This window comes from Juglans microcarpa x Juglans regia, chromosome 5S, assembly GCF_004785595.1.
Source record: "Juglans microcarpa x Juglans regia isolate MS1-56 chromosome 5S, Jm3101_v1.0, whole genome shotgun sequence".
Lineage (NCBI taxonomy): Eukaryota > Viridiplantae > Streptophyta > Magnoliopsida > Fagales > Juglandaceae > Juglans > Juglans microcarpa x Juglans regia.
In genome coordinates this window covers 2,463,637-2,589,533 of record NC_054603.1, presented here as the reverse complement: position 1 = coordinate 2,589,533, position 125,897 = coordinate 2,463,637, and the positions used below count along the sequence as shown (strand labels likewise).

The 125,897-nt window shown below is 34.8% G+C and overlaps 12 protein-coding genes across 40 annotated transcripts; 5 read left to right on the top strand and 7 right to left on the bottom strand.

The window, feature by feature from the left end:
• Positions 1-6,745: 6,745 nt before the first annotated feature.
• LOC121268369 (carboxyl-terminal-processing peptidase 3, chloroplastic-like) lies at positions 6,746-11,911 on the top strand. Of its 6 annotated transcripts, none has more exons than XM_041172609.1 (12): positions 6,746-7,183; positions 7,293-7,374; positions 7,515-7,645; positions 7,754-7,840; positions 8,263-8,341; positions 8,717-8,805; positions 9,503-9,538; positions 9,738-9,857; positions 9,962-10,048; positions 10,154-10,303; positions 11,042-11,138; positions 11,484-11,640. In XM_041172609.1, the coding sequence occupies exons 1-12, from the start codon at positions 6,845-6,847 to the stop codon at positions 11,501-11,503; spliced, it is 1,317 nt and encodes a 438-aa protein (XP_041028543.1). In that variant the 5' UTR covers positions 6,746-6,844; the 3' UTR covers positions 11,504-11,640. The 6 variants fall into 6 exon arrangements, with proteins under 6 accessions (XP_041028543.1, XP_041028542.1, XP_041028545.1 ...); XM_041172608.1 differs by having other exon boundaries at positions 6,749-7,183; positions 11,042-11,149; positions 11,484-11,911; XM_041172611.1 differs by having other exon boundaries at positions 7,044-7,183; positions 7,303-7,374; positions 11,042-11,149; positions 11,484-11,911.
• Positions 11,912-14,924: 3,013 nt separating this feature from the next.
• On the bottom strand, positions 14,925-20,044 carry LOC121268367 (serine/threonine-protein kinase Nek6-like). 4 transcript variants are annotated; one of them, XM_041172607.1, is made up of 16 exons: positions 19,684-20,044; positions 19,514-19,603; positions 19,295-19,373; positions 18,966-19,099; positions 18,624-18,690; positions 18,225-18,290; positions 18,043-18,089; positions 17,849-17,894; positions 17,671-17,751; positions 17,552-17,594; positions 17,390-17,439; positions 17,048-17,129; positions 16,906-16,955; positions 16,716-16,789; positions 16,581-16,632; positions 14,925-16,496 (listed from the first exon to the last, which is right to left on the bottom strand). In XM_041172607.1, exons 4-16 carry the CDS (start codon positions 19,082-19,084, stop codon positions 15,213-15,215), a joined length of 2,061 nt encoding a protein of 686 aa, XP_041028541.1. In that variant the 5' UTR covers positions 19,085-19,099; positions 19,295-19,373; positions 19,514-19,603; positions 19,684-20,044; the 3' UTR covers positions 14,925-15,212. The 4 variants fall into 4 exon arrangements, with proteins under 4 accessions (XP_041028541.1, XP_041028540.1, XP_041028538.1 ...); XM_041172606.1 differs by lacking the exon at positions 19,514-19,603 and having other exon boundaries at positions 19,608-20,044; XM_041172604.1 differs by having other exon boundaries at positions 19,295-19,603.
• A 1,755-nt stretch (positions 20,045-21,799) lies between these two features.
• LOC121268374 (chaperone protein dnaJ 6-like) lies at positions 21,800-27,488 on the bottom strand. 2 transcript variants are annotated; one of them, XM_041172619.1, is made up of 8 exons: positions 27,175-27,488; positions 23,863-23,961; positions 23,679-23,780; positions 23,240-23,299; positions 23,044-23,150; positions 22,889-22,971; positions 22,321-22,408; positions 21,800-22,219 (listed from the first exon to the last, which is right to left on the bottom strand). In XM_041172619.1, exons 1-8 carry the CDS (start codon positions 27,295-27,297, stop codon positions 22,009-22,011), a joined length of 873 nt encoding a protein of 290 aa, XP_041028553.1. In that variant the 5' UTR covers positions 27,298-27,488; the 3' UTR covers positions 21,800-22,008. The 2 variants fall into 2 exon arrangements, with proteins under 2 accessions (XP_041028553.1, XP_041028552.1); XM_041172618.1 differs by lacking the exon at positions 27,175-27,488 and adding an exon at positions 25,380-25,713.
• A 2,664-nt stretch (positions 27,489-30,152) lies between these two features.
• Positions 30,153-32,318, top strand: LOC121268376 (zinc finger A20 and AN1 domain-containing stress-associated protein 8-like). 3 transcript variants are annotated; one of them, XM_041172627.1, is made up of 2 exons: positions 30,153-30,312; positions 31,498-32,318. In XM_041172627.1, the coding sequence occupies exon 2, from the start codon at positions 31,514-31,516 to the stop codon at positions 32,030-32,032; it is 519 nt and encodes a 172-aa protein (XP_041028561.1). In that variant the 5' UTR covers positions 30,153-30,312; positions 31,498-31,513; the 3' UTR covers positions 32,033-32,318. The 3 variants fall into 3 exon arrangements, with proteins under 3 accessions (XP_041028561.1, XP_041028562.1, XP_041028563.1); XM_041172628.1 differs by having other exon boundaries at positions 30,155-30,312; positions 31,482-32,318; XM_041172629.1 differs by having other exon boundaries at positions 30,186-30,312; positions 31,468-32,318.
• A 7,997-nt stretch (positions 32,319-40,315) lies between these two features.
• On the top strand, positions 40,316-42,472 carry LOC121268375 (zinc finger A20 and AN1 domain-containing stress-associated protein 8-like). 6 transcript variants are annotated; one of them, XM_041172621.1, is made up of 2 exons: positions 40,316-40,394; positions 41,574-42,472. In XM_041172621.1, the coding sequence occupies exon 2, from the start codon at positions 41,606-41,608 to the stop codon at positions 42,122-42,124; it is 519 nt and encodes a 172-aa protein (XP_041028555.1). In that variant the 5' UTR covers positions 40,316-40,394; positions 41,574-41,605; the 3' UTR covers positions 42,125-42,472. The 6 variants fall into 6 exon arrangements, with proteins under 6 accessions (XP_041028555.1, XP_041028554.1, XP_041028557.1 ...); XM_041172620.1 differs by having other exon boundaries at positions 40,322-40,394; positions 41,590-42,472; XM_041172623.1 differs by having other exon boundaries at positions 40,323-40,394; positions 41,579-42,472.
• Positions 42,473-49,016: 6,544 nt separating this feature from the next.
• Positions 49,017-52,259, top strand: LOC121268366 (probably inactive leucine-rich repeat receptor-like protein kinase At5g06940). The gene is made up of 2 exons (XM_041172603.1): positions 49,017-51,398; positions 51,658-52,259. Exons 1-2 carry the CDS (start codon positions 49,115-49,117, stop codon positions 52,044-52,046), a joined length of 2,673 nt encoding a protein of 890 aa, XP_041028537.1. The 5' UTR covers positions 49,017-49,114; the 3' UTR covers positions 52,047-52,259.
• A 961-nt stretch (positions 52,260-53,220) lies between these two features.
• LOC121268364 lies at positions 53,221-59,272 on the bottom strand. 12 transcript variants are annotated; one of them, XM_041172590.1, is made up of 9 exons: positions 59,056-59,272; positions 57,159-57,213; positions 55,966-57,069; positions 55,587-55,878; positions 55,182-55,391; positions 54,820-54,993; positions 54,199-54,399; positions 53,984-54,097; positions 53,221-53,731 (listed from the first exon to the last, which is right to left on the bottom strand). In XM_041172590.1, exons 3-9 carry the CDS (start codon positions 57,027-57,029, stop codon positions 53,366-53,368), a joined length of 2,421 nt encoding a protein of 806 aa, XP_041028524.1. In that variant the 5' UTR covers positions 57,030-57,069; positions 57,159-57,213; positions 59,056-59,272; the 3' UTR covers positions 53,221-53,365. The 12 variants fall into 12 exon arrangements, with proteins under 12 accessions (XP_041028524.1, XP_041028534.1, XP_041028530.1 ...); XM_041172600.1 differs by having other exon boundaries at positions 55,966-56,790; positions 57,105-57,213; positions 59,056-59,271; XM_041172596.1 differs by lacking the exon at positions 59,056-59,272 and adding an exon at positions 58,475-58,971.
• Positions 59,273-69,413: 10,141 nt separating this feature from the next.
• Positions 69,414-70,241, bottom strand: LOC121268363. The gene has a single exon (XM_041172588.1). The coding sequence runs from the start codon at positions 70,101-70,103 to the stop codon at positions 69,747-69,749; it is 357 nt and encodes a 118-aa protein (XP_041028522.1). The 5' UTR covers positions 70,104-70,241; the 3' UTR covers positions 69,414-69,746.
• Positions 70,242-71,060: 819 nt separating this feature from the next.
• Positions 71,061-74,733, bottom strand: LOC121268362 (exo-poly-alpha-D-galacturonosidase). Its single transcript, XM_041172587.1, has 3 exons — positions 74,072-74,733; positions 71,886-72,217; positions 71,061-71,787 (listed from the first exon to the last, which is right to left on the bottom strand). The coding sequence occupies exons 1-3, from the start codon at positions 74,662-74,664 to the stop codon at positions 71,267-71,269; spliced, it is 1,446 nt and encodes a 481-aa protein (XP_041028521.1). The 5' UTR covers positions 74,665-74,733; the 3' UTR covers positions 71,061-71,266.
• A 47-nt stretch (positions 74,734-74,780) lies between these two features.
• LOC121267932 (phosphoglycerate kinase, chloroplastic-like) lies at positions 74,781-78,263 on the top strand. The gene is made up of 3 exons (XM_041172032.1): positions 74,781-74,792; positions 75,517-75,777; positions 77,991-78,263. The coding sequence occupies exons 1-3, from the start codon at positions 74,781-74,783 to the stop codon at positions 78,261-78,263; spliced, it is 546 nt and encodes a 181-aa protein (XP_041027966.1).
• A 13,665-nt stretch (positions 78,264-91,928) lies between these two features.
• Positions 91,929-97,041, bottom strand: LOC121268361 (transcription factor bHLH48). Its single transcript, XM_041172586.1, has 7 exons — positions 96,035-97,041; positions 95,802-95,921; positions 95,614-95,679; positions 94,466-94,534; positions 93,889-93,960; positions 92,951-93,155; positions 91,929-92,414 (listed from the first exon to the last, which is right to left on the bottom strand). Exons 1-7 carry the CDS (start codon positions 96,563-96,565, stop codon positions 92,377-92,379), a joined length of 1,101 nt encoding a protein of 366 aa, XP_041028520.1. The 5' UTR covers positions 96,566-97,041; the 3' UTR covers positions 91,929-92,376.
• Positions 97,042-109,408: 12,367 nt separating this feature from the next.
• On the bottom strand, positions 109,409-118,809 carry LOC121268360 (protein cornichon homolog 1-like). 2 transcript variants are annotated; one of them, XM_041172585.1, is made up of 5 exons: positions 118,613-118,809; positions 117,679-117,860; positions 110,574-110,696; positions 109,616-109,712; positions 109,409-109,445 (listed from the first exon to the last, which is right to left on the bottom strand). In XM_041172585.1, the coding sequence occupies exons 1-4, from the start codon at positions 118,679-118,681 to the stop codon at positions 109,652-109,654; spliced, it is 435 nt and encodes a 144-aa protein (XP_041028519.1). In that variant the 5' UTR covers positions 118,682-118,809; the 3' UTR covers positions 109,409-109,445; positions 109,616-109,651. The 2 variants fall into 2 exon arrangements, with proteins under 2 accessions (XP_041028519.1, XP_041028518.1); XM_041172584.1 differs by having other exon boundaries at positions 109,409-109,712; positions 118,613-118,808.
• Positions 118,810-125,897: the final 7,088 nt, after the last annotated feature.

Here is a 125,897-nt window from a genome sequence, read left to right as displayed (position 1 = left end):
TATATATATACACGTGCATCGATATATGTGTACGTACACTGTGCATGCACAGGGGAAAAAAAAAAATTGCAAAAGCGGATATTGGACGATTTCTTGGGTGAAATGAAAAGAGGAGATCATCATGTACTGATCTTATTTTGCGGATAAAATGGTGCTTGACTGAATCTTTGTTTGCACCATTGCGATCGAATGAAGTTTTCTTGAAGCCAGCGATTCGATCGATAGCTGATGAAGTATTTCGCTCCTCATGAAAAATATATATATATATATATATATATATATATCTCTCTCTTTTATGGTGTTAACAGTTGTACTGTGATCAGTGGCATAGGATATATATAAAAAATGCATGGTATGATAGTACATGATCTCTTCTAAAAGAACAGTACTGGCCGGCTTTGTAATTTGCAGATAAATTTTGTGATGCATGCATGGCCTTTTACATCATATAATATATGAACCAGCTGTAAGAAGGTTAATTTTAGGAACTTTTGATTCTCAAAGTATATGAGACAACTTGTTCCGAGAGGCCCCAATCAGCAAAAGAAAAAGGCAAAAAGGAAAAAAAATAATCTTGAGTACCCCATATTGCATGATCATCATATGTATATGTGTGTGTGTGTGTCGTATGCCTAGCGATCGAGCTACTTTCATGATCCATTTCCTAGATCAGTTAAAAATGATCATCTGTTGCTTTGATTTTGCTCGCTGGAGGCCAGGTACCTCTTTGTTTGGGGAATACAGAGAAAAACGTCGTCGTAGACCATCAGAAGCAAACAAGAATGTAGAATTTATCGAAGAGTAAAGATATCAACGTAATTATAATTCTAATTTTATATGCCTTTTACAATTTTTTTTTTTTTTTACCAGCTCGTAAAATATCCTATATTTTAATTAAAGATCATAAAGCTGAACCATAAAGCCAAAAGGAAATTAAAGTCGCGGACATGAAGGGCACTCATTATAAGAAGCTAACCCACACGAACAACGACATTTAAAAGTACTTTGAAGATGGTATATATGTATATTATGATGAGGATCCCATGCATGCAATTTTCAACTTGGTCGATCGGTCATGTACAAAATATGTACATGGCGGCCTGCGTCCATGAGTATCATTATCAATATGAATGGATCATATATAATATTAGAGCTAGCTAGCATATATATTTCCCTGATGATCGATCTAGTTTTGACTGAATATATATATATATATATAGCTCGATCGGAGAAATGCTTGGGTGGGTCAGGTCAAGTCAAATATCATGTCTTGTAGGACTCACTCTCGATAAAAATAATTCCCATGGTCATCATATCTTTTCCAAAAATCAGATCAAGGTGGGTTAAAGACGAAACTTTTTCCTTTTAAAATACCACTTTCATTGGCTAGCTTCCTCAAAGGATCCTAGCTATCAGTGGAATTAATTATACTGTAATAAAAAGTAGAAAAGGAAAGGTGAAAATGAAAAAAAAAAAAAAAGGCTTAAGTTAACTTATTTATTACAAGCAAAATAGAATAGATGAGAATATAAATTAAAATTTTATTTTTAACATATTAAAAATAAAATTTTAATATGTTAAAAATACAAATACGTCATTTTTTCAGTAAATGGTTGAGAAGAAATGAAATAATATTGTCCAAATTAAATAAAAAATCCTACTATATATATTGTAGGGTTTTAAATTAAAGTAGTCGTATATAATTAAAGCATCACAATTATAATTTCCTAGCTAGTTCTTTCACACATTATATAGCATGCATGTACGTACACTACTGAATGCAACACATGATTCTCGCACATGCTCATATATATATATACAGAGAGCATCTAAAGTCTGTTTAACATATTATTTATTTCCAAAGCAAGAAGCTTAATTAATTTATTTATTTGAAGATCAATTGGAGTAGCTACTACGAATGAATGCACGCATTAACTTCTTGCTTACTCTCTCGTGAACTCCTTAAATTCTGGGACGACCAGTTCAAAAGTACGCGCACCAATTGGCCAGTGCTCGACCGATCCAGACAATTGGAATAAAGACTCAAAGAGTCAAAGATGGATCACCAAGCTGGGCTAGCTTAACCTTAGCTCAAACCATGCTGACAATTGAAGACCCTACACCCACCAGATTCCATACGTGGAAAGGGCACATACTCGTACGTACGTGCCTAGCTAGCTATAGATATGCCCCTAGCTAATATACGAATGTGTAGGATCATAAATGGAAAAGGTGTGTAGGGTAGACGATAGAATTAGAAGGCCAGGGGCTCGACTAGCTAGTTCTTGTCCTCTTTTGCCAGATGGTACTGCTCCTCCTTTTGAGTCCATCAGTTTGTCTTTTTAAGCTTATCAACAGGGTAATTATGTTTATTTTTAAAACATTTTTAAGTATTTTTTAAAGATAAAAAAATATATCACTTTATTAATAAATAATCACTTTCTTAACTATTAAAAAAATAAAAAATAAAATAAAATATCCAAACGGTACTAACGTCAGGTGATCATCACCCATTCTTAATGGCTGAATTAATATTACTTATAAATATGTATCAACTGTTTTTATCTGCAAATAGAAATGGAAATTGAAGGTTAATGACCGTTTTATATCTAAAATCCTTTCCATATCAATAGAAAAATCGAATCTTTAGAGCATAAAATGCTTATTATATATGTGTGTGTCTTGATTTTTCAGATGGCATGGCATTATTCTCCTCGTGTTGATCAAATCCTACAATTATGCTTAATTGTTGCATGCATGACACTTTGCGCGTAGATCGATCGCGCGAGCAACTCTCGATCGATCACCACCTCCATGTTTCTGAATCTCTGATAGAGCCATTGTTCTGATTATGCAACCATTGCCTGTTTTGTGACCTCCACGTACTTAAACAATTCACTAATACATGTCATTATTAATTAGCAAGCTGAGACGCATTAAAAAAAATCGGCTCTTGTAATCAATATTCTTACTTTCATCATGTAATTAAGATATCTGCATAATTGCGAGGAGTGGATGCTACGTACTTACCCACCTTCAACAAATAATAAAACATGGACTTCCTTGCAAATTTCTCTTGATCTCTGCTATAATTAGGTGATCAATCAAGGATAGTAGTGTTCAATTTTCTCGTAATATCCCCTTCCATTGCCGGCCAGTACCGTCCCGCGTTGATCTTTTAGGGTGATTTTTTTCCCTGACTCGGTACGATTTTTAATGTGAATTTAAAGGTTCAACCAATTTCTGATCAAGTTGGGTGTATCAGCTAATTAACGAGTACTTTCTCGTTGATCCCAATAAATTAAAGCATAGCCCCATTAATTGGATCATTCGTACCCTAGCTTTCTGCCTTTTCTGGGTCAATGTTTTATCAGAGCATGCATGCAACTTTTCATGGGAGGAAATGATCTAAATGAATATTAAAAAAACCTAAAAGAAATAGTTACTCCTATACAAAACCATTAATATTGCCAAGAACTTGGGGCCAAACACTCATTTTTGTGCCCCTTAATGTTTTTTCGTTTCTAGCCATGAGTAGCCAGTGGATGGATCGGAACACTTTATTTATTTATTTATTTTTTGTTCTATCTTAATGGTTTTTCTTTTCTTTTTCTTCATATTCATGGAAAGACTTTCTATATATCAATATATTAGACTTTGGGGGAATCCAATCAAAACCTATGCAGAAAAGATGATGGTTAAACATGAGACAGCTTTTCTCCAACAAACGTCTTCCACAAAATTTGTGTTTCTTGCATGATTACATGTTATAAGGATTTGTAATATCAACCCATTTTGTTGGCTGACATTCTCAATGCGAGATCATGTGCAGTAAATAGTGGTCACTCAGACATGGACCCTTCTTTCAATGAACCCAACACACAAAAAAGACTCTCTCTGATCTGTTTTTGGAGAGATTAGGGCATGTGATTGACAGCCTCTGTCCCCGCTAGAGTCCAACTATCATCCCTATATATTCAACTTTTATTTTATTTTATTTTTATTTTATTTTATTCTTTTAACATATATTTTTTAGCTTTCAAGCTACTATTTTTTAAATTATTAAATTCATCTCAATTTAAAACTTCTTTACACATGAGATATATAATATTTTTCAACTCAATACATCTTTACACGTGAGACTCACTATATTTTTTAACTTCTCATAAATACATCTAAAATATTCATCTTAACATCTAAACACGTATAAACCCATCTTAAGTTAGTCCCACATAACTCACTTCACAATCTCAACTCACTACTATTCATAAAGAATTCAATTCAGTTTAACATCCAAACTCAATCTCAAAGTACTGAAAACCTAATTTATTTTCGTGGATGCCAATGCAATGTGATCAAGTTTAGTTGTTCATTTACAATACTATTAGTAATAATAAACTTTGGATGTTTTAATCTGCTTGAAGGATACCCATGGTAAGTTTACTACTAAAAATGCTTGGAATTGTATTAGAGTTCGGGCGCCGCTTTTACCTTGGACTCATTGGATTTTGGCACACCAACCTTCATAAGAAAATTTTCATTATGATGTGAAAGGCTTCTAATAATTGTTTGAGTGTTTATGAAAAGATTAAAACGGTTGGCATCTCTATGACTTCTAAATGTAATTGTTGTGCTATGGATCATATTGAAGATCTTAATCATGTGCTTTGTACTGGTATTTTGCTCGCCAAATTTGGCGCCTTGCTACAATTCGATTAGGTGTGCATATGGGTAGTTTTCGTACATGGCAGGAGCAAATTAATTTTTGTTTCATCGTGCGGGGAAGTCTTCTCAGTTACGGAATGTTTTTGGTCTCCTTCCATCAATTTTTTCTTGAAAGTTTTGGAGAGGCGTTACGAAGCCATGTTTGAAGATAAGTTTGATACGATTGAGTCTTTTTGCATGTTATCAAATTATGGCTTCGTTGGATTATGCATATGATTATGAAAGTTTTCAGGCTTCCAAATCAGGTTGTTGCTATTTTAAATTGGTTGGAGATCCCAATCTTACATCCTAAACCTAATAAGGTTCATGTGGTGAGGTGGACTAGGCCTCAATAGGGCTGGGTTAAATTAAATATGAAACGTAGTAGTTTTGGAAATCCTAGGCCGGTTGGAGCCAGGGGTGTTATTCGTGATGTTTATGGTAATTTGTGTGCGGCTTATTCTGTGTTCTTGGGTTAGGATTCTAATAATTTTGCTGAAATGTGGAGTTTGCTGGAAGGGGTTTGGAGGTGCTATCAGCTTGGATTCAATCGAGTAGAAATTGAGACTGATTCCCAAATCCTTATTAACTAAATCATTACGGGTGACTGTAATATCTGGTATTTTGAGGATTTTTGAGATGAGGTACATGTTTATTTTGCTTCCATAAAGTATCGTGTGAAATATGTTTTTCGAGAAAGTAATGCGGTGGCTAATTTTCTCGCCAAGAGTGGAGTTAGAGGTTTAAATATGTATTGGACTAGTGATAGAGATAGGCTGCCCAACAATTTAAGTGGCCTTTTTCTGCATGGATAGAATTGGTCTTCCTTACTTGTGAATCTCGTAGTGTTGTTCCTGGTAAGCTGCATTTGCTTACTTTATTTGCATATGTTTCTTCTTGTTTCTCTTGCAGGTTTTTACTCTTGTTCTTTTCTATTGGTTTATTTTGGTCTTTTGAGGTACTTGTTCCTTTTGGGCATTTTGTATTGTGGTTGGAAGTTTTAGGTTTTTTGATGTCTAGGTTTGGGTTTTTTTTATAATTTGTATCTCCCAAATATCTATATTGTAACCACGATTTTCCTCCGCCATAAATAAGGGCTTTCAATAAAATTAGGATACCATTCTCTTCTTAAAAAAAAAAAAAAAAAACTTTGGTTGTTTCTGATTTGTAATTATTGGGAAAAAGAAATTTAGTGGGCTTTTTTTTTTCCTTTTTCTCTGTTTCTTTTGACTCCAAACAATTTTTTGAAATTAAAAAATAATAATTTTGAGTTTTTGTACGGTTCTATACTTGATTGGCCCAGATCACGTCTAGTGGGATGGGCTGAACCCCGAATGTACAAGCGATATCGGCTAATTTTAGTTGGGTCAGCCCACTTTTATTGAAAGTCGGAATTCCCTAAAATTTTGTTCTTTTGAGAAAATCTAGCACTTTTTCTTTTCCTTAAAGTGAAATTTTATAACAACTCCTCAAAGGCAGGTATGATATTTTATAAGCATATTTTTCTTTAATTATGTGACATAAATATGTCAAAGTAAAGGTATTAGTCGATCGTTAATTCTTTTTCTTTCAACATTTCAAAAGCATTTTTCTCAATTAAAAAACAAGGTTTGTTGTTTTTTTTTTTAATTACAAATTTAATAAATTATTGAAAAAAAGATATAGGCAGTGCATCTGAGTGGTAATGATAGAAACACAATATATTTTTACAATATAGTTTAAAGTAATATTATAAGATTAAAATATTTTTATAAAATTACGATATTTTTATAAGATATCTTTTGTTTAAAACATAATTATATAAAATATTATGTATAAATGATTTTTCCTTTTGAAATTATCCTCTCAGACTTCGTTTGAAAGTTAAATTCAACTCAATTTATAATTATTATTTTTTCAAATCGCAACACAAAATATAATAAATAATTTAATTTTTTTAAATTTTAAAATAATATTAATATTACAAAATAATATTTTATTATCTACAAACATATCTGTCACAATTTTTTTTTTTTTATTTTTATTTTTATGGCGGTGACACGTGAGGAGATTCATGTGGACCCATCAGAATCCAAAAAAAAGATAAAAGGGCGGCCATTCTCGGTTTTTTACTTTTCTCGAAGCTAACTGAAACCGAAAAATGGAGCCGGCTCTGTGCCACAACTTGAATCTCAAACCAACCCATTGCTCACCAATCTCAACCGAACTGCCGAAACCCATTTCACGATCATCCCATTCTCATAGGCTTTCATGCTTAAACCGCCAAAGAAGCGAGAACTGGAGCGCGTTGATAATGCCCTGTGCTTCGTACAAACCAAAGTCTGAGGCACGACATCTTGGTACCCAACTCATCGGACCGCTCGTAAAAGGGCTTTTCGGGTTTGCCGCCGCAGCCACTACTTTAGTCTCGGTCTGCTGCGACTCCCCGGCTCTCGCCCAGCCACTTAATGTTGCTTTTCCGGTCTCACGAGCTCGAGAGGTGATTTTTATTTCCTTTTTTATTTGTTATTTTGGTTCTCTTAATCTATATTTGGATTTGAATAGTGGCGTGATTAGCGCAGTGTTGAGTAAATAAGGTTTATTTGTAGGTGAATACAGTTCAAAGAACACTTGTGGAGGCTTGGGGTTTGATTCGAGAAACATTTATAGACCCATCATTTAATCATCAAGGTAGCCGGGTTGTTTTATTCTCAATCAGTACAATGGATTTTCTTTTCTTGGTAATTGTGGTTCTTTTTCGTTTTGGTGTTGAGGCAAGTGAATGGACCAAGGATCTAAAATCATGCAATAGAAATTATGATGTTTTGTAGATTGGGATTCAAAGTTACATGAAACAATGGTGGAACTGTTTCCCCTGAGATCAGCCGATGCGGCGTATACGAAAATAAGTGGAATGCTTTCTACTCTTGGAGATCCATTTACTCGGATTATCAGTCCAGAGGTCCTTTTGACATATTGCAATTCAAATCTACCAGGATGTTTTAATCTGTAAGATGCTATTTCAGATATCAATTATTTTGATCAATCCTAGAATGGCTTTTGCTGGCAGGAATATCAAAGTTTCAGAATTGGTAGTGATGGGAATTTGCAGGGAGTCGGCCTTCTCATAAATGCTGAGCCAAGGACGGGACACCTGGTTAGCGACAAACCAAAGCCTGTTCTTAATTTTCTTTTTCTTTTTTTAATTAAAAAAACCACAAGTGACCTTTTTTTGAAAAAAATGATTGATTTACTGGCTGTTAGATATAGAGAAGCTCCTGCTCTACAAATGACTTCTGCGTCCATTTTTTATCAATCCGTAAGTTAACCAAGGAGAACAAAGGTGCCGTGTTAAGACTTCTCGTGAGACAAAAATCTATGTTACTTTCAGCATGCATACTCAATGGTTGTTGTAGTTTATTTCCATGTGAATGTATTTTTAATTAGATTATGGATTTATCCTTAAATTTGAATTAAGAGGGAAAAAGAAGGAAAAGAGGACTTTAGATGTTTCTCTGATACCATTTACTCATCATATGTTTCCGCACCAAAGAAATTTCCTTTGGGTTGGCATTGCAGGTTGTTTTGGCTACAGTAGAAGGTAGCCCAGCTGCTCGTGCTGGCATTCATGAAGGAGATGAGTTGATTGAGATTAATGGTACTGTACCATCTGAGATTTGATTTCTTATTCTGAATATTGAGTCGTTAAATATACTTATCAAAAAAATATTGGTCTTTAAATTTGCATTATGCTATGCTATCACAGTTACTTCCAAGTCCTACTCGAACCTTGCTCAAGGGAAAAAGCTCTTTCTAGGTTTATAAAATTAGCATTCCATCATTCTTTACATGCCAAAATTTATTTTCTAGTATCACTTCAAATTCTCTTTTGTTTCGGAAAATAGAAGGGTCCTTGGCCCTTGTTCATCAGTTGTTTTTCAGATGACTTTTCTTCTGCATATTTGAATTTGTCTTAGCCTAATATCCATTCAACTTATGTCATATTGGTTTTAAACTACCTTTGGAACTTAAGGAGAGAGGCTTGAGGGCCTTGATAGTGAAGCAGCAGCACAGAAGCTTAGAGGGCATGTTGGAACAGCTGTTGCAGTTAAAATCCACAGTGTAATATAATCATCCTCTCCATTTGTAAACGATGTATGTTGAGTACGACCATTTCAAAGAAGTCTTGAGCCCTTATTTTTTTTACCTTTTTACACAATATCATTTAAAAAATATATATTCTACTTCATAGTTTTTCCCACAATAACACAAGATCAGGCATTCTTATGTGGAGAACTAGTTATCTTATTCTCAGTATGAACAGCATAACATTATGCAGATTGTTTCAAAATTGTGGTTCATAGTGTCAAAGTAGACAGATTCACAATTCCCCTATGAGGATATGGAGCATCCTCCAAGGCTGAACAAAATTTTTCCATCTACTCTTCACTTCCACCTCATAGTTATATGTCTGTTACTGAGTGCCTTTCATATGAATATTTTGCAAGGGATGATTCACCTCATGTGTTGAGAGAATGAAGACTGTTAAACTTCCTGAACCAATTCATTTTGGTAGTGCTTGCAGAAAAGCCTTTAACACTAAAACCCCAGATGCTGAATATTTCCAACAATTGAATTCCTATTTTATCGAAACAAGAAAAGGACGTCAACATTATTCATTTTGGTGGTGCTTGTGAACTGATATGAATAGTTTCCAAGTATAGAATGATTGTTCTTGTTCTGGGTATTTTGTGCGGTAATCTAATCTTCTTAGCAACAGCAAATGTGTCAACAACTAATTTAGTGTTCTATTTTCCAGAGAAAAGATTTGGCTAGTGATTCTGGTGTCAGAGAGGTAATGAAGCATTTGTTATATGGCATTGTGTTGATGTGATATATTATGAAACACAATTGGTTTCTTTCTGACAGAATAGAAAAAAGCCTTAACTTACAGTTTCATGCAAAAGCATGCATCTGCTTTGGCTTGTTACGTTCTAACAATAAACTGTGTTCTTTGATGAACTGATTGGGAAACCTACCTCATCTGCTTGAAGGTCAAACTACCAAGGGAGTACATTAAGCTCTCTCCCATATCAAGCACCATCATCCCTCATAGAACTGGAGATGGCCATCTGACAAAAATTGGTTATGTGAAGCTCTCAGCTTTCTCTCAGGTACCATCTCCAGATCCGACAAAGATGCTGCTTCTTTTCTATGATATGACACATACCATGAAAAATAACGATCAGTTAAGAAATCAGTATCTGTTTCATGACAGACTGCTGCTGCTGATATGAAAAATGCACTTCATGAAATGGAAAGTCAGAATGTACAGGGATATATACTTGATCTGCGGAACAATCCGGTAAATTTCGTTATCTTTCTAGATGGAAAATCTTAGAAACTTCATTTTCTGACCTCGAATTTCTTTCTATAACAGTCTCCTCTCTTATTTTATTTCATAATACAGGGGGGCCTGTTAAAAGCAGGACTTGATATTGCCCAAATATGGCTTGACGGGGATGAGACTCTTGTGAACACAATTGATCGGGATGGAAACATGTCACCCATCAACTTGGTCAATGGGCATGCTATAACTCACGATCCACTTGTTGTGCTTGTGAGTATCTAACTTTATATGTGGAAGCTTCCTATCAGAAGGAAGTTATGTAAATCATTCTTAATTTCTTTACACTTGAGTTATTTGTGTGTAAGAAGTTGCATTGTATAAAAATCACTTTCTTATTTTTGCAGTAGAATTGGTGCATCAAATCGTCAGATTATGTACAGATGAATTTCGGATTAACACATATCAACTGGTTTAATTAAAGGGGAAAAAAAGAACGCAGAAGACTCCCAAGTTTTGTGTTCATCCAATTAATATTGCTATAAAGTCCAGTTTAAGCTAGATGCAGTTTAGGCTCCAAGTTTGATTAATTTAAACATGTACAATACACATTTTCAACAACATTTTCTTTCATTTTGCCTAATAAAGATCAGAACTGGATTGAAGTTGGGTACTTTTCAACCCAATAAGTACTTGGCCAACTGACATGGATCTACATAAAACCCAATTGACTGCATGCTTTAGGTGTGAGCTCTCTCTCTGCATTATAATTGTCTTTTTTGTATCTTTTGTTCCATTGTGTATCATATCATTTTGAGCTGATTGTTTTATTCTTTCATTATGAAAAATTTCCAGATGATTCTGATTGATCCTTAGCCTTAGGATTTGAAAATGATACCTGTTGGCTCTGAATGTTTAAAACACGAAGGTCTTAATGCAATTAATTAGTCTTTTATATAGCACCTAGTCCTCAGATATTTTGATTGCCAAATGTATCACCCCCTGAAACAGGTCAATGAAGGGAGTGCAAGCGCAAGCGAGATTTTGGCAGGAGCGCTACGCGACAATGGCAGGGCTATGCTTGTTGGGCACAAAACCTTTGGGAAAGGTAAAATTCAGGTAATAACATTTCCCAAAGACTTAATACATTCAAGCGATGTAATGATCTTGAAATGATAATACTCAATTAAGAGGTGCTATGAGACACTCTTGTATTTGAATGATCGACACCACAGGTGGTTTCCCATTATATGACTTCTGTGTACTGTGAATTCATTCAACTCTATGTGGTTTAACTTTGAAGTCTTTGTTCTGGTTTATATCCCCGGCATTTTCCCAAGTCACTCCTGTTGTTTTCAGTTTCTATCCAACCTTGCCAACTACCTCTGTCAAGCTTAAACCGTAGCCCCCCATAATTGTTTAATTGCATAGATTCTGACTGGGGCATCTACAGAGTGTCACAGAGCTCCATGACGGTTCAGCCCTCTTTGTAACAGTCGCGAAGTACCTATCCCCCGCACTTCATGACATAGATCAGGTTGGCATAACACCCGATGTGCAGTGCACGACAGAGATGCTAAATTCTCCCAAGGATTCGTTTTTAAGGGATAAGAGCTCCGTTGTGACCCTGGAAGCGGATTCCTGTATCATGGTGGCAGAGCACGAACTGGACATTCAACAGTCCAAAGGGACTGCATCTTGAAATATGGCTTGCGCTGTCATATTGCTTTGAGGCTTAGAAATTTTCTGTACAGATGCTATGGAAGAATACACACGGCATAATGTATGTTATGCATGTGCTTGTATGTTGTAATTTTGCAAGTTACAACTCAGTGGATACGTACAGGTTTATCAAAATAAACAAAAATAGTTAATTCTGCTGCTCGATGTTCAGTATTTTTTTTTTTTGAAGGATACTTAGTAAATCTGTTATGGAATATATATATATCCATATATGTAGTCGCTCAAAGTTCCCAAAAAATAATAGTTGACACAACGTCACCTTGCAAGTATATTATTGGTTAAAAAGGTGTCATGCTTCATCAAACTCGACCTAAGTTTAGATCATATATTCTTACTTATCAAAAAAAAAAAAGTTTAGGTCATATAGATCTTTCCATGAAAGAAGAACGAACGATAAAACAAAGCATCCTCTTTTGTCTACCATATTTCCCCTACACAGAGAGAGAGAGAGAGAGAGAGAGTCCACGGTACGCATTAGATTCATAATCAAGAAGACATAATTTACGCAAAAAGAATTTTATTATTTCATCTTTTCATGTCAATAAAGATATGAAAAAAATAACAATCCCTCACAAAACCATGGAAATCAAGCCAATCTCTCTAGCAGACTCATCTAGAGTATAATGTTCACTGCTTCAAAAGAGCGAGAAGAGAGAACACAATGGAGAATCCCATTACAACAACAGAAACCGATGCAGAACACCCGGCACCGGGGTCCATCGATGGCGCGGGCGACGGCGACGTATTGCTACCCTGCGCCGATGCCTTAGCAACAGCCATCGAAAATATGACAACCGCGAGGACAAGCGTCAAGGCCGTGGAGTTTCGAACTTGTGCCATGCTCAAGGACGAAGAAAGGTTTCTACAAATAAACTCAAAATTGCGAGCTGAAATGCGAGTTTGGAAGTAGGGGCCGGATATGATATCTATATATATAAGAATGTCGATGCGGCGCATGGGACCCAGGTTGTCGCCATGGTTAGCAGGACAGCTTCGAGTTTTGGTGGGGGTGGCCATGGGAGATGGCGAAAACTGTTCCGTGGCCATGGTCGGCGCGGAATATGAGACGGACACGTTGCATGATGTGGGTTGGCATTTGGATGTAAAGTCGGTTGGCACATTGGCTGCTGTGCCAAGGTGTGGCTGGGAACAATAGACCATACCTACCGAACAGAGCTCCATGTGGCAGAGCACATGGTTTTGAGCTTAAGGAGAGACGTAGGAGATGACGAGGTCGAGTTTGAGTTTTAGCACTTTGTTTTTGCCCTTGTGTATAAAACCAGATCATTTCATTTTATCTTAAAAATTTTCATAATTTTATCTTCAAATATTATTTAAATACAAATATTTTTCAATTTAAAATCATCTACTTATTCATATAATCATTAGCCAGACATTACAATTTGTCCAAATTTTTAAACAAAATACAAAAAACTAATACATCTTTTTCAAATTTCAAAACAAAAATTATATTCTAATAATATTTTGACTTTATAATATTTTTATTCAACTTTTTTTCTCTTATTTTTTAAAACCAAATAAAATATTAAATATTTTAATTCAAACTATTTCATTTTATTCACATAATTCTTATCTAATATCATTATCTAGACGAACCTTAAGATTGAATATTTGGGACAATTTAAAACCATGTTTGAGGCAATTGTATCCTTAATTTCGTTTGTTTCATCAAGGCTCGTTTCAATATTTGTATTATCTTATAATTTTGTGAATAATAATAAAATAATATGAGTTAAGATGTTTTATTAGATTTTAAATAAGAGTTAAATAAAAATATTATAAAGTTAAAAACTTGTTTGGATATTATTTTTTAATATTATTTTTATTTTAAAGTTTATAAAAGTTGTATTATTTTTTGTATTTGAATAATAATCATGTAATAATTAGATAAAAAAGTTAAAAAGTTAAAAATTAAAAAATATTTTATATTTAAAAATAAAATTATCAAAATTTTGAGAATTCTGTACCTCTCTCTATGTCCAAGCCATTGAGGTTTTCAAACAAATGAAAAACGAAAAAATAAACAAAAATATAAATGGTTTATAACTTTACAGCAGAAACAAGTTAAGAAACAGGTCACATTATTGCCGGACAAAGTGGAGTTGTTTTTTTCTTTTTTCTTTTTTTAGTCAATCGATAATTTGCCACTCTTTTAATTTTAAAAAAATAATAGTTACAGTCATTAATGTATAAGCGTCATGTAATTATTTAAAAAAATGAATAAATATTAGATCCACATAAAAAAAAATTAATTTTTTAATAGTGGACTCCACTCTTTTTCAAAGCGACTGTATGATACTTGCGCATTTCACGACTGAATGTAGCATTTCTCTTTAATTTTCCTTCGGCTCAGATGACAATATTTTCCACGGGGGTTCATCATCACACGATTTTTGTATCTGACTAGGGAATAGGGACAATACGTGAGAAAACTTCCCAAGGCCAATTTAGTTAGCCCAACTGTATGTGCAATTTCGCTGGCTCCTGATGTAGTCAATTATGAACAGCAAAGGGATATATACGATGACGAGGACGAACATCAATGCTTTGGAAATATATGGATCTATGCCCGAAGGAACTCTAAATGAGGATATATACTCACACCCCTGTAGGAATCTTTGGAAACATTGAATGGGACCATTTTAGTCCTCATGCGTCCGTGGATATCATGGTGAGGACCAGAAATGGCATATTCTATCATGTCAAGGAGACCTCAATGATGTTAATCCATTGAATTATGCCAAGCCTGTTTTTCAATTCATGCTGCTGTCGAGGAGGTCGGAGAAAATAATTATGTTCATAGTTACTAAAGATGCTGAGGAGACCAGATTGTTGGCTGCAAGTTGATACATTTACCATATGATGTCTCTTTGCATGGATGAATGGTCGAATTAATGGCAATGAAGTTAGTAGCAGAAGTGTAAATTTCAGTTTTGATGTAATTAATTGACATAAAATTAGGAGTGGAAGTGTAATATTCGACTGTGATGTAACCAAAAGTGATGTTGAAGATTCACTTTGCACATGGCTGTCCAGAAGATTTATCATAATACCATGGATAGTACAACTAATCTTCTAGAGTCTAGACGAAAAAATCAAACTACAGTCTAATATATTTTGGCTAAAGTGCTTCCAAACGAACAAAAGGATATGATATAATAAACAGTCCAATGCATTTGCATGCAATGAAGATTTGTAGTCAGTGACAAGTACTGCTGACCAGTTTATGTTACCGGTGACGGAAACTTTATGTTCGTTCTCATCAAAGACAATAGTAAGTTGACAATCTGTGCTATATGTTATTCCAAGCCTCTATCTTCAATCAACACAACAATGCGGATGATTTACACATTATTTTAACACGTTCACTCAAATATTCTTATGGTGATTAATAAGTTCTGCCAATCACCTCTAAAAATTAGTTTCCTCCATTAAGTTTTTGGGCAGACATGAGGCTCTTTGTCAACCAAATTGCTGTTTCTCTCGATGAGACAGTTTCTTCTCCAAATGGTCTTAGCACACCAGCAAGCTCGTCAAGTTTGTCCTGCTTAAGTAGCTGAGCACATAACTCAAGCAGAGACTCAAGGGCATCAGCTCTTTGCTGGCTTGGATTATCCCACTCACTTTTGATTTCATCTCCACCAATTGCAGTGAGTGTACTGACTAAAGAGATATCACTAGGTGCCTGATTATGTACACGAGCATCATCTCTCTCGGTCTGCATGGAACAACTTAGGTTATTTGTTTTTGCTCTTACTTTATCTTTACGTGGAAATGTGCCATTATTTTCAGAGAATGTGCAGTCCATGTTATAGCCTTCTGTGCATGCATCATCACTTTCCGTCCTTAGTATAGTTCTAGATTCTAGATCAGGTTTATGTTCAACAATCTCCCCAGCCAAAGATGAACTTTCATCATCGAGGGACCCAACTTTATCAGTGCATCCTGCATTTGACATTGTCACTTTTCCACAATCCCCTGGTTTATCAGACTTGCCCTCTACTTCAGCTTTATTATCGGGAACTTCATTCCCTGGTTTACCAAGCTTGCTCTCTGCTTCAGCTTCTTCTTGAACTTGGTTGCAAAGTTTCCCTGGTTTAGCACACTTGGCCTCTGCATCAGATTCTTTATGAATTTGGTTGTAAAATTTTTCGTCTTTTGTGCTCAGAGTCTTGATATCAACCTCTTGCAATTGATTAAAATGTTCACTGGTTTGTTCCATTTCCTCATTCTGACAATTCAGTGTTCTCTCCAATTTAATCTCATTGTTGGTTTTTCCCTTTTCAGGTGTATTTCCAACATCTGCTTCACCATCTCCATTGCACACAGATGCTTCAGAACCAGTTGACTCATCTGTTGAAATATTGGCGGATATTTCAACTGTATAGCTAGTAGGATCTACCTTCTTGGTCTCAAGGTTGTCTTCTGCACTAGCTGTCAGTGTTGGCTTATCACTGTTGGGCAATTTACTTGGCTGTATATCAGTTTTACTCTCAGATGGATGAATACCTTCAAGCCGGTTCGGTACTCCATCTTCTTTTTCTATGTTGTCTTTGGCACTGCTAGGTCTGTTAGATAATGATTTTCTCGTTCCCTTCTCCTTGGAACCCTCTATGGGCTTGATTGGTAGAAAAACTGAAGATGTATTACGGCAACGGAGGAGATATGGTTGTAAATGAGGATGTCTCAAAAGTTCTGCTGCCTACAATTGTAGAGATGCACGGGTAAAAATGGATCACGGTATTCAAATAGAACCAGAAATGAGGGTAGGTTGACCTGAACTCACCGTTGGTCTGTGTTCTGGGTTCTTCCGCAGCATACTCTTGATAATTTGTTTCCTGTAAGATGTAAGCCTTTTGTTTCAACTGAAATGTGCAAATTGAATGCAAAATTCATGACATACCACTAGGCGGTCACTTACAGTGTGGAGGAATACACAATTGGGAGTGGAGAAATGGAGGATCTGTTTATTTTATTGATGAGTCCTGCCATGTCCTGTTAAATTGAGCACTTAATGGATCTGTTTCACTTATGAAATGTTTATCGAGTACAAAGGAAAAATTTATGTCTGATCATTTATTGCAGTACATGTGGCTGAAGCTTAAACTTACAGGAGCTCTAAATGCTGGTTGATGAGCAGCAATTTCAAACATACAGCAGCCTGAAAAATAACCAAGCTGTTATTCCTAGGCTCCTAGTCAAGATCATGGCCACAGCTTTGTTAAATTAGAACAATGCTTCCACTATTCTTACCAAGCGACCATATATCAGATTTGTAACCATAAGGAATGTCTGCAAGGAGTTCAGGACACATGTAGTTGGGAGTTCCAACGACCTATATAAAATCGCAAAGCCACTTAGCATAACCATTGATAGTTGATGTTCTAGAGATGACAAACGTCAGTGAAACTTGGGCAGGGCATTGTGCTACAGTATAGGGCCTTAAGACAGCTTAGAATTCCAGACATCACAAACATCCAGGAAACTAGGGCAGAGCAGCGTGCAGCAGTAATAGGGTTTTACAATCGTATTGTAGATTGCTACATTGACAATAAGTGAAAAATCAGCACACCAAATATATATACAAGTTCATACCGAGGAAGTAAGGTCTTCTGCGTTGAGTAGTTTTGCGAGTCCAAAGTCACCTGTACAGTCCATGTAAGATATACATTGATTTAGAAGACATGAAGATATGGAAGCCAAACCTGATGCGGGAAATAAAAGTCTGCTCCATTAATAATCATTATGCCTTCGTACCAAGCCGGATGTCATTCTCCTTTGTAAGGAATATGTTGGAACACTGGAATTCAATAAAGTGTCTTTTAGTACACAAAATTAGGATCTTTTGATTTTCAAAGATGGATACCATATAATACCTTTAGATCTCTGTGAAGTACACGATTGGAGTGGAGGTAGTCCACAGCTAGCAACAACTGGGTCAGCCATTTGCAGAGCTTCTGAAAAATGGAACAGATAAACAATAAGGTGTAGGAGCAGATTACCTAGCCGAAGTACATACAAAGGACTTACAGATCATGAAATCTTGCTGATTACCTCCTCTGGGAAAAATTTTCCTCTAGCTTTTTTTATAATTTCAGCCCTGCTCCAGAGGGGAAAACATCAATCATTCACAGGTAGCATTCTGACTGTCTTTCTATTTTTAACATATTATTTATTTACTAGAACACATTCTGATACACCACCCAAAACCTGTATAAAATGCTAAAACACAAATGGATGTTACTTACATGTCTCCTCCTTCACAATAGCCAGTTACAATGCATATGCAGTCTCCCTACAAACAAAAAACTCATGATCATGAATGAACCAAGTCAGAAATAATCACAATAACGACAGATTTCTACAAAATTGTAGGCCTATCATGTCAGCTTGAAGTTATCCGATATTTTGGAATAAAAATGACATTCACCTTGTCTACCCAAGCATCTTTGTACTCCACAACATATGGGTTATTTAGTTTCGCAATTAAGTTCATCTGCAACAGAAATAGAGGAACTGTCATTCATGAGAGGCAAGTTATTTTAATGAGAATTTCAGTTGATAAAGCCTGCTTGGCACCATGCATGGGAGTTTGAGTATAGAGGATACTTCTTGTATAATTGATGGACAAAAGAATATACAAATATGGAAGTTTACTTCCTATGATCAACTCCAAAAATAGAGTAAAGACATATTAAGCCGCATTGCCCAGAGGACCGATGAAATGAAAAGTATAAAACCCATGTGGGGTAGACTAGTAAGAAGCACATTACAACACAATCCTTTCATCGGCTATCAGAAATTTAGTGCAAATGTTGTGTATAGTGACCTCCTGATGTGCAGTCCGTTTGAACTTCTCCGTTTGTTTAGCCAAGCGAATCTTCTTCAACACATACCTAAACAAAGCAAATAATTAAGAAGATGGAAGTTAAAAACACAAACTAACCCTTCTTTTTGTTCTGACTGGAAATCTTGAATTCTTAATTTTGTTTTCCCCTCTTGGGAGGAAGTTAACTCCCTGGATATGAACTATGATACCGTTATATTCAGTCATTAACTACATAGTTAGAAAGGAATTTTTAGCAATTGACGATCCTGTAGATACGAACCACGGAATTGAAGAACAGTTGCGTTGAGAAAGAAACGAAGTTGAACAGAAAATTGTTCTTACTTCTTTTTCTCAATCTTATGGAGAACCAGAAACGCAGCGCCAAATGCTCCTCTTCCTATCTGCTCTATCACTTCGTAGTCCTCCAACGTTGACTTTGAATCACCATTGTCGGTCTCCATGTGGAGCTTCAGAAGCTGAAAGTTAAGTCCAACTTCAGAGACAGATCCAACTAGTTATATCTACTAAATTTGTAGCCATTTCAGGCATCAAAGATACATAATTGAAAGAAATATAGAAGTTGAAATTACGCCCCCCCCCCCCCCCCCCCCCCCCCCCAAAAAAAAAAAAAGAGGACTAAAAAGAGATCGAAGGCAGATATGAGTTTGTACCTTGGTTACACAGAAAAAAGTCTTCTGAGCTTCTTGAGACTATTGAAGTTCCAGAAACTGCAAGGAATCCTTCCTATAGCTGAGAGACATAAAAATCAGAAAAGCCACATTCCATAATGATGATATAACACCACCTTGTCAGAGAAGAGAGAGGAGGAAGGGAAAACGCAATTAAAGTCATCTACCGCTAATATGATAATTGAAAAGTTGATCACTTACCAAAAAAGTTGGGAGAGATGTGGAAAGACAAGCTTAATTAATGCAACATTTCAACTCATAAATAATACACAACTGAAAATAGCTGATTACCTACCACAAGAGAAAAGGTTAAGAAGAGAGAGAGAGAGCTTGAAAGCCAAACGTTGAAGTGACAGATACAGAAAACCTACAAAAAAAGCAAAGGTTTTGCTTGCATTCACAGATTCATGGGATCGATCAGAGCACCCACACTACTAGAGAATGTTTTCCCCCCCGAGCATGCAGGTGTGTTGTCACCGTCCTTGTAACTCGAAAATCTCACTCGACTCTGGACTTAGCTTACAGATAGGGTCCTCCACAACGTTTCACACTGTCCTTTGCGCAGCTGTGCTACCCAGCAACGGGTATTCGTGGGTCAAACTTTTTATTTATTTTTCGAAAAAATGGTAGGAATTGGCAATTAAAAACAAGCCTAAATAACGAAAAGTTGAGTCAAAAGTTGGAGATGCATCTTTGGGTGTAAACATGGTGGAGCAAAACCAATCCCCAATGAAATCAGGTGGTCGGGCAACAGTACCAATAAAAAATCAATTCCAAGTAGGCGGCCAAATCCTCATTGGTAGCTAAGGCTTGCTGAACAATATCTTCTTCCTGTGTGGGGTTGGGTACAATTAACAGCTGTTCTGTACCTTAAATTAAGGAACAGATGAGATTATAATTTATAAATTGGGGAAAAAATGACATCTTCGCTTTCATGGTGGACCACAAAGTAAAGGCATAACGTCGTCAGTATAGTATGTGACGGTTTTGGTGAAGACGTGGAAAATGTGTTGTATGCTATATTCCTTCTGCAAATGACCGACGCTCTTTTCTTTCTCTACGGGGTTTCTTTAGCTAGATGACAAGCTATTATTGCTAAAAGACACAGAAAAAAAAAAAAAATCTTGCTTGATATTTATACAATCTGCCCCGATACGAAGAGCCATACCAAGGTACCAAAGAATCCTCGTCGTATCATTTTTCAGCAAGCTTGCCGTTGCAGCTAACAAAAATCTTCATAATTTTTTTACCCTAAAGTAAACCGTAGCTGTAGGAAAGGGACGGACTAAATTGTGGTATAAAACTCTAAACTCGAGAAGTGAATATTCAGAAATGTTGTTATTCATCTAATTTTTGTTATGTTCAATCTCATTTGTCACATTTTAAGCAATTATCCATTTTAAATAGTTAAAATATAAAAGTATTATATCAACAAGTATAATTAAAGAGTAATAATTACGTTATTTTTAAATTCATCCTCGAATATCCACTTCACAGACCCACCAAAAAATCTTAAAAAATAAAAATTAATAATAAAGGTCATCTAGTAATTTTTTTCTTTTTTTGTCAACCCATAATAAATATATATATATATATATATATATATATATACACACATACAAGAATTCTATATATACAAAGAGATTACATAAAATCAAATTTATAAATTGATGTGATTTAATGTAATTCGTTAGATCTATTTTATAATAAAAATAAATTTATAATTTAACACCATACTAATTTATAATAATTTATAAATTTATTTTTATGTAATACTTTTATATATATGAAGTATTTATATAAATAAAGGACTTTTGTTTTGTTTTTAAAAATAAATAAAGGAACGCACTTTCCCAGGCACGGAGGTATGGGTGAGGTTTGCAATGAGACATATTTGCCTAAAGCTGGAGGCCAAACCACCGTCACGAACCTATTAGCCGTCACTCGCTTTGGAGTTGGAACGAGGAGAGCCCCCAATCAAAAGAAACCCAGCAAAGAAAACGGTGCCCCTTTGATAATCGAGGTTGGCGCAATTTTCTACTGATGCCGAAAAAATTAAGGACAGAAGATGAACAGCAAGACACAAGAAAAAGAAGTTAAAAACCATTGGCAACACCAAGACTTGTTCAACGTTTTCGCCGTATTTTAGATAGAAATACTTGGACGGGAGTAGCGTGGTAGTTCGGGCAACCAGCCTTGGAATGATGACCTGTAACTACCATTTTCAACAGTTTTACAATTATCATTATCAATCATTCGTCACACAGCGCAATAATTTAAAAGGCCTCAACATTATTTCTCTCACCAATAAAGACACCACACCAATATGGGACAGTAACGTTGGATATCTATCGACCAAGTAAAAACCCCGACATCCTTAATTCACTACGTATCCCTGACTAGCGAAAGTTGTCATGGCAGCAACAGCATAAAAGGTTTAAACTAGCGAAACTAGCTAATGGGTGAAGTAGTTTCCATTTTCTTGTCGAAAATTAATTACTTCATTCGTTTTTTCCCATTTGGAAACCAAACTCAAACCCCAAGGAAAATGGGTGAAGTCATAATCAGATAGAAGATAGCTCACACCCATACAGTTCTCAGCATCATTTAAATCGTTAAGACAATTGCAGGGTGTCTGCCAGCAAAAGAAAAATTTGTACACAATCAATTCACAGTACACAATTCGAGTGAGGTAGTTACTTCCGCCTTGAACTCTTGGAGGGCCTACGGCTTTCAAGTCTTTTCTGCACAGCCTCGAATTCTTCTTCCGTGGGTTCTGAAACAGCATTACTACTCCCACCATATTTAGACACCAGAGATGAGAACATGGAATCAAAGCGGTCTTTTCTCTCACTTCCACGACGAGATATTAGGGCGTATAAGTCCGCCCCTGACTCTTTATTTGATCTGTAAAACGGTTTGAGCACATCAAACTTCTTATGTCATCCTAGTTCTGGTCGAAGTCTTTTGAGAAAAATGGCAAAATATTCCAGCAGTAGAATACTTACTTCCCCCTCCTCAGAGGACTGGTAGGTGGTTTCATCTTAGACACTTGCTTCCTCCATTTCTGATAGGTTTTAGTAGCTTTCAGTTCTCCTACACATGCCAGAAGTTAGCCTCACTGAAAATGATCAAGCATGCCATAAAAGTATAAAGGTACACTGCATTTGATCTTGATACTGATCAATAATTCATGGGCAATATTGGTCAGAATAATGCTAGATACAATTTTAAGATATGCATGTCACACGCACTCCATTTGAAAAAAAAGTAGAGTTCACCATAAAAAAAAATAATTTGTTCATGTAAGTTCCAAATCTATCCACTTTTTTCAAAGAGAGTGCACTAGACTTATACACCCTATAACTGCAAATATCATTTCTCTATTGGCTAACCTACTATTGTACAGTAGATATGTGTAGCTAACAATCAACTATTGAGCATGAATCATTAATTTTCAACTTGCAAAGCAGGACTGAGCTCAGATCCCAAATTCCGACCTCCTACAAAGTGTAGAACAGACGATTTCCTAACAAACCCTACCTCAGAAAAAGAAAAGCAACTGGAAATTCTTACCTGCAGCTATAGCCTCATCAAGAATGTCCTTATAACGGTGTGAATCAAGCTTAGGATCTGAACAAAGCATTGAACAGAAGAGTCTGTAGAGGAAAGAACTTTAGACACCAAACTGGCAAATCTTCATTAAAGATGCTAAAACATTGATCTTGTACCTGTTCATGTTACCCTTGCATTCCTCATACAGATTAATTAAATCTTTCTTCTCTGAGTCAGATCCCCTATAGTTTGCTTCAAACTCTTCAATATCTGCCTCAGTGACCTGCAGTTATGCATCTAACGGCTTAAAATACTATCAAATTAATGAAAGCCATCTGACAAAAGTAAAGATCCAGATAACATTGACGTAACCTTTTTGTACATTGTTCTGAAAAACTCATGCAGATTTTGAACAACTTCCCCAGCAAGGTCCTGACCATCAAAAAGAACAAATGAGTCACGCTGATGAAAAAAGATCTTGGGATTGACTTGAAAGCTAAAACCATTCATTTTGTTTTACAAAACAAATCAAAAAGATAATGTTTAAAGCTCATGGAAATCAGGATAAGAGTTTTTGTGTTTCATTAACTTAATCTTAAGGAATGTCATTACTTACACAATTCTGTCATTTTCCAACGGTATTGTGTCCACAGTTTGTTGTAATGAACAACAATATTTAATGAATTATAAAGTAGTAATTTATGATTTCCAAAATCTGAAGCAAGTAGAATAGTCATATCCCATGGGTATTCAAGAGCCCTTGATTAGATTAACTTAAACTAAAAAAGTAAACATTTAGATGGTCACTCACGGCATCATCAACACATCCAGTCTGATCATAGAGTGCTCTTTTCTCCTCATCCCCAAGAATTGATATCACTTTTTGCAACTGCTGAAACTTCTCTTTAGCCTCCTATAAGAAGTAAAATAAGAGGTTAGAAATACAGATTTCTTCAAGTTGAAAAAAATTGTTACCTAGTAAAATCCCCTGTTACCTCATCACCATGATTTTTATCAGGATGGAGTCTCAATGCCAACTTATAGTACGCTTTCTTTATCTCCTGCTGAGATGCTGTCTTCTCCACACCAAGAACCTACAAACAGCAGGTCATAATTTGATATAAATTGCTCCACTTCACACTGATATAAATCTTAAACAACAGAGAACAAGACCAAGAAGGCGGGGAACAAAAACTCAAACACAGCTACAGAGAACTCAAAACATGAGGCCATCCATGAGCCTAACTGCACCAGGGCATGCAAAAAACAGAATGTTCAGAGCAATCCTAAGTTACTTGGTCAGAGCAGGACAAAAATGCAAAGGCTCATCCGACGAACCAGCCATGAAGCCAGAAAAGTCTGTTTAAGCAGATCAATGTACTTCAAACAGTATTTAAGCATCACTCAAGTGATACAAATTGAATATGGCAATCCCAACCAAAGAATATTGGAATTGTTGATGAAGGAGACAGGCCAAATCAGGGAGAAAAAATAATATTGCATGACCCAGACACTGGCAGAGTCAGCATTTTACTGCAGGAGGGCAAAAAAAGAAAGTCCTCGATGGTTTGGAAGAATCTTTTAAGGCCCTGTTTGGATACAAAACCAATCTCAACTCATCTAATCTAATCATTACAACTTTTCCAAATTTCTAAATAAAATATAATAAACAATTCAACTTTTTTAAATTTCAAAACAATAATAATAATAACAAATAATATTATAATAATATTTTATTCAACTTTTAATTTTCATCTCAATTCATCTCATTTTAACTCACTATCTAAACCGCACCTAAATCATTGGTAGACGAATTAGGAGAGAGCTCACAAGCAATTGGCAAGACCGGATAATCTATTGCCTCTCAGTCTTATGATTTCTACTGCATAAAAAGTCGGAGCAATAATCTTGAAATAGATGCTCTTATACAGAAATGTATAATGCATATCCACGGCCTTACTTCTTTCTTTGGTAAGTGATATATGATACGTTTGCATTGCCAGTAATCCAAAAATACTTCTAAGTATACATCATGAAGATATCCAAACACGTTTTCATTTAAGTCCAAGGCCAAAATGCAAAGCAATCAGCAGGCCATGCCTTGGTTTTGTTAATCCCAGAAAAGGCAGTTCTGGTCCAAAGTTCTTTCCAAGCTATCAATCTAGGCACCTAGAGTACTAGACCAACATAACCCTCACTTCTACTATGAGTCACTCCTTGAAGCATTGCATATATAGATTTTTGACCGCACGGTGAGATGCCCTTACGGATGGAGGGACACTAACTATTCTCCATGAACCCAATAAACCTTCCAATTGAATAGTGTTACGCATTCAGGTAAGAAAATCGTTGAACAACAGCAGAGAACAATACAAACATCACCAAAAACATTTATAGGAAGCGCAATAGAGCAACACCCAGAAAACCTAAATTCCCGTCTAGGGCAAAACAACTCGGAAAATACAGTTCTTCAGCAAATATATTTTTGAAATTGAGCAGAATCTCGGGGTACCTCGTAAAGGCTCTTGTCGTGAGTTGACGGCCGATTGAGATTTTCTTGGTGAGCTTGTCCATCTTCTAGGACTTCTTCTTCTTCTTCTTCTTCTTCCTCCTTGAAAACCCTAGATTTCTTCCTCTTCGCCATCGAAGACTACAGAAATACGAAAGTAGGAACTTATTTGTGCGTGGAAGTGCAAAACGAGGCCAGGAGAGGGTTTGGCATTTAAAGGTCCGATTTCGTGTGTGGTATTTTCATGTCTTGGCCACCCCCGATTTGTTCCCGCCTTCCTTTGACCCTCTTCCCGCCGTGAACATCTCTTTTGGATTTTGTCCTACATCAATTTATTTTTATTACAAAACAGAGTTAACTAATCATATAAAACTATATTAATTTATAAAATTATTTTTCTAAATTTACTTTTACGAAATAAAAATATTACTAACATAAAGAGATCACATACACTGATGTGACACACTGTGGCACGAGAGGACCACATTTCCTCCCCACTTTTTTTTTTTCCTCCTCATGTGCGAGTCCCCTCCCCTCTTCCCCCTTTCCCAAGCACCGGCATATTCTGCCAACCTTGAGGTGGTCCCCGACCACCATGGCGACGACGGAAGAGTAGAGATAGAGAGGAAAAGGGGGAAGAGGGGAGGGGACTCGCACGGGAGAGGCACTGTCGTGAATGGGACGATGCCACTTGGATCGCTGGAGGCTTCTGCCGACCTTGAGATGGTCCCCAACCACCATGGCGGCGACGGGAATGGTGGAAATGGGCTGAGACAAAGGGAAAGGGAGAGGAGGGAGGGGAGGGGAGGTGCACGGGAAGGGAGGAAAAAAGAAAAAAGTGGGGAGACGTGACACACTGTGAATATGTCACATCAGTATGTGGGATCTCTTTATGAAATTATTTTCCAGAGTAGCCTGTTAATATGTATGCGTGACAAATTCTAACACTTTGAAATATTGTTTTTCATCTTTAATTCTATTAATTTCACTATTATTTATTATTATTATTAACAAACCACTAAAATTAACATTCTTATTATATAAGCACATATCATTAATAACGACAAAATTTGAGATAATGATGAACATTGTTCATCTTAAAGATTGCATTCTTGTTTCGCAGTCATTTTATTATTTTGAGTGTTACTATTTATTAGTGATTAGTTTTTTTTAAGTAAAGTTATCCAATAATTGATGCACAACATTTTAATGAGATGTTAGTAAGATATAATGTAGTATGATGTATAACTCTCTTATTTTAGAAATAGGAATTGTATCCTAAATTTTATTTATTTTGTTACTTTTGATGCAGGAATATTATTTTAAAAAAAAATTTAAGCGAGTTTTTAGATACAGAGAGACAAAAAATTCTTAAAAATTCTCATAATTCCTTTCTAAACATCATAAATACAAAATATTTTTAAATTTTTAATTTTCAAACTTTTCATTTAATCATTACGTAATCATTATCTAAACATAAAAATAATACAACTTTTATAAATTTTAAAATTAAACATAAAAATTAATACAACTTTTTTATACTTCAAAACAAAAATAATAATAAAAATATAAACATTTCGTTACTGTTTAGATAAAATATCACATAATTCTAAAATTCAGTAAAATATTTGAACTCAAACCATTTATGTGGCGCCCTCGACTCCCACGTGCTATTTTTATGGAGTTCGTGACACCGGGATGATAACCACACGGATCACGCACCCCAACTCGAAAACAACTCGGAAAATACAGTTCTTCAGCAAATATATTTTTGAAATTGAGCAGAATCTCGGGGTACCTCGTAAAGGCTCTTGTCGTGAGTTGACAGCCGATTGAGATTTTCTTGGTGAGCTTGTCCATCTTCTAGGACTTCTTCTTCTTCTTCCTCCTTGAAAACCCTAGATTTCTTCCTCTTCGCCATCGAAGACTACAGAAATACGAAAGTAGGAACTTATTTGTGCGTGGAAGTGCAAAACGAGGCCAGGAGAGGGTTTGGCATTTAAAGGTCCGATTTCGTGTGTGGTATTTTCATGTCTTGGCCACCCCCGATTTGTTCCCGCCTTCCTTTAACCCTCTTCCCGCCGTGAACATCTCTTTTGGATTTTGTCCTGCATCAATTTATTTTTATTACAAAACAGAGTTAACAAATCATATAAAACTATATTAATTTATAAAATTATTTTTCTAAATTTACTTTTACCAAAAAAAAAAAACATTATTAACACAAAAAGATCACACATACTGATGTGACACACTGTGGCACGAGAGGATCACATTTCCTCCCCCCTTTTTTTTCTTATTTTTTCTCCTCTCCCGTGCGAGTCTCCTCCCCTCTTCCCCCTTTCCCAAGCACCGGTAGATTCTGCCGACCTTGAAGTGGTCCCCGACCACCATGGCGACGACGGAAGGGTAGAGATAGAGAGGGAAAGGGGGAAGAGGGGAGGGGACTCGCACGAAAGAGGCGCTGTCGTGAATGGGACGGTGCCACTTGGATCACTGGCGGCTTCTGCCAACCTTGAGATGGTCCCCAACCACCATAACGGCGACGGGAATGGTGGAGATGGGTTGAGACAAAGGGAAAGGGGGAGGAGGGAGGAGAGGGGAGACGTACGGGAAGGGGAAAAAAAAGAAAAAGGTGGGGAGATGTAGCACACTGTGAGTATACCACATCAGTGTGTGGGATCCCTTTATAAAATTTATTTCCAGAGTAGCCTGTTAATATGTATGCGTGACAAATCCTAACACTTTGAAATATTGTTTTTCATCTTTAATTTTATTAATTTCATTACTATTTATTATTATTATTAACAACCACTAAAATTAACATTCTTATTATATAAGCACATATCATTAATAAAGACAAAATTTGAGATAATGATGAACATTGTTCATCTTAAAGATTGCATTTTTGTTTCGCAGTCATTTTATTATTTTGAGTGTTACTATTTATTAGTGATTAGTTTTTTTTAAGTAAAGTTATCCAATAATTGATGCACAACATTTTAATGAGATGTTAGTAAGATATAATGTAGTATGAAGTATAACTCTCTTATTTTAGAAATAGGAATTGTATCCTAAATTTTATTTATTTTGTTACTTTTGATGCAGGAATATTATTCAAAAAAAAAAATTCTTAAGCGAGATTTTAGACACAGAGAGACAACAAATTTTCAAAAATTCTCATAATTCCTTTCTAAACATCATAAATACAAAATATTTTTTAATTTTTAATTTTCAAACTTTTCATTTAATTATTACGTAATCATTATTCAAACATAAAAATAATATAACTTTTATAAATTTCAAAATAAAACATAAAAATTAATATAACTTTTTTAAACTTCAATACAAAAATAATAATAATAATATAAACATTTTGTTACTGTTTAGATAAAATATCACATAATTCTAAAACTCAGTAAAATATCTGAACTCAAACCATTTCGTTACCATTATAGTCAAACTCCAAATGTCCAAACCAATCATAAAGTTACAAAAATTGCAAAAACATGTTTTTTATGAGAAAAGATTAACTAAGACGATCATCTATACAAGTATTTAATCTGAACTATTTAAAATCTATACAAACATTATAATAATGAAACAAATCTAAACGAAACAGGTTACTTGATTCTAAAAGATGGCAGATCAGATTTATCAAGGAAGAATACACTATAAACATGCTTTAGGAATTGAGAAATTGATTAATTATATCCGGCTGATCAGAAGTTTACAATATTGAGTATAACTAATAACTATAACATAAATTATATTTAAGGGTCAGCACGTGTACATTGAAATAAATTATTAAAAAATATTTGGAAGACAAATAAATAAAAAACTACAATTCACACTAGTGATAAATAGTATTTATATTTTCCAAACAAAGTGGTTATACAAGGTTTAAAGTAGTCTGTTGAAAAATATAAATGATATTTGCAGTCGTGAAGTGCGTAAATATCGATCAATCTTTTTATAAAAAGTGAATAAATACAGAATCTACATAAAAAATTAACTTTTTAATAATTGATCTCATTTTTTTAAAAACAATTGTCTAGCGCTTGCTCACTCTACTATTATATATAGCATTACTCATTGAAAAATTTAATTTTAAAGTCTTTAAACACAAAAAAAAAAATGATATTTAAAGTTGTGAAATGCGCGAACGGTACGTAAACTCTTTGAAAAAAGTAAGTAAATATAAGACCAACATAAAAAAAAAATTAAATTTTAATAATAACTCTATGATTTTTTAAAATGATTTTACGGTACTTGTATACTCTACTACTAAATATAACACGAGACCGACTATACATCAGCATCCACTCTCTACACACTTTACGTAGCATTTTTTTTTTAATCTAAACGTTTAGATAGTAAAAATACTTGAGAAGTATTAAGAATATTTGTGAATAGTAGTGAAAATATAATAAAAAGTAATAAAAAATTATTAAAAAATAAGTAATAAATAATAAATAATAAAAAAATATATAAAAAGTAATAATAAAATAAAAAATAATAATAACAATATCTCACTTACCCAACACAGTCTAAGTATGATGCGGCTGCAGCTGCTGCAGCTAACTGTTGGCAGATCTAAATATTTTCTCATATAACATTACTCTTAAACACATAGCCGAGGTGTCAAACCCAGCCCTGCCAAGCCAAGCCAAGCCCAGCCCAGTTTAAACACGAAGCCTTAAGTAGGAAAATGGTAAAACAGTAAATAAAATGTTGTCGGAAGGGCAATGAATCCCGCGCCACTGACTCAGCGGAGAGCGTCTGTTTGTTGGCAGAGAAAAGGAGAGTTTTTTTAAATTAAATAGGCAAACCGAGAAAGACAGCCTTGTTAACGTTTTTACTCTCTCTCTCTCTCTCTCTCTCTCTCCTGGTCTTCATTTTTCCGATTTTCGTTCAATTATCTGATCGATCCAGGGTAAGATTTTTCTCGCTCTCTCTCTCTCTCTCTCTCTCTCTCTCTCTCTCTTTCAAATTATTGTCCTCTCTCGTCGGTTTTTGAAATTTATGCCCGATTGGGATTATATATTTTATTTTCAGTTTTAAATATAAAGGAAAACATATCTTGTAGTAATCATCTGGCTCGATTTTATGCACCGAGATCGGCGAAACCAAACAGAGGAGGCGTTTCTGATATGTTTCTTTATACTTTTGAGGGTTTCATTTCCCGTGTGTGCGAACGTATGTTATATTCGACAGATATATATGGTGGTATATTTTGCTTTATTTATTTATTTATGAAGATGACTAGTTTTACTTTTTAAGCAGGTGATTCTTTTTGAGTTTGGGCTAATTGGGTTTGATATAAAAATGTTTTAGCAATTTTTATGTGATGGGTAAATGTTTGGGAGAAGATAAAGTTAGGGTTTTGGCTGATTATTTAGTAATATTTTTAATTTGTGTACTTGGGTTTTCCTATCTCTATTTATATAATATCGATTACTTATAAAAAAATATTAATAATAATAATTTGGTTGGCGTTTGTCGAAATCGTTATATGAAGGAAATTTTGATGTTTCGGTATGTTGAACCGGGTAAAATTCTATACTGATTGTTTCATACGGGGCTGGCTTTATTAGAGTATTGTTCAAGAAAGCTCATGATTTTGCTAGACTTGTTTTGATTTATATGAGAGCTGACGATGTTCATCAATGTAGAGTCTGCGTGAAATGTTTTGTGGGAATGCTAGAGAGATGACCCCCTGAAAAAAAGGAAAAAAACTGTTGTTTCTGCATTTTTTGCATTTTCTTGCTGTTTGAACTCCTGCCAACTCTCACTCTTATTTGGAAAGTCGATGTTTCTCCACTGCTCACTGCTTTGTTCCATATGCAGCAGTTGTAAGGAAATTGATAACATTTGTGGAATTGAATAAGATTTGTGCTAGTTGTAGCCTTTTTTTTGGCTTCCCTGATTAGTGACTACCTTTTCCACGTACCTGGACTTGCCCATTTGTCTGCTTGTACTTATGTATGCATGGCCTTGTGGGTCTCTGAATACATACTTCTCTTCCTGGGTAATATGGATTACTATATGGTGGGATAATCGTTTTCTCATTCTTGCATCTGATTTGCAGTTGTGGATTTCAAGTTAACTTTTCTTGCAGGAAACTAGAGAAGAAGATGGAGTCTCATGATGAGACAGGATGCCAAGCTCCTGAACGCCCCATTCTTTGCATTAATAACTGTGGTTTCTTTGGAAGGGCTGCGACAATGAATATGTGTTCCAAATGCTACAAGGACGTGTTCCTGAAGCAGGAGCAAGCCAACCTTGCGGCATCATCAATAGGAAGTATAGTGAATGGCAGCTCTAGCAGTAATGAAAAAGAGCCTGTCATTATGGATGCGGTGAATGTACAATCTAAACCAGTGGAGAGACAGATCTTTTCAATAGAAACGTCGACTGATTCATCCTCAAGCAACTCCCCTCAGATGCCTATGAAAGAGGGCCCAAGTAGATGTGTGACTTGTCGAAAGCGTGTTGGTTTAACCGGCTTTAATTGCAAGTGTGGAAACCTGTTTTGTGCAATTCATCGCTATTCTGATAAGCATGACTGTCCCTTTGATTATAGGTCAAATGCCCGGGATGCTATTGCAAAAGCCAACCCTGTTGTGAAGGCAGAAAAGCTTGATAAAATTTAGGACCAATAGTTTGAACTTTGAAGTGAAGATTTATGTCCTGAAGTGCGATGCTTCTTTCTCTATCTGTCTCTATATAAGTTGGCTGCTTGTCTTGTACGCGTCCTCCACAGAGAAAAATGGTTCAAGTCATGATAGTGAGGACATCTGTAGAAGTCTACTCCTTGTTTATTGGTGAGGGCACCATTCTTGGCTCCAGTGTGAAAGTCTTTATTTGTGCTGGTTTGATAGACATATTTGGGGTTAACCTGTAATGTGAAATCTCGGTTGGCTGCGTTTCTTTCCAGAAGTACTTGAAAAATTGGTATTCTCTGTTTCGTGCATGTATGCAATGTTATGGGCATTTCTTTCAATATTCCCTGCAGGTATAATGCTCTTCTTGGGTTTAAAACCATGTCTTTGAATCTTGGATAATTTTCATTGTTTTTATATTTACTTGGGGGCTTAGTTGTGTCTCTGGTTTATCCAACTACCTTGGGCAACATGTCACGTGTCGATTTTTTTTCCCATCAGAAATTATATTCTGTTACATAGAATATCTCGAGGAGCCATGTTGGTTTAGTTGTGAGTTGAGTTGTGAGACTGTAGAATGGTGGTGATTGATAAGGCTCAGTTGAAAGTTTCTTGTAAAAAAAAGAAAAAAAGCCTCAGTTGGAAGTTGTTTGTCTGCAACTTATAGATCCTGTTGTATTCATAACGAAACCAAGAAGGGTAGTAAAACATTTGTATGGTTGTGTTTAGACTCAGAAAAATCCATGGTTGTAGGTGTGAATATTGGTAATTCAGGGATTAAGGAAGCCTTGAAACTTTTCTAATTAAAATAATCCTGGCACTTTGTTTTCGGCTAGTGGGCCTAGAAAAATTCTGGTTTTGGGCGGTGCAATGTTTCGGAAGAATCAGACGATTGATCACCTGAAGTAGTTCCTCAGCATTTCAGTGCCTTTTTTATATGGATTAATGTGTGTTTTTAGGGCAGTAAATAAACCAGTCTGTTTGGTTAAATTTGAATTAAACTCGACTTGTGAAAAAAAAAACTCATTTGTAAAAGCAGATATTCGCTCGAATTGTAATTGACACATATTCGACTCGGTTAAAACTCGTTAAGGCTCGTTCGTTTATGTTCGAGTCGAGCTAATGAGTCGACTAGATTAAAACTCATTCATATATTGATAAATATATATATATACCTATATATATACACATATACGTAGTAACTAATAATATAAGTATACCACTTTTATAATTAAATATATAATATATAATCTAATTACTTACGTCTATATAATGAATATACTTCATGGGTATATTTTATAATTTGTATAATAATTAGTCGATAAAATTTAATAATTTAATATACAATATATGAAATAAATATATGCTATTATATTAAGTGTATGCATTAATAATATATATAGACATATAATATATTGCTATTTTAGATAAATATCAACTAATTAGATATTAATTATTTATAAAATTTTATAATTCAATAGAACTTTAACTTGTTAGTTGTATAAATTTAATATTATATTTTATAAATTTAATATTTTTAATTATTATATTTTATTCAAAAAATAAAAAAATAAACAATTCAAGCCCGAGCTCGGGCTCGGCTCGACTCGAACTCATTTGTGGGAAGAACTCGAGTTGAGAATTTAATTTATCGAGTCGAGCTTAAACAAAAAATAAAATCTTGAACTCGGGTTCGAGCTCAAGTATTTTGAGTCGAGCCGAGCTCAACAAGCTAAAGATCAGCTCAGTTCGATTACAGTTCTAATATTATGCTTTCTGATCTCAGAGTTGTGCTTGTGAAACAACGTAATTATCAAGTATCACAATGGGCGGCTACCTCTGATGATCTCCTTATTGAATAGAGTGGGGCCGCCCCACTCTTACGACTAGGCGGTATTTTTTTTCCTTTTTTTCACATTTTTTAATACATTTAAATATTTTTAAAAAATAAAAAAAATACGTCAATACATTTAAAACCACTTCCTTAATCACTAAGTAAAAAAAAAAAAAAAATTAACCAACGATTAAATAGAGCGATCAAAGTGAGATGGCATAGTAGATTTTCTCTATTGAATAATGTATATCCAATTACCATTCCGGTGTGAATTCAAGGCATCCTTTTTCCAGAGACTAACGATCACTTCATCCCATCTATGCAGGATTGGTTCCGAGTCTTCTTATTAGCTTTACCACGAATGGATTATGGAATTTTTTGCTTCTTTTATAGATTTATTATTTCATCTTCCTTCATTTGGCAAATATAAATAAATAAAATTGAGATCAAACTTTTAGAAGTGAATGGTGGAATAGCTTGACGTCAGGGGACCGAACTATAGGTTTGAAAGTATTTTATCTTATTATTATAATTTTTTAAAAGTTTTATATAAATATAATAACAAATTATTTGTTAATAATATTTTTTTATTAATATTTTTTTATTTTATCTCAGCTCACACTCAAAAAATAATTTTAACACTTTTAGATTACGTTTAGATGTTAAATTAAGATTTCGTTTGGTTCTTTAATTCATCTCAACTTATCATTACAACTTTTTTAAATTTTAACACAAAATATAATAAATAATTCAACTTTTTTAAATTTTAAAATAATAATAATATTAAAAAATAATATTTTAACAATATTTTATCATTTCAATTCAACTCAATTCAACTCACTTTAACATTTAAACACAACTTAAGTTGAGTTAAGTTGAGTTTAGATGATAAAATATTATTAGAATATTATTTTTTAATATTATTATTATTTTAAAATTTAAAAAAATTGAATTATTTATTATATTTTATATTAAAATTTAAAATAATTATAATAATAAATTAAAATAAGTTGAAATAGTTTTAGTTATCGAACGAAATCACAAGACATACGAATTTGTAGCTTTTAAAGGATGGAGTTGTCAATGAAAATCGAAGGAATAGTGCTCTGGGCACGCATCGAGCCCAACGAAGACAGGCACGGCTTTCGTATGTGCCAGTGTACGTCCGTCAGCAACAAGCCATCTTTGGGCTTTATCTGGAGCCGGAGATATCGTGGCCTCGAAAGAAAGAATTAACTGGTATGGTTTTGATTGGATTTAGAAATGAGATATAATAATTTTAAATAAATTAAATAAAATATTATTAAAATATTATTTTTAATATTATTATTATTTTGAGATTTAAAAAAATTAAATTATGTATTATATTTTATGTAAAAATTTAAAAAAATTATAATGATAATAGGAGATGAATTGATGTGAATTTAAAATCCAAATAAGGGTAAAGTCTCACTCTTTTTAATTGAGAAATACTTGGATCCAATTTTGAGTGTCGAGCATTTATACTGATATTTTTTTTTACTTGGTGATTAAATAAATATTTTTTAATGATATTATAATTTTTTTTTAAAAAAAATTTTAATACGTTAAAAAATACATTAAAAAGGAAAGAAAAAAAAAATCACTCTTGAAGGCTCTAGCAATGCCCTTTTTTATTTAACAATGCAGAAATTACAAAGTCGTAATCTTAAATCTAAGAACTTAAAAAGGGGTTTAATCCTCTTTCGGGGGCCTCCTGAGTTGAAATATGGGGTTGAACTATAACGCAACCCAATAACCCAATCAATCAAGGGCCTGATCAATTTCAAGCATATAAGACTTGATACTAAAAGGATAACCGCCCAAGAACTTCAAGAGAAAAGCTATCAACTTAGTCAAGATAAGCTAAATCCCAATATCCCGTGGCTTGAATTTCAAATAATAGGTGAAGCAGTTATCACATAACAACAGAAAGTGTCGTGGGTTCTATTTATACCAGTTAGGGCTTAAGCTAATCTTAAGCCTCGTTCCTTTTTGGTTGTAGGTGATTACGTGTGTGAAACTGTGAAACGCGTCCATAACAATTGGCGTCGTCTGCGAGATATTTTTTGTCCTACAACCAGCGTGTTTTTCACATGCCCACCATCACTCAATCTCAAGCAACTAAAGACTAGGAGGTGTCGTAAAAAAATATGGAAGAGAGGTTCGCAGAGATGAAGGAAAATATGAGAAAACTCACAATGAAGGTAGAGTCGATGCAGAAGGAGAATGAGGCCCTCAAAGTGAAAAATGAACCATCAAGGGAAGACAGCCCCAAGCCAGGCTGATAGGATTGAAATGGAAGGACATAGTGCGAGTGGAGGCAAATCTCCCTCGAAAAATGAAGAGACAAAAAAGATGCATCATGGTCTACGTAGTCTAATAGATAAGTACGAAGAATTGACATGCGCAATCGATTAGTTGCTAACCAGCACCAATCTGTCGTACAATGTAGAAATCATGGCAATACCACTATTGCCGAAGTTCAAAGTTCCTACAATAGACATGTACAATGGACCCAAAGACCTAGTAGAATATTTGGAAGCCTTAAAAGCTCACATGACGCTTCACGAGTTTCCTGACGGGTTCGCGTGTATGGCTTTTCCTTTGACTTTGAAAGGAATGGCTCGAGGATGGTTCGGACATCTACAATTAGGCTCCATCGATAGTTTTGAGGAACTGGGCAGACAGTTCTTAACTCAATTTATGGCTAGTCGGAGGCGAAGGAGACTAGTTGCCTACCTATTAATCATGAAACAGATGGATGAGAGCTTGAAGGCTTATTTGGCACGATTCAATAGGGAAAGAATGACAGCAGACAACCAAGATGAAAATATCATGTTGGCTGCTCTGCTCGGGGGCATTTGGTCGAGAAGCTCTTTTATGACTGAATTGGCAAGGAAGACCCATTCCACTCTACGAAAATTCATAGACAGAGCAGATGATTTCATCAACGTCGATAATACACTACTCACATTAACAGCTAGATCGGAATAAAATGAGGAACATGTGGTAAAAGGAGGTTCAAAAAAAGATTGAGAAGAAGGTCCAAAGGCGAGGAGAGGCTAACACGAAGGAAGGCAAGACGCTCACACAGGGCGTCACACATACACTACTCTAGTGTGTAAGTCCAAAACAAGACCAAAGAAGTTAGGTGTGGTGAGGAGCAGGGGCGACAAGCCTAGAAGTACTGCATGTACCGTAATGCAAGTGGGCAGAGAATCAAAGATTGCCACACATTTAAACAAAAGGTCGAGGAGATGAGGGCTAATGGCGAGCTAGAGCGCATTGTTGCCCGAAAAGCTACTCCACCGCGACGTTCGGGCGACAGGAAGCATGAGCGCAAGCACCAATGAAACAAGAGCCCAAGAAGGAATGGCTCACCAAAAAGAAGGAGGAGATCCCTGGAACAGCGAGATCAGCATCCTAGGCGGGACATAGATTGAGGGAATCCACCTTTAGGTGAGATATGAAAAATCGCCAGGGGATACACAGGGGGTTGCCCCATTTCCTCTGGGAGGAAAGCGTACGCTAGGCGGGCCAGGTAAGAAGAAGTATACAATATGGGAAGACTGGTCAAACAGCCTTAGATACAGATGTTACCCACCATCTCTTTTGATGATAACGACTGCAGAGGAGTAGTCTATCCACACAATGGCACGCTGATGGTGACAATGCTGGTGGCAAACTACACCACACAGAGGATATTGATTGATAACAGGAGTTCCATTGACGTCCTGTTCTGGGACGAGTTCGCAAGAATGAGAATTAGCATGGACCAACTACGTCCATCACCAACTACGTTGAAGGGGTTCACTAGGGAAGCAGTGCAACCTATGGGGTCCATTGTGCTACTAGTGTCGGCAGGGGCAAACCCTCACATTGGTACCACTATGACAAATTTCCTAGTGGTGAGAACCCAATCAGAGTACAATGCTATCGTTGGTTGGCCTACGTTAAACGCCCTAAGGGCAATCACCTCCGCATATTCCCTGAAGATGAAGTTCCCCACGGAAGCAAAAATTGGAGAAGTTTGTGGCGAATAGGTACTCGCCCGAGAATGCTATGTCTAGGAACTCAAACAAAGAGAATGAGAAGTGAAGTGGTTGAGTCATGAGAAAACAGCACCAAGGTCCCTCTGTTGCCAACAAAAGTACTAATGACCAAGGTTGAAACGAAGGAAGAAGACGCTTTGAGACAGGGGGAAGTGGATGAGCCCTTAGAGCTTGTCAGCCTCAATTCAGCCAAACTGAAGAACACTGTTAAGATCGGGACTAGAATAGCAAGAAGTAAAAGGCGACAACTAAAACAGCTCCTCACCGAACACAATGATGTCTTTGCATGGAACCACAAAGACGAGGAGGAGGAATGGCGCCCGACATGGTGTCTCTCCTTAGGGAATAAAAAATATGATAAGTTGAGGAATTGGCTTGGATTAACTTCCAATCCAAGGTGTGAAGATCTGTCTCGGGATGATTAAGCAAGAATTCTCTTAATTGTTTGATCCCGAGCTTGAATGCAAGACCCCAGGCTCGACCTCGAACGATGTAGGTGGCTGTTAGTTGAAGAAGAATGTGAACAACCTCACCTTGGGAGCGAGCTAGTTCGACATTTAGCTCGATCACCTTTAAGCATATAAGAAATGATATATCATCTGGATGATATGACCCTACAGAATTGCGCTGCGCTTGCTTGATATCTCGATGATATGTCCCAATGCTTGGTGTCGCAATGATATCAAGGAAGAATACACCATAACGATGCTTTGAAAATTGAGAAATTGATGAATTATATCCGGCTGATCCCAAGTTTACAATATTGAGTATAACTATAACATAAATTATATTTAAAGGTTAGCATGTGTACATTGAAATAAATTATTATTAAATATTTATCTGCAATAACTATTATATTTAAGCGTCAGCGTGTATACATAATATTACAATAATCTTTCTAGCACAAAGAAATTCATTAAAAACATTACAAGTAGCTCGTGAGTTAGATAAGTTTTATTTTGTACGTTAATAACTTAATATTTATTTTTTATTTCTTAATGATTAAATGAGTAACTATTAATGAAATAGTGTATTTTTTTTATTTTTAAAAAATATTTAAAGATATTTAAAAATGTTTGAAAAATAAATAAATAAATAACTACAATTCACATCAGTGATAAATAGTACTTGTATTTTTCAAACAAAGTGGTTATACAAGGTTTAAAGTCTATTGAAAATTTTTTTAAAGTCTTTAAACACACGAGCCGAGGTGTCAAGCCCAGCCCTTTGGATCAGCCCAGCCAAGCCCAACCCAGTTTAAACACATGAAGCGTTACGTAGGAAAGTGGTAAAACTGTAAATCAAAGGTTGTCGGAAGGGCAATGAATCCCGCGCCACCAACTCAGCGGAGAGCGCCTGTCAGTTGGCAGAGAAAATGAAAGTTGTTTTAGGAGGTGCGTTTGGACGTTTGAGTTGAGTGAAGTTAAATTCATAACAGTGGACGAGTGAGTTAGGTTGTGTTTGAATGTTGAAATGAGTTGAATTGAGTTGAGTTGAGATGATAAAATATTGTTAGAATATTATTTTTTAATATTATTATTATTTTGGAATTTAGAAAAGTTAAATGGTTTATTATATTTTGTATTGAAATTTAAAAAAATTATAATGATGAATTGAGATAAATTGAAATGATTTATAGTTACAAACGAAGCCTTAGAGTATTTAAAATGAGTTTAAATATATTTAATATTAAGATGAATTTATATATATTTATAAAAAATTAAAAAAAGTTATGAATTTCGCGTGTAAAAAGATATTGAATTGAAAAAAATTATGAGTTCTATGTATAAAGAAATTTTGAATTGATATAAGTTTAATAATTTGAAAATTAAATATTTAAATATTAGAAGAAGAATAATGATAGAGTTACTACACTACTACTCTTTTTGTATTTGATTTTTTTTTAATTTTTTATTTTACTTAATAATTAAAGAAGTGGGTATTAATAAAGTTATATATATTTTTTAATTTTTTTAATAATTAAAAATGTTAAAAAAATATTTAAAAAAAATTTGTAATACATTTAGCCTAGTTTGTATTCGTAAATTATCTCAATTTATTTCAACACATTTCAACTCATCTCAACTCATCTCATTACTATTCATTATTATTCATCAACTTTAACTCACAAATCTTATTACTATTCATAACTTATTTCATTACGATTCATAATCTATCTCATCTCAATTTATCTTTAAATTTAAACGATACCTAAGTAGTAAACATGTAATAATAAGGCAATAAACCAATCACTATCCTATTTACTCAATTTTTTAAGACACGCTATTTCTTTTCCTTAAATTAAGTAGGCAAACAGACAAACACAGCCTTGTTAACGTTTTTACCCTCGCCCCCCCCCCCCCCGCCCTCTCTCTCTCTCTCTCTCTCTCTCTCTCTCCTGGTCTTCATTTTTCCGATTTTCGTTCAATTATCTGATCGATCCAGGGTAAGATTTTTCTTGCTCTCTCTATTTTTTTTTTTTTTTCAAATTATTGTCCTCTCTCGTTGGTTTTTGAAATTTATGCCCGATTGGGATTATATATTTTATTTTCAGTTAAATAAAAAGGAAAACATTTCTTGTAGTAATCATCTGGCTCGATTTTATGCACCGAGATCGGCGAAACCAAACAGACGAGGCGTTTCTTGATATGTTTCTTTATACTTTTGAGGGTTTCATTTCCCGTGTGTGCGAACGTATGTTATATTCGACAGTTATATATGGTGGTATATTTTGATTTTTTTATTTATTTATGAAGATGACTAGTTTTACTTGTTAAGCAGGTGATTCTTTTTGAGTTTGGGCTAATTGGGTTTGATATAAAAATGTTTTAGCAATTTTTATGTGATGGGTAAATGTTTGGGAGAAGATGAAGTTAGGGTTTTGGCTGTTTATTTAGTAATATTTTTAATTTGTGTCTTTGGGTTTTGCCTATCTCTATTTATATAATATCGATTACTTATAAAAAAAAAAAAAAAAAAAATTAATTTGGTTGGCGTTTGTCGAAATCGTTATATGAAGGAAATTTTGATGTTTCGGTATGTTGAACCGGGTAAAATTCTATGCTGATTGTTTCATACGGGGCTGGCTTTATTAGAGTATTGTTCAAGAAAGCTCATGATTTTGCTAGACTTGTTTTGATTTATATGAGAGCTGAAGATGTTCATCCATGTAGAGTCTGCGTGAAATGTTTTGCGGGGATGCTAGAGAGATGACCCCCTGAAAAAAAGGAAAAAAAACTGGTGTTTCTGCATTTTTTGCATTTTCTTGCTGTTTGAACTCCTGCCAACTCTCAATCTTATTTGGAAAGTCGATGTGTCTCCACTATTCACTGCTTTTATTTGTTCCGTATGCAGCCCTGACACATATGTCATAGTACAAGTTGTAAGGAAATTGATAAGATTTGTGGAATTGAATAAGATTTGTGCAAGTTGTATCCCTTTTTTTGCTTCCCTGATTACCTTTTCCATGTACCTGGACTTGCCCATTCGTTTGCTTGTACTTATGTATGCATGGCCTCGTGGGTCTGTGAAGTATATACTTCTCTTCCTGGGTAATATGGATTCCTATTTGCTGGGATGATGGTTCTCTCATTCTTGCATCTGATTTGCAGTTTTGGATTTCAAGTTAATTTTTCTTGCAGGAAACTAGAGAAGAAGATGGATTCTCACGATGAGACAGGATGCCAAGCTCCTGAACGCCCCATTCTTTGCATTAATAACTGTGGTTTCTTTGGAAGGGCTGCGACAATGAATATGTGTTCCAAATGCTACAAGGACGTTTTCCTGAAGCAGGAGCAAGCCAACCTTGCGGCATCATCAATAGGAAGCATAGTGAATGGCAGCTCTAGCAGTAATGAAAAGGTGCCTGTCATTATGGATGCGGTGAATGTACAATCTGGACCAGTGGAGAGACAGATCTTTTCAATAGAAACGTCGACTGATTCATCCTCAAGCAACTCCCTCCAGATGCCTATGAAAGAGGGCCCAAGTAGATGCATGACTTGTCGAAAGCGTGTTGGTTTAACCGGCTTTAATTGCAAGTGTGGAAACCTGTTTTGTGCAATTCATCGCTATTCTGATAAGCATGACTGTGCCTTTGATTATAGGTCAAATGCCCGGGATGCTATTGCAAAAGCCAACCCTGTTGTGAAGGCAGAAAAGCTTGATAAAATATAGGGCCAATAGTTTGAAGTGAAGATTTATGTCCTGAAGTGCGATGCTTCTTTCTCCATGTACGTGTCTCTATATAAGTTGGCTGCTTGTCTTGTACGCGTCCTCCACAGAGAAAAATGGTTCCAAGTCATGATAGTGAGGACATCTGTAGAAGTCTACTCCTTGTTTATTGGTGAGGGCACCATTCTTGGCTCCAGTGTGAAAGTCTTTATTTGTGCTGGTTTGATAGACATATTTGGGGTTAACCTGTAATGTGAAATCTCGGTTGGCTGCGTTTCTTTCCAGAAGTACTTGAAAAATTGGTATTCTCTGTTTCATGCATGTATGCAATGTTATGGGCATTTCTTTCAATATTCCCTACAGGTATAATGCTCTTCTTGGGTTTAAAACCATGTCTTTGAATCTTGGATAATTTTCATTGTTTTTATATTTACTTGGGGGCTTAGTTGCGACTCTGGTTTATCAAACTACCTTGGGCAACATGTCACGTGTCGATTTTTTTACCCATCAGAAATTATATTATCTGTTACATAGAATATCTCGAGGAGCCATGTTGGTTTAGTTGTGAGTTGAGTTGTGAGACTGTAGAATGGTGGTGATTGATAAGGCTCAGTTGAAAGTTACTTGTAAAAAAAAAAAAAAAGGCTCAGTTGGAAGTTGTTTGTCTGCAACTTATAGATCCTGTTTTATTCATAACGAAACCAAGAAGGGTAGTAAAACATTTGTATGGTTGTGTTTAGACTCAGAAAAATCCATGGTTGTAGGTGTGAATATTGGTAATTCAGGGATTAAGGAAGCCTTGAAACTTTTCTAATTAAAATAATCTTGGCACTTTGTTTTCGGCTAGTGGGCCTAGAAAAATTCTGGTTTTGGGTGGTGCAATGTTTCGGAAGAATCATGCGATTGATCACCCAAGGTAGTTCCTCAGCATTTCAGTGCTTCTTTTATATGGATTAATGCGTGTTTTATTATGCTTTCTGATCTCAGAGTTGTGCTTGTGAAACAACGTAATTATCAGGTATCACAATGAGCGGCTACTTCTGATGATCTCCTTATTGAATAATGTATATCCAATTACCATTCCGGTGTGAATTCAAGGCATCGTTTTTCCAGAGACTAATGATTCCGAGTCTTCTTATTAGCTTTACCACGAATGGATTATGGAATTTTATCCTTGTTTTGTAGATCTATTATTTCACCTTCCTTCATTTGATAAATATAAATAAATAAAATTGAGATAAACTCCTAGAAGCGAATGGATTTTGAATTTTCATTTCATTATTATAATTTTTTAAAAATTTAAAATATTAAAAATTAATATTTTAATAATATTTTATTTAATATTTATTTAAATTTATCTCATAACTCGGGACGAATCTGTAGCTGTTAAAAAGATGAGTTGACAATGAAAATTGAAGGCATGGTGCTCTAGGGACGCCTCGAGCCCAACGAAGACAGGCATGGCTTTCCTCGTATTGTGCCTGTGTACCTCCGTCTGCGACAAGTCATCTCTGGGCTTGTCTGGGGCCGGAGATATCTCTCCGTGTCTTTCTGTTTTCAGTTGTTTTTTCGTCTTTGGGTGATGCATCATGGCCTCAAAAGAAAGAATTAACGAGATGAAAATCGAACCCTCTCTCTCTCTCGACAATGCAGAAATCGGCAAGATCGTAATGTTACGATCTGTGGTTTCCTGCGTTCCCCAATCGTGAGTTTAAAGATGTGTTTGGATATTAAATTGAGTTGTGATAATAAAATATTATTTTTTAATAATATTATTATTTTAAAATTTAAAAAGGTTAAATTATTTATTATATTTTATGTTAAAATTTTAAAAAAATATAATAATAAATTGAGATGAATTTATATATCAAACGAGCCTAAATAATTTTTAAGAATGAACAATCGTACTAGCAAGTGATTTCCTGTGAAGCAACAACGTTATGATGGGATTACAGTACGTATACGAAACAAAGCATATAGAAAAAGATGTAATGCCAGCACTGAGGTGTTGCAAGTTACCATTCTTTTATGGTATCATTGGTATTTCAAGTTACCATTCTTTTATGGTATCATTGGTATTTGAACGGAAATTATGTGCCATATTAGGTTTATGAGAAATAATTTGTACAAATTCTAAATAGACAAGTTCCATATAAATTTTTATAAAAAAATAGACTTCACTTTAAAAATATGTAAAAAAAACTATTATTTATTAGTAAGACTTATTGTTTTATAAAAGATTTATATAAAATTTATCTATTTAAAATTTGTATCTAGTATTATTCATTTATTTTAATGACAAAATGAATATACCATGCTTACACAACTCATATCTAAAATTACTCCTCCGGTTTATAAGGCTGATCCTATGACCACGGCATCATTCCTTGAGGTTGCATGTTGGAGGATCCTGCTAGTTCCTTTCTAGATTTTTGTGCTGGTTGTATATGAGCTTTTCCAGGATTTTGTTATCGACTCGCATTAACACTAGAAAATGTTTTGAACCCAGCTGCTTGTATGCAGTCGAGGAGCGTGGAATGACCTATTAATGTGAATTTTCAACGATTTAATGTAGACAAAAGTAAGTTGACTTCCGTTAAAGGATAAAGAAAAGGGGAGACTGTTTGATGCTGCTTGTTTCCTTGTTTTGTTCGTGAGTGGTTGTGCAATTGCTTTTTTAATACAGTAGGTCGTCGCAGGGAAAAGAGGACAGCAATATACCCTTCAGAAGGCTCCAGGATAAAAGTCCTACTAATGATAACAGTAAATATGTTTGTACTACGTCAATTTACTCGACATAATACTGTAGAATTTGTATGCTTTTTTACATTTTGTTGTTGCTCCACAACCCATCTTTAGCTCAAGATCAAAAAACTTAAAACCTGGATCTACGCTGCAAGAACTGTTCTACGTGATAAATTATAATATAAACTGGAAATAAATGTTACATTGTCTCTGTGGCATCAATCTTGTATGTACCTCTTGTTCCGGTCTGAGCAAATTCTCGTCAATTACTATTCACCACCTCACATTCCACGTCAAAAATATCCTCACAGCATCCTTATATTCTGTGAAAAAATTATAAGTATGAAGTGTAGAAATAAATAGTGATTAATACATAGCATTCATCTAAAAGAAAATCCAACCCAATAAAGAAAAAAAAGTTGGGAGGGCATAAAGGATCAGAGGGAACATAAACGTGGCAAGCAACATGAAGAAATGAACAGAGATGTCCCCACTCTCCACCATCTGCTGAAAGCAATGTTGGTTATAGGCTATGGAGTGTATGTATTATTAAATTAAATTCATATAGCTTTCTTCAATGCAATAAGTGAAATTTGATAGTAGGCTACTCTCACTCACCCCACCGACTCCTGTCTGGTTTCTGCATCAAAGACAAAAAGGGGCACTCTCCAAATCCTTTTGTTGGGACTTGTTTTCTGGGGAATATTGCAACAATAAACAGCACAAACATCCAAGGTCCAAATCGATATATGTGTATCATATGTGTGCCCTTGGATGCCTAATCCCTCTCTCTTCGTTTCCGAAAGTTGACCCTTTTATAACATAGAACATTGATATACTTTTAACTTTTGAGGAAAAAAAAAAAAAAATACCTTTTGAAAAGGAACAAATTGGGATGCATTAAAAAATTTAAGAACATCAGTGTATAAACTACTATTATTCATGGCTTTATTAGTGTAGATTTACGTGCCAAAAGTGATCTCAAGTGCTGAACAAATTTTCAACCGATTGACATCTTATGGAATAACTCGTGATCAAGGTGCCCATATAAATAAATAAATAAAATGTATAGTAGCCTAAATTATGATAATTCCAATGCATAAAAAGGGTTGACGAGTTAGTGATGGACATAATTATTATGAATCAATAAATAAATATATATTGTATAACAATTTGTTTTCATCATTCATTATATATTATTTTACACCTTACATCTCTAACCTTATGAAAAAGAAAAATACTTGTTGCAAACGTCTTGTGTAAACGGCGTATAAATGTGACTAATGTGAAGACACTTGATGAGAGAGAGACCGAGCTAATGAGAGAGAGATGAGAAGAGCTGAGGAGAGAGAGACCGAGTTGATAGAGTTGATGAGAGAGAAAGACCGAGCTTATGAGAGAGAGATTGAGTTTATGAAAAAGGAAAAATTCATTTTAAATCTGATGTGATATGGACGACTGCATGCCGATTATATCCACCGATTATATATATGAAAAATACCCGATATTTTATAAAAAAAAAAAGACTACTAAAATTTTTAACTGTCGAGTGAATAATATTTACTGCATAGTAAATTACATATTATATATATATACAATTGCTAACCTAACAGCTTGAAATACAAAATATTGTGTCGGTGACTGCTATTGATAATGCATTATTGTCCTTTTGTTTATGATATCGATGGTGGGATGAAGATAATTAATATGCATTGAATTATGGAGTTTCCTTCTGCCTTCTATCATGCCATATTGACCACGTTAGTAGCTAATTATTATTGTATAACATGGCTTTCTTAATTACCGGGCACGTTGCTAGCTAGTCTTTTTTCTTTTTCTTTTTTTTCCTTTTAATTAATCCATTAACATCTCTGTTGTTTTGTCTATTATTATTACTACATGAATCACTCGATGAATACTATTACACAAATAACATAAAAATCAATGATTAGATTTCTAATTCATTTATTCATAGAAAAATAATAATTTGTATAAAATTCAAATAAAAAAATTCTATAGACGCGATTGTAAAAATTAGATCTCAATCTTCAAAATATATATATATATATAAATATATTTTTTTATCAGTAAGATTTATTTAAAGGGCATTAGTCTGACAGAAAACTATTGTCTGGAAGCTGACATGACAGCAAAAAATTTCTGTTGATTTTGCCAGAGAGACTGCAATAAAAGGTGCCCTTACACCGGACTTCCTTCACTGAAAAAGGTCAAATAGAGGGAGGAGTTGAAAAAATAAGTCAACTTGGGAGAAAAGCTACACGTGTAAATGCACTACTGGTCAATCGGTGGCAGTGGATGACAGCTGGTTAGCCTAAGTCACCGACCGTCGATCTCTTTTCACATTGGCACAGTTCATCTTTCCTGATACAAATATATTCGCAGTATTAAAATGCGTCAGCCTTGCACGCTATTTCAAAAAATAATTGCTAATATAGGAAGAGATTACATAAATAAATTTAAAGTTATTTTATGTGTTACTATTTATTTTATATTAAAAATAATTTTATAATCTGATATAAAGTATCAAATCATTATAAATTTACTTTTTATATAAATTTAAAATTTATATAAAAAATTTTTAGTTAGTATATTAATATTTTTTTTAAAATGCTCCGTCCGTGTTTATAATTCAGCATATTTAGAGCAGAGCTCTGCCTATATCTCTGACTACCTCTGTCTCTTTTTTGTTTAATCAACCGACTTTTCAAAATCTTCATATTGATTTCTCCCGTATTGACATTGTCTTTAGTTTATTTTTAGTTAATTAATAATTATAATAAAGATGTTGTTGACATTAACATATCCATGTCGTTGAAAAGAGTGGACTCTTTGTCTGCACTCTTTCACGTAACATTCACGAGAAAGTCTTCTTTTTTCTTCTTCCCCACTTCTTTTTGAAGTCTCAATCGTGATTATACTTTTTCACATAATATTCTTTTTATAAACACAGGTAAATATTTTTCAAGCCAGTGGGTAGAATCATGACGGCCACTGCAGCAGGACAGCTCATGGAGGGGATTAATTGTTGGAGATTTCTGTTGTTTAAGATATAATACTCGATTAGATTGAGATGAGTTAAAATAGTTTTTAAATAGTAATAAGATTTACATGTTGAAATTTATGAATAATAATAAATAGTAAAGCTCATCTCTCAATACAAATCTGTTCTTAATTTTATTGTTTGATTTTGTAAAAATACGACAATAAATAGTTAAATTAAATTATTTCTAATGGCTTGAGGTTTCCAGCTCTACAATTTACTATAGAATGAATAAGGTTTCTGGTATGGTCGGTAAAAGGTCAAATCCTGTCTAACAATTTCTTAGGATTCTTTTTCCAACTTACAACAATAATGACAAAGTTGAAACGAAAACATGAGGATAAAGTTGAAAGGAAAACACAGAAAAATAGAGTGGTAAGTAATGTAGCTAATGTTAATCCTGAGCATGAAACGCCATTGATGCTTTTCTTTCTGCTTTTTTTTTTTTACAATTCACACACTACCAAGTGATTTTTTTGGGACCTGAAGCTAGGAAAGTAGCTGAAGAAGAGTAATCTCGTTTACTTCTGTTAATATACTGATTAAATAATAAAGTTCCAAAGATGCCCATATCAAATACTGTTCTCTGAGGATCTGCTTAAGCCTGACCTATGCTACCAAATTAATGCTAGTCATTAGGTTTTACCTTTTATTTACGTTTAAAATGTCAAAACATTTTGTGCAGTATTGTTAAGTAATGTTGTACGTCACATTCTTATTTTATTTTGATCATATTAAATAATATGTGATATATTTATTATTATTAAATAATAAAAAAATATATAATATATAATAAATAATCATTTAATCTTAATAAATGTGTTATATCTCACTTAATAAAATAAAAGTAAAATGATAATATGGGTATATAATTTTCTATTGTAAAATATAATTTTTACTCTCAGAAATTGTTTGACTATTTTTCTTTTCGTTTTCTTTCTCTTGGGGAAGGAACAGTGGGGAGGAGCCGAGGAGGAAGTTTTCTTTGGGCTTGTAGAATTTTATGTAAAAGGTTCGACCTTTATAAGAAATCCTCAAAAGTTAATGATGACGTTTTGTAACTTTGCAAAGATACTCTTGACCCCATCAATATCTTGTAATCTATTCTTCTGAGTTCCACTCTCTCACTTCACAGATATATAGGAGAGATTGAAAAGAAACCCCCCAAGCTCTCTCAGCCACCTCCAATGGCCACAACCTGCAAATACCCGTTTCTTCTCTCTCTAATGTGCACATTCTTCGTTCTTAACTCAGCTTCATCTGAGGCAGATATCCTTTTAACCTTCAAGGCCTCCATGGTAGACTCAAAGAATTATCTCTCTTCCTGGTCTAATGCCTCAGCCACCCATTATTGTAACTGGACTGGAATCACCTGCAATCCCAGACCGTCGCTCTCCGTTACTTCTCTCAACCTTCAAAACCTAAACCTTTCCGGTGAAATCTCATCTTCAATCTGTGAGCTTCCCCATCTTTCTCACCTCAATCTTGCTGAAAATCTTTTTCATAAGCCCATTCCTCTTCATCTCTCTCAGTGCAGTACTTTGGAAACTCTGAATCTCAGTAATAATCTCATTTCGGGTCCAATCCCAGTTCAGATTTCTCAGTTTGGTTCTTTGAAAGTGCTTGATTTCAGCAGAAACCATGTTGAGGGAAAGATCCCAGAAACCATAGGCTTACTGCAGAATCTTGAAGCTCTCAACTTGGGAAACAACTTACTTTCAGGTAGTGTACCTGCTGTATTTGGGAACTTATCTGAGCTTCTTGTTCTTGATTTGTCTCACAATGCATACTTGATGAGTGAGCTTCCCAGTGACATTGGGAAGCTTGAGAAGCTGGAGCAGCTTCTTTTGCAAAGCTCTGGTTTTTATGGTGAAATCCCCGACTCTTTTGTGGGTTTGCGAAGTTTGACCATTTTGGACCTTTCCCAAAACAATCTGAGTGGTGAGGTTCCTCAGACACTAGGATCTTCTCTCAAGAACCTGGTGTCTCTTGATGTTTCCCAGAATATGCTTTTGGGGCCATTTCCCAATGGCGTTTGCAATGGAAAAGGCCTTATAAACCTGAGTCTCCATACAAATTTCTTCAGCGGTTCAATAGGCAACTCCATTAGTGAATGTATAAATCTTGAGAGGTTTCAGGTTCAGAACAATGTGTTATCTGGTGATTTCCCTAATGGTTTATGGTCATTGACCAAAATTAAGCTTATCAGAGCTGAAAATAATAGATTTTCTGGAGAAATACCCGATTCAATATCAATGGCTGCTCAATTGGAGCAAGTTCAGCTGGATAGCAACAATTTCACTGGTAGAATTCCTCAGGGTCTTGGGTTGGTTAAGAGCTTATACAGGTTTTCTGCATCTCTTAATGGTTTATATGGTGAACTTCCTCCAAACTTTTGTGATTCACCTGTTATGAGTATAATAAATCTCTCTCACAATTATCTTTCGGGCCAAATTCCAGAGTTGAAGAAGTGTAGGAAGCTAGTCTCGTTGTCCTTATCAGACAACAGTCTTACCGGAGTAATTCTACCATCCCTTGCTGATTTACCGGTGCTAACTTACCTTGATCTTTCTGATAACAATCTCACCGGTCCCATCCCCCAAGAGCTTCAGAACTTGAAGCTTGCACTGTTCAATGTATCCTTCAATCAACTATCCGGTAGAGTTCCATACTCTTTGATTTCAGGTCTCCCTGCTTCATTTCTGGAAGGAAATCCTGGACTTTGTGGCCCAGGATTGCCCAATGCTTGTTCTGATGACCAGCCAAGACATGAAACTGTTGGTTTTACAACATTAACATGTGCTCTGATATCTGTAGCTTTTGGTCTTGGGACTTTGATTATAGCTGCTGGGTTCTTCGTCTATCATAGATATTCCAAGCAAAAATCTCAAATGGGAAGTCGGCGCTTGGTAGTCTTCTATCCTCTTAGAGTCACTGAGCATGAATTGGTCGTGGGAATGAATGAAAAAACTGTGGTGGGAAGTGGTGGAGCTTCTGGTAGAGTTTACATTTTAGGTTTACCGAGTGGTGAACTTGTTGCCATAAAGAAACTTGCTAATTATGGGAGCCAGTCATTTAAAAGTTTGAAGGCTGAGATTAAGACATTAGCCAAGATCAGGCATAAGAACATCGTTAAGATTCTTGGGTTTTGCCATTCTGATGATTCAATCTTTCTAATTTATGAATTCTTACAGAAGGGGAGTTTAGGGGATTTGATTCACAGACCAGGTTTTCAGCTGCAGTGGCACGTGAGATTGAGAATTGCCATCGGGGTTGCTCAGGGATTAGCATACCTTCAGAAGGATTATGTCCCACGCTTACTTCACAGAAGTGTCAAATCAAATAACATTCTGTTGGATGCAGATTTTGAACCAAAACTCACAGATTTCGCACTCAACAGAGTTGTGGGAGAAGCTGCATTTCAGTCAACCAGGGCCTCGGAGTCTGCATTATCCTGTTACAATGCTCCAGGTGAGGGATCCGACTTGAAACCGTGCCTCAACTATGCCAGCTTGTGTCCTATACCCACAGAGTAACCCTGTCTTAGGTCACACCACATAAGTGGTATTTGAATGCCTGAATTCTGTATACTGCTGAAATTACCCCCATAAAAATTTTACTGCTTACATTTTCCTTTTTGATTACATGATGAGTCACCTCTAAAACACACCCTTTCTCATCTGTATCATATGATTCGAGTCTTGATGATCTTATTGGGTCTTTATTGCAGAATATGGGTACAGTAAGAAGGCAACGGAGCAGATGGATGTTTACAGCTTTGGTGTCGTACTGTTAGAGCTAGTGAGCGGCCGACAGGCCGAGCAAGCAGAACCAGCAGAGCCTCTTGATATTGTCAAATGGGTGCGAAGGAAAGTTAACATTACCAATGGAGCATACCAAGTGCTTGACCCCAAAATATCAGATTCTGCACAACAAGAGATGCTTGGGGCTCTAGATATAGCTCTCCGTTGCACATCTATGATGCCAGAGAAACGGCCATCGATGTTTGAAGTTGTGAGAGCACTCCAGTCCCTAGACTCAAGGACCCCCCTTCCAAGTAGAGAGTTTTCTACTTCTGGAGAGGATTTATCCAGTCTGAACATTGAACCAAGGAATTAACACCCCCCACCCCCCTTTTTCCTTATTTTTTCAAGTCTTAATGTAAAGCCAACTTGTTTTTCCTTCTTTTGACTTCTGATTGAGAAAAGCATGTACTTGGGCATGGTAGTTTCTGGTCTGCACCAGGATTTGTTTTGGGATTCTGTTTGATAGAAATACAAGATTTTTACAATGTGCTAATAATAAATGGTCATGAGTGCCAGTTTTAAGGAACTTGATCCAGTGGTCTTGGCAACTATCTGTTATCTGAACCAGGATTTCTAGAACCGAAAGTAACAATATGTTTTGGTTCGGGAGACAGACAATTGCGTTTATTTGGACAGATTGTCTTGAATTGGTTGGGCGTACATGACTTTCTGATACTCATATGGAATGGAAGTAGATTGTGTTTTGAGAAGAAACCCCGATTCAAATTGCTTGCCATGAGGTCGGAGATTGATGCTCGTGATTTTCATTATGGATACATCTCAAGATTTAAATATCAGAATTCAGAGATCTGCACCTTTCTGACTTGAATGTGTGAGACTTGTTTTGTATTTACAAAACTTGCAATGGGTGTGGGGTTTTTGGATTTTGGTTTTGTCGATTGGATCCAATAATGTAATACTGGCATGGTTGTTTCTATATCACCTCTCTCATTCGGTGGATACGAAAATAGGGTTATCCAGTATTCCTACAGATAAACTGTTTTCGTGAAGTCCTTCGGCCTGCAGGTATCCTTGAAAACCGTACATTCGTTTCTCAAGGCATGACCTCATTTCGCAAACTCCCAAAGAACATCATCACTTCTATTTAATAAAATCAAACCAATAAAGCTTATATTTTTGTAAAGAAATATTATGTGTAAATCATTTTCCCTTTAAGCAAATATCAGGGGTTGACATTTAACAGAGGGGGAGAGATTGAATGTGATGCTGACGAACAAGAACTCCACTGATGGCTGCGATGGTGGATTTCCAATTGAAGGACGAATTATGGAGGTAAACCCTTCACCGTGAAGCTTAAAAAGCCATGGCCATGGTGATGAAGAGGGATTGAATGTTGCAAGCAGTAGTTGGACCTTCTCTCTCTCTCTCTCTCTCTCTCTCTCTCTCTATATATATATATATATATTATATTATATATATATATATATATTATATTATATATATATATATTTTCATGGAATGGAATCAATCATGAAACTGAATATGGTAATTGAACACTGTCTAATATACAAAGAAGCTGATGCCTTAGGGCTTGGGCTTTGGCCACAATACAAGACAACCAAGAAGAGACATGAAATTGTGAAAATAAATGAGGGAACAAAGGCAACAAATTTAAATATACAAGTCCCTCTTTTGACATTCACCGGACCAAACCTCGCGAAGGAGTTCATACCTTGCATTTGTGCTGGCATAATCGGTATGTTCCTGTTTACCATTTCCATTTGCCGTGATCGTTGGTGAAGAAGGCAGTTTTTCAATGATGGATGTAAGAGGAGAATCCAGTTCCTCTAGTTCTTCATCACTCTTATACCCCTTCCTCTGTACCGCAGACGCACTCCTTGCCAATGGAGGTCTTTCTCCAGCCTCTGCAACTTTCTCTGCCACCTCAGCGGAGGAAGGAGGGTTGTAAATAAGAGGTGCAGCTGTATAAGGGAAGCTTCTAGCAGAATCTCCTGACAATCTCCGATGCACAATGCTCTAATCAAAGGAAATAGCCATACATCAAAGACTAGTTACCAGCAATAATCTCTTCATAATAGAGGAAAAATTGATCAGGCCTCTATAGGCACCTAATCCTTTTTATGCAAATTGCAAACATCTGGTATGGGATCTATTTAATGTTCCAAACCTATCTACCATAAATGCACCACTCTGCAAGTACTGGAGCTTGAGATACCAAAACGAGATTTTTAAGACGGCTATGAGGGTTTCGTTTAAAGTAAATTATACCTCAGCATTCAGCGCCTCCAATACAGCTCCTGGGACAGGATCCGGACAGAATTCATCTGGGGTAAAGTTGCAGAGTATCCGTTTGATCAATGGAAGACTGATTGATGGGCACACCTAGAAAACACGAGACCAAGAAGTTCAATCAAGTTAGAGATATGAAACTCAACATAGATGAGAAACTAAAGCCTATTCAACCTTAATGTACTGAAACAGACCTCCTCTCTAACGGGTGGGTCCATAAGCATGTCCTTTGGAAGCATCAGGAGATCACTCAACTCGTTAAGAAGAAGAAAAGATTTAGGTTCACTAGCTCCACCCTGCATGTCATCATCCTCACTGCCATGCTGATATTCCTTCAGAGAATCATCACTATCCATGCCAAACATATCAGTAAGCCATCTAGACCAGTTGCCAATCTGCATGAAGGGTAGCCTCATGTTAACTCATAGAATAACAATTCCTTAAAATCTATAGACCAAGGATGGTCTAATACACTGATAGGTCACATTGATAAGGAGACATTGCACTCCAAACATCTCTCTCTCTCTCTCTCTCTCTCAGTTTTTTCCAATACAGATGTAGACAGATTTTACTGGAGCTGAAAAATCAGCTCTAAAAAACAAAATTCAGGTTGATTTCAGTAGAAATTACTCTCTGGACTCGAAATATTATAAGTCAAATTGAACTAATTGGTGATGAACTCTCTCCAACAAACTGAAAAATCAGTTCATATTTGAGAGGGCTAGATCTCAATAGATGAGGCAGTCAACTTTTTAAGGCAATGGTTAGATAAACTATGCAAACCACATAACAGTAAACTGAAACATAATACATACAGAATTTTTGAGTTGGGCACCAGATCCAAAACTCAAATCTCCAGCTGGAATAGGCAGAACCTTGGAATCAACAATGGGATCTGAAATAGGATCAGTTGGAATCTCATGGGCAGACTCACGCAGAATAGCATTGAACATTGCAAAATCTAGTCTGGCAACACATCGTTCCATAACCTAATCAAAGGAATCACACCTAATTAATCCATCAAAGTAAATAGAACTTAAGGAAGCTTATAGAAGACAGTTTGCTAAGACATGAAGGAAGATGAGAAAATTGGGTAGCATGAACTTCTAATTCAGTGCATGTGACAAAGAAATTGAAGTGACGGAAAAAGGACAAACAGTTGTTAAAAGCTTCGTACCATTCTTGCCAATACTGGCAAGCAACCACATTCATGCCCCCCTGCTCGAACAGGGCATAGCCTTTGAAAAGCATCCTGAAAAGCATTTTTCCAGAGGTTGATAGAAAAGCTGCCTTGCTGCTGGTCACCCAGGGCTGGTCCCAACAACCCTCCAATGTTTTTATTGGTTGACATATTCTCAGATGAGGAGAGCATGTTCGGAGTTAAAGCCTGAAAACTCAAAATGTGGTTAAAGTCATTCATAACAATAATAGTCGGTTAGAAATGAGCTAATGGCTATACAAAAGCTTAAATAGCAGAATTTTATTTTAAATTAAAAAGAAAAAAATTGCTTCGTTGGATGATCACCATGTTTTTGTTATAGCATCTAGATTACTTTGTACTAATTAATTATTCGGCTTTTACCTGCCACCAAACTGACTCAACTATCCGAGAGAAAATCCAGGATTCAACTTTTTCTAATGCTGCCGTGAAGGTTCCTGTCTCCTGCCAATCCTCAACGAGCTGCATAAAACCGTTAGCCTGTTTGCTACCATAGCCACCCTTCCATTTCAATGTTGTAGACTTCCCTTCACTGCTCTTGCTACTCCCATTTGACTCAGAAAGTCTTGCCACTGGACTGAACTGACGGGAACGCCCAAATGCTTGTGAGATTATCTCCCTCAGCACAACAGTGTTTGTCAACCAGAAGGTTAACCTTGGAACATAGAAGGATAGAATATTTGTTAGCTTTACACTCTACAAAATTTTACAAGAAAGTTCAAAGAAATCTAGCTATATGTACCTTGGAACATCATTACCGCAGGACTTGGCAATTAAAACAAGCCCCGATATGGTATTTTTAGCAACTGTGGCTCGCTTGTCTAGAGTCCAATGTTTGCAAGCATGAAGGTAGAGTCTAGAAAGGCGCCGAGCAGGTGTGTGCACCTTATGTGCTGAGCTCCCATGCTCAGGTACCACAGAATAGAGAGAAATTTCAAGAGCAGCAACTTCTTTCAGCTCCTCTTCAAGTCTTTCAATTCTCATTTCCATTTCTTCAATCTTTTGCTCCAAAGCTGTCTCATCCTCATGTTCATCACTTTCTTCAGCATTAACTATGTCGCCATCGGTTCCAATACTCTGAGCACTATTTAAGGCCCCATCCAAAACATCAACTTCTTTTACCTCTTCACCAGGCTTATCATCAACTCCTGCAGAAGATTCTGATGAAGTTTCAGAAGCAAATTTCATTTTCTCTGAATCAGTCTCGGAAGAACTTTGGTCAACAACTTTAGGAGGCCCCCTAATTGCACTGGTGGATTTCTTAGAAGTGTTATGTAATTCTTTAGATTGGGGTTGGTTTGATTGGGGCTCAGATCTCTCTTTTGATCTGCCAGGACCTGTGGGACTCCTTTCAAGGCCCGAAGCTCTTTCTACATTCTCACAATCAGCAGTCAGCAAATCCCCTTGAGACGATATTGAATCTTTTACTGACTCTGAATATGACACTTCTTCCTTCCGCTCGTTAGGATCTTTCTCCAAATCAATAGAAGGATTATCTACAACTTCATCCTTGCTTTCTTTAGAGATCATTGCATTGGTTCTCAAATCTCGAGGTGCCTCTTCAAACCTGTTGAGATCATCCACATAATGTATAACCACGTTTTCATAGACTTCAGAGGGCTCTGTGCCGGTGTTCGAATCAATTACTAAAGCACTTGAGTCTGGTTTAGAGAATGATGCTTTAGAACGGGATTCTTTTGCTTTCAAAGTTTTACTGACATTTTCTTGATGAAGTTTATTGTCTCTCCTTCCAGAACGCTTTGTCTGGTTGTTATGTGAAATTTTCTTCTTGTCAATCTCTTTCATACTTGGTTTTACCTTCTTAGATTGCAATCAAATGAAAAACCTAAGAAAAGGAAGAAAAGATTAAAAGTCAACAACCCGAGGAAAGCTCCTTGAGAACATAGCCAGTTCTAGATGCACAATTGCACTGACTTTTGTTGGAATAAGTTCCTCCTCATCTAACGTGCCAGAAACTTCTCATGTAAGGCTGCAACAAGGCACCAGTTTGGGTCATTAGAAGAACATGCCAGACATTGAACAAAATGAAATACCATTGGGCTGGGTATTGCCCATATAATTTTCTCAACTAAACGCAAACATGAGCCCGCTGGTAAGAATAATAAGGATTTAAAGCAATCACTCAACTTGTCAGCAAACAATCAAACGGGTAACAACAAAGGCACCCGAGAGATGCAGGAAGAATAAAAAGAGACAAAAGGACAGGAGACAAGTATTTAAACCATTCAGCATGCTACAGCTAAACAACTCATATAAAGTTAGATGCTAACCAGAAAGTTTATGTATTCACGAAGATAAAGGTGTAAGAAAGCATCTAGTGTACTCCTCTAGACCAAACCCCAGAACAGAATAGAAGCAAGCACAAAGGTGATTCTTGATTATCAACCAATGGAGAATACTGTCTCAGTATTGAAGTAAAGGTTGACCCAATAGGATATTAGCTTGAATTACCAACCGCATGAAAGGGTCACACACACTAAAATGTTGTAAAATTTACAAAAATATCAGGACCTCAAACCAGAAAGTCAAGTCGAGCACTAAGGTGTTAAGGGTCCGTTTGGATACAGAGGTGAGATGAAACCATCATCTCATCTAATTTCAACTAATAATCTCACTACTATTCATGAATTATATCAACTCATCTCATCTCATCTCACTATCCAAACAGCCCTTAACTTGATTCATTTACTATGTAGCCTAAGACCAGGATTAATTTCATGTTCAAGCTTGGTTCCACTTTCTCAGAGGACCTCTAAAGACGCATAAAAATTGGAAAGGGAAAAGAAACGCTATTGGAAGAGCTGAGCTAAAAGATAAACAGGGCACTAGTTGCTTCATTCAACGCGACGACAGGCAAAAATGGATCGGAATCAAACGGTCACGCGGAAGGATTGAAGCGACGGCGTTTTAACTATTCGATTTGGTTTGTATCATAACCACAAACAAGGGGAGAATTTGAACCACTCAAGTGACCTGACCAGCGGTCCAGCACTCACAGACTCCCTGCACGGGGGAAGGGTCGTCATTGCCACGTAGAACGAAACCTACCGTCCGATGGACCAGACGAGTCACCGGATAGGAACTGTAACGAGGCTTCGATACCAAGGCTTAGCTATCAAAGAAGCAACAGAGTTTTCCTACTTCATCACCTCCATTTCATGAAATCTGCACTTTAAAACCACATAGAATTCCATGTTCTAATTGGATGAATCACGACACCAAAAACTTACTCTTTCGAGAACCTGATCTCCTCCATTTTCAGTCTCACCCAAGCACAGCGACAAAACTATAACTACTAGTTGACAAGCCAGATCCAAATTTCGAAAACAAACAGTGAGAACGCCAAAATCCAAGAATTACAACTTACAATTCAGCAAGTTTCAAATTTTACAATCAGAACAAAGAGAGAGGAGAGAGAGATAAACATGAAGTTCAGCCAAAACAGAAACTAACAACACGGCCTCGCTGACCCTGACACAAAGAGACTGAAGCGAAGGAAGAGAAATTGCACAGAAAGAGACAGGATCTAGCTAGGTATCTATCAAAAGCTTCCTTCGGACCACATACATTTCTCAGTTTCTAGCTAGGTATCTATCAAAAGCTTCCTTCGGACCACATATTTTTCTCAGTTTTTTAAAGAACAAAGCAATAATGCGTTTCCCCTGCTGTCAATTTCCGCGGCAGTACTCAACTGACCAACGGAGAAAAACCATGACGAAACAATAATGACAGTAATACTAAAAATAGCTGTAAATTACAAAGAAAAACTGCCAAACAAAAAGAAAGAGCCAAAGTGAAAATTGAAACTCACCGCAGCTTTTTGGTCCTCGCTTCGATAATGCTGGGTATCAGACTTTTTAATCTTCCTGATTTATTATGTGAGCATTAAAACCTCCTCTCTCTCTCTCTCTCTCTCTCTCCCTTAATGGTAGATTGGTATCTCTATAAGAAGGCTGTACTTTCTGAGGATATTTGGCAGTGCGGGGCTGAGTGCGGGAAGGTGGACATTTAAAACGGCAAGAGTTGTTGCTGTGATTCGTGGAGGCTTCGTGGACTTTGATGTACTACGGACTGGTTGAGGGGACCGGGAGGCGTTGTCGGTGCTGAGGAAATCCACCGGGTTTTACCGGTTACTCCAAGCGTTATGTGCACATTTTTTTGGTATACCTAAACTGCCATCATTGTCTCAGTTGAATTACCAACATCGTCGTTGTCTCTGATCCTTCTCTTTTTTTATTTTTTCTTTTTTTTTTTTGGCTGTCTCTCTAATATTTTTCAATTTAATTGATATCTTTATAATTGGAGAAGAACGGTAAAAAAATAAAATTTGCAAATCAACCCAATCTTATGTGATACATTAATCTAATTTATAATAAAAATAATTTATAATCTAACAATAAATTATATAAGCTTATAGAATATATTTTTATAATTTTTATAAACCAAACAATATTAGAACATATATGATCTTCTAACACTACAAGCAATAAATGACCCAGAAAGTATTTCAGATTGGATTGTCCAGCATATCATAAAAGATATCAAGAATTCATTGAACACCTTTTTAAATAAGTAAATTAAAAAAATTCATCGAAATCTCAATCGATACGTGTATTCGGAATGCACAATAGGCAGCCTCCAATTGTTTATATAAAAGCATATCCCTATCTTGTAAATTTTTATAGTGGTACAGACGCACCTGGACAATGCTTGTAATTTACTATCTGGAATGAAGCCTTATTTGCAGAGGAAAAAAAAATATATATATGATATTCCAACATATCCAATATTTTCATTAATAATTGAAAATCTTTTTTCTCTGCCCAACCAAATTAAAAGATTTTTTTTTCTTTATTAAAAAAAAAATTGTTATAAACAATAAATTATTTTGAAAGCAAAGGAATGTTATTAAACCGTTGGAGAGGGGAGGAGTTTTAGGTCGGCCCAAGCCAACTGGGTTTGTAAGTGATGGGATGGGATCATCTTGCTCAGGGGTCCCGAGGAAGTTGCAGTGTTTATCTTCTTATTGCGAATTAAGGACGACGATCTTATCTGTTTTGTACACTAGACTAGAGTGAGAGCCAACTTTCCCCCAGTTTCTATAATCATTACATATTTCTTCTTCTTTTCTTTTTCTTTTGCTTTTTGGAAGACAACATTCATGCATTTGCATCCTCTGAACAGACATTAAGGACTTAGCCATGATCATAAACTCATAATTAATACTGATATTAATAGTTTAAAGAGAGTGTCAGGCCTCCAGAGTGTCTATTATACATTAGAAATGATATTTATTATTGTGAGATGTTCACACTTCTTTTTTTTTTTTTTTTTTTTTATAAAAATAAAGGAGCTATATAATAAAAAATTAATCTATTAATAATGTCTTATATTTTTTTAAAAAAAATGACACAATATTTACACATTTCACAATTATATTTAACATTACTCATTATATATTAGCAAACCCTTTTCTTTCCACCGATATAGACACTTCGATCGGTTGCATTCACGTTGGCGAGAACAGGACGACTACATTAAAAACAACAACATGCATTAAATGCTGAAACGAGTATTTCTGCATAACCTGTTTTTTTTTTTTTCCTCGACAAGTAAAATATTTATAGATAAATTAATATGTTTTACTACACAATTTCTATCACACTCCACACTTCAAATTTTTTTAAATTTTTAAATTTTTAAATTTTTTAATATTTTTTTAAGTTTATTCTTTTTAAATTATTTCAAATTTTCTATTTATTATTCATATAATAAATATTTGATAAAAGAAAATAATAATAATAATAAAAAATGTGAAGTGTGGAGTGTGAGGAGGTTGTGAAGATTTATTCTAAATTAATAAATACAAAAAATAAGTTCGGTAAGATAGAGTCACCGACAGTCCTCTCAAAACCAACACACATTACAACATAAAAGTAAAAAAATAAAAAGGGTGATTGAAGCCAAAATATTAACTCCCACTCAATTTCCACAAGAAAAGACCGTTTGGTGACAGTTTTTAAATAGTCTGATGAGCAGACTATAAAATTGCAGTTAGAAGCCGCAATACCAGGGGCAGCTCAATATATTTTGTGGCGTAAGATGATTATTAAATACATGATGCCTTAATTTAAAAATGATAAAAATATTTATTATTATATAATAAATTTTATTGAAAATTTATGAGATGCAAAATAAATATTAATATTGTTTTGATTAAAAATATGTATAAGTCCTATAACAATTGGAAAGAGAATCTAATTTTTTGTATATGGAATATTATCCCTTATCCATATATACTTCTTTTAATACTTCATTTTGAAAATAAATAAGGCCATCGATATCAAAATAAACATAATATTTTATCAAATATTCAAGAGTAATATATCTCCGTTCATCATTTTGTTACTTTTATTCCAATTTTACTATTGTCTAAAAATTTTGCAGTAAGATTTTTTTTTTAGTAAAACTTTTATATTGACTGGTTTTGTTTTGTTTTTTTTTAAACAAATCTTACCATTTAAGATTGATTTTATTTTAGATAAAAAATTTTCATCTTTTATGCTAACTAATATTTTTTCTATAGTTTATTTCTTAGTGTCATAATAATTATTTTCTTCTTTTAATTTGGGGGCCTACTTAAGGTGGAGGGCCTTAGGCGGTGGCCTTAGTTGCCTATACCTTGAGTTGGCCCTGCGCAGTACAAAAGGGTGTGCTGCAATGTGTCGGTCTAGATTGGTTGGAAAGAACTGTCACATCCACTTTCTACTCGATCCTTAATTAGGGAAAGCGAGAACATAGTGTAGTAACCGAAAATTGTGACGAGTTGCCGACGAGGGGGCGTTATTGGCGGTGGTGGCGCGTGTAGGCCACGCACCACAAATAGAGTGAAGAGAACAATCGGATCTGGAAGATCTGAAGCTATAGATACCTAAACTTCCACGCATGGTGGAAGAGTGCTCTCCAAGGCGAGGTGGCACGTGAGGATCACGCGCAGCATAAGCCGCGTGTGAGGCAAACGCATTGCATCGATAGGCAAATTTCTTCCGCTTGTTTGACGATCAGCACCTGGGAAAGGTGAAGAAGGGGCGCGTGTCCACCCCAGGTCGCCAAAAAGCAACAGATAGACAAAGTTAAACGGTGCTAATGAAAAACTAAAAAGAAAAAAATATAGATAAACGAAAATAAAGGTCATGGCCAGCGAGGATGGGAGATGGGTGGAGCTGAAGTATCAACCTCCCTCCCCCCGGTGAACAAAAATAATTTTCTGGGAGAGGCGATAAAGAGAAACGGCTGAGAGAGAAATGCTGGAGAGTGGTTTTCTACATTACTTTACTTTTAACTTGTAAGAACCTCTTTTTTTATTTTTTTTTGGCCCCGAAGAAATGGTTGGCTGGCCTGGGGTCAATCTTGAGCAAGTCCACAAGCCAAGTATCTGAAAGATGAGATCTGTGCAGGAAAAAATATGTAGATAATAGAACAGTACTAGCTCTGAGATCTGGAGCATCCGCCTTAAGCAACTTGTTAAATATATATGCCAACTGGTTAGGCATGGCCAGGATTATACGAAGAGACGTACGTTTGGATCGAGCAGACCAAAACACAAAAAGATTATTTGATTAAATGGAGTACAAATTGAACACTAACCCCATGATCTGGGTCCATTTATTTTCTGTCTCTTTGGTTTTTTAAGATTTTCTTCTCGAGTCATTTTCAGATTTTGTTCGTTCTTTGTATTTCATTCAACTTTACAGCCAACTCATAATCAGAATTAATCCTCAAAGAGTCAAAAGGTAGTATTTCCAGGCATGCAGGCGACAATCTGCACAACTTACTCATGTGATCGCTTTAATACTGGCAGGTAGCTTGTCCAATCGTTACAACATGTTAAATCAACCGCATATACATACGTATACACAAACATATCAATTCTATATAGAAAGAGTTACTACACTTACTGAAATAATTTCCTAAATAGAGTTACCAAATAATGTATTTTAATTTTTTATTTTTTTCATATATTTTTTTAATCATCATAAGCATTTAAAAAAAATAAAAAATTTACAAAATTATTAAAAAATAATTTCTTAATTACTAAATAAATAAAAAAACTCATTCAAGTCACTATTTGGATTCCAATTTGGAGACCCAAAGCATGATATAGAAACGGAAAATGATGGATAAGTCTACCTATTAATATGTGTATCAAACATGTTCTTTTTTTTTTTTAATTTGTGTTTTTTTTTAATATATTAAATTTACACTGCCCCACATTCCATAGACTAGGATAAACAAAAGCCTTGATTCAATTTCCATTATATATATGCGTTTAAGCCACACCGACAAAAATGTTAACTGGAAGTCAGAAACCCGCACATTTCTGTGACCATTTTTTCCGTCACCCTTTGGTGAGGGACAAAAGAAGCTGTCTGGATTCTCTGAACTTTAGAGAGGCACCGACAATCTAAACTCGCTTCAAAAAAATTTTAAGATTATTAAGCTCGCTTTTTGGACGAGAAGAAATAAGTTGAGATGAAAATTAAATAAAATATTTTTAAAAATATTTTTTAATTTTTTTTAATTTTGAGATTAAAAAAAAATTAAATTAATTATTTTATTTTATAATAATTAGATAAGAAAAAATTATATGAAATAAGTTAATTATAATTATGAAAAGAAACGATAGAATAATACTATATACAATCGTGGAGTGCGCAAATATCATATAATCATTTTAAAAAAAAGTAGAGTCTATTATTAAAAAATTAATTTTTTTTAAGTGAGCCTCATATTTATTTATTTTTTTTAAATAACTGTGTGACGCTTGCGCATTCACGACTGCAACTATCATTTCTAAACGATATCTTAAACAACTATTTAAATCTCGACCTTTTTTATTTTTTTGGAATTTAGATGCAAATAGTTTATATAGAAAGCTGTAAAAAAACTATTTCCAAATCTTAGGATAGAAATATTAATATTAAGATTACGTTTGAATATTGAACTGAATTAAATTGAGATGATAAAATATTATTTTTTAATATTATTATTATTTTAAAATTTAAAAAAATTAAATTATTTATTATATTTTGTATTAAAATTTTAAAAAATTATAATAATAAATTGAGATAAATTTAACTTCTAAACAAAACTTAAAAAAAGTTTAGTTTAATAGGATCCAGTTGGTAAGTGGGGCCCTGGCGAATGTGGACGCGTGGTAGGCAAACATGAGAGTGAGACTGTTGATGTATGCAGCGTGGGTCCTACGTTAGTGGGTTAGATACTGATGTCCGGGTCCTAGAAAATTATATATTCTATAAATTGATTTGATTTTGAATATTTATTTTATAATAAAAATAATTTTATAAATTAATATATTACATTAATTTATTTCAATATGATATCATCTCATTTTGGAGAAGCAAGTAGAAATAGGACTGGTTGATGCATCCACTTTAAAAGGCAAACTTTTTATTTGCCTTCTACTTATTAGTATGCGATTCTGTCACGAATTACGTGAAATATTGTGCTTTCCTCGTGTTTTAGAAATGCCTTTTCCTGAGCAGCCTATGAAGATGAATGTGAGTGACATCTGCATGCTACTTTACCAATATCTTATTATATTAAAAATAAATAAATAAAAAATAATTTATTTTTCACGTTTTAACTTTATACCTTTAGCTCTTTACTATGCATTCAGATATTAAAAAAAAAAAAAATGCATTGAGAATAGCAGATATTGTTTTTGGAAAGCTTATAAATTTATGCCATGGGAGAAACGATCTTTCTCTTTGAACGTCTGTTTGTTCTAGATTTGTGCAGTTTATTATCTTCTCCTACCACCCTTTCACTATTTCATTTATTTTTTGAGTTTATTTCTTTTCAGTCGCATCACTCTCCTACTCCTATGCATTCATCTGCTCGAGTATTTTAACTTTTTTTTATTAGGATTAGTTTAGATAATAAAATCAGATAAAATAATTTTAAATGAATTGAATAAAATATTATTATAATATTATTTTTTAATATCATTATTGTTTGAAAAATTATAATGATGAGATGAGATGAGTTGAGAGTATTTTTATATCTAAACATCATTTAATGGTTAAAGAAATGGCTATTAGTGTAGTTATATATTTTTTAAATTTTTTCTTAATAATAAAGAATGTTAAAAACATACTTCAGAAAATAATAAAAATAAATAAAAATTTTAAATACACTGTAGAGACACGCTAGACAGAAGTAGAGAAGTGCCTAGCAGAGCTTCTATTGGCGAGTTTTTGACGGATGAGTGCAGAGGAGTACGAGTTTTTGACAGAGGAGTAGATGCCTTATGCAGAGAATTTCTATTTGTAAAAGAAAGAAAGAAATTAAAAAAAATATAAATAATAAATAGATGGTAAGAATTAATAAGAATATCATTATCATTTTCTTTAATTCTATTGAAATACGAGTTAACCACCATTAATGAAGTGTCGTATCCTAGATATGATTACTTACATATTAGATTCATACTTGAACTGTCATATCCTATTTATAATTGCATGCAGATTATATTCATAACAGTTTTGGAACTTTCCTAAACACTTCTTTATTTGCTTTTTCCGGTGACCTATGGAAAGAACATAATGATTAATTTGATTGACAAATATTTACGCAGATCTTCTCTCGATGCAAAGACAAAGCCAGCTGAGATGTGGAGCTTGAAGCTACTGAAGGCTCTGGTTTTTTTAACTTTAAAGGGCTACTGCCCCGGACGGACCCATATCAGCTATGGGCCAGTTATTGCAGATATTGGGATTTTACATCAAACTTTCATTTATTTATTACTTGCTTGTTGCGTCGACAATGGCAAATGCCAATCCTTGGACCATAAAAGATCGAATGTACCAAAAGCTTATCCTCCTCCTTTTTTTCTTTTACTTTTTAGTTTGCAGTTTGATGCTTCATACAAAGGAAAAGGGCACCAAAAACTATTAACACCAATCCAACACCCAAAAAAGCACTCTTTTTTGGACTGCCTAATCATAACTACAAGTGTAACGTGACCATCATTGCCTAAGCACATCCATCGAATCTTGGGCTTCCTGGCGACTATTCAAGTAAGAAACAATTTGAAGAGAACAAAAGCATAACATCTTCTGTGATTGTAAAGCAAAAATTCGGTTGGTTCACCTTTATGCATACACGATACACCTTTACCAAATTAGTAAGAATTCATTATGGCGATCTCCATAGATCTTACAGCTAAAAGTGTAAATCTGTATAGAAGCTGAGCTTATATTTCTTATTAATCAATAATGCTACATTCAGTCGTGGAGTGCGCAAGTGTTGCGCAATCATTTTGAAAAAGAGTTGAGCCTACTATTAAAAAATTAAGTTTTTTCATGTGAGTCATATTTACTCACTTTTTTCAAAGAAATTGAGTGGCACTTGCACACTTCACGACTACAAATATCATTTCTCTTTTGACAAAGCATCATAGCTTAGATAGGGTGGAAAAAAAAAAGAAAAAGGAAAACAAAGATAGACAAAGCATCATAATGCAATCTTTCAGAATAAAAATAACAAGCCAAGTCACACTAGCAGCATAACAATTAACCTGGAATGAATGCTGAAGATGGCAACAAGGATAAAATAATACCCGTTAACCAGAAATTCATTCATCACAATGAACGAATCTAGAGCAGGACTCCTAACTCCAAGCTACTATGATGACTAAAAAGTTCAACAATGTGTACCGTAGCATAAAATACGATTTTGTAATTATAGAAAACAATTTAAGTTTTATGCCAGAATTTAGCAACTATAAAACAATCAAATGTGACCAAGGATATGAAGTGCCAAATATTGCATTAGGGTAATAGATATGTCTAGGAGAATACAATACTGATAAAAAAAAAAGTATAGGTGCATCCCTTGAAGTGTCGAACTTTTTAGGCGCCTAGCAATAACACCCAATTGCATAATTGTGATTCTGAAGAAAGCATAAATTCCCTTCATTATAGAAAATCAAGTTTTATCCCAGCCATGAATGCAGACACGGGTGGCCCTTCCTTTCAAATTTAATCCACTAGCAATAGGTTTTATTTTTATCCTTTTATTGTTTGATAGATAACGACCAGCAATAGAAGATTCAGATAGGAAGATGGAAAATAGCTTTCCAGGCTTCTTAAAAGAAGATGGGAAAACTTCAAAACAAACTATGGTAGTAAACAAAAGAAATGCATCCTTAAAACAACTATAAGAAGCATGACAAGGATGTTTCCATTACCCAAGCCTTAATCAGGAACATCTTAAATGATGTGGAGCCAATGAAGACAAGTGGTAGCCCGTATAATTTACTTTCGAGTCCAGTTAAGTTCCTTGTAATTTCCAGATTTTACTGAAAATGGGCTGTATTTATGACCAGTGGACAAACTTTGAGACTTTCACTTAATTTGGAGTCCAAGTCCCAATCTGTATGGGTTTTTCTTAGTCAAAAGTATTGCGACTCTTTCCTTTTAATCCAAATCTAGTGATAATTAAAACTCTGTATAGCCATGCAAGATCTTCAATCAAGGACAGAATATGTGTACGAGAACTTTTCAGAATGGATTGTATGATGCAATTTAAACTCGAGGTGTAATGCCAATATACTCCAGGAGTGATTACTAGCTTCTTCTATTTCTCTACTCTTTCTTCTATTTTTTTGCACTTATGTAAGCGTTTAACTCCTTAACTAGATCCAAAAATAAACCCATTTCTATCCTTTAACCACTATCTGCTAAGCCCCACCTTTTCCTATTTCAACCCTTCGAAACATAACCTGCAAAGGGGCATAACCAGCCTCCAAAATACTGTTCATGGGCACCGTTCAAAGCCATAGAACAGCCCCCCCAGGCTTTGGCTTCCTTCACCTTGTCATTAACCCATATCCAAACCCTTTGTTGCATCATTTAAAACCCTAACAATTTACCACCCTTTAGCGACCAATAAATCAGCCTCTGCATTTTGTCTTTCTTCTCTTTACTTTTATGTTAAATCAACGTTGATATCAAAGCCACTAGCCAGGTTTGAAACACGTATGTGCTCTGGAGAATTGTTTAGAATGAGATTGACAGACAGCCAATGGGATGAGAAGCTTTTTGAATTCTGGAACAACTTGATGGAAACTACAAATTGATTATGTTATCTAAGCCGAACCTGTCAAACCAAGGGTGGTGTGATGCCCAGCGTGCAAGGAGAAACTTATAGAGGCAAGAATAAGGGAGAGAACAATGAAATTCAATAATAGTGGGCAAACCTCAAATGCAAAAATTTGAGGCCCCCTAAAGTCATTAATTACCAATTTACCCCAAGATCTCCCATGTTTTTATTGGACTAGGCTTCTATAGAAGATGTGCAACATGAACCACAAAATACCACTAAGGATATCACAAAAAGAAGAAAAAGATGGAAGTTCCCAACCATGAAGAAAGAGAAATTTTTATGGTATCTTCTCATTTAGTTTATTCTATTACAAAATACTAAAGATTGTGTGATATGATTGATAATAAACACAGAGGTTCAAAGATGAAACTTGTAGGCTAGGCAAAAGTGAAGTGGACAGGTGTTGAAGGAGACATAAGGAGATTAGATCCGAAGATAATTACCTTTATATCCTTAAAATACTATCTTCTAACTCTTACCCTCTCTCTTTCCCCTTCCAACCCATCAAAACCGAGCCTGCAAAAAGAGACAACCAGCCACAAAAACACCGTTTGGGGCGCTGTTCACAGCACCAGAACAGCTTCTGAATTTGGCTTCTTTTATAGAGAAATGTTAACCCTAAATCCTAAGCCTCTTGTTGCATCTTTCCAAACACTAAAGCCTAACAATTTTACAACCCCGTAGCCACCAATAAATTAGCCCTAGCAAACATGACAGATTCTATTTACCGCTGCCCAACGTCAATTACGACACTACAAAAAAGTCCATGGCTCTCACTCATCATGTCATATCTACTCTGCCACTGTCACAAATCCAAATTACAATCATGTTAAAGAGATCATACACTGGGACTGAAAATGATGCATTTTTTAAGGAAAGCCAATATAAAATTTCCAATTTAAAAAAAGCCTCATATCGAAACTCAACCATGTCAAGTTCAACGAATCAATTCAACAAAAAAAATCCAAAGAGCTAAAATTAAAGGGAATTCCTCATAATCATTCATTATTGAAAACGTTTATAGGGAAAAAGGGGAATTTATAACCTATTTTCGAGACATGATTTCAGTCAAAATATCCAAAACAACCAGTAAAAACGCATTAACAAAGCTTCGGAAGAAGCCGAATTAAACAGTATAATTCGAAACAACATTTATTCAACTACATACCCTCATATAAACACCCGCAGAAAGAACCCCGCGTATCAAAGCCAGATCATCATCATCATCATCATCATCATTATCATCGAACACAGGTAAAGGGGAGGGGAAAAAAAGCAAGGGTGGATCTGAAATCACCAGAGATCCGAGACTTAGTCGGACTCTGACGAACCGGAAGCAGATGCCTCCATCTGGAGGCGCTCGAGGGCCTTCTGGTGTGCCCAGGTCTCGATGGTAAGATCGGGTTTGGCGTTGAGGCCAACGCCGAGGATCACGATAGTTAGGAAGCTGGTGATGTAGCAGGGGAGCTCCCAGTCCTCCCAGTTGCGGGAATGCCCCGGGGGTGGTGGTGGCCGGTTGAAGAGGTATCCCTTGGGCCGCTCCTCGTGGCCCGGGCTGCTCCACCTGCTCTGCCCTGTCGTCGCGGCCCCACCTCTGGTGCGCAGAGAGCCAAGGAGTCGATGGCGTAGCATGCTGGAGGCGCCGGCGATGGTCGTAGGGGAAGGCATGATGTGGTATCAGCTATGTCAAATTTGTGCGTGCGCCTTAGGTTTTGGTCGTAGACCGACCCCCAGACTAGAGTGCGAGTGTGGTGGAGTCGAGAGTGGAGGAGAAAGCAAAGGGGGTTGGTTGATGTGGGCCACCATTAGATGGTTTCTGATCTGAGCTCAGCCCATCTATCTTTAAGAGGACTCCACCTTGTGCTATATATAATATGTACCTCATCCTTGGGCTAAGCCCAACTCCTGCAACACACACACAAACGCTCTCCTCTCTCTCTCTCTCTCTCTCTCTACATGGTTATTGGTCAATTTTGAAGTAGCTTCCATGGCTTTTGATTTTTGGTTTTCTTTCGAGATAGAATCAAATTAAATACGATAAGATGTGAGAAGCACACCATCCGTAGTCTTGAAATACCAAATAATTTTAGGGTTAATATTTTAGGGTGCCTTCAACTTCTTTAACATTAACCATGGCATCTACTGGGCAACATTGACCAGACTCAACTTTTCCACATGCCATCTCCTATAAGATTTCCAGCCACTTCTCTTCCAATTCCATCCCTCCATGGCTACAACCTGATAGAACCGCCAAAATAGTCTAGTCATACCATCAGGTTTGACTTTATTCTCTACTCTCGTCCAACCACCTCATTTCAGATATGCTTGCTAAATGCAACTACCATTGCGTCCCCATGAGGTTAAACCAAAGGACATGGTTGTGGACTCGGTTGCCATGATCTAATGCAGTTAAAAATTCGTTTGAATTCAAAATTCACATCAACTTATCTCATCTAATCATTATAATTTTCTTAAATTCTCATACAAGATATAATAAACAATTCAACTTTTATTCAACTATTCACAAACCATCTCAACTCATCTCAACTCATCTCTTAATCCAAACCACTCCTTAGCTGGTGTATATTCATAGAAGTTACAACACTAGGTTTTTCCTGCATATCGAAGCATCGAACCCCACCAATATGTATATGACATAACATTTGTTCATTGCCATGCTGACAAACATAGTACAACAGCCAACATCCCTCGTTATTCATCTTAAAGATGATTTATTTTTCCTGCATGTCGTTTTCAAATAAAGATGCCCACCCAAAATTTCGTGGAAAGATAACCCATCCATCTCCATTTATTTCCATCGATAGAATACACTAAGCAAATGCCCCTCCTTCCCTCCCTACCTCTCTTACTGTGTAAAGTCCTGAATGAAAATTGATCAAAGAAATGTTATTTACAGTCGAAGGACTGAAATCCAGAGGATTATTCCAGCGCATTGAATGTTCATCAGACCATCTCATGTTAACATTTTCGATCTCCAAACCTTCAATGTGTTCCATGATGAATCCAGCAGTAGTGTGAGGAACAAGTCCTTTGCATCCTGGTCTGTAATCCACCAATCCATCTGCATAGTTTGTCCATCTTCTGTAAGTAAGGTTCACATTTTGTAATCTCAAGTTTCTCAGAAGCCCATGTTTAGAACCCGACAACAAGACACCATTTTCAGAATTTGCAGTGATGTTAATGAAAGCCAGATTAGAGATTGAACCCGCCATTGACTTTGAGTTTCTTGGACAGGTTGTCACATATACAGGCTCTGCTCTTCCCCACCATGATGGATCATAGTATCTTGTGCTTATATTTATGTTCGAGAACGTAATGTCGCTTGCATTTCCTGCACAAGGTGAATGCTTAGTAATCCAACAACATCGAAAAAACTGTAAAAACAAAAGTACAAAAAATTATGCAAGAAAAGCAAGACGATAAATTTACCTCCATCACGTATCTGAAATCCCAGCCCTCTATGAGAATCTACAATTGTGATATTGTCAAAAACTAGTCCCTTGAAATTGAACCAACTAGCACTACCCAGTTTGATTGCTGAAGATTTTGTTCGAATCCAACAGTCTTTCACTGTCAAGTTATAAAGTGGCCCAGTGTATGTCTTTGGACAGATAGCATCATCTCCTGTATCGATGTGGCACCTTGTAATGACTGTATTATTTGAATCCTCTATATCAATCCCGTCATTGTTAGGTGTAGTAAAGTTTCCATAAATCGAAACATCATGAATAGAAGTGCTTTCACATCGTACTATGTGCAAGCTGCAAATTATGCAATCTGTCCATCAGATCCATGGCAACATATGAGACTAATTCAACAAGGCATTACTAGGTAAATGATTGTGGTGTTATAACTATGAGAGGGGAGCCTTATGGAAAGGGGTGATTGACAAGAAGTATGGTAGTGAATGGGGGGGTTGGTGTTCTAAAGAGGGACAGGGGACGTATGGAGTGGGGCTATGGAAGTAAATACGGAAAGGTTGGTGCTCTTTCACTAGTAGTACTCGGTTGTGCTTGGGGTATGGTAGTAGGATTAGCTTTTGGAAGGATGCGTAGATGGGAGACACGGCTTTGAAGGATGCTTATCCAACAATTTTCAGTATGGCACGGGATAAAGAAGCCATGGTGGCTGATCTGCGGGTAATTCATCAAGGTTCATAGGAGTGGAACATTAGTCTTACTCGGGAGGCACATGATTGGGAAGTGAATATTCTGGTGGATTTTTTTAACTTGCTGTATAACACTTCTATTGCGGTCACAACTGAAGATGTGATGGCATGGAGACCCTCTAGGAAAGGGAAATTCTCGGTACGCTCTTTTTATGACTCTATTACCATGCAACAAAGGCACAATTTCCTTTGAAAGAACATATGGAGGAGTAAAGCACCCACCAAGGCTGCATTCTTTGTCTGGACAGCAGCTTTAGGAAAGATTTTGACCATTGATAATCTTAGAAGACTTGGCCTAATAATAACATATTGGTGTTGTTTGTGTAGAAATAGCACTGAAATGGCGGATCATTTATTTTTACATTGTGAGTTTGCTAGAGATATCTAGAATTATTTTTTCAGCAAAATGGGAATAGCATGGGTAATGCCGGGCAGGGTGGTTGAACTATTAGCATGTTGGAGAGGGATTACTGGGACACCACAGATTGCAGCCAGAAGATGGCTCCTATTTGTATTTTTTGGTGTATTTGGAGTCAACGAAACGAGCGACTTTCTAAAGATCATGAACGTTCCTTGGAAGAGTTTTTGTGGGTCATTGCTTTAGATTTGAATGGTCTCAACTTCCATGATTTCCTTGTAACTGTTTCTAGCTCCTAAGTAGGTGTATGCATCTGTATACTTCTAGTGTACTTGGGCTATACCTATCTTTATATCAATGAATTAACTTATTACTTATCAATATATATATATATATATATATATATATATATATATATATATGAGACTAATAGTGTAGTAAACCACAGAAATTGACCAGTGCATCATATATCTTAAATCGAGTTCAACCACACCAGCAATTTGCAAGTTTAAATGTATAGAACAGAAAGATGATGTCTCAAAAGACGAAATCAAGTTCATCATTGTCAAAAAGTAAACAAACATCCTCGCAAATATATTTTTTGTGCGGTCAAAATGTATATTCCATTTATTACAAAGACGAAAACAGTACACGAACAGCTCGACCAAATCCAGACTTCACAATGTATTCATTGTATAGTCAATCCAACAATTTTAGACGAAGAAATTCATAGGCTGAGCTCTTTCTAGTAACCATTTCAACTAGACAGAAACAAGGAACTGCTCGTGAAGAAAAGTCACGAGCAATAACTAAAATGATAAGATCAGAGTATACTCGAAGTGAAAGAAATGATATTGATTGAACTATTTGGTGCTTTCTAATTTAATCCTGAATTTAAAAAGAATTATATTTCATCCCTAAAGTTTTATTCTTTTAATTTTTCAAGGCGAAAACACACAAAAATAAAATTACTGAAGAGCCGAGGGTACGAATGCAGTATCGAACCATAACCTACCTAGTAGACTTGAGAACAATTGTAAATTAGCAAAGAGGAATTGAAGGTTGGGTGTAATAAATAGCAACACGCACCACCAATAAGCCGGCTCTCTGAGCGTGATGTTCCAAACCCTGATGTTGTTGCAGCCTATGAAGCCGACCAGCCTGGGCCTGCACTCGTCCCCGGTACAAGCCCCGGTCTGATTCCAGCTCACCATCACGTTCTTCCTCTTGTCGAACCTCTCCACGAACCCAGACCCTTGCCCGTCCACCACTCCGCCGCCGGTGATCCCCACCTCTGTCGCGTTCTCCGCCACCACCACGTACCATCTCCGAGATTCTCTCGGGTAGTCCTCCATATTCGTGCCCCCGAGGAGCGTGGCTCCTTCTTGGATGTCCAGAACGACACCGGATCTCAGGAAGATCGTTGCGGTCAGGTAGTTGCCCGGTGGGAAGGAGACGCGGCAGGGGGCGCAAGTGCAGTTGTCGATGGCGGATTGAATCGCGGTCGTGTCGTAGTGAAGTCCGTCGCCGGTGGCGCCGAAGTCGGAGACGGAGAGGGTGATTGGGTGAGGTCGAATGGAGAATGGGAGTTCGATGGAGGATGAGGAGGCAGGGTGTAATTGGGCGAGGTGGAGGAACAGGTGCAGCTGGAGCATCAAGACGAAGAGCAATGGGGTGTCCATTTGGGATTGGACTGTTTTTGGGATCAATCGATCGTTGGAGTCAAGAATAATGTAAACAATTAGATTTTAAATTTTTTATATAAACCTATGAATTTTCTTATTACAAAAACCCAATAATGTTGGAGTTGGTATTTTTTAATAAGATAATATTAGTTAGCAATTCGTCTATTTTTTAACATATCTGTTACTTTCCTTCAGCTTTTTGTTTTGGATGTTTTAAATGCCAGTTTCAAAGTGCGCATATATATATATATATATATATATATATATATATATATATTTTTTTTTTTTTTTTATTGGAGCCTCTCCAAATAGGGTCCTTCAGACCCATCATAGTAAGAGAAAAGCTATAGAGCAGCAACTGTAACATATCAGCTGTTGCACGCCTGATGTGGATATTAACTTTTTTTTTTTCAAAGTCAGACCCATCAGCACCGACTTTGAAATCGTCGTTGTCGTCGCCATCCCTCTCGTCGCCAACCACCGAGTCTTTGAAATCGCCATCTCCATCCCTCTCTCCTCTCTCCTCTCTTCTCCCAGCACAATCTTTGAAATCGTCGTCGCAAGTCCCTCTCGTCGCCCAACACGTGCTAGTCATCGGCCTCCCTTTGCCTAGCGCCACCCAGCCTGAAACAACCCCTCGTTGAATCTCCCCACAGACTAGAGGTAACTCCACTACTCTGTTTTGCCGCCCAGCCTGAAGCGCCACCCAACTCTGTTTCGCTGCCCATCGTTTAGTAACTCCACTGCTCATTTCTTTTGATTTTTTGGTTACGGTTTTGTGGGCATTCTCATTAGAGGGTCATGATTTTTTGATGCCAAAATTATTTCTTTTGTATTATATATGAGCAGGTTGTGAATGCAGATGACGTAATTGATCCAGAGGTAGAAAAGTTGGAGGCTTCACTTCCTGACGGCAATATTCTTCTTCTTGAAAATGTGAGATTTTACAAGGAGGAAGAAAAGATTGCCCCTGACTTTTCAAAGAAACTCACCTCCTTAGCTGAGCTTTATATGAGTGATGCTTTTGGGACTGCACATCGAGCTCATGCATCAACTGAAGGGGTTACAAAATTCTTGAAGCCACTTGTTGCAGGTTTCCTATTGCAAAGGGTGGGTTTCTCATTTTCATTCATTTTTTATGTATTGATTTCTAATTATTCTGCTATAGTTTCTACTTTCTCCAAAAAAATTTATGAGGCTTGGCATTTTTGACTAATTTCATATATTTCATGATCCTCAATTAACTGATGCCATATAAAATCCATATATCTGAGTAACACAGTTTGAATAGAGGAGCAATAAAGTTGGGGTGGATAAATGGAAAGAATCAATGCTTCCTTTCTGTGTATTCTGTGATATGTATATCTAGTTCGCAGGAGCTGTAAGTGATTTATATGAATTATCAATTTTTCATTTTATTTTTCTAGGAGGAATCATTCAGGGTAGTTGATCGAGTTTGTTAAAGTTAATTAGGAAATTATGTCTGTTTAGCTGTTCAGAATTAACTCTTGACATCTACTATCCCTAGAATTACGAATTCCAGTTATCTGATATGACTGTTGTCTGACTGATTGTTTTATTATGGCATCAGTTTCTCAAATGCAGATATGAGCACAAAAAAAAAGAACAATTGCTTTCTTATTTCTTCTATTAAATCCCAAGTTATACAACCTAAGATTCAAACCTCGTTCTTACTCTATTGAGCTATCTTTCAACAATGTCTTTTCTTTTGTTGTTCTTTTTTCTTTTTTAATGTCTGGTCAAAGCTAAGAACTGTAAGTGCTCTTGTATTCCAGTGTTGTTATTGAATGATCTTGCTATATGGGAGCAAAATATTACCAACTTCATATTATTGTTTTTCTTCTATGTCCTTTTTTCTATTGCATGCCTGGTTCGAGTAGATAATCAGTAGCGTTTTAAGGTTCATATATTTTAATGATCAATTTTCCTTTTTTTGTTTTCATTTTAGAAGTTGGGGAAATTGGCATGGAGGGATTTATGACGATATTTCCATATATTTTGTCACTGTCTATGATTTTGTTTATTGGTAGACTTTGAATTAATAAGAGCTACATAGAACTCAATTGGATGTAATATTTGATGGGGAAAACAGAAGGAGAAAGTGGAACTTACAAATTCAGTGACCACCATCACTTTCTTTTTTTTCCTTCTCTCTTTTCCTCTTCTGAGCACTAAAATCACATACAGAAAAGCATATAAAGAAACCTTGTCTGCATTAATATCTTGACAACTAACAAATGAATAGTTATCAAATATATGATCAACATACATTAGAAGCAGCTTTATCTTTCAACCATCAAATTTGGAGTCCAATCCTAGCAAAATCTATGATAGTAAACCCAACAGCTTCAAACTTCCCCCTCTCATTGCTCTCTCTGAATATAAAGTAGTCTAAAGAGACAAATGGCTTGTAAAGCCTCATATTTCCTTCTCCAATCACTTCATCTAGTGCTGTGATCACCTTTTCATCCTCAAAGCACCAAAAGAAAGTAGAGAAAGGTGGTTTGCTGGTTGTTTGCTGGCTGGTATGTGATGGATTAATGTTTGTCTCATTTGAGTAAGTTGCAAATTGAAAGATAATGTACAGATGCTATATAAGATTTGAGTAAGTTGCAAATTGATGGATTAATGTCTGTCTCGTTTGTCTCAGATTAATAGCTCTAAAAAGCCAAAAATAAAGTTTCAAGGGTGAATAAGGTTGTTGTGTGAAAAGATGAAATTGCCCAGCAACAATGACAAACCATAAAGCTTATGATGGAATTGTCCAAAAAAGGAAAATGAATAAAGGAAACTAATATGAGATTTCTGATCAAAGAAGTAAAAGATCTAGAAAGATATGAGATTTGAGGTGGGAGGTCCTGATTGATTGATTAAAAGACCACAAAGACTACCAAAAAGCTAGAGAAAGGAAAAGATAGTTAAAATGGTTTGGAATAAGGAAATCTTACCAAATAGGCAGCAAAAAAAAAAAAAAAAAAAAAAAAACATAGGATTCTATGCTTGAATTCCTTGCCTCTGTTTCCTAATTTCTTGCTAAAATGTTAAAATTGATGTGAATTCTATGCTTAAATTGATATGGATTATGCTTTAATTCTATGCTTGAATTATTTGAATTGCTTTTGAATCTAACACGGATGTATAATTGCAGCATCCTTTTAAATTTTTTAACAAATTTTTTCTTAAGTCCATTTTTTTTTTCTAGGAACTTGACTAAATGCAGCATCCTATGATGCCTTCTACCTGCCATCAACAAAAATTTTGCAGCGCTAGCTGTGGATATTGATTACCCCATTGGTAATTAGGAAATTGCTGTTGTGGATGAATATCTAAACTGCAGCTTGAATTTGCTGGAGCTTTTCATTTCCATTGGTTCCTCTCTTGCATATCTTGGCCAAGCTCGGCTTCTTCTAGCTCATGCTTTGAGCCTTGTGGAGAATTTACTGTCTTCTGCAATAGAGCATCTGAAACCAACTAGACCAAGAAGTCTCGACAAGGATTCGGGAAAGGTGAAACTAAGGAAGATGGTAAAGAAAAGTTTTACTCTTGCAAGGAATGGGTTATTCATGAATCCTTAATCGCCATGAATAGCATAGAATTCTGGGTATGTGGGATTGTGCTGTCTGGTTTATGAAGTGATGGTAAGCCATACTTGGAGATGAGAAAATCGGTTGGTGGGTTGGTTTTTTCTTCACTTGTTGAATTGGATTCAAGTCTATATGAGATTATTATGGAGAAAGGGGCAATCTTAAAGGAGATAGCAACTTCTGTAATATTTTGTTTGTAAAGTTTGAACGTGTATTGATTCGGTAATATCTGCTCCAATTATGTATATATTTTCACTTTTCTTTCTAAGCAACAAACGCTTGGTTGGGAAACACTCACATAAATGAAGGAAATAAAAATTGGAATTGAAACACTAATCAACTGCTATTGGAATTTTTCTTTAAGCAGGAAAACGATATTTTTTTAACTAACAATTCAGAGACTATTTCAAGCTTCTTATGTCTTTTAGAACCAAGGATGAAATTTTAGAACTTCTCTCAACTTGGAATAAATATTGCACAGAAAACTTGCTTCCGAATAAAATAAAAATTGTACAAAACATTCCACATTAAGCATCGACTTTGAAAAATGCACTACACACCTACAAACCATGTCAATCTCCCTACACGCCTACAAACCATGTCAATCTCCAAGACATATGCCACTCAAACATTCTCTTTTTCTCGATGGTAACAATTCTCATTCTTATTAAAAATTACAAATTTTGGCATTAAAAAGAAGAAGAAGAAGAAGAAGAAGACGAGGCTAAGATGCCTCTACAGACTACTACAAGACCATCTGTCAATAAAGTATTTGTCCTAAATGTTTCTTGAGAAACCGCAAACCATCCTAAACCAATAATATCTTCAAGCCATGCCAGTATGAAATTTCTCTTTAAGGTGTTGAGGATAGAGTTGAAATTTCCCCACTTTGATGGACAAAATAACTAAGGTTCATCAAACTCTACAAGGAAAAAATCAAAGCAAACCAAGAAATCACAAAGACGACGTGCTTTGGGGGGGGGGGGGACTGGAAGCTTCACTGCTTGGGGACTTCGTCTTCCATCCGGCTGAGGTCGAAGGTGCTTGGGGTCGGGGGTGATAGAACTCCATCTTCAAAATTACTCAAGTTAAACTCCCCCTACATACAATAGGGAATCAAAATCAACAAAGAAATTTAAGATTCTTGAGAAAGTAGATGGTCCATAATTTTAATTCCCAATCATACATCCCATGACTATCCACAATCATGCACACCAGCACACACAACCTCAATCACTTAGTAGCTGCAGTGAGCAGATGTAATTTTCAGATTGCATAAATCTGGACAAGGATAACAACAAAATATTGAACTAACAAATAGTTTTCTCAATTTTCTCATTTGTATTGCATAGCATGATTCTTGGAAACAGATGAATGTTGCTACTGTCAAATGATCACATACAACAGCAAGGAGAAGGAAAAAAAAGGAAACTGTTTTGATATACAGTCACAACCAGATGCTAAAGGAAGGAATACTTTGGGCGACCATTTGTTTAGGCACAAAAAGCCAGGGCTGCACATACAAACACATCCATAGAGATTTAATTTTGACAATCTAATGAATCAGCCTTCTACCTTTAACTTGAAAAGCATAACAGCCATCATTCTGCCACTAGTACCTAAAAGCAACCCCAGACAAGCCAGAAGGGTTGGGGAGTTAGTCAATTAAGTACAGGAGAAGTATAATTTTTCTTGAATGCATCATTCGATGATATACCAGAATGCCTTTTTATCAAATCCAACGATTAACTTAACTGAACACTCAATAAAGAAACAGTGCAACATTTGCTCCAACCCATCAATGCCAGCCTCTAAAAAGTGGTCAGACGAAACATGCAGAGCACAAATGCTCAGTGAAGCTTGGGATATAAATGTGTAGGGAACAATTTCAAGATTAGTAGATTTAAAATTCTTCCATTGTACTGGACGGAGTTTCAATTCAATGAATGCCTAGCGACCAATTTGACCAGAGGAGCCTGAATAGGAAATAAATTTTAAGTTTTAATCTCAGGTCTACAGTATCTTGGTTTCTAAATTGTAAATATATGAGAATTCACTGATCCCAAATAATTGTATTACGCTGTGGTTATATGCCGCATCCTTTTCCTCGAATTCATATGAAACAACAAGCATATATATGAAAACACTTGTTTCTTATTTAATTTTCTCAGCAACCAAACAGAGTTTGAGAAAACATCAAAATCAAAGTTCGCATTTTGAAGTTTCTGCACATTGACATTGGTATCCTGGAACACAAAAACTAATCCAAAACAGAAATTTTGGCCCAAATGAATGAATCCTTTTTGTTTTAGCTGTTACCACAAGACTGATAAAATATGCCCACGTCCTACTGCTACATTCTCTCTGTAATCAATACACAAGAAATCTAAAGCCTGGATACCAGACACTCACATTACAACCCCCCCGCCTTGCGAAAAAAAAAAACCGAAACGTTCCAAATTTTCTTTCTTTTCTTCTCCCAATTTTCTCAATGACCAAAGAGGTACCCCAGAAAAAAGGAAAAAAAGAGAATACCTTTTGGGCGTGAACCATGAAGGGGTGGGAGCAGTGGTAGGAGTTCCCTGCGTCATCTCTATTTCAGCCAAAGGCTTGGATTCCTCTAAAGGCTTTGTTTATCCTTTCTCCAGTGCCATAGATGAGAATAATAATGAAAAAAAAATTATATTAAAATAACATTGAACAGTTAGAACTACTTCGATTATGGGTTTTGACTGGTAGTTGGAAGAGGAAGAGTGGGTGCTTGTTTGAATAAAAAAATGGAGCATCAACCTCAGGAGTTTCTATGTTTATTTATAAACCTCGGAAGCTTTTTTTCCGCTGTCGAATTTTGGGAAACAAACATATTGTGAGCTGGGAATTGCTTTCCCAATCTGATATGAAAATAGAAATCTGAGGGGAAATGGAGTGTTAAGATAAGGAGGACAATTTGATCAAGATATTTATTGTAGAAGCTGTCTCTCTCGCCCAAAGACATACGGATTTAGGATACTTTGTTTACAACTAGATTTCTTTTTTGGTGGTTTGTTGCTTGGCTTGATTGTGCTGAGATCGAAGACGACGGAGGAGGTGCCAAATGAGAAGACTCTTGAACAAGAATTAGAGCTGAGAGGAGAGACAATTTCATCTATGTGTGACGGCTGAGGGCCTGCGAGCGTGCGTGTAAGTGAACCCGGTCCAGTGCGTTTAGTGAATCCGGTCCACACGTCAGGTGTGTTGCGGCTACAGCCAACAGTAGGCTGATGTAAATATTTTTCCTCATAGTAAATTTTGGTCCTGTGTACTGTACCCTTAGAAATTTCTCATACACGAACCTGGATAAGTTATTAGTTTCACCAGGTGGTGTAAACCCAAGAATTGTTTCAAAGTGCACATGTTGAAATGGTCAAATTGGTTTTAACCGAAGAAAAAATAAAGCTAGCCGTTTGGTGGTAGGTTCTGTAAAAAAACCAACCTATTGTTTTTGGAGAGAAAAAGGGCTTTAAGAAGTGGTAATGTGGGCACATACGAAGCAGAGAAAAAGAAGAATAAAAAAGCCTTGAAGCTATTTTTTGAAGCTATTTTTTCAACCTTGTACGTATAGTGTGAAAAAATAAGAAGAAAAGAAAAAGATAGTGCTTTGAGATTATTGATAATTTTTTAGACAAAAAGAAAAGTGTTATTTTTAGAGGAGCTTTGGGTTTAATAACTTGTCCAGAGGAGCTTTGGGCTTAGAGGAGATTATTGATTTGAGATATACGACGATCAATTATATTGTTGTATCCTAGAGGAGACAAGTCAAGAAGATGTCTACTGCACCGGTTCAATTAAAACTTTACATACTGTAGATGGCTTGAATCTCTTTAAAGAGAGCGAGAATTTTCGTGCCTCAGTCTAAGCTGATTCGTTTGAATTTTTCATTTTATTACTGTGTATTACCTAACCATTGGCATACGAAAGGCTAATTATAATAGATAATGGTGTAAATCAGTTTGTTCGGTTTGGTGATTTCGGTCCATCATTTTTCCAAACCGAACATCCATAGGGATCGGACCAGACAGGTAGCTATCGGTCCGGTCAGTCAGGCCCAATTATTTTTTTCTTTCTTTTAAATCAATTAATACAAAATTTTATTTAAAATAAATTAAAATTAAATGACTTATTAATGTAGATTATGTAACTAACTCGATAAAAAAATATTTTATATGGTCAATAATAATAAATTAGATAAAAATTATATTATTAATTTATATAATTACTATATAATTAGCTAATTGATATTATATATTAGTTAATTGATAAAATATTAACAATATTTAAAATTTATATTGTTAATGGTGATAGGTTAGATGAAAATTACATAATAAATTGTACAATTATTATATAAATAATATATATAATATTTTTTATTTTTATTTTTGATTCGGTCCGGTCCGAGGTGGAAAAATCCTGGATTGAGACCGGACTAAAACTTTTCAATCCTCTGAAACATAGACCAGGGTGGACCGGTCGGTTTCTCCAGTCTGGACCGACCGTGCTTCATCCCTAATAATAGATAGACAAAGATACCCTTGATAAGTCTAATAATAAAATTTCTCAACCGTTTCATGTTAAAATAATTACAATTTTTCTATTCATAAGTCGGTCCTATTTACATTATTTAAATTTTAATATTTATTTTGTAAAATATAAATTTTAAAATGTATCTTTTAAATTAAATTTATAAATTATGTCACATAAGCAATGTATAATATAGAGTTTTTAAAATAGCAGTACTTAAATAATTAAAGAGCAATATTTTTTTATCATATATTACTGTCATTCTTCTGCGCGAAATGTGAAACTTTTATCACTTTTAAATCGTCATTATAATAAGTAGCTATCTGAAGAGCCGCGATTAGCAGTGACATAGTCTCCTCTCTATTTTCCCGCAAAAACAGAGGTGGTGAATTTTTTTCTCGAACCTTTGGGGAGGACGAGCTTCTGGTGAATCCGTGGTAAAGTTGGGCAGTATGGAGGAGATGGAGAATCTTGAGGGGTTGTGTGGAAACCTGTGTTTAACAGAAGAGGAGAAAGTGGGGATCGACCTTGGGAGTGAATCGGGAGAGGTAATGAGGGAGAAAGGCAAGAGAAGTTTAATCGAGAAGGTGTGTATGGAGAGGGTGATCGGGAAGGAGGTGCTAGCCTTGACTTTGGGCAAAATCGAGAGAGTAAGCTATCCTACCATATTTTAGGAGGTAGGAATAAACATGTTCATCATCACTTTCAAGACCCATGCTGACAAGTTGAAGGTGATGGACAGGCGTCCATGGGTATTTGATGGCCATCTGTTCATCCTCTAGGTGTTTGATGGTTTTTCACAACTACAGCACTCGAAATTCGACAGAGAAGTCTTTTGGATCCAATTTCATAATCTGCCGATGGCATTCATGACGAGGGACTGTGGTGTGCAAATTGGCAATTCTATGGGGAAAGTGTTGGATGTGTAGGTTACGAATGATGGAGTGGGCGGGGGTCATTTTTTTAGAGTAAGAATTGAGATCCCATTGCTAAAAGCCATTGCGAGGGGCAAATTTATAAAAACTGAGGGGCGTAATGCGTGGGTAAATTTCAAGTATGAGAAGTTGCCTAGGTTGTGTTTCCATTGTGGATGGATTATTCACAGAGAGAAAGGCTGTGTAGTAGAAGCTAGTGGAGGGGAGAGGGATGAGACTCCGAAAGCTAAATTTAGGCCATGGCTGAGGGCTGACATAGCAACAAGGAGGAAACCCTATAATTTTGGAGCTTGGCAGGATAAAGAGGTAAGGGAGAGGAGTAGAGCTGGGGAGGGCAAGATGAGGTTTGGAGGGATGAAAAAAGCAAAAAAAAAAAGATACGGGGAGGGAGAGATCAGAGGGAGGTGAGGTAAAAAGAAAAGTAAGCGAACATGAGGAGGAAGTAGAGAAAGGAAAATTAAGGGAGGATAAGGTGAGCTGGAAGGAAAATGGATCTTTGGTGGAAGTAGAGGGGGGATTTTCAGATTTGGTGACAGAAGCAAACGATGCAATTTTAAAGGAGCTTAGAGAGTCTGGAGTTGATCAAGAGGCCTTAGCAATTGACAAACAGTTGCTTTCTAGTGATCTTAAGGAAAGTAATGAGAAGTATGATGATGAGGAAAGTATCATTGGGCAGAATGTAGTGCAGGCCATTTTGACAACTGGAAAATAGAAGCGTAGAGCAAGAGGCAAAGGTAAGGCATCAGTGCCCTCTAGTCCTTTTATCATTAAAAAAAGAGGTGGGAGGGATAGTAGTAAGGAAGAGAAGGAACAAAAGAAGTTAAAGAAGATGGAGGAATGTGAGGCTATGCTATCATTAACAGGAGTGGTGGAGGCTGTTTGGCAGCCCTGCCAAAAGCCATGAAAACCATTAGTTGGAACTGTCGGGGGCTTGAGAACCCTCGAAAAGTTCAGGCCCTTTGCTTGTTAGCAAAGGAAAAGAAACCTGATGTTGTCTTCTTGATGGAGACAAAGATAGACTCAAGAAAAGCTATAAGGGTGCAAAAGATACTGGGAATGGAGGGTTGTATTCTGGTTGAACCTAGGGGGTTGAGTGGGGGTCTATTGATGATGTGGAAGAATGGAGATGAGGTAGAATTACTAAACTACTCTTAGAGGCATGTTAGTGTATGGGTTAAAGGTGAAGGAGGGGGAAGTAGATGGTTACTAACGGGATTTTATGGAAATCCAGAAACTAGTAAAATGGGGTCATCATGGGAGTTACTTAAAGCCCTAAAACCATTACCAAGAGTGGGTTGGTGTGTCGTAGGAGATTTTAATGAAATAGTGTCTCAAGATGAGAAAGTGGGGGGAAGTGAGAGAAATGAAGGGCAGATGGAAATATTTAGAAAGGCTTTAGAGATATCTGGGCTCTCTAATCTGGGATGGTGTGGGTATAAGTTTACATGGAGCAATGGTCACGAAGATGAGTCTTTTGTGAAAGAAAGGTTGGATTGGGCTGTAGCTAATCATGGCTGGGCTAGTAGATTTCAAAATATGAATGTGGAGGCTCTAATGACTTGGGTTTCAGATCACAAACCTCTTGTGCTTACTGTTAATAGAATGGAGCATAGGTTTTTTAAGAAAATGAATTTTAAGTATGAAATGAGTTGGGGTATGGAAGAAGAGTGTGGAAAAATTATAGAAGCTGAATGGAGTAAGATCTTTGATGTAAATGAGCCACGAAAAAAGTTACAAAGGGGTCTTGCTGGATGCAGAAACTCACTGAGCAGATGAAGTAAAAATTCTGTTCTAAAAAGGGAAGGCGAAATCAAAGAGTTGTCTGAAAAAATAAAAATCATGGAGGAGGAGGAGGGGCCAAAAATTATATGTGAACTGATGAGGCTAAAAGGAGAGCTTAATGTCCGCCTAGAGCAAGAAGATCTGAGGTGGAAGCAGAAGGCAAAAAAGCCCTAGTTAACATATGGTGATAGAAACACTAAGTTCTATCATGCATGTTCTACTCAGAGAAAGAAGAAAAATACTATAAAAAAAATTATGGATTCACAAGGGAGGATGGTGGAGGATGAGGTGCAGATAGAGGGTGCTTTCCATGGCTACTTCAGTGAAATTTTTTCATCATCTATGCCCAAAGATGAGGATATAGAAAGTGTGTTATACTCGTTGAACCTAGGGCTGAGCAAAAATCCGACAATCTGACTCCGAATCCGACTCCACTCCGGCTCCGCTCCGGATCGTAGTCATAATTTTTTCCCTATTGGAAATCGGAGTCGGAGTCGGAGTCATTGACGAACCGACTCCGGCTCCGATCCGATCCGCCTCCGCCTCCGATTTTATACATATTTTATAAAAATATGTGTTTTTCTATATATTAATCATTCAAATTTTATACAATTATATCTTATATAGTTAGTTAAACTCAATAATATACTAGTTAAATAATATATTTATACTGTAATATATAGACTAAATTGACTAATAAATTATAATAATTTAGTATATGACTATATGTAAATATCATACTATTACAAATTTACAATATTACTACCATGTTACATGTAAGTTGTAACACTAAATTACTAATGTATAAATATAATAACATGTAATACTAATGTATATATAATATACTATAAACACTAAGATGCATAATAACATCAACATGTAATACTAATGGATAAACACTAATCTATAAATTTAGAATAACCTATAATACTAATGTATAATAACTAAAGTATTATTCATATAAGTTTTATATAACAATATCTTGTATTAATTATATTTTTTGACTTAATAAATTCTCAACATAGTCCTTTTGATAAATATATTAGTAATACTAATATATATTAGTATATTAATTAGATTTATGGTCTAATACTAATACTATTAGTAATCCACTTTAAGTCTATATATAAATTACTATATAAATCACTATAGTATTAATTTCCAATACTATATTACTATATGATACTATTAACTATAGTGATATACTAGTATTAGTATACTAATACTATCAGTGATATAGTTAGTATAGTGATTTATACTAATAGTATTATACAGTTATACTAAATTAAAATCACTATAGCAAATACTACTATATAGTTATGCTAATCACTATAATTAATACTAATACTAATATAGACTATAGTTATAACTTATAGTATTGTACCTATACTAAATCACTATAACGTATACTAATATAGTTATACTAAATCACTATAATTAATACTAATATTTATACTAATACTATTATAGACTATAGTTATAACTTATAGTATTATATCTATACTAAATCACTATAACTTATACTAATATATTATATAGTTATACTAATTCACTATAACTTATACTAATATAGTTATGCTAAATCACTATAACTAATACTAATGTAGTTATACTAATCACTATAACTATATATAGTATTAATATCACTATTAGTATAATATATAGTATTAATAATAACTAATACTAATATAACTATTAGTATAACTAATATCACTACTAGTATAACTAATACTAATACTATTAGGGTATTACTAATATTTATATATATTAATATATATATATATATATCAAGTATAAGAGATTAGAGATTTAATATATATATATAATATTAAATCACTAACATATTAATAGTATGATACTATAGTATTAGTAATTATACTATAAGATATAGTAATAGACTAATAGTATATTATAGTAATAGTATATTATATATAAAATAGTAATACTATTTTTTGAATCTTCATTTCATATATGGTGCCTTTTTTTTAATATTCATATATAATAATATATATATCATATATTTTTTATGAATCTTCATATATATAATTAAAAATAGATTCATAGTAATTATAATAATATACTATATTAACTATACGGTGCCTTTTGTTTTTAATCTTCATTTCGTATACGGTGCCTTTGTTTATTGTAGTGATTAGTTGGATATGGAATCATGGATGATGAGAGTACATGTAAAAATATGACTTTCTTTTTATTTTTTATTTTTGAATGTATGTTAGTATGTTACTTGTTTTATTTACTCGTATTTTTTATTATAATCAAAAGTTTAATAAGTTTGGATTGTAATTTTGAAAAAATTGAAATTTGAAAGCCCACAATTTTATTTTATTTTTAAAAAGTGAGTCAAATATGAAATTAAAAAAATTAAAAGTCCAAAAATCCGACTCCGCTCCTACAAGTCAGAGTCGGAGGCGGAGCGGATTCTCTGCATCTCGGAGTCGAAGTCGGAGGTCGGATTCGACCTCCGACAAAGTCGGAGTCGGAGTCGGAGGTTGGGCCCTCCGACTCCGAAGCAGTCGGTGCTCAGCCTTAGTTGAACCAAAAGTTACAGAGGCCATGAATGAGAGGCTGGAAAGAGATTTTACTGCTTTTGAAGTTGAAGTAGCTCTTAAACAAATGTCAGCGCTAAAATCACCTGGTCCCGATGGGTTTAGGGCAGGTTTCTATCAAAATCATTGGCATATTGTGGGGGAGGACACATGTAGGGCAATGCTGGATTTTTTGAATGGATGAGAGATGAATGTGGGGATGAACCATACCTTAATTACTCTTATACCCAAGGTAAAATCCCCCACCAATGTTAAGGAGTTTAGGTCCATAAGCCTTTGCAACGTTCTGTATAAACTCATTTCAAAGGTTATTGCAAACAGAATTAAGATTGTATTATCAGATATTGTATCACCCAATCAAAGTGCATTCATTCTGGGTAGGCTAATTTCTGATAATATTATGATAGCCTATGAGATGTTGCATACCATGAAGACAAAACAGAAGGGAAGGGTTGGAATTATGACAATAAAGCTTGATATGTTAAAGGCCTATGATAGGGTGGAGTGGCCTTTCCTATGATGAAAAAACTTGGTTTTGGTTGAAGATGAGTAGATTGATAATGAAATGTGTCTCATCAGTGAGCTATTCAGTCTTAGTCAATGGGAAAGTGGGGAAAACTTTCTTACCTTCAAGGGGTATTAGGTAAGGGGATCTATTATCCCCTTACCTATTTATCATTTGTGCCAAGGGATTAAGCCAACTGCTATTAAAATCAGAGAAGGAGGGAGCAATAAGGGGGACAACGATAAGTAGGGGAGGTATACGAGTGAACCACCTTTTTTTTGCTGACGATTGTGTGCTTTTTTGCAGAGCCTTAAAGAGGGAATGGAAAGCTATTTATTCCATTCCAGAAGTTTAAGAAAAAGCATCAGGGCAGGCCCTTAACAAACAAGAGACATCCATTTTTTTCAGCTCCAACACGACAGAGGTTGTAAAAAGAATGATGTTTCAAGAGGCTGGAACTGTTTTATGTGATAGTTATGAAAGGTATCTGGGTTTGCCAGCTGTTGTATGGAGGTCAAGGTATAATGCTTTTCGAAGCATAAAGGAAAGAGTCTGGTTGAAGATGCAAAACTGGAAAATTGTTTTCTATCCAAAGCTAGAAAAGAAGTTCTTATAAAAGCTGTTCTCCAAGTCATCCCAACTTATACTATGAGTGTATTTCAGCTGCCGAAAAATTTGTGTAGGAATATTGAAGCTTTAATGTCCAGATTTTGGTGGAGTAATTGTAAAAAAAAAAGGGACATTTATTGGAAAAGGTGGAGATGGTTGGGTATGGCAAAAGCTGCGGGAGGAATGGGGTTTAGAAACTTGGAATCATTCAATAGAGCAATGCTAGCAAGACAAGGATGACTTAAGGAGCCTCTCTCTTTAGTTGCAAGAGTTTCTAAGGATAAATACTTTAAAAATGTGCAGGTTCTTGAGGCACCCCTTGGAAAATCACCTTCTCTGATATGGAAGAGCATCTGGTCAGCTTTGGGTTTAGTGAAGGAGGGTATGCTATGGAGGATTGGAAATGAGAAGTCAGTAAACATATGGGGGCAGAAGTGGTTACCCACTCCAACAACCCATTGTGTTCAATCTGGAATAAAAGGCCTAAATGTTGGTGCTAAAGTAAGTGAGCTAATAGAAGAATATGAGGGGAGGTGGAAGGAGAATGTTGTAGCATATATTTTTAATGAAGAGAAGGCAAAGGTGATCTGTGCAATCCCAGTCAGTAGGTTTGGAGATGCAGATAAGTTAATTTGGGGTCCATCCAAAAATGGGAGATTTACTGTTAAAAGTGCCTATTTTGTGGAACAAAAGAAATATGAGGAGAGTGGCCTATCTCATGTAAATGAGGAGGTTGATGTATGGAAGAGGATATGGTATCTTGATGTCCCAGGTTCTGCTAAGCATTTCATGTGGAAAGTTGTCAATAAAATCCTCCCAACAAAGGTGAACTTAAAGAATAGAAAAGTTACTGAGGATGCCAAATGCCCAATCTGTCGTGTTGAAGATGAAACTGTAGAGCATGTTTTATGGAGCTGCCCCGCAACAGTGGATGTTTGGGGGGAAATTAAAAGTCCTATTTATAAGTGAACAATTGGTAGTGGGGATTTTATACAGTTATGGATAGATATGTGTAAAAAGTTACAAACAGAAAAACTAGAAAAGATACTGATGATAATGAAGAGTATATGGCATAGAAGAAATAAATTTGTATTTGAAAACAAATTTGCAAGCCCAGGCATAGTTGTACAGATAGCAATTGGGGGACTTGAAGATTTTCATGGTGCAAACCAGACAAAGGGAACAAGCTTAAAGCAGACTGCAGTGGGAGGTAGGGGGAGAGTTGGAAGAGACCGGAAGGAAAATGGTTTAAAGCAAATTTTGATGGGGCTTTAAATATGGAACTGCAAAAGATGGAGATGGGGATTGTGGTCAGGGATAACAAATGAGAGGTTATAGCATCATTGTGTGGCACAAAAGGGTCTGTAACTTCCCATTTCATTGTAGAATTCAATGTTCTTTGGAGAACAATGGATCTTTGCTCTGAGTTGTGATAATTGAGGGTGATGCAAAGGAGCTTATAGACGCAATTAATACTGAAACTGAAGATGAATCATGGAGGAGACAGCTCATGGAAGATATGAAGCACAGGTGGAAGAACAAAAAATAGTGAGCTTTGAAGTTCATATACAAGGAAGGGAATGTGGTGGCGCACCACCTTGCAAAATTGGCGTTGTAGCTAAATGATGAAATGTGCTGGATAGAAGAAGCACCTGAGCATGTACACCTTTTAGTTCAAAGAGATAAAATCTGTAGTGAAAACAATTTGATGAAATGAATACAAGTCAGTTCGTATGTCAAAAAAAAAAATGGTCATTTATTTTTTTTTTAAAGAAAACTCAAAAGGTGATGTAAAATAGATGATGCGTGTTATTCATGTAACTTTCTATAATTAAAATATCTCATGTTTTGTATAAAATTTCATGTGATCTTATCTTATATATCTGTTGACCTCGATTTGTCATGACTCATCTTTCCTTCATTAATAATTATTATTTGAATATATGGTAGGAACGTACGGGACACCCAATTTAATTTCGGAAGTCTTATAAATTTTCATATGATTGATGTAAAATTGATATTCGTTATTTACAAAGATTTTAGGCTACGTTTGTAATAGGGAAGCAGTTGAGCTCATTTGAATTGAGTTCAAATTTAAGGTTAGTCCAACATTCAAACATACTCTCAAATCACTAAATTCAAGATTTTTTTATACGGGAGACTTAAAACCCTTTTCAACTTTCTATTAATACATTTAAACTCATCTTAATATCTAAATACATCTAAATTTATCTTAGATAGATACCACAAAACTCACTCCACCATCTCAACTCACTATTATTCATAAATAACTTAATCCATCTCAACTCAACTCAACTTAACATCTAAATGCAACCTATACCGTCTTTTTAGAGAGATTGGGCAGAATTTTTGTTTTTTTTAAAAAAAACATAAATATGACAATCTTCTTGCGTCCTGGTTTCCAAAAGGAACAGTTAAAAGTTACCTAATATAAATCAGTCAATATTTATTTGAAAAGAGAGAAAAGAAACACCATAAATCTTCGAAAAAGCAAGCAACTAAAGGAAGTTGGCCCCATTAGGCATTGGCAGTTCATACTGCTTACCCAAACAGGTATATGACACCATACAACTGTTCAATATTCAAGTTCAGCAACTGTGTCATTGGCAGGAGAGTTTTCTCCAACTACTGACCCAAAAAAATGGGGGAAAATAAAGCATTGAGTAGTACTAAGAAAATGTTTCAGAAAAGAGATGCACTACATATTATTCAAATAGCCTTGTGCTTAGCACAAGGAGTGTCTTCAAAAACAAATGCAGACAGACATCTTGACAGCATATATGAAGAAAGAAGCCGACTTCCATAATAGTTAAGCAATAGTACGTTATATGGCTTCACAACAAGAATCAATCAATCCATCATTCATCTTAAGAACCAAGCCTTAGATTGAATGACCCTTGATGTTAGTATATATAGTAAGATATCGATAATATAATATATCAGAATTACATCCTAAATTTAAACCTCTTGAGTGAATCCTGGTTCCCAATTGACTCTTCTTGCAAATAGAAGACATGAAATGAAAAACCCACGTTGAATTTCGAGGCCTTTCCTCTATTTCCTCGCTAACAGCTAATATTATATCGTGTATATACACTATTAGCTACTGGAAGAACTCCACCATGCCTTCACAGCTCCATCTTTAATTGGTTTGAGTGCAAAGATGCTGCATTAACACAGTATAAACTTCAAGTTAATATAGCTCTTCTGTAGGAATATATATGTGTGTGTGTGTTTCCAAGTGTGTCCCACAAGTAACCCCAAGTATTCACGCTAACGGATATTGGTTGAGTAACAAGCAAATTTCAATGTTATATAAATAACGCTCCACTTGATGTTTTAAGAATATGATAAGAAAGAAAGCAATAAAGAATCTAAAAGCCCAATACCTCTAACATCATCTGATTCATCTCTATGATGTGCTCTAAATCAAATAGATCACGAGTAGCTTCTTTTTATTATATAGAACATGCTCTAAAATGTTGAATAATGCTCCAATCATCTGTATGATAGTTCTATGTTTTTTGTTAAGAGTAATCTAACATTTTCATATCACCGTGATATCAATATAAGATGGAATAATCCCCTTTCAATCTTTCACATGCAAATCGTTTCACTGAATGATTATCGAATAATTTTAATGATGTCTGTTTGAGAGGGTATCATGCAGTAAAAACCCCATTAAACTAAACTCTAATCTACCTGAATTTGCCGAGTCATAACTCAAAAGGGAGTTCTCCATCGTGATGAAAGTATGGCTGTCTTCTTCCCTTCCCCACAGTGGTCGGTGAAGTGCATCAAAATTCCATTGCTGTTGATGTTGCTGTCTGTTTCCATTGAATGGAATTTCTGGCCACAAAAGGGGAGAAACCATGCTGGAGAAGTTACTGTCCACTAAAGATCCACTCTGGAGAGGAGAAATTATTAGTTGAATACAATGAGAACAAAGATACAAGTATAATAAAGATGCAATGTAAAGTTAAAGGAAGTACTTGCTCCAAAAATTAGTGTAGTTTGTCGAGGTAACTGAATCACAATACTCTAAATTAACTGAGGAATAGTGCAGACTCTATAAGTTAACAATACAAAAAGACAATAGTACTAAACGTATCCAATGCCAAAACTATGCCTATGAGTTCCTAAATCTTGTGGCATGATCTGATGGAACTACATCAATGCAAGATTCATTAAATTGAAGGAAGATGTGAATTACGAAAGATGAGATATTGAATAGGTGGTCCAAATCTTATTTACTGTCCCCACACATGTTAGTGGTGGAAAACAGTCATTTAAGAGCTCGAGTGGGTGTTTATATGGTGCAAAATTTGGATCAAAATATTTCTGTTTCCCATTTCACCCACTACATAAAATGTGCAATCATTGCACTGGTATTGGTAAGTAGATAGTCATCAATCCACGACACCATAATAATGAAGAACATGATGTCCTAGCAGCTCTTTAGAGGAACATGGTTCCTGCTGAAACAAACTGCGGCTAAATAAATCTGGATTTGTACGGCCAGGGTGCAATGGAAAACACCTCCCAGCAGAAAAACTAAATTGTTAACTCGCAAACAATATTTAATTTTTTTCTGTTTCTAGCAGAGAGATAAAGGATGATAAAGTATTATGCATGCTTACCTCTGGAGCAAATAAACTGTCAAGGTTGAAATCAATTCTTGGGTTGACTGACGCAAGTCTCATTGATAAGAGCTGAAACCAAAGAATTATTTAATCAAAAGAAGATCAAGCCAATAGAGGATAGTTTAAACGTTATTTACTATATTGTTTGATCCGTCTTTCACCAGCCTAATTAACTCTTGAGTTGGAAAGAAACACACACACACACTGCTCAAATTTAAACATTCTGTAATTCCAAGCCCCGGAAATCTCTGTGAAGATGACCAAAAGCACCACAAATTTAATCTTGTGAAGCTTAATTAATTAGCTAGATTAATGTTATCACTTTCAAGACAAACGCTACCCTTTTTTTCTAGTTTATTATATCACGTTAGTTTCAGGGCAAGCATGTCTTAAGGGGTTTATCCAGAGGTCGAGCTCCATGTCCTCCGCCAGCTTCCACCATTCCATCAAAAGGTGCTGAAGGACCTATCTTTCTAGCCTTATCCACAAAATTCTATTGACAAAGTTCTTTTATAGTTTAACATTCACATCATTGTCAAAAAACTATTACGTGTATGGGATCTGCAACTCTGACCTCAACTTGCCGTTGTAGTGATTGTACGTGGTTGATTATTTCGTCCAGAACCAATGCTGTGCCAGAAATCTGCATGGCAAATGTCTATTTCAGGTAATTAACTTTCTAAATGAAAAGACTATCTCCTTCAAAGAAATTTTCCAATTGCTTCAAACAAACTAGTAGAGCCTTTTCAACTCCCTCGACACACAGTGATGAAACATAGCATGTGGTTACCAGCCGCTTTTTTTTTCTAAAAAACTTGAGCAATTATTGATTGCACTCGTTTTTGAAGCACCTATTGATCAAAAGAAACATAATAAAAAACATGTAAAACATGTATACAAAAGTTTTTTCACGATCCTGACAAAGCCTTCTTGACAATCTACAGTAAAGAAATGCTGTAATAAAATTGAAGGAAAAACTCGTGTAACGCATGATGGTGACCCTACTTTGGTCTTTTCATTTAATGACACTTTCAAGTTCACTCACATAATGCATAGGGCCTTCAAGCAGACCTGAATTTTCAGGAAGGGAATTGTTCTTTCGTCGCCCTTTCCTCGTCGTCCCATCAAGGGATAGATACCATGCACCTTACATGTGGGATCAAAATTTCCCTCATTTATGGGACCCATATATATCTAATTCAACATACCCACTTTATGTGTCTCCCCAGCACTTCTAAGCAGCTTCCATCTAGCATATTCCATGGCCAAAATTCTCAAATCCTAGCCCATGAAGGCATTTTCGTCATTTTAAAATCCAGTCTTAACAATTTTGAACTTACCCGGCAGGGAAAAAAAGAAAAAGAAAGAGAGAGACTTTGAAAAAAATATATATTCTTTTGAATCTTTGATCTAAATGTCAAGGTGCAAACTGTATCCCACAGAGCGGAAGAAATACAATTTCCAAATCAAGACAGAATGTCAAAATTAACCTCAAAGTGGGTGCTGAATTAACCAAACCACAGACCAAGGAATTGAAATTACGAGAGTGCCACCCACACACCACCCAGATGAGCACAAAAGCAATCGCTTTCGCCAAAAGGCGACATGGGACAAATACGTTATGAAAGCGCAGAATCCGATTAACATGATCGTACCTTTAAGGAGACAATTACGACAAACAATCACCGACTAATGATTAAGATTAAGACTAATTTAGCAAACCTTACTGCAACCGGGGACCAGCTCCTGCAACAACTTCATCCGAGCATTAATTTTCTCTCTCCTCGCCTGCGAATTTATAATACAAATTAATAAAATAAATCGTAAACTTGGGTGGATCCTATTGTGATGAAATTTTTAGAAAACAAAATAATAATTAAGTCGTAATTAGTGGTTAATTAAGAGAATACTCGCTCTGCTAAGCTATGGCTATCGGTAGCTTGACCGCGACGAGCTCTGACGTGAACGTAAGGAAGCTTCTCAGCGTCTTGGGAGATTTCGATCTTGGTCTTCTTCGTACACCCTTTGCCCTGTATTTTCCCCCCAAAAGCCGATAGTTGGTGAAAGTTCAGATACGGAAGTGACGGAAATTACCGGAAAGGAATTCCCCAAAAAAAAACAAAAACAAAACCTTGGATTTTACCTTCTTCTCCCGCTCCTTCCTCTTCTCCGACCTCTGGTTCTTGATATTCACCGTCGGATCGGAAACCAAGAGCTGGGATGAGTTGGGGTTCGAGTCGGTGTCTGCTGGCTCGCTCTTCACCTTCTCCAAGTTCGCGCTTGAATCTGACGGCACCGAGCTCGTCTCCGGCGAGTGCTCGCCGGAGGCGAAGACCGAAAACTTGGCCGCGCGTTCGATTAGGACTTTGTTTGAAGGAAAGGTGAGATTGCCGTTGAACGAGGGAAGGTACGATTTGTGGTCGTCGTTGATTCCGTGGAGAGGAACTCCGGAGAGCGGCACCGTAACTCCTTTGTCGGAGTGTGGCGAATGGAGGAGTTCCATGGCCTGCGTCTCCGGGAGCTCGAGAAGCGCGGTGAAGGAGCTCCCATTTTCCGGCGGTACGATCATGAGCCGGTGGATTTCCTCGCGGAATTGGAGTGATTCGAGTCCAGTTTCCTCGCGGTTGGGCCGGATGGAGATGGATCGGGCTATGGTTCCTAGATTTGGCTCCATTGAAAGCTCGAATGTCTCCGAATTAGATTAAATCAGTTACTGATTGGACCAAACTCACCTCAATTTCGAAGAAAAATAATTACCCACTCGACTAATTCAATAAATTAGAACCCCAACTCACAATTCAATGCTATATTTTAGTAAAGAATATACAGTGAAGCCTCAAATAAGCCCTTACGCAGTATGAGTGTCGATTCGAAGGAAATAGAGTTAAGAGAGATGGTGGAGAGTTTAGAGAGACAAGGGAGGGGAGGGAGGTTGAAAGTTGCTTGAAATGTTGGTTACTCTGTTTCCGAAAGAGTTAGGAGGAAAGGTGCTTCAATGGCGGTCAATCTGTTTCTCTTTCTCTCCCACTGCTTCTCTGTGTTTTCACTGCTTCTGTCTCAGAGATTATTGCTCGACCATTTGAAGCGTAGCGAAAGCAACGTTTCTTCGGGTGCTCCGTTTACTTATAGGCCTTGGTATGTACGGTTCTACGTGTACAGTTCGTTAGGCTGAGAACTGAGATAGAAAAAGGAAGGAAAGGGATTCTCAAATGGGTAATCATACCCAACCAGTTCACTCTCGTTTACTATTTAAACTATATTTGAATTTTTTTTTTATCAATTTTTTTAAATATTTTTTTAACATCTTTATTCATTAAAAAAAAATTAAAAATATATATAATTTTACTAATAATTAATTCTTTAACTATTAAATAAAATAAAAAAAATCAAATAAAAAAAAAGTAATAAATAGATAATAAAAAAGTAATAATCTTATCATTTTTTTTTTTAAATTTACATATATATATATATATTTTTTTTTTCTTAATTGGGAGTGGGGGGTTTCTAACTCCATTTTGAAGGTTGAGGGTTTCTTAATTGGGGGAGGAGGGTTTCTCAAATTAAAGAGTATCATCAGTTTTTTTTTTTTTTTAAATTGTTTTGTATTTTGAACGTAAGTTAATGTACTTTTTGCAAATGCGACTTCCCATATTCAATTGTTATGTTCGTATATATTGCTAGTCATCTCAAATTGTGATAATTAGGTGTGCATTTCTCAAGTTCTATTCTACTCTCATCCCACTTTATGGCACTTTTTATGTCCTCTAATCATCTTTTTAAAAACAAATTCAAATATTGATAGGCAAGATTAAATTATAATAAATGATAACTTTGCCTAACAAAATGATTCTACCACAAACTTTTAGACCATCTGACTTATAAAAACTTTTAAATAAAAGAAAATTAATAAATAAATTATATGGGTGAGTTTAGATTTTAAACTCATTTTAATTCAACGCAACTCATCATTATAATTTTTTTAAATTTCAACACAAAATATAATAAACAATTCAACTTTTTTAAATTCGAAAATAATAATAATATTAAAAAATAATATTTTAACAATATTTTCTCATCTCAATTTAATTAAACTCAATTTAACATTTAAACGTAACTATAATGTAATATCATACATTGAATGGTAAATATAGATAATATATGAGATTTCATATTATTCGAGAATAATAAATTATTATGTCAAATGAAATTTCGATTATATCATTAACTTCCCTCGAAGAGTTATATACGATCCCTTGATTTGATGCGATTTGATGCGCACCCTATATTTGTGTTGTACTGTTAATTTGGCATGCGTTCGAACCCACCCACTCTCGAGTCGTTAATTACTGTTTCGGTCCCACCCAAAAGGTGCGGACCGGACACGTCACACGAACTAAAGACCCGACACCGTTTTTAGTGATATTATATATTTATAAATATAAAAGATGTCATGTCCCATCCTTTTCTTTGCATTTATACGGGGGATTATATAATTTATATTCGAAGATGTGTCAACGTAGAGTGGGGTGGGGTTAGAGACCCACAAAAATTACCATAAAAAATATTTATTTATTTAATACAAACATCGAAGATTATTGTTCGGCGAGGGAGGCCCTTGCGTCCATGTACTCTAATCTCTTGACACGTATTAGACCCCAATTCCATTGGGGTTTTATGTGATGTGTAAGTAACCTTATGAAAATCAAAATTATAAGTAAAAAAAAAAAAAAGGGGATAAGACAAGGATAGCCGGACATTGCCGAACCTTCCTTTTTTTCCCTAAGCTTTAAAGTAAAGTTGTAAGAAAATGTCATGTCTTTTAATCAAGAGAAATGATGGGTGTCCTGTTGGGAGTTAATACTGTAGCTCCCAATTCTTAAATTTTTTTTTTTATTTTTATTTAATGATTAAGGATATATTTTTTAATAATATTATGATTTTTTTTATTTTTTAAAAAATACATAGATGAAAAAAAAAAAACAATCCTCCCAGTAGGAGTTGAGAGCGGTGGCTGTAGAGCCATCCTTTAATCAATCAAATGAAATAATCCTTAGACAAATCAGGTGTGTTGAATCTGTTTTATAAATTTGCTTGTAGGGTTGGTAACAAGTTTTATTAAGACAATTTAATATCCAAAAAATAAATAGAGAGAAAAATACTATAAGGATAGACAGCTTGATGTATACTTTACTGATGGAGCCCTCTTCATTAAAACCTTTAATTACATGCAATTTACACCAAATATTGACAATTTAAGACAATTAATATCATATTTTTGCTAATTGGTATTGGATATTCGACAAAAAAAGTCTAGACTAATTCGCATGACAGCAAAGAATGATTTCTTGCACCCACACTTCAAATAATTTAACAAGAAATTTTAAGATTCATTGTTTTAAATAAGATCTCGTTAGTTTTTACAAATGAGATGGGATGAGTTGAGTTTAAAGTTAAAATTTAAATAAAATATTTTTTAATATTATGTTTATTTTAAAATTTAAAAAAGTGAAATTTTTTATTTTATTTTGTATGAAAATTTAAAAAAATTATAATAATAAAATAAATTGAAAATAATTATAAAACTAAACGAGACCTAAAAATAAAAGTTATTATTGAGCTACAGAATAATGTTAAATATAATTATAAAGTTTATAAGTCTCTTGTATTCTATTTAAAAATAAATAAATTTATAGTTACAAAATTATTATTATTATTTTTTTTTATGTATATCAAATTCTTCAATTATTTCTTTAATATAAATTGCGGACATCCTAAAAATACAAATTTCGTTTATGTTTAAGATCTACCGAATCTGGGTAGTACACCTCGCTCTCCGTGTAGCCGCACCTAAACGAGGATAGATTTACCAGCGGATTGGGAGATTCTCATTATCTCTCTCACGCACAAACACATATAGACATAGGGCTACACCTAGGAGTCGATTTGCCGTGCTTTTGCTGCATCAGCCGGCAAGGCCCCGCAACGGCAAGGTTCCCGTTGGTAAGAAAAGCCGTACGTGCATTCAGTACTCGAGCTACAAACCAACTAGCCCTTTCTCACATTTACTGCTCCCTCTCTCTCTCTCTCCTTCTCTTGGCACGAGGTGCAGTAGCCATGGAAGAAGTAGCTCCCATGAGCTTCAAACTTTGAACAACGCTATATTTCTATTATTCATGAATCATGACCCTATATATATAAATGTATATAACTAAATGCAGAAATATATATAGATATAGGTAGGCTTCGTTGGGTATCTTCGTTGACTGGTCTTATAATATATACGTAGGCTTACGGAAGCAAAAGCAGCTGGGGAATTGGTACGAACAGATTGGATGACGAAGAAGATGAAGATAATTCAACAAGCTGCGTCTGATACTTCAAAGAGAGCGGTTAAGTTGGCGGCATACTAGTGTTTTCCTATTATCAAACGAATGGAATCCTTCACTAATTCCCTAAGGGCTAAGAAACAAGGAGTCGTCAACAAAGCCAAAGCAAGGACGACGATCCGTCTGTGCGTAGATCATATAGAGCTACGTACAAAAGTACCATAAATATTGCTACCAGTGACTTGCTGTCTGCTGACTACTGCCGACTAGAAACTGTAAATTAAAGCACAGGAAAACACATTTCCAACCGAGTCACATTCTATAATATCTATATAAGTATTATGTGCCCATTGATATTTTATAAAATAAAATTTATAAATTAACCTAATTTTATTATGCGATTCATTAAATTTTTTTTTAAAATTCAAAACACCCTCTAGATTTTAGTTATAACTCTATAAATATAGAAGACGACCCTCAATAAAATTTATAATCTCCTTATGCTCTTTAAAATTTTTCTCAATTTTCAATATATATATAAATAATTTGTTTTTTAGCGTCCAGAGCTTTGTATAATTTCTATATATTATCTATTTTTAAAGATATGTCTTCACAAAAATTAAATTAAAACTAAGTTTAGGATAAATAATAAACTTATTAATATGGATTTCAAATTTTTTTTGTTATACAATATTGGATTTCTTAATATAAAATCTAAAACGAAAATACAAGAAAAATTTTTAAAGGTTGATAATCTCTATGGAAAATAGTTGAGCAAGAAAACACTTATTTAAGGTTTCAATTGTAGTATTATGTGTTTAATGTAACAATAAACTATTTAGATTTTACATGAAACTTGATAAATTAGTTTCTATACTAGAATGAAAGATGACTTTCAAAAAACTGATCACCTGATAGTTTATATGAAGAACATAAATTCAAGTATTTCATTACAAAAATAATAATGAATTAATATTATTTTATAGAACATTATCGTCAAAAATCTGAAACATATATTAAATTGTATTTTTAGAATTTTATTTCTTTGTGTATGTAACAAATTATTGAGATCTAGTTTTATATATAGTTATGTTTTTAAAATATTTTAATCTATTTTTATTTTACAATCATACGGTATAAAAGAAATAAAAAAAAAATACTTTAGCTATAAAATGATTATATAAAAGTAAATCATAAACTTATGTGACTTGATATGATGTGTCAGATTGTAACGTTATTTTTATTATAAAGTAAATCTAATGAATCTAACAAAATTATCTCAATTTATGAGTTTCTCTTATATAATTTATTTATATCCGTAGCCGTTCCCAAATAAATAATATAAAATCTATGATATTTTTACTGTCGCATGTGGGGAAGTAGGAATTCTTCCGAAGCCAGAACACGTCCACCAAAACAAGTTAGCTAGCTAAGGTAGCTTGAATATATATATATATATATATATAGGCAATGTGTATATATAGATTTTGGGTCATCTATTAATTCTTTCATAGATTTTGCTTGGAATCTTCATGTTATTATTTCAGAAAATAAAAAGAAAAGGTAAGTTTTTTTGGACACATTATAAGTTGTAACTCCTAACAACTTCTGACTCTGTCCTTCGAACGGTGACGTAATTAAGGCAGTTAATATTGAGTATGCTTTTCAGATCATTATTCTTGAATATATTATGTCATTTATTTTCAGGGAAATTAAACTGACGGGGCTTTTAAAATTTGTTTTAAACCTATAAACGTGGCGGAAATTTAAATTCTGTGGTACAGTCTCTTAAAACCTCACGACTAACATTGATTTACACACTCTATTTTATTTAAAATTTAATAAATTCAATAATATGTCATATATAACATGGACTTTGCTAATGAACAGTACGATAACTGCAACGTATGTATATATCAAGAAAAATGTTTTGACTACAAAAAAATTTTACAAAAATAAACGATCGTGACATGATATATAAATATATATATATATATGTTTCTTTTAAAAAAATCTCGTTATGAATGTAGCGCTACTAATGTATCAATATCAAAGCTAATAATATATATATATATTTTTTGGCTGAATACGTGACAGGGTCAGCAGTATTTACATGATATGCCTAGATATATATGTATGTATGTAACATTTGGTAGGTAGGTGTGAGCAGATAAATGAAATAGGACTAGAACTTTGCTACATATTTTTGGGAAAGCTTGCGTTAAACAAAATGGCCCTTTGTGGCTTTAGGTAGAAACCTATTTTAAGAGGAGACTACTATGGTACTATGTGGTCCTGCATGCATTAATTTGAAACTTTTATTATTATTATTAAATGAATAACGCTAGATACAAATCCTAAATAGATAAGTCTCATACAAGTATTTTATAGAACAATGGGTTCTACTAATAAGTAATAGTTTTTTTACATTTTTTTCAAGTGAGATCTACTTTTTTACAAAGGCTTGTATGAAGCTTATCTATTTGGAGCTTGTACAAATCATTTCTCTTATTGAATATACTTGGCAGTAAAGCGTACCTTCACGAAATTTTAGGACTCGTTTGGTTACTAAGTTAAGATGAGACGAGATAAAATTAGTTTGTTGAAATTTGAATAAAATATTATTATAATATTATTTTTATTTTAAGATTTGAAAAAGTTGAATTATTTATTATATTTTATGTGAAAATTTAGAAAATTGTAATGATTATATGAGATGAGATGAGATTAGATCGTTTGATTTTGTATAACCAAACCAGCTAGTTGATTATTCTCTTTCCACTTTCCTCTCTATTTCAAGTCCGTTTGGATTTAAAAAGCATTTCATTTTATCACATCTCATCATTTCAACTTTTTCAAATTCTCACATAAAAATATAATAAACAATTCAAATATTTCAAATCCTAATTCAACTTTTTTAAATTTTAAAACAATAATAATATTAAAAAATAATAATATAACAATATTTTATTTATCTTTTATCTTTTATCTAAAATCATCTCATCTCTAAATTCAAAACAAACCTAAAGTGGTAATATCCATTTCTACACGCACTCCCTTCACAAAATTATGTTTTTTTAATCCTATTATATCGACACAATGACATGGCAATATTGCGCATCAATTCATAAATTTTTTTCTTTTGAAAAAAAAAATAATAAAATTTGATCCAAGAATTATGAGCCGCGTCTTGTGTCAACTCAATATTATCATAAGAATTAGTCTACATATAGTTTTCAAGTGAGACTGTTCATTTAAGTCCATATAATCATGCTTAAAAAAATTTTAAAATTATAATAATATTATTTTTAAAATAATATTTTTTCTCATTTTATTATCATTCATCAATAAGACTGTAAATAGAATTTTTCTTAACATAATGTGTTGAAAATAAAATATGATTGCGGTATATAATATATCCAATGCTGACATGTTTCTTGAACTAAATAATTGCTTTCCTATACTGAATAGACAAATGCTAGTGGTTTTTGTTTTTCCCCCTTTTAATCTTCGTTAACAAATAAAAAAAGAAACTTATTTTTTGAATGAGTTCAAATATGGTTGGAAGTGAGTTAAAACGGAGTTGTAAAAAAATTATAAAACAAATAGTCTTTATCGTTTTTCCTATCAATTATTCATGTTATAAATAATGGTTCAATCTTGTTTGTGGCTCTTTCGTAATATTAAAAAGATTTACTCCAAAATTAAAAAAATTAATCCGATCGATCGGTCAAAATCTGAATGTGGGGGTTGAGGTCAGGTTCCAAGCTCAGGTTGTAATCAGTGGACCATTACGAGAAGCCCTACTCGATGTTCAGCCCATTAAGCTCTTGACTTTTACCCAAACGCCATCCAAACAACAGGCTGAGTTTTGTCCAGGCCGGCCCATCTAAGCTCATTGTGTTTGTAAGAACTTATTCACACGATAATGACATTTTTTTTTTTTTTTTGGGGGAAGTTACAGAATAAATCTGAGAGAAATTTTACAGTAGAAAGAGAATGTGCGTCAACATACACACACACATGCACATTGAATTTTATTTTATTTTTCTTATAGTAAAAGTAAATTATGAGACTTAATATATAGTTGTAGCTTTTTTTTTATTATTTTTTTTTAAAAATAGTCTAAAATGATGGAGCGGCAGCAGATAAACAAAGAAGTTGGCAGATTGATCGTGACTCTTTGTACTTGTGCCTTGGATGAGCCGTGACAACCTAAACGTATGCCCATTTTTTCTTTTATTTTACTTTATTTTATTTCACTTCCATCCGAATGCAACCAAAGTCGGAAAATGCGAGCTATCTATAAAAAAATCTTATTTCATTTTAGAAAACTTATACTCGTCAAACACTACCCACCACATATAATTTTTATTTTTTTATTTTACTAAAGGTGTGGTGTAAGAATAATGAGTATAAGAAATCAAATAGTTTAAGAAGAATAAAACATAAATAAATAAATAAATGTGGTGTTTAATGTGTGAAAATGATGAATAACAAAACTCTTAATTTTACAGTAGATCTTATTTTTGTAAATTGTATGGGATTGCATGCTCTAAGCATCCTTCTAGCATTATTACATAATAAAAATAAAAAAAATAATTATTCATTTAAAAACAAATTTAAATACAATTATTAGTTCGTTTTTTTATTAGCATCGTGCTACTCTACCGTCTAGTATGTATTGCCGAGAGTGTCCTTAGTGCAATTACAATTTTTGTTATTTTCTTTTTCCTTTAAAATACACAAATTACTAGTACTCAATTTCTTAACTATTAAGAAAAAAATAAAATACACGGAGAGGTCAAACACAGGAGGCAAAACCAGGGATAACGTAGCATTTTCCTTTTTATTAATAAAGAAAACTACGTGCGTGTCGCACACATTGTTATATACACTATGGCAAAAAATATAAGCAAATATATAGCTAGAAATAAGAGGGGAGAGACAGCACTCCATTGCTAAGCCCCACAATACATACAAACTAAAATATGAGTTGGTGCGGTGTAACGCTACTATAATTTACATGATTATGATTTGCTTGATTGTGACTTTATTATTTCCCTTGGCAAAATGATTATGCATCCTCCCCCCCACTATGCAGTCTTATCTCACAACCAGCTTCAGTGTCCAAGAGAATGTCTCATGAAATGTTTGGATGCAAGACTTTTTTTGAAAGTTTTGATAAAATTTTGAAAGATGAGTTTTATGGAGCTCTGTAAAATTAATGAGATCCATCCATGAAAAATATGTTTGAGTTGAGAAAGTATTTTAGAAATATTTTTATTGGAGTTTGAAAAAGTGTGGTGGAGCCTATTGAAAATATGGAGGGAATAAAAATATTGAGAAATATATATATATAAATATATATATATATATAAATATATATATATATTCATTTTTATGTAAATATGTTTAGATTTTAGTTGTTACCAGAATTTAGAGAAGATGGTTCCATGATTGACATTGAAAATAATTTGACAAACTTTTCAAAAATATTTTTATTCCCAAGTGCTATAAAACGCCACTGCAAGATATCATACACTTCTCCTACTTTTATGATCTAGTCTTGTCCGAGCATCTGATGGCACAGAGGTACTTTCCTGCCCATTTTTAAGAAAATTATAGGTTACCTTATAATTTCCTTAAAAAAAACGTGTACGTTTGAAGTATTGAAAAAGTTGTAAATAATAATAAAATATTATAATACTGAGACGAAAGGCTGAAGAACAGAGCTAGCAATAATTTTCCAAATTTATAAATACCCTTGGAATGAGTCTTATCAATCTGATAAGATTCCCACTCATTTTCATCAGCGTTGGCTATAAATTTGAATATATTTTTTTTAATAAAAACAATGCCTGGACACCATTTACTCCATGGGTGAGAGAGACCCTAATAAATGACAAATATGAGATGAGTTTAAAAAGAAGGCAGACCAGGCCATTGTTGAGCATATAGACTATAGAAAGAGATGGAAAAAAAATGAGTGAGGGCAACCGAGAGCCTACATAATTCACAATATATTCATTTACATTTATTATAAATGAGTAATGCTAGATATAGTTATAGAGTATATACGTTCTTCACACTTCCATTGGAAAAATGTGTCACTATTAAAAAATAATTTTTTATGTAGATCCTAAATTTATTCACTTTTTTAAAAAGAATGTACGAAATTTATATATCCTAAGATTACAAATATTATTTTTCTTTTTCATTTTGTATTGTCATCTTTAGTGTGCAATTCAAGTGAGCTTTCATTCAAATGATCGACATGAAAAATCTACCACTTAAAAACTAGTTGATGTGATTAGAGATGACAAATCGAAAATTAAAAAATAAGTGAAAGTTGATCTATGAAGATTTACTAATAACAAGTTGAAATTAACATGACTATGATAACAAGGCATATTAGACGTCTATGAGAAGAGACCTAGGAGCATGCTAAACACTGGTCTGCTGGAAATGGTTCTTTTTTTTTTTTTTTCCCTATAAGCTGGATTAGGGTTCTTAATCGAACCAACTTTCACAAAGTATATATTCCGAGTCGGCTTATGTATAAATAAAAAATAATGCTATACACTATACTCTCATTTTATTTTAATTATATTAAGTAGTATGTGACACATTTATCACTATTAGATAATAAAGAAATATATAATAAATGATCATTTAATAATAATAAAGATAAAAATGAGATGGTAATATAGTATATAAAATTTTTCATAAACAAAACAAACATTATTAGCGGACAGAGAATGTCTATTTCAGTGGGCCATCAACCCACGTGATTATGGCCCAGTAATAGGCCCATTTTCAGTAGGTCACTTCACGTGTCAGTGACCATTCTGCATCAGTGACGAAAACACACACAAGACACACCTTAGGTACGACAAGTGTCAAATGTACATGCTTGGCTGGTGAGGACCCGCACAAGGTCACTGTCTTCAGCCCCAAATTTTTTGCGTGGGGGATGGGCTGTATATCAAATAAGAGAAATGCTTCGGACCCAGAAAGTTCACCGAATGAGATTTTCTTTTTTTAAACCGAATGATTAAAAAAATATTTTTTAATAATATTGTAAATTTTTTATTTTTTTAAAAAATATTTATGATGATTAAAAAAATACATGAAAAAAAATTTATACTATTCGGTAAACTTTTTGAATCCCGAATTCAGTACTCGTCAAATAATTATAATAATAAATAAAAACAATTGAAATTTGTCTCAAATCTCATCAATCATGAACAACCACGATGACACGATATTACCATAATTATAATTGAGCACATACCTTAAACCCGTTTGGGGTCATCAGATTTCTCTCTCATCCGCTCTATCTCATCAATAATTGATTTAGAAAATCATTTAAAATATATTGCCTGATTGAAAACAATAAAATCAAAGATAAAGAATAACATTCCTAGTGCTTCTTAATAAATGAAAGTAACATTATAGAAAAAGATCAACTTTTCATCTCTATTGTACAGCAAAAGAATATAAAGAAAGAAAATTATCAAGTTAATTAATTTGCTAAGAAAATAGACAAAACCTGTGTCTTTAACCATAGAAATGTTGCAATGGTGTTGATGACGTGAGGTTTTATTCTTCTCTAATCGTTGATGTTTTGAGGCATAATTCTGAATGTCTACGGCAAGAAATGAACCAGACTAATAACTAATAAGGTGGTGTGTGGATAGATTATCCTATCTCGAATACTCAACTAACGTCCTTTTGAAAAAATTGCGAAGCTTTTCAGATATAGCAATATTAGCAATAGTAGGATGCGATTGCCCCCACCAATTTTGTCTATGGGGCAAACTCCCATTTGTGTCGTTTCATATCCATAAGCCAGGAGGATGGTTCTCACTTCTTCGGCCTAAACGATATCATCAATGAAGTAAAACTTATACAATTCCACCGTAAGAATCATGTATGTATTTGAGGATCCATATCACTAGACAACATACTAACCTGAATCGACAGTTCGCTCAAATCTTTCCTTTCATCACTAGCTACACTCTAACCGAGATATTTAGAGCCATAGAAGAAGGTAATAAAATACGAGACGACGCATTCACATATATAATTTTAGTCAGGAGTCCTAAGGTATAATTGAACGAATCACACAACTTAGAAGCCCACAGAGAACTTATTTTTTTCCAGGAATCAATCTGGCAAACAGCATCAAAAGAGTAATTATTCTAGAGATAAGTCCAAAATATACAAAACTTGCACAAGCCTTTTATAAAAAACCAAAAAGTATACACATTATTTTGGTTCGTTTCCCATACAACCCTTGACATGCATGATATTAATTATAAGGAAAAAGCTGGTATATCAGAAGAACAGATGTTGTCCAACTCAATAGGCCCACTTGAAAGAGACAATATCCGGAACGAGACCCGTTTTCTGTAGCCCAAAGCAGGCCTTGATGACGTGGGTCCTACTTCACCCCCAAAAGAAAAGAAGGTTATGGGGTCCAAAGGTGGCAAACAGGAAGACAACTGTACTGGAGCCCAGGGCCCGAAAACGACCCAACATCCAGCTAAATGGCACGGACCAATTTGCTATGGGTCAACACACAGCAAGTGGTTAAAAACTTCTAATCAGGCGGGGGACCACTGAGAATCGAGGGGCCCATGGACTTTAAGCTGTTCCAAGTGGACCAAATAATTTAGCATCTTTTGATTGTTACGAAGAAAGGCAGGCTGCTGTCAAGCTGCCTACAGTATGTCGGGTCTGGCTACCTGTCGGGGAGAGGACACTTGTGGATGGGTGAGATGAAGTGGGTCCACACTTGGCGCGTGGGCACAGGGATCATTTCTGAGTACTTCACATATACAGAAAGATTTGTTTACAAGCCCATCTCAACTGGATTATGTGTACCATAAATTTAAAAACCTGCCCGGCCCAAACATTGACTATCTCGGACTAGATCAGGCTCGGCAAGTGGAAAATGTAAACATGGTTTAAGACTTTCCGATAAGCTATCAACCTATTAACTATTAAGCAATACATCTTTCTAGATATGACTCCTTGTATGAAAGATGACTTCCAGAAAAAAGACATTTTTTTATTAACAACTTCCAGAACAAACATAAGCATACCATAAAAACAAATTAGCTAAATTTACCAGATGACGCATGGCACACAGCTATTCCGTTGAATCCACTTCCAACACCAAGTAAAAATCTTACTTCAAGAATATGATTAAAAGTCAGCCTACATGGTTTTTCCAACACTGCGTCAATGGGAGCATTTTTGTATATCATAATTAATATAGGGAAATATTACAAAAACTCGGAAGCGATTGATGATGTTCATCCAAATCAAAGAGTGCTAGCATATCTAAACCTATGAGCTAGAACTCTTTTCAAAAGAAACAAACTTACAATGAGTGGCTACCATACTGCTCAAGCAGTGGGCAATCAAAATAAATGCACAGCATCCTCTGCATCACTTAAAAAGTTGAAAACAGATAACGCAAGCCTGCAAATTAAAATTCATAGTCAGCATATCTGAGTGCGTGCGAGTGCGAATCAGAAAGGCCAATAAGTCAAGTAGCAAACATCAGTATTGCCTCAAGAATTTACTTTTAGAAAGAACAAATAGAAAAGGTTAGGTCAAAACTCTTCATGTGAAATTTAACAACAACCATGGAATCTCTTAAAAAGAAAAGAGACAGAATCATGGATATTTGAGGGTCCAAAGTGATAAGACACCAGATCTATGCAAATTATTTCATAAATGAGAAAATGCAGGTGATAAGGAAATTGGAAAAAAAAAAATCCACCATCCAAACTTCAAACGTTCAGAAAGTTGACATTCTATGCCTCCCAACAGGCGACCTTGTAATCTAGATGTTTGCTCTACAGATCAAGACAAACTTAACGTACACTAACAATAAAAGATGAGTTTCTGGGATAGAAAAATTTATACTAACTACACCAAAATAAGCATGATACTTTCCCAAGACATTGCTTTCCTGGACACTTGCCTGAAATCACATTCTCAAAGTTGAACATGTTTGCAACAATGCAACAAAGCAAATGATTTGGCCTTTCACGTGAAAGATGGAGGAAAGTCTACATGAAAAAGCCTTATATATGCCATAATTTTATTGATTAGTACCCATGATTGCAGGGTTATTTTTACCATTATCTACACAAGCATTTAGAATTGTAGAAGAGAAATTATTTGTACAAGCCCCAATAGAATGGTATTATTTCAAGCACCAAAACTTCTAACTCCAAACAGTAGGAAAAACTCAAAAATATAGACACAGGTAAAGTAAGAATTATCCGGTTCAAAAGACAAACATATAAATTTATAATGCACAAAAAACAAAACCTGAATGTGATTATGGCGAATAATGCTAAGTAGAAACCAAGCTTGATCATCCGAAACTTCTTCTCAGCATTAAGAAATCTGAATGCTTCAGTGACATCAAAAAGATGCTGCCGTTTCAAAAATCTGAATCATTACACCAGACAGGTCATGATAAGAAATAATGTTTCCAGTTTAACAAAAAATATATAGGAAATGCCCAAAGTAAAACATTTAGTCCAAAACAACACTCTTATAGCGGTTCCAGACAATCACTGAATGTTTTCAATTTTTTTTTATAGAATAATTTTTATCAGTAAGCTACACCGATAGCGGATCTCAAATTTATGATCATACCTCCAAGAACAGGGGAGAAGAAACATTTCGAGCTAAAACTCATGGGCCCCCACTTTTCCATCTTTAATTAACTTCTTGGAAAAAAACAGAGCCATTGTACTATGCCATATTTTTTTTATAAATGTAATTAGCCTCGTTTGGTTACACAGATGAGATAAGATAAAAGTTAAAAGTTAAAAAAAATATTATTAAAATATTATTTTTGTTTTGGAATTTCAAAAAGTTGAATTGTTTATTGTATTTTGTGTGGGAGTTTGAAAAAGTTGTAATGATTAGATTAGATAAGATGAGATGAGTTGAGATGGTTTGTGAAAACAAACCACCCCTCAGTGTTTTAACACCTGACCAAATTCAAAACAAGATTTTTCTTTCATCAAAAACATTTTTATACAAGTGGACATTTTTCTTATGGCATCATTAGTTCCCACTCCCCATGGTCAACAGTTAAATAAACCTGTCTCATCTATTGTCACTATCTATGATTAAGAGTGTTCAATAGAGTATACTGCTTCCCTGCTTTCTGATGATTTCTATGAAATAGTTTCCTCAAATGCATGCGCATGTGCATATAGAGTTATTATGCCAACCTAAAAAATTGCAGTACATAATAGAGAATAGGACTGCTACGTCCACCGAGAATCCTCACCAAACATGTAATTTTTTTTTTTTTGGTTTTTTTTTCAAACATTTTTTTAAACCTCTTAAACATTTAAAAAAAACACAAAATCATTAAAAAACACTTCCTTAACCATTAAGTAAAAAAAAAATTACAATCAGTACCCACTCTTCGGTGGGTATTCTTGGTAGGAGTAGGCTTTTCCAATAGAGAAACATGATTACTCTCATACAATTCACTGCAGACTTTAGTTCGTTATGGAAGTTGTCACACTGCTAATTATTTAAACACAACTCAACATGTAAGAAGTCATGGGTTTAATATTCTCAAAAGCTCAAAATGTCACTGGTAAACTAACAATCAGATGAGTGAACAGAAGGACAAAAGATATCCAGACAGGAATATCATCGATTTCTGCAATTTTATCATATGCCAAGTTTTAATGAGCAAAGGATAGAGTGATGAAAAAAAAAAGAGAAGGGAAGGAGATTCTAAGTCTAATTTTTCAGATTTAATTTTTGAATTAAATCTGATTGATTTACCTTTGGTAGGAGGAGATTATACTTGGACAAATGGTAGGTCATATTCAAGGCTGGATATGTTTCTGGTTTCACCTTCATGGGAGGCTCATTTTTCTGGTTTGAGTCAGAAATTATTGCCGAGATTCTGTTCTGATCATTATCCTATCTTGTTGGATTGTGGTGGAATTGAGGGTGGGATAAGGTATTTTAAATTTGAAAACATGTGGCTGAAGGATGAGGGATTTGTGGACAGGGTGAGAAGTCAGTGGAATTCTTATAATTTTTCAGGCACTCCTAGTTTTGTTCTGGCTGGAAAATTGAAATCTCTTGAGAAAGATATAAAGAGATGGAATAAAGAGGAGTTTGGGAATTTGGACAGCAAGAGGAAGCTTCTTTTGGAAGAGTTGAGAGGTTTGGATGAGAAGGAGGTGCAAGGGGTTATTTCGGGGGAGGATAGGAGTAGAAAAATGGGGGTGGTTTCTGAACTGGAAAATATAGCGTTAATGGAAGAAATTTCTTGGTGGCAAAAATCTAGGGTGCTGTGGTTGAAGGAAGGAGATAGGTGTACTAAATTCTTTTATCAAATGGCGAACTCTCATAGAAGAAATAATGTGATTGAGGTTCTTCGAGATGGGGACAGACTTATTACGGATCAAGAAGATATTAAGGCTCACATAGTGAATTTTTATGAGCAAATGTTTTCAGAAGATTTTTCTTGGAGACCAAAATTGGACAGACTTTGTTTCAATTCTATAGATCAGGTCGAGCTGATTGGCTGGAGAGAGAGTTTGAAGAAGAAGAAGTACTTAATGTGGTTAAGGGTATGGATAGGGATAGGGCTGTTAGAGAAGATATCATGTAGGTGTTTGCTGAATTTCATTCGTACATGAGGTTTGAGAAGAGTTTTAATGTGACTTTCATTGCACTTATTCCGAAAAAGGTAGGGGCTGTGGAGATGAGAGATTTTCAGCCTATTAGTTTGGTGAATGGAGTGTATAAAATCATTTCTAAGGTGCTGGCCAACTGTTTGAGCAGGTTGATGGAGAGGATTATTTTAAAATCGCAAAATGCCTTTGTGAGGAGAAGACAGATTTTAGACTCTGTTTTAATTGCTAATGAATGCTTGGAGAGTAGCACTAAAAGGAGAAAGCTGGTATTTTAATCAAATTGGACATGGAAATGGCTTATGACCATGTGTGCTGGGAATTCCTTGTTTATTTGTTGAAGAGATATGGTTTTGGAGATGCATAGTGTTCGTGGATAAAACATTGTGTGTGAACTTCGAGATTTTTTTTTTGTAAGTAATAATTTTATTCAAAGAAATAGGCATAAGCCCAAGTACACAGGACGTATACAAAGGGAACACCTACTACTTCCAAAAACAAAAAGAAACTAACACCAGAAAAACTACAACAGAAGCCGGAAATTATCCACCATTACAAAAGCTTTAGCCCAAGAACTCAATGTACTCAAGAAAAAAACCCTAAGATCTCCCAAAGAGTGTTCTTTATCTTCAAAGCATCTCCCATTTCTCTCAAGCCAAATGCACCACATAAGACAAGGAGGAATGATTGTTTTGGATTGGTGCTTTATGTGCAAGAAAGAAGCGGAATCAGTGAACCATCTACTACTTCATTGTGAAATGGCTAAAGTGCTGTGGGATGGTGTGTTTGGAAGGGTTGGGCTGTGCTGGGTTATGCCAGAAGCAGTGGTTGATTTCCTAAAAAGCTGGACCAACTTTCAAACGCATACTTGTTCCCGAGTGGCAGCTACATGGAAAATGATACCCTTGTGTATTATGTGGTGTATTTGGTTGGAGAGAAATGAGAGGTGCTTTAATGATCGGGAACGCAATAGAGATGCATTATGGAAGTTTTTTATAAGCACTCTACTTTGCTGGTTCTCTGCTATTGTACACAAGGGTGGGGCTGTAAATGAGTTCTTGTCGTCGTTTTTCTAAGTTTTAGAATGTAACTAGGTGTTTCTTGTGTATACTTCCTGTGTACTCGGGCTTCGCCTATTTCATTGTGCTTAATAAAGTTCTAACTTATCAAAATAAAATAAAAATAATCCACCACTTCTCTAGGCATTACCCAATGTAATCCTGTCCAACTCAAAACCTCATACCACAAGAATCTTGTCACTTCACAGTGAAGAAAAAGATGATTTACAGATTCTCCATCCCTTTTACACATGACACACCAATCAGCAATAAACATATCTCTCCTTCTAAGATTATCAGTAGTCAAAACTTTGCCCAAAGAAGCCACCCAACAGAAAAAAGCAACCTTAGAGGGCAAGGAAAAACACAACTACTTTGGCTTGACAAAATTCTGTAATAAGTAGAAACTGAAAACTTAGCATTTCCAGCAGGAATCCACACCATGCTATCCTCTCTTTCTAGCACCAACTTAGAACTGTAGAGTTTGACCAGCAAAGCCTTAACTTCATCCACTTCCCAATCATTAATGTCCCTTTTAAAAATGATATTCCAATCAACCTTGTTGTTACTACTACAGTAAGAATCATAAATAGTAGCATTATGATCCCTAGCAATTCTGAAAAGGGTAGGAAATTCCACCTTAAGAGCAATATCCCCACACCACAGATCATGACAAAAGAGAATCCTCATTCCATCTCCAACCTTCAATCTGAAATTATTGGAGAAGGAATTCCATCCTTTTCTAATAAATTTTCACAAACTAACCCCGTAAACTCCACTAGCTGCTTTAGTACACCAACCTCCCCTCAAACTTCCATATTTCACTTCTATCACATTTTTCCAAAGGGCTTTACTCTCCAATTGAAATCTCCAAAGCCATTTCCCAAGTAAAGCTCTATTAAAAATCCTTATATCTTTAATCCCCAAACCACCACGATCCAATGGTTGACAAACCTTCTTCCAACTAACCAAATGAAACTTCTTTTCCTTACCTTTGCCTCCCCATAAGAAATTTCGAAATAAACTCCCAATTCTCTTTTCAACCATTGCCAGAAGAGGAAAAAGAGAAAGGAAATAGGTGGGCAGGTTGGACAACGTACTCTTTAAAAGAGTTAGTCTTCCCCCCTTAGACAAGTAGATCCTCTTCCAACCAGCTAACCTCCTTTCAATTTTTTTCAATCACCTCATCCCATATACTAACAGCTTTAAAAGAGGACAAGTAGATCCTCTTCCAACCAGCTAACCTCCTTTACTCTCCATTCAATTTTGGTGAATGGAGAACCGGTTGGATTCTTTAGTAGCTCACGTGATTTGAGGCAAGGTGATCCCATCTCTCCCTTTCTTTTTGTTATGATCATGGATGCCTTGAGTAGAATGCTTGAGAAGGCAGTGGATGGTAATTTTCTGTCCAGCTTTGTGGTGGGTGGTGAGGTCCGGAGCAGTTTAAAAGTTTCACACTTAAAAGTGAGCCCAATTCTGACAATCTTCATGCTTTAAGAGCATTTTTGCTGTGTTTTGAAGCCGTATCAGGGTTAAGAGTTAATTTATCGAAATCTGAAGTTGTTCCTGTGGGTTCTGTTCAGAATATTTCAGACTTGGCAAATATTCTGGAGTGCAGAATTTCTTCACTCCCTATGAGGTACCTTGGGCTTCCTTTGGGGACTTCTTATAAATCTATTAATATTTGGGAAGGGGTGATTGAGAAAATTGAAAGGAGGTTTAGCTGGTTGGAAAATTATCTACTTGTCTAAAGGGGGAAGATTAACTCTAATAAAAAGTACTTTGTCTAATCTTCTCACTTATTTCTTAACTCTTTTTCCATTGCCAGCAAGAGTAGAAAGAAGAATTGAGAGTTTATTTCGGAATTTTTTATGGGGTGGTTAAGGAGAAGAAAAAAAAGCTCCATTTGGTTAGTTGGAAGAATATTTGTCAACCGATTGATTGTGGTGGGTTGGGGATAAAAAACTTGAGATTGTTTAATAGAGCATTACTTGGGAAATGGCTTTGGAGATACCACTTGGAAAGAAATGCCTTATGGAAAAATGTTATTAATGTAAAATATGGTAGTTTGTGGGGAGGTTGGTGCTCAAAAGATACTAGAGGTGCATATGGGGTGAGTTTGTGGAAGTTCATTAGAAAAGGATGAGGGGAATTTTCTAATCATATTAGATTAAAGGTAGGAGATGGGAAGAGGATACTTTTCTGGCATGACTTGTGGTGTGGGGATTCTACACTTAAGTTGGATTTTCCCTCTCTTTTTAGAATTGCAATGGATCAAAAAGCAGCTGTGGGAAATTCTTTCTTTTGCATTCACAATAATATTCAGTGGAATGCTAACTTTATTAGGGATGTTAATGACTGGGAAGTGGATGGTGTTAAGGCTTCTCTGGAAAGACTTTATAGTTCAAAGTTGATGCTTGGTAGGGAGGACAGCATGTTGTGGGTTCCTGCAGGAAATTCTAAGTTCTCAGTTTCCTCTTTTTACAGCATATTAACCAGTCACAGGAGCTGTGAATTCCTCTGGAAAAACATATGGAAAGTGAAAGTTCCTTCCAAGGTTGCTTTTTCTGTTAGGTGGTATCCCTGGGCAAAGTGCTGACAACTGAAAATCTTAGAAGGAGAGATATGTACATTGCTGATTTGTGTGTCATGTGCAAGAATGATGGGAATCTGTTAATCATCTTTTTCTTTATTGTGAAGTGGCCAGATTCTTGTGGAATGAGGTTTTGAATCGGAATGGTCTCCTTTGGGTAATGCCCAAGGAAGTGGTGGATTTATTGGTAGGGTGGAAGGGATTGAAGGGTAGCAAGAATGCTGTTGATATTTGGAAGATGATTCCTTCTTGTCTCATGTGGTGTCTATGGCTTGAAAGGAATGGGAGATGCTTCAAAGACAAAGAACATTCATTGGGAGATATTAAAGATTTTTTTCTTTAGTACTTTGAGTTTGTGGGCTAAAACTTTTGTAATGGATGATAACTCCCAGTATTGTTTTAGATTTCCTTTTGTTTTTAGAAAGCAGTAGGTATTTCCTTTAATACGTCCTGTGTACTTGGGCTTATGCCTATTCTTGGGAATAAAATCTCTTATTACTTATTAAAAAAATAAAAGAGAAGGGAAGGGGGGTGTTTCAGGCTGCAAGAGCTTAATAGTTCTGATCTTTCACTCTTAACAGTACAGATCAGACCAGTTTGAAGAAAACACCAAAGCAAATAGGGAAGCCAAAATAACAGAAGTGTGGAAACTGGTAAATGTAACACTGGCATTTCCCTGGTGCATTAATCATTTTCATGAATTACTCATACTGGTAAATGTAACACTGACATCAGAGAAACTAGGTTGTATCTATTCTTTCTCTCTCTTTTTTTAAGCGTACTAAGTTGTATCTAATTAACACTTGTAAAGCCTTCATTTATCAAATTGAAAAAAAAATGGTCCATGCTTACCTACTAGAAGCAACACATTGAAGTTTGCAAGGAGCTTATATAAACTACCAATCAAGATTTAAATTTATAAGGGATAAAAAGTAGGTAAGCTCCTTAGATGGCATGTGACTCCTCAAGCAACAGAAGGTCCAGGCAAGTTTCAACCCTACTAGTTGAGAAATAACTGGTGAAAAAAGAACACCTAACTGCAGAAAAAGCTTTATACCATGAATTATTGTACTTTACTACAGTGTACAGATTTTACTTACAGCATCACATGATAGCAAGCAAGGGGAACCGTCATCAGAAACATGAACCAATGCCATGTGATGAGGAAAACTGCACAGAGTACTCCTTGCACAACGAACTCGGGGATGACGATGCGATTAATGCGAGATGCTGTATCGTAAATGTTTATGTAGTCAGCCTCCAAGTCCGTCAAGATAACAAGCTACAAAAATTATTCAGAGATATAAGGTATATCCAACGCTAGGATATAAAATGTGACTAACATGGCCTACAACTTTCTTAAAGCACAAAGCTAGTTCCTCCAGATTTTATAAACACTCAGTGGCATATATGGACTCACAAAGCCAAATTCTTGCGCCAAGAATATGATCAAAGAATAAGCATTACTTCTGTGTTAAATCATGTCATGAATTTTTGCAAGAAGTTACCAAGGCCATTTTGTAAACTCGGGTGCAACTAAAGCAAGATGAAAAGCAATAAATCATGGCAAAAGCAATAATTGAGTTCAAATTCCAGAGAATGAGTACTAAACATGAACCAAATACTGACACGAATATGAATGTCTTGATGAAAAAGAAGACAAAACGGCGCTCCAGTGAATAAGGATTCAGTCAAGTCGTCATCAATTATCTCCATAGTTTGATTGCTTTTGATTGCTGAGAATTCGCAGTAAACTAGAAGAGAAAACACATTTTGCGAGAATCTATAATGTCCGCTCATTTCCCCCGAAATTCCTAAATCATTTTTATCACAATTAACAAACCAAGCTGCGCAATAGTTCTCCGCCTCCACATAAACTTAATAGACACAAAATCTAAAACATCAAGATTTCCCTAACTTTCTCGGAAACTAAATGGATAAAACAGATAACTGAGTCAGCACAACCAGTGTTTCAAGATACAAACCAAAAAAAGGAGTTAGGGTTTTAGAGAGGTTGAAGCGAGAATGCGATACCTGATAAAAGGTGGATGCCATGAGAGCTAGATCAATGAAAAATGAGAGAGCCCACAAAATCAGCTCCATGGTCCGGTCGAGTCGTCGGTACAGGGATTTTGAAACTTAAACGTAAATTGGAATGGGTCTGTATAAGAGAGAGGAAAATGGAGGGAGATCTTTTCATTCTGAAATACACATACTGAACCTTGTGACAATAATTACCGATCTATCATTTTTTTTCAGTTTGAAATTTTTCATATTTAACTAATCTAAAAGATTGGTATTGGAAATTTGGAATAACCAAATATCAGTTAATTATAAATTTTAACTAATTTTTTTTAAAATTAGTTACATTAGTCATTAGACTAGTCAAATCACTCAAAGTCAAGTTATAAATTACAATAAATAAAAAATTAAAGTCATATTTAATGAGTTATTGTTTACCAACTAAAAAAATATTTTATTAAAAAGTATTATCAATTTTCTAACATGCTAACTTACTCTCATGCCTCATCTCTCCCTTCCTTTCATTTTTCTTCATTTCTTCTACATTTTTTTTCTTTTTTAAGTTAAATAATTTGTTTGGACAGTAAAAATTAAATTATTAATTAATATATGAAATATATTTGTAAAATATAAAAAAAATTATTAAAATATATAATATTATATTATTATTTTTACTTTAAAATTGCTATTCTAATATGGATTAATCTCTTTAAAGATTTTGATTTTAGCCAAAACCTAAAGTTTTAGTCAAAATTTAGACTAGGTCATTACTAATGCTCTAATACTATTATACCCTCTCTTAATATTATTTATGCTTTCTAAAATAATTTTATTTTGTATCCAAAAATACAAAAAGTTTTAATTAAATAAAAATTGGCAAAAAAATATCTTGCATTTTTTATTTTTTAAAATATAAAGTCTAAACATTATTTTTATTTTTGAGTTATTCTAATATATTATCTACATCACTTAAATAATCAAATTTAAAAATTTTTCTACCAAATAAAATTATGTTATATATATTTTACTATATATATTATATTAATATACGCTAATTTATAAATAAAATTTTTCTTTAGAGAGAGAACAATCATCTAGATTATATTACTTTTAAGAGTTAATCTTCTAACCGGTCAACTGTTTATCTCTAAATAACAGTCCAATAACACGTAGGCATCTCAGTAATTATAACATATTCATGGACCATGGTTGGCGACATCTTTGTGCTTCCCTGCTACATTGGACTTGTTGATATATGTTGTTGGGCAGATGCTAAAAAAAGCCCATAATGCTTATCGAGGACATTTGAATTTTGAGATGAATTATGAATAATAATATTTTATAGATATTATTGAGTTAGATTTAACTTTTTTAAGTTGAGATAAATTTAATTTCTAAATTAAAATGTATAAAGTAGATTAAAATAGATTTAACTTTTTTTATAAAAATTTGAAAAAATAGTAAGTCACATCAATGATTAATTTAAAATAATTTGAATTTGATTCAACAACCAAACATAGACTTAACCACCCCCATTCGACATAACGAGGTTCATGATATACCTATATGCAATAGAAAAATGTTTGGTATATTTATAATAATATACTTATAAATTTGACATATCTTATAATTATACATTAGATTGTAATATTTTACTGTAAATTTGATCTAATACATCACATCAAACTACATTATTATGTAAATCTATTTTTACAAAATTTCTATATATATATATATTTAGCACTTCTTTACGCAATATTTTACATTTTCATGACATTGAGTTGATATTATCTATCAACTAATAAATCAACTTTTATTTTTTAAGTTAGTAAATTCAATAATTGAGTAAAATCATGTCGCATTTTTACAATAGAATAAAGTTGAATCTAGATGTAGTATATAGTATTATATTTATAAACTTCATATATTAAAGAGTAATGTTAGATATATGCGCATGATTGCAAGCTTTTAAAAAAAGTAAATCAAAAAACGTAAAATTTTTTTAATGTATGTCATATTTTTATGAATAATTTACAAAAGATTTACACGCCATCAACTCGTGCATAAATACTTTTCTTGTTCTATTTTTTTTAGTTTGCCAAGGTGAGTGCGAACCGTTGACAAAGCTCGAATCACACGACCTTTTTCTGTGGTCCTTATAAGGAAACCAATACGAGAAACTTTCGGGCAGGGGCCAAGGCGTCCTAAAAGTTAAAGGCCGTTAACGTGGAGTGGGTCTACACCCACCGCTGGGCTCCCGCTAGGCCGAATTTAAAGTTTTTTTTTTAAAAGTGCATTCCAATGAATTTTGTATTTCATCCTTTATTTTACATTATGCTACACTAGCATGCTAGATTTGGAAGGAGCTATTGATCATTGTAAACATTTTAAATTAGTTTCTCTCTCCTGTTGTTTGATTTTTCTCATTTTTTTCAAAAATCATTTATTTTCAATTCAAATCCTCTCTCTTATTCTTACATTTTCTTATTTGCTGGCGTCAAAGACAAAATCTGAAACTGAATTAATCTCTTCTTTTAATTATATAATCTATTTTTTTTATTTTTTGAATTAATTTATATTTTTGTTTAGTTTATAAATGTAGATTAATTTAAAATATAATATAATTATATAACATTGTATATGCAGAGATATTACAAATATCAAAAGATTTAAAGATATCATTGATAGTTAGAAAAAATATTTGAAATGAATAAAAAAATATTAAAATGTATAATATTTAAATGATATAAAAAATAAATAGATAAATTTATGTATGGTATATTATAAAAATCAATATATAAAATAAAAAAAATAGATTTTAAAGATATACTTTAAAAGATAGGATAAATAATCTATTAGAAGTGCTCTTAGTGCAAAGAGATGGAGTACGGATTGAGTTTTTTTTTTTTAGGATATCTTACTACTTCCAACCATAATTAGTTTACTATCCGGCTTTATTTTTTCTTTTATTATCTGCATCGCTGCTATACTTCTCTACTCTCTGTCTGCTCTGCTTTGCCATCCGTGATTTGACTGAGGTTATCAAAAGCTTTCTTTAAAATATGAAGATTTATTCAAATCATCCTCTTTATTCAAACTAATGCTCATCCCTGCCGATGTGTGAGCCACTGTAAACGACGCCGACTCGAGATGGTTCAACTCTCACACACAATTTCTCTCTCTCACACACACAAACACGCCCCTTTTTCCAAACCATTATAGAGTTCAAGAAATTAAGGTAGATATCATATCATCACTAGCTAGCTAGCTTGCTGCGCACTTGGACTATTCTTTATCATGTGAACCTTTGTTTGTAAGTTTGCAGGTTGTGCTTTGTTTTATTATATATAATCAATGTATCTATATTATTCAGTTCTTGTGTGTACTGATGATTAAGTTGATATGAACAGATGTTAATTATGCATTTAATCTCTTTCTATTTGGCAACGAATCAGCATTTTGAGACTCGAGTTGTTTTATATACAAGCCCAGTACAATTAGCACACCCACTCACATGGTACCTGATCCGAGAGAGAGAGAGAGAGAGTTCAAATTTGGGAACGATGAGAAGAAGGATTCTTTGAGTGGAAGAAAATGAAAGGAATGGTGGTGCTAGATCTGTATATATAAGCCGCATGAGTTATAGGGATAAACTTTGTTTCCTTTTATGTGTTAAAACTGAATACAGTTGGATTGTGCTAATTTGTATGTAGAATCTTTGTTTCTAATTTAGTGATCCTCTTTCGAACATATGACCAACCCTATTTTTATCTAATCTTGAATGTTCAATATTTACCAAATACGTATGAAAAAGCAGTGTAGATTAAAGATAATTCTGTATACCCAAAACATCATTTTCCATGATTTATCAGCTCAAAATCTCATCAAACTCTAGTAATCTCATGTTGAAGTGGATTACGATAAGGGCGCCAAACGATTTGCTCGGTAGAGAAGGAGTAGTTCGGTTTGGTTTGCGATGGAGAGGATGAGACGAAAATGTCAGGGTCTGAGATTGGAAAAGTGCGAAAATGAAAGGAAAACGAGAAAACGAAAGGAAAATATGAGGGTTTGAGATTTGTGGTTTTGATTCTTTTGAAATTTAAAATGAAAATGAAAGAGCATTTTAGAGTTTCTTTTCATTTTCGAGAGCTTCTAAGAGCATTTTAATTGGATTAGCTAAAAGTTAAATCTAATAAAAATTTAACTATTAAATCATAAAATATATCACATTGAAATAACTATATTCCAAATATAGCTATGGTAACTTCTAAAGTAATTTCTAAATTTGAAAGACAATATTTATTCATCAAATCTATTTTACATCATTTGTTTCTCTCTCTTGAGGTCTCCATCAATATCTCTCTAGTTTCTATTTTTAATCCATAATTTAATTAGAATATGATTACTAATTAATATATAATATTATAAATAGTAAAATATGATAAAATAAATAATTTCATAATTAAAAATAAATAAAATATTTTTAAAATTATTAATTATTTCAGAAAGTATCTCATCTCATCTCATATCATCATTACAACTTTTCTAACTTCCAATACAAAATAAAATAAACAATTTAACTTTTTCAAATTTCAAAATAAAAATAATATTAAAAAATATATTCTAACAATATTTTATTCAACTTTTTAACTTTAATCTCAACTCATCTCATCTTCAAAAACAAACGGACTCTTAATGCCAATAACCAAAGCTAAATTCATCTTTTTTTATTTTATTGTCATATAATAAAAAAAAAATAACTATTTTAATATGAAAACTTATATAAATAAAATAATTAAAAATTAAATTTATCTTACCTTCATTAAAAATATATTTTAACTTTAACTAATCCAATAAAAATTCTTTAAAACTCAAAGCGCTAGAGGGACAAAGAGATTCTGTTAGAAGCAAAGTCAAATCTAAGACAAAAGGCAGAGAAACAAAATAGATAAAATAAAGTGTTAGGTGGTAAACCGGTAGTTGGAAGTAGTAAAGGTATCATAACTTTTTAGTCAAACGAATTTTCTTGTCTATCTCTTTATGTTGATACATAAAAATTGCACATAATAAGAGAGATAGTCATCTCCAACCCTTCGAGGTAACTCATCTCTCGTGGATGGAGTCTGAAGCCCATGGTGGCAGTTTGAGGCGTTAGTATATGATACCTGCATGTACATCTATAATAGTAAATAAAAAATGAATATTAGAAATATAAAAAGAAAATGAGATACACAACTTTACATAGTTTGGCACATGACTTGCGTCATTTAGAGGGCAAATTTACTATTATATGAATATTTTATAGTCTCTCATGATCTCTTATATTTCACAATATAATAAGAGTTTGTAATCATTTTAGCCTAAAGAAAGGTGAAAAGAATGGCTTATCTCTAAAACCCCAAAATACAAGCATTTGTGTGTTCAATGTGAAATTTATTATGGATTAAATTATAAGAAATTTTTAAATAAAAAATGAATATTTGCGAACACTATAGACATCATTTGAAAATAAATAGTTTAGATAGAATCGAACTTTCAACTGATCCTACACTAACACTTCTACGTAATAACTCTACCAAATGCGATCCTATTACAGGAATAGCTTTCGGTACACCTGTTACAATTTTTATTGTCAAATAACTAATTTGATCCCAATGTAAGGAATAATCAGTCACACTAAAAGATGTGGTCAATACAGCTAAACCACACTTGTAACCCAAGTCAGTTCCATATGTAGATATTTATATGGAATCATACAAAGTGGATCTTATTATTTTAGATCTAAACAATTCGATGAATTACTCCTATAACAGTTTCAATGAACAGTCAATCACTTTTGACAGTTATACGATTTCAAAAGATGATCTAGAATTTGGTCAATCATATTTATTAGAAGTGGACAATAGAGTGGTTGTACTAGGCAAAGCTCATCTACGTATTATTGTAATACCTAAGGGTGTAAAAAAAAATCAAGAAACCAAACTGGACCAGTCTGGAATTGGTTTCCGTAATGGCAAAACCTTCTAGTTCCGGTTCTAGGCTTTTTAAGCCCGGCCAGGACTAGACCGATTCTATATAATATAAATTTTAAATTATTTTTTAAATATTATATATATAATATATAATAATATAAGTTAATTTAAAAATAAACTGAAATTGTACAACTTAAACTAAAATTGATAAATAAGATCAATTGAAAAAAAAATCCTTAATATCAAAATATTTGAATTTATATACCAAAGTTGTAAATAAGATTACTAAAATATTATTTACCAAAAAAGAAAGAAAATCACTCAAATATTATTACCAAATTTTTATGGTCTAATAAATTCTCAATATATATTTTTTGATAAGTACATAATACATTAGTAAATTAGTAATATTAATATACATTAGTATATAATGTATATGAATTATAGTTTATATTTTATGATCTAATACTAATAGTCCAATACTATATGAATGAATCTACTCCTAGGCCAGTCCGTTTTACCAACACCACACAACGTGACGTGGTGAATCCGGTCTGGTTGCCACGTCACGGTTTTACACCCCTTCCCTTCATATTCTGTTCTCACGCAAATCCCTTTCTTCTCCCTCATATCCCTTCCTCCCTATCTCCCCTCAGATCTCGACTCCTACCATCTCTCATCTTAGACTCACTTCCTTCTCGTCTCTCACTCCCTGTCTCACTTCAAATCTCAACTCCTTCCATCTCCAATCTCAAATTCACTGGTTTAGTTATAAACTCTGAGCTCCCAAAGTTCCTTTTGACCAAGTACCACAAGTTGTGCTACAATCAGAAAGCATTTCTTCATGGCCATCTCCTTAAGGGTTTTAATTGTAAATTCGCTACTAGAATCATTTTTTAGACTATTAACATTTTCGATTACATTAGAGCCTCCAAGATTTGCAATTCATAAGATAATTTTTCCACTTGGGAAAAACTTTGAAGGCGTTTGAGGTGTTGGGCATGAATGTGGGTTTTCTGCTTGCACGGCTAGAGCAGCGTATGAATATTTCACTTAAATAAAAGAGGTATAAAGAAGTTATAGTTGAATGAGCTCATGCAGAAGAGGAGATAAAAGCTCTAGAGACAAAGCTTCTGGAAGCAAAAGAGAAAATGAATTGCCTTGAAACCGAGATTGAGAATCTAGATGTCATTACTGATAAGCTTGAACTTTTGTTTGTAGAAGTGGCTAATGCCCCTTAGTAATGAGGAACACTTGTGTTGTTGATTAATAATCTTTTGTAGACTATAGTATATTCCGGTGGTCAGAGGGGCGAAGGCGAGCAT

Bases quoted from the DNA above. Each gene is read 5' to 3' on its own strand.
- LOC121268369 (XM_041172608.1), top strand. From the start codon at position 6,845: ATGGAGCCGGCTCTGTGCCACAACTTGAATCTCAAACCAACCCATTGC. The intron at 9,858-9,961 runs GTACCATCTCCA...GTTTCATGACAG, and splicing joins AGCTCTCAGCTTTCTCTCAG to ACTGCTGCTGCTGATATGAA. The intron at 10,304-11,041 runs GTGAGTATCTAA...CCCCTGAAACAG, and splicing joins ACGATCCACTTGTTGTGCTT to GTCAATGAAGGGAGTGCAAG.
- LOC121268361 (XM_041172586.1), bottom strand. From the start codon at position 96,565: ATGGAGCCAAATCTAGGAACCATAGCCCGATCCATCTCCATCCGGCCC. The intron at 95,680-95,801 runs GTATTCTCTTAA...ATAAATTCGCAG, and splicing joins GCCATAGCTTAGCAGAGCGA to GCGAGGAGAGAGAAAATTAA. The intron at 93,156-93,888 runs GTAAGCATGCAT...TCTCCTCTCCAG, and splicing joins ACAGTTTATTTGCTCCAGAG to AGTGGATCTTTAGTGGACAG.
- LOC121268360 (XM_041172585.1), bottom strand. From the start codon at position 118,681: ATGGAGCTGATTTTGTGGGCTCTCTCATTTTTCATTGATCTAGCTCTC. The intron at 117,861-118,612 runs GTATCGCATTCT...TAATTTTTGTAG, and splicing joins TGGCATCCACCTTTTATCAG to CTTGTTATCTTGACGGACTT. The intron at 110,697-117,678 runs GTAAGTAAAATC...GTAATGATTCAG, and splicing joins GCTTGCTATCATGTGATGCT to ATTTTTGAAACGGCAGCATC.
- LOC121268374 (XM_041172618.1), bottom strand. From the start codon at position 25,511: ATGGCGAAGAGGAAGAAATCTAGGGTTTTCAAGGAGGAAGAAGAAGAA. The intron at 23,962-25,379 runs GTACCCCGAGAT...TGCTGTTTGTAG, and splicing joins ACGACAAGAGCCTTTACGAG to GTTCTTGGTGTGGAGAAGAC. The intron at 22,220-22,320 runs GTAAGTATTCTA...ACCGTTTTACAG, and splicing joins AGTCCTCTGAGGAGGGGGAA to ATCAAATAAAGAGTCAGGGG.
- LOC121268363 (XM_041172588.1), bottom strand. From the start codon at position 70,103: ATGCCTTCCCCTACGACCATCGCCGGCGCCTCCAGCATGCTACGCCAT.
- LOC121268376 (XM_041172627.1), top strand. From the start codon at position 31,514: ATGGAGTCTCATGATGAGACAGGATGCCAAGCTCCTGAACGCCCCATT.
- LOC121268366 (XM_041172603.1), top strand. From the start codon at position 49,115: ATGGCCACAACCTGCAAATACCCGTTTCTTCTCTCTCTAATGTGCACA. The intron at 51,399-51,657 runs GTGAGGGATCCG...TCTTTATTGCAG, and splicing joins ATCCTGTTACAATGCTCCAG to AATATGGGTACAGTAAGAAG.
- LOC121268364 (XM_041172592.1), bottom strand. From the start codon at position 57,029: ATGAAAGAGATTGACAAGAAGAAAATTTCACATAACAACCAGACAAAG. The intron at 55,392-55,586 runs GTAAAAGCCGAA...TTGAGTTTTCAG, and splicing joins TTGAGTCAGTTTGGTGGCAG to GCTTTAACTCCGAACATGCT. The intron at 54,994-55,181 runs GTACGAAGCTTT...TCCTTTGATTAG, and splicing joins TGCCAGTATTGGCAAGAATG to GTTATGGAACGATGTGTTGC.
- LOC121268362 (XM_041172587.1), bottom strand. From the start codon at position 74,664: ATGGACACCCCATTGCTCTTCGTCTTGATGCTCCAGCTGCACCTGTTC. The intron at 72,218-74,071 runs GTGCGTGTTGCT...CATAATTTGCAG, and splicing joins AGAGAGCCGGCTTATTGGTG to CTTGCACATAGTACGATGTG. The intron at 71,788-71,885 runs GTAAATTTATCG...CACCTTGTGCAG, and splicing joins ATTTCAGATACGTGATGGAG to GAAATGCAAGCGACATTACG.
- LOC121268367 (XM_041172606.1), bottom strand. From the start codon at position 19,084: ATGGAGACCGACAATGGTGATTCAAAGTCAACGTTGGAGGACTACGAA. The intron at 17,130-17,389 runs GTATGAACTTGT...GATTTTATATAG, and splicing joins CAGAAGACCTTACTTCCTCG to GTCGTTGGAACTCCCAACTA. The intron at 16,633-16,715 runs GTAAGTGACCGC...TACATCTTACAG, and splicing joins ATTGTGTATTCCTCCACACT to GAAACAAATTATCAAGAGTA.
- LOC121267932 (XM_041172032.1), top strand. The intron at 75,778-77,990 runs GTGGGTTTCTCA...ATTGGTAATTAG, and splicing joins CAGGTTTCCTATTGCAAAGG to GAAATTGCTGTTGTGGATGA.
- LOC121268375 (XM_041172621.1), top strand. From the start codon at position 41,606: ATGGATTCTCACGATGAGACAGGATGCCAAGCTCCTGAACGCCCCATT.